This window comes from Besnoitia besnoiti, chromosome I (genome assembly GCF_002563875.1).
Source record: "Besnoitia besnoiti strain Bb-Ger1 chromosome I, whole genome shotgun sequence".
Taxonomy (NCBI): domain Eukaryota; phylum Apicomplexa; class Conoidasida; order Eucoccidiorida; family Sarcocystidae; genus Besnoitia; species Besnoitia besnoiti.
This window is the reverse complement of record NC_042356.1, coordinates 5,206,622-5,343,096: the sequence shown is the minus strand read 5'-3', so window position 1 is coordinate 5,343,096 and position 136,475 is coordinate 5,206,622. Positions and strand designations below refer to the sequence as shown.

The window sequence follows — 136,475 nt, the reverse complement described above, 5'->3', positions numbered from 1 at the left end:
AGAAAGACTGCTCTCTCTGCACTGCTAACGTTTCTTGTCGTTCCTGTCTTTCTGGCTGTCTTTTTTTTTCCGCCCTGCTCACGGGGTCTTTAAACCGGTCACTGACGTCTGTCGGCACTCCCAGCGGCACGGTCGCAGCTAGAGTGTCGAGCAGCCCGTAGATATCCAGTTCTTGCAGTTGTGTGGCTAGCCATACTTGGGAGACATCTTCGAAACGAGTTCCCCTATCGAATGCTTCGGGTCTTTCCAGGGGCTCTTCGAACTTGTTTCAACGAGGACTCATCTACATGACGATCATCTGCCGCGCGCGCCCTCGGGCGCCGCCGCTCTGCGTGCGGCCGCGCTGTGGAGCCCTGAGGCTCCCTGCTTTCCAGTTTTCCCCGTTTCCTGGTTTTTCTCTCCGCGCACCTCGCTCGACTTCCTCCGCGCATGCATTCCCTTCTCTGTGCTCACATCACGCACAGAGACCCAGGCCGACAGCCGCGAGGCTGCGTCGACAGTCCGCATGCCAACACAGTTTTCACCTGTCCACACATGCGGCTGAGGCCTGTACATCTGCGCGGCGCGTGAACTTTTTTCCTCGACGGGCGTTGCTAGTTTGCAAAGCCTCACCTGCGTTTAGTGCCTGTGCGTGGTGCGCTTCTCAGGGCCGCGAGCGGCGCATGCTGAGCGAGGCGGAAGAAGACGACATTCTTCTTCGGCGCTTGGAAGAAGAGTCAGGAGAGGGCGCCGGCGCAGACTCAGGCACAGGCGACGTGTTTGTGCGCATAACGGAGCAACCGCAGTGCATCGAAGGCAAGATGAAGCACTACCAGATCGAGGGTTTGAACTGGCTCTACCAGCTGCACTGCCTGGACATCAACGGCATCCTCGCCGACGAAATGGGGCTTGGGAAAACGCTGCAGACAATTTCCATTCTCGCCTACTTGCAGTTCGAAAAAAACATCCCTGGTCCGCACCTCGTCATCTGCCCTAGATCCACGCTCGACAACTGGTTCAACGAAGTAAAAAAATGGTGAGGCCGCGAAAAAAAGATGGCCGTCGTACGGACTCGGCAGCACGGAGTGCATGCAGTCTCCGCTCTCCCGCGGCGGGGGGGGGGGAGGGGGGTTCACTCGCGGTAGGGGTGCCTTTTTGCCTGCCTGCAAACGCGCAGCGCCACTTTGTCTCCTACGTCGCAGCCTTCTCTGCCCGTGCTGTGCCTCCTGTAGCTGCTTAGTCTGCGTTTTCGGTACGCAGCTGCGCCTCGAGGCATACAATACACGGCTCTGCCTCGGGCCTTGAAAGTAACCCACAGTTCAATCGTAAATTTGAATTGCAGGAGACTCACGTCGTTGTTGTTTAGATGCATTCCCCGCTTTCGAGAGGTCAGTGTGAGACGTGAGACTCTCTGTTTCGGTCGAGCTCGGCGGCCTCGAGAGAAAGCTTTGCGAGTGCGCGGCGCTTGACGTGTCTTCCAGGTGTCCGCGCTTCCGGCCGGCGCGTCTTCACGGCACTAAGGACGAGAGACAAGAGATTTACGACAAAGTGCTCGCGCCAGGCGAGTTCGACGTCTGCATCACCACATACGAGATGATCATCAAAGACTACAACCGTCTGGCTTCCAGGTGAGCCCGCGGAGAAGAAAAACGCGAGCCGATCAAACACAGGGCCGTCTTCCAGGCGGAAGGAGCGCGCACAGACCAGAGGAGGGCGCACGCCGGAGTCGGCGTCAGCGCCAAAGTCCGCTTCTCTCTAAAAGCAGATATGCGCCGAAAGTTCATTGCCGCGGCTACTGAATCAACGCAGCCGTCGAGGAAACCACTCCACACGCTTGAGCAGGATTCGACGCACGCGGACGCTTTCTTCCTGCCTCGAGCGGCCGCGAGACGCCGAGCACAAAGAGAGCGACTACGGCTTTTGGACAGGCGCATCATTTTTTTCCGTCCCGTATTTCTCGCATGTGCGGGGTCCTCCTCACCTGCGTGTCGCTGTGTATTTCATTTTATACGGGATAGAGGTGTGTCCAGCCGTCAGCGGGCGTCGGCTGTTACCGCGGGTGTGTGAAGGCTTGGCTGCGCCGTGTGTTGCGGCGGCGCTGCCCGTGCAGGTTTCAGTGGAATTACTTGATTATGGACGAGGCACATCGCATCAAGAACGAGAAGAGTGTCTTGTCGGAGGTGGTGCGGCGCTTTCGGCCGCGTCACCGGTTGCTCATCACGGGGACGCCGCTCCAGAACAACTTGAGGGAACTGTGGGCGTTGCTCAACTTCATCATGCCTCAGCTGTTTGACGCGACGCTGGACTTTGCCGCGCTGTTCGACTTCTCGCGGCTCAACACAGAGCAGCAGCAGCACCAAGTCATCACCACGCTCCACCGAATCCTTCGCCCCTTCATGCTGAGACGCCTCAAGTCGGACGTTGCCCGAGACCTGCCGCCGAAACGCGAAATCTACATCTTCGTAGGTAAGCGGCAGACCGAGATGCTGCATGCAAACATCCCATATATACACATACGCATAGACATATCTGTATATATGTGTGGTTTCCTCTGTTAACATTTTCCTGGATGCAGTGCGTGTGAGGGTCGCGACGTACTCGTGAGTGGAGCGCCGTGTCGAGGTGCGTCTGTCTCCCTGTCTCGCTATCGCATGCGCACGCTGCGCGATGTGGTGGCGTTTAGGCCTTTCGGCACGTTCGAGTGCGGCTCGCGTTTCCCTTTTCTGCGTGTTGCCGCCGCGAGTCGGTCTCCGCTCCACACTGCGCGGTCAGTGTCTGCCCTGAGGTCGGCTTGGGCGCGGACGCGCTGCTGTCAAACGACGCGCCTCTGCTGGCGGGCGAATTGTTCGCTTCGTTCTGCGTCTGTCTCGTAGGGAGCGAGACTTTGTTGCTTCCCCATATCTGCTCAAATTGGCACCTTTTTCTCTTTCTGTCAGTTGATTTGTCTTTTTATCTAGCTCTCGCTATGCATGAATGCATGTATGTCTTTGTGTATGTATGTATTTCTATGCATGCATAATGTATCACTTTATGCGGTTGGGGTGCGGTTCGGTGTGTAGGCATGTCGAAGCTGCAGAAGAAGCTGTACGCAGACATTCTTTCGAAGAATGTGGAGGTGTTGAACGCCATGTCGGGGAACAAGACTCAGATGCTCAACATCCTCATGCAGCTGCGCAAATGCTGCAATCACCCCTACCTGTTTGACGGCATCGAGCCCGGCCCGCCGTACGTCGAGGGCGAGCACATGATCGAAGCCGCCGGCAAGATGGCGCTCCTGGATAAGCTGCTGCCACGCCTCAAGGCTGAGGGCAGCCGCGTGCTTCTCTTCTCGCAAATGACGCGTCTCCTCGACGTCATCGACGATTACTGCAGGTACGACGCGTCGCGCAATAACTCTAAGAACCCTAGCTCCTAAAAGGATCCCACTGGGCTGGGCCCGGTCTCGGCCGATGTCTTCAGAGCCAAGGTCCGGACGGGAAAAGAGAGCGAACCTGCGCAGACGCTTCGGGAGAAGGGATCCACGCTGAGGCGAGAAGCGTGGAGAGCGACAGGACACGCACCAGACGTCTGAGAGACGACACGCGCCGAGGGGGCTCGAGGTTGGGGGGAGGGGGGGGGGGAGTTTTGCCTCATCACGCGCTGCGGTCTGTTGGAGGCCTGCATGCATTTCCCGCGATTTCCTCTCTTGTCTCGCAGGTGGCGCGGCTTCGAGTACTGCCGCATCGACGGCGGGACGCCCGGCACAGAGCGCCAGGAGCGAATCGACGAATTCAACGCAGAGGGCTCCACGAAGTTCCTTTTCCTCCTCTCCACTCGCGCGGGTAAGTTTCAGACTTTGGAAAGCGCTCGACCCGCCGCGGGTCTCCACGCGGATGCATGCATGCGTCGCTCAGCACATCTACCTTGTGGTCTTTCTCGTCTAGAGGGAAAAGCGTTTTGGTGCAGCCCCGCGCATCTCTGAAAGGCCCCTCGCACAGTCGCCGCCCCTCGATGAGCATTCTGCCCCTGTTGAGCGACGCGCCTGCAAGCGCGGCGCGCTGCTTATCTGCGCAAGACGGGGGGGGGGGTGGGGGGGGGGTCGGGGGCAGGGGATTGGTTCGGCCGTCTCTTCGCAGACAGTGTTTTTGTTTTCTTGTCTCTCAGGTGGGCTCGGAATCAACTTGGCGACCGCCGACGTCGTCATTCTCTTTGACAGCGACTTCAATCCGCAGATGGACTTGCAGGCGATGGATCGCGCCCACCGAATTGGCCAAAAGAAGCGGGTATCGATCGTCTCTGTCCCTCCACGCCCCCCCCTGGCGCCGCAGGGCGGTCGTTTCGCGGCCTACGCACACTTGGGCAGTGGCTGGGTGTAGGACGTACTCGCCTGTCTGCGCGTTCGCTCGCGAGTTGCCACGAGTCATCCTACCGTGTTTCGGCTTACGACAGCATGTTTGTGTCTACGTGGGGACGCGTGTGTGCCGATCTGAAGGCACCTCGATGTTAGCCAGCACGTTCGCTCTCCGCGCGTCTGTCTGGCTTCAGTAGCCGTCGTTTTTTCCGGGTTTCGCCTGCAGGTCGTCGTCTACCGCTTCGTCACGGGCGACACCGTGGAGGCGAAGATCGTGGAGCGCGCCGCCAAGAAGCTCAAGCTCGACTCACTCGTGATTCAGAAAGGCCGCCTGAGCCAGGCGAACCAGGCGCAGAAAGGCCCGTCGACCAACGAGCTCCACGCCATCCTCCAGTTCGGCGCCCAGGAAGTCTACCGCACTCAGGTGAGGCGGGCAGATGCCGCCGCGCCGCGCGCCAGGAGTAGGAATGTCCGCGCGCCTCGACGCAGGGGTTGTTGCATGCGCTCGCGCTCTCAGCTGGCCAGAAGCCATGGCAAGAACTCGGCTACTGTATTGTTGCCACACCGCCACACCATCCCTACGCATCTCACAGAACGCTCCACACGGAGATGAAAGCCGCCAGAAACACGAATGCAGTCAGTCTCTCTCTGTAGACAGAAGAACTGCTGCGCGCGCGGAGGACATCTGAGCGCGCCTGCGTTGCCTCGTGGCCCCAGCGACGCTCACTCGTCATCGCACTGGGGGAGACTGCGCGAGCGAGAAGAGACACAGAACTCGAGTTTGTGGGTTCTGGCACGCGCGTCTGCATGGCGTGGCTGGTGAATGTCTTTTTTCTATTTCTCAGGATGAGAGCTCCATCACGGAGGCAGACATCGACGTCATTCTCGCGGACGCCGAGCAGCGCACTGCCGAGATCCAGGCGCAGCTCACGAGGTAAAAAAGGAGACGAACGACGCCGTTCCCCGGGGGAGTTTGCGCGTTTCAACACGCCAGGCGCCTGCTTGCATCTGCCTTGCTTCTTCGTGTGCAGAGGCGGGCGCGTGCGCCTCGCAGGCCCTTTGCCACGTGGCTTCCCGATTCGTAGATGCATGAGCACGTGCTGCGAAGCGCATATGTGTGCTCAAGGCTCTGTGTCGCTGCCGTCTCTTCTCGTCTCGCGCGAGTTCGCCAGCCGCTAGCGCGGCGACGATTGCTCCTGCGAGGCTGCGCAGCTCAGCGTGCGCGACCATCCGCGAGTGAGCTCCACTCTCTGCACGAAGACGCGCGTATCTATGCCTCGCGCGTCTCCTTGGATGCGTGTCTGGCGAGGGGGGCAGCGTCTCTTGAGAGGCTTCGACCACAGACCTGAGGGCGACTCTGCGCGGTTTTCTGCAGCTTGGAGAGCGCCTTCGATTTGAGCAACATGAGCCTCGACGGCGGCCTGCACATGTATGGGGAAGAAGAGGAGGAGCTGCGGAATCAGCCGCGGAAGCCCGGTCGGAAAAAGGCGGTAAAACTCAACCGCCCCGCGACCTTCTTCGAACTCGGCGACAGAAAAACCAAGTGGTGAGGCGCCAGACACCTCCCACGCAGCGTTTGCTCGAAGTAGAGTCGATGCGCCATCCAGATCGCGAGCCCATCCGTGTAGATACGTGAAGGGATACGGGGGCGTAGACGCGGCTGGTTTCTAGCGCGGTGAAGATGTGTCGCGCTATGTGAGGCCGCCTACGCTGCGGAGATGTGCCCGCTGCGCAAGCGGCATGCCCGATTCCCGCGTCAGGGAGCGGCTGAGCAGGAGTGAATTCGAAATTGCGTCAGACTCGATGTAAGAAACGTCGCCCGCGAGGGTCGGTTCACCGCTGGGCTGCCATTCTGCTTCCCAGGGTCGTCGTCGGTCCCTCGTCCTCGTATATTTGCGTGACGCCCAGGGTTTTTCATTTCGAAAGGCTTAGGGTTTAGGGTTTACTCGAGACTTTTCGCCTTGTCTCTCGCGCAGGCGAAGCGATTCTGCGACGGCCGTCATGGTGAAGAAGGAGCGGAAGCTCTCCCGGAAGTCACTCACGGGGTGGCGAGCGGAGATCAACGGCGGCTACGATTTCCAGTTCTTCAATGCCGACCAACTTGACGCGTAGGCAGGGCCGTTCATCACGATTCGTCGTTGTTGATGTTTCATCGACATGTTTAGATGAATTCTAACCAGTCACCGGTTTTAGAGGGTTGTGCGGGCTCACTCTCTGCTGCGCAGTATTCGCGTCCGAGGCGCTGTGCGGCGAAGCAGATTCTCATTTCGTTCTGCGCCGATCTACCTGCTTGTCTGTCAGCGTGTTGGTCACGCTTTGACGTGGAGACCTGTCTGTCGATGCTCTCTTCTCATTGTTCTCTTTGTTTAGTACCTTTTCTCTTTTTTTCCCGCAGCTTGGACGCAATTCAGCGCAGGTGGCAGACCTACCTGGAGAACCGCCGCAGGACGCTGCTGGCGAAGTTGAAACGCGAGCGCAGCGAGGCGCAGCCAGCAGCGACGGCGGAGGGCGACGACGCGCGCGAGGGCGAGGAAGGCGCGCCGCCGCCCCCGAAGAAACAAAAAACCGAAGAGCAAGGCGATGCGAAGCGCGAGGCGGGCGCGAGCCTCCTCCACGCCCCGAGCGCCGCGGAGCTTCTCCGCGGACTCGAAGAAAGTGCGAAGAGGCCGCTCATCAAGGCAGAGAGAGGAGGGGGGCAGGAAGAATACGAAGGAAAGTGGATGCAAGGTCTCGAGCACTTCTCCACGGCCCAGGCCCAGCAAGTTGAACACATTCTCTCCACGTAAGACTTCGGGGCGAACTGCACCTGCAGGCATGCAAAAGGACTCCTCTCCTTTGCGCTCTGCGTGCGTCTAGCTCCCCCTGAGGCGCGAGTACCGCCTGCGTGTGTTGGCGTGTGCCTGTGATGTCGGGGAGCCTCGATCTCGCGTCGTCTTTGACGCCTGCGTGTCTCAAACAGCTCTGCTAGCTCGCATTCCATCACAATCGTGTCGGTCGCCTTTTTTTTGTTAGGTATGCTGCGGCGGCCGGTTTGTCGCTGGATGACTTTGCGGAGAAGCGCGGTTCGCAGGACGCAGACATGAGTGACGCGTCTTCCGCCGTTGTCGAGAAAGTACGCAGTCTTCTGCGCCTCCCCGCGTCGCCCAAGGGCGAGGCGAAGTTCCTCTTCGCGTCTTCTGCGCCGTCTTTTTCGGCGGCGCTCTCGCAGCTCGCGGAAGACCTTGCGGTGAGTCAAGCAGGCAGAGTCTCTCCGGCGTGCGTGTCTGAGCGTGCTGCAGTTTCGGGGCGAGAGGCGACCTCTCAGCGGCTCGAAGTCCTGCCCTTTCTTCGCTGAAGCACAGGCGAGTTCTGCCTAGACGCCAACAAGTAGAGGGCCCCCGGGCTGAAGCTTCCTGAACCGCGCACGGCACGTGTGTGTGCGCACCCACATCGACACGCATACACATACATTTATACATACATGCGCGCATGCATTACATGATATATATAGATAAAGATATAGTCACAGATATAAATATGTTTCCTTGTGCAAAAGTGTGTTTTACTTCTGCGCTTGCTTGGTGGTTTCTGTCGCCTCTCTTTTCAGAGTGGGCGCGCGGCCTCTCTCGGCTTGCGCGTCGCCGCGCAGGCTCAACGCGCGTTCGCGGCCGCGGCGCATGCGTCCGCGTCTCCCGAGGCTGCGCCGAAGGAAGAAGCGAAGGCGGAGGGCGAAGAAGAGAAGGAAGCAGAGGAGAAAACAGAGGAAGACACAGAGGAGAAGGCGGAGGAGAAGACAGGGGAGAAAGCGGTGGAAGGCTCGCGGCCTGCGCAGGAGGAGGCGATGGACGACGAGACGGCGCAGGGCGAGCCGAGGGGAGACGATAGCGGTGAGCAGGCGTCTGCGACAGCGTCGCAGTCCCCTGCGGGAGGCGAGGAAGTCACGGTGAAGAAGAAGGCGGGGAGACCGCGGAAAACGGTCAAAGAAGAGGATCGCAGCCTCGAGGAAGACGAGGAAGACGAGGCGCTTCTCGCACTCCTGAAGGAGGAAGACCTCGACGACGAAAACGACCCTGACCGCCCAGAGGAATTCACCGAGGAGATGAGAAAGGAAAAGGTAAACGAATAGCCATCGAAACAGGGCAGACACCCGCCCCGAGCAAATCGAAGTATGCATCGTGATGTATGCCTGCACTAAAAGGAAATCGCGTTATCTTCAGACTCAGGCCACGCATTTTCTATAATTAAACGCGTCCATATTCTTGCTGTAGGTGAATTGTTTTGCGTGCTGGCCGGTGGCGACTCAGCCGTTAGTCGTGCCTTGCCGAAATCTACAGATTCTCGGCGACGCTAGCCAGACTGAAAAGAAATCGAAGTATACGCCTCGGAATATTCTGCATCACGCTCAAAACATTAAGGTGAGGTTTCGCGAAGGAACGGCTGGTGCGTCCTTGACTCCGTTGACCTCTTCAGGAGCGTCTGCTGGCTGAGGGTTTCAGCAACTGGAACCGCACAGAGTTCTCCAAGTTTGTCAGGTGAGTCTGACGCGCTGATCTTTTCTCCGGAGGATTTACGCTCCTCTGTTTCGAAAGTATGCAGTCGTCTTTGCCCTAGCGGTAGACCTTACGCATAGATGCATGCTCATGCTTGAATACATATATATATATATATATATATATATATATATATATATATATATATATATATATACATATGGATCTTTGTAGGCGAGGGCTGGGTGTTTGTTCCGCTAGAGGCCTCGGTCGTACGACTCTGTTTCACTCAAATTGAATAGACGCAGACAAGCTTTTTTCTAGAATACTGCAGATGACTCCGGTATGAGATACAGGCAACCAAGCAGGGGATTCCCCCTTTTTTTCTTCGCAGTGGCCTGATTCATTACGGCAAGGATCGTCTGGCGGAGGCGTGGTGTGCGCACTTCCGCGGCACGACCAAGAGTCTCGAAGAACTCGAGAGATACGCTGAGGTCTTCTTCAGAAGATACACAGAAGTCGAGGGAGTAAGTTGCGTTGCCGTGATCCTGCTGTGGGCCACTTCATGTTGATCCTGTGCCGCGACAAAATCCACACATCTTCTATACAGAGACGGATTTTTCTTGTGTGGAGTCACACAGCTTTCCTGCGAAGCGAGAAATACGTCTGACCTGCAGAGGCTGCTGGATATGCACGTACTTATATATATATGTGCATCTGCATATATATCTCGATATCTATATTTCTCTCCATATCTATCTATATATATATACACCTATGGGGTCGAGTCTGTGTGATGGAGTACGTGACTGGGTCTTCCTCCTCGATTGAGTCAGCGATGAGGACTAGATTTCCCTCAGGAACCGGCGTCTGTTCGCCTTCGCATTGGTGGGCGTTTTCGTCTGCGTGCGTGCTCTACAGGGCGATCGCATTATGCAGCGCGTGGAGAAAGCTGCAGACATCCGAGGAGCTCTCGACTCTCAGCGCCGCGCAGTCCAGGCCATGGTACGTTTCTTCTTTCCATTGCCTTCTGTCTATTTCTCTCTTCGCCCTATCGCCACGCGTTTGTCTCCCGTCTGAGGGTCCCGCAGGCCGCAGTCTCCGCGTGCGGTCGTCTGTTTCGGCGTCTTTCCGGCTCGGCAGAGACTACGTGAAACGGGTGCGCCCGCAGTGGACTCGCGGGCCTTTGAGGCAATTCGAGAACCATGACAGTACGGTAGAAATTTGTTTAGTGATTCTGCGTGCGCCTTTTTCAGGTCGAAGAGCAGCTGCGAGGCGAGGGACCCATCGCGCCGCCGCAGCCGATTGAGCGCCCCGAAGAGCTACGCCTCCCGCGACGCCTGGCGCCGAGTCAGCACTTCACTCCCCAGGAGGACGCGATGCTGCTGTGGGGTCTCTACGAGCAAGGCGTCACGGCCTACGCGGCCATTCATGCTGCGGTGAGAAGAAACCTTCGTCCGCGGCTGAAGCGCTCCGCGGCCGCGACTCTCTCCTCGCAGAGGACTCCCGGAGTTCATATCGCTGGGAGGGGGCCAACATATACATATATATATATATATATATGTATATGTATATGCATGTGTGTAGATATGTATGCATATATAAATATATATATATATACGTGTATATGTATATGCGTGTATGTAGATAGACATATCTGTATGCGTATGTGATATATATGTATGTGTGTATGTATGCATATATCTGGTGGTACGTGGCTAGGTTTCTCGGGCGGTGCTGTGCCGCTCGGTATTCGTCCGGCTGTTTTATTTGTTCGCGGCTCGCTGTCGTGTGGGGTCTCGGTGCAGCTCAAGTACTACTGGTTCGACAGCCGCGGCTTTTTCCACGTGGCCTCCAGGAGCATGAAGCAGGTTGAAGACCGCTGCAAAGAAATCGTGATGGCGATTGAACTCGAAGAAACAGCCAAGACGGTGAGACAAGAAGGCGCATGCAACACTCAGAGACGCGATTCAAAACAGTGGCAAGCGGGCGACGGCCACGCGCGGCTTGGGGAGAGAGATGAAGTCTGTTTAACTGTTTTTCTTGCGTGTCTTAAGACTGGTAAAACTCGCATCTTAACGCTACTGCCGCAGCGGACAACTGCATTCTTCAGGAGGTTCAAGCTCCCTCATGAAGCGCACGGGCGCAGACAAGCATCATCTGTGGCCTCGTAGGCGTCCGGTTGCGGCGCTCGTGGCATGCACGCCTCTTTTCGAGGCCCCTAACTGCGCACGCGAGTCTGCAGTGCGTGAGCGGGAGCGCGCTGAGCTGCTACGCCGAGCTGGGTTGTTGTTGTCTGTCTACAGGGCCAGAAGGACTACATGCGCTACCGGCAGTTCAGGCCGACCAGCCACCGCATCGGGCGACCGCCGACGCGTCTCAGCGCCGCGCCGCCCAGGGGGCGTGGCTATGCGCGGCGCGACAAGGGGGACGAGCTGTATGGCGACGAGGGCGACGAAGGCCGCAGCATGTGCTGGGAGCAGGAGGACGACGAGCGGCGCGACCGGCTGGCCTTCGCCGAGGGCCGCAGCACCGAGGCCCGGGGCCAGAAGGCCCGCCGGAGCACCGGGCGAAAGCGCGGGCGCCCCCGTGGCGGGCGCGGACGCAGCTGCACGCGCGGGCTGAGTGCGGCGGCGCAGCTCGCGGCCGCTGGGGGCGAGAGCGACCCAGCGGGCGCCGAGGGCGAGCCGCAGCGCGAGGAGAGCCGCGGCGGAGACGGCAGCGAATCGGGGCGAGAGGACGTCCGCGAGAAGGACGACGACGAGAAGGCCGAGGCGGAGGAGGACGAGGAGATCAAGGCGGCGTAGAGAGAGAAGGGGAGAAAGGAAGAGAAAGAGAGAAGAGAGAGACAGTAGCGGACGCGCGCTGGGAGGGCGAGCGAGCGGCAGGGGGACGTGCAGACGAGGGCAAGAGATAGGCTGTAACGTGCGCGTATGGGGTCTTGTGAATACTCTTGTGAAAGGAAGTGGGTCGCGTGCGCTACACGGCCTCCGCATGCATGCACGGAAGGCGGAGGAGACAGGTGACGAAGCGAGCCGCGCCACGGGCTTCCCGAAAGGGACTGTAACGGCGGCAGACCCGAGTGAGGCACATACATCTTCGTCATGCCTGTGGACCTCAGCGGAGTTTCTCTCTGCAGACACATGCATCTTGCGCGCTTGCGCGGCTGTGTAGAGCCGAGCGGAGGGGGGGGGGGAGGGGGGGGCATCCTTCTGGTCTACGAAGGTAGATTTATATTTGCGTATCTGTGAATTTTTCGGTGAGTTTTGGGCTGCGCGAGGAATGCGACCTGAGAGGAACGGCCGAGCGGGTCCCCTTAGCGAGGAATCTAGACGTGCCGGAGTGGGATGGACAGCTGCATGAACTGTTCTCTTTTTCCCGAGGACGGAAATGTTTTCACTCTTCTTTTTGATATTTTTCCTCTCTTGTCGTGGCGTCGCCCCTCCACTTTTCGGACGGCGTGTTGCCCCGTGTAGTCCTGAGAGCAGTGCGCACTGTTGACAAGCTCTCGCTGAGCGTCTTGAATATCTTTTCTTTCCGCGAATCAAAGCACTTCTTCATTCGATGAAGACGGTCCGCTGGGTCCACGCGGACCACGAAAGGCGATCTCACGCTGCAGGCCGCCTTCGCGTGTGGCACTGTTCCTAACCCAGGCTTAGGGCGTCTGTGTGTTTTCCGGCTGCGGACGCCTTACACGAGCGCGCGCATAGGTTCGCTCGAAGACATCCACTGGGTAGCAGAAATAGCAACTGGTTTCGGCGTTGTTCGCAGATAGGAGGCGTGTCTCACTCTACTTGCCGCGTCGGCGCGGAAAAAGCCGGTCGCAGCTACCCAGGATCTGCTGTAGCGGCCACCACGGAAGGGCTTCGGCCCGTGCTCAGAAAACCCTGAAGGACTGCCGCAGGCTGCGAGCGCAGGTGTCGACCTGTGTCGGCTATCTGTGCAGTTCGTGGGCGGTTACGAATCCAGAGCGCGGTGGAAGAGAGGAGGCGGGGTGGGAGACTCCGCGCGCAGCGGCAACGACCAGATAACGGCGTTTCATCGCTAGTCCCCGTTTGCTTTTCCCATCCCATACGTCGATCTCGCGCAGGTTTGATCACGCCTTCGCCCGGGCGCTACGGGAAGTGTAGCTCCAGAACCTCTGGAAGTTGATTCAGCAGACAGCTGCAGACGTTTTCGCGGCGGGGTCCTGCGGAACACTCTGGCCTGCGGGGTGGGGTGTAGACACACGAGTTGTTCTACGTGAGGAAGAAGTCCTGGGGTGAACGGAGAAAGAGTGGGGCTGTCTGGTAAAGAACAAAGGCCGCAGAGGACTGCACCGAGTGCGCTGGACCAGTCTACACAAAACGTGAGTCTGAGTGTGACGCGACCGGCCGAAGTGGGAGATGGAAGGCTCGCAGAGCGGGTCGCGCCGCCGCCGTAGTGGTGCCACGCAGGATTGAAATTGTAGTTTGCTGTGGTGAAAACTGACTCCGAAGCGGCGTCGACTCGTGCCTCCCCTAGAGGCAAACATCGGAATGGCGAGGATGTCTCTCGGGGTGCGCCACGCTGCCTTTCGTTTGGCGGGTTTGGCGTGGCTAGCTGGCTCATGCACTTCCCGCGAGACAGCTGAGAAAAATCTGCGTCATCTCCACGTCTGCGTAAACGAAATGAAGCAGGTGAGTTGCTTGTATTTGTGTCGAGTGAGTCTGTGCACCAGAGCAACGTCTTCACTGCGTGTTTGTTTCCTGTACAGTTTGCAAAAGGACGTCCCTCTCTCCCACCTCTGGATCTAAGGCTTACGTAGTAGTAGGGCACAAAGTCTCGGCCGCCAGATTCCGTGCTCCCTTTCGCTGCGGTCATCCTCGAGGCCTAAGGCTTTCTTGAGCGCAGCGGCCCCACTATAGCTGTCTTCCCGCTCCCCCGTTTCCTTAGGGCGGGTATGCGGGACTGCAAGTGCCCCAGCACGTCTTTGAGTCAAGTCCAAGATCTGAAGAACGCGCGTCGTCAGGACACGCGCGGCAGCCGCGTCGGACTTCAGCGTGAATCTGTTTTGTTGGCTCCCAGAAACCCGCTGTTTTTATTCAGTGGCTGGGGAAGCTGAGGTTTTGCCGTCCAGATGCGAACGAAACTGAACGATGGCCGCGGCTTGAATAGAGCTACCGACGCATGGTACCACAAAAGCGACGTGCTTACACCATGGCAGACAAGTCGGCTACAGTTCCACCTCTGCTCGCGGGCCTGCGAGCCTCTCGCTCGTCTCTCTTTTTCTCACAAGGAGGGTGCGGTCCCTCGTCAGTTTTACGATGCGGCGTGGCCCTGCAGGCGCCGAGACCATGGCTGTGTGTAGCTTGTTTCACCATCGCGTTTATTCCCTTTCTCGAGGGGCCGGTACTGCCTTTTACTCCGGGAGAATGCGTTGGTTTAAACAGAAAGAATTCGCCAACCTATCTCAGGAGCTCGCCTACGCTCGTTCCTGACGGCGCCGGGGACGGGGTTGTGAGACGTGCAACGGTACGGGGGGAAGAAGCACACCTCGAGGCATTTCCCGACCCCGCCGAACAAGCGGTCGGCTCTCCAGCCTTCGTCGAGCTGAGTGCAGAAGCAAAGAAAGGCGACAGCGATGATGAGGATGAGGAAGGTGGTTCGAGTGGAGACGAAGACGGTGCCAACAGTCAGGGTTCGAAAGAAGCAGAGGAAGAGCCTAGTGGCGGGGGAGGCGACGAAGGCTCCGAGGAAGGAAAGGAGGGGAGCGAAGGTGCCAACGACGGAGAGGCCAGCGCAAAAGCTGAAGAACAGAAGGAGAAAGAGGGTGGAGCAGACGCCTCTGAAAAGGACGAAGAGGGCAGTGCAAAAGCAGAACATGACGAGGCCGAGAAGTCTGAGCAGTCAGACGACCACGACAAGAGCGAACACGTGTCTCACTCCGCGAAGTCCGGCGAGCATGACGATGCCGAGACCAAGCCCTCACACGAAGAGACTGAGGCGAAACAGTCTGGCAGTGCGACGCATTTGCACGCTGCGGGTGGTGGTGGTGGTGGTGGTGAAAAAGAAGAACCTGAACCGGGCAAGTATGGGGGGAAATACAAAGTGCAGTTAAATTTCAAGCCAGAGCTCATCATTCCAAGTGACCTACGCGGCAAGACGGGGCAAGGGAAAGTCCACGTTGACGACCGCGAATGGTTCCAAGTAGAGAGCACGGAACCTACAAAAATCCTCAAGCTCGAGGGCGCCAATGCAGAGGACACATTCTTTCATGAGGTACGCGTGGCGTAGGGCACCTAGAGAATGCGGTGGACTGAATGGAACTGTGGAAGGTTCCGCGGATTGCAAAACAGCAGCAGCAACTCTTGTCACACCATGCGAGTTCCACTCACATGGGCCTCTTCACGACTTGCCCTGGCGTGACTTCAGGGACCTGCATTCGTTGCCTTTCCTCATCCTACTGGAACGACCGGGTCTGTCGACTTTCTTTTTTTTTCCTGTATATGTCTTTCCATTCTGCTGAGATTCATTCAGATGCGTGCTTCTATATTCCCTAAGTACGTGCACTCCATCGACATGCGACATGAACTTGAGGAAGTGTGCGTCTCACTGGGGATCTTTAGAATAGAACTGCAAGGTTTTGACAGGAGCGAGCAATCCATTCTTCAACAGTTCACGAGCCCAAAAGAAAGGATCCATGTGTCGTTGAAGAGAACATGCCAATCTCGTCAGAAAGTTGACGAAAAGCAAAGCTTAACAAGGAGAGTGGGTGCCGCGATCGAGCACCCGGGTGCCCACACAAGAAGTCGCATCACTTCAGCGTAGAAGTTGCAGCGTTTGGAATTCAGCAAGTGATTACGCCGACGTCTCAGCCAATGTTGAAAACTATTTCTACACTTCGCTTGCAGGTGGTCGCAGCCACGCCGGCTTCTGCGTGTTGCCTTGCCCGAATGGTTCGCTGTGCGTCCTGCTTTAATAGTCGCCGCACGTCCCATGCGGCTGGGAAGCTTTGCTCTCGCGTGATGTATCCACTGAAGCGCTGTCTTCCGCTCTGATACACTTGCTTCACTCATTTTCAGGGAACGAGAGGCGAACAAACAAACACCCAGCTTCACACACTTCATTAAGCTGCGTCCACTGCCAGACTGTCTCTCCCTGCCAGTCCGTGTGGAGAGTGCGCAGTTCCATATCTCTCAAGGAGCATCGAAGAATGACAGAAAAATATAGCACAGCGAAGATATCCTACCGTGCGAATGCCGCTTCGAGCGGAGAGCAAGTTCATACGCAAGATATCTCGCTTGCGTCATGTTCTGTATCGACCGCCTTTCCTGAGCGGACTACCGTATGTCTGTCTCTCCCTAATTACAATTAAGGCAATTGTCTCTCCGTGCCCCTCCGACTTGCGCAGATATGCGCATCTATCGAGGCAAGCTCTAAGTGCCTGCACTGGGAGCGGCTGTATTGGCAGCGCCACGCGTGACTAGATTCCAGGGAGTAGCGGCGAGTGACGAGAGACCCAATCGAGGCACACTCGTCCGATGAGATATTTGTGAAAGTGCCAAGAAGTCTTTCGAGAAGCGTCAGCTTTTTTGGCCTTGCCCGTCCACAAGGCACGATCATGACTGTGCGACACATGCCAGGCAAATGACAAAACATCCGGTTGACGCCCTCCCCCGCCGCCCCCCTCGCGTCCAGCGCAGGCGACACACCTGAACGACAGTGCGAGGCCCTTGCGGTAGGAACCGCCTCAGCGCTGGTGCTTCTCAGTCTTCGCAAAGCCTACACGTGTGAAACGAGGCGCTTTGAGTCGACCGCGGACTGCTGCAGAAAACACCTCTGTCGCCTCTTCTGCCCTCCGCGCGTCCCTCCTCCCCTGAGGCGGCGAGCCCCAGACTCTCAACAAGACGCGCACAGAGAGCGCAGGACACCCTCGATGGGCGCGTGGAGACGAAAGCTGCCCGAGAGACGAACACGACGAGACGCACCGGGAGCAGCGTGGACGCAAATCGATTCACAGAAGATAGCGAGGCGCTGCGCAAGATGCCCAGAAAGACTGAGAAAAGTCCGGGCGAAAAGGGCCGCTGGCGGCGTTCGCGGAGCCCACGCCGACTGCGTCACCGCTGGCCTACCTGGCTCGCGTTTGCGGTCGCGCGCTGCAGCGCGTCCACCCGTTCTTGGATTTCGTTTGCCTGCCTCCAAGAAGCTTGCAGCGCAGCTTGGTGCACGCCGAGGACTTGGGCGACGCTGCCCAGGGGACCCGGCTTGAACCGCTCGGCCGCCTCAGACAGCGCGAGACCGACGTCTCCCAGCTGTTCCTCAATGTTTCTCAGGCGCCTGGACATCAACTCCTCCGCTGAAGACGCAAGCAGCGCGCCCCCAACCAAGGAGATATGATTCCCTGCGCTCGGCCGCGCAGCGTCGCCGCAGGCGCCGTCAGGGATCTGTTGAAGCACCGAGGCCTCCACGGCAGCCAGCAGCGTGAGGAGGTCGCGTTGCTGTCGCTCCAAGCCGTCGATGATGTCGGAAACGTACATCTGCCGGCGCTCAATCTTGATCTGCTCTTCACGCAGCGCGTGGATCTTCTTGCTCTCTTCAATCATGGCCTTCTCGACGCTCCCCACTTCCTCAGCCACTTCGTTGAACCGCCGCACGCGCCGCTGCAGCCGCTTTTCCCACTTCGCTAGCACCTCCTCGACTCTCTCGTGCTGCAACGTCTCCAAAGCGACCTGCTGCGGCGGAGGCAGGGCCGCAGCCGTCGTCGCGCCCGCTGCTGCGCCGGCTTGGGCTCCACTAGAGCATCCAGCTGTCTCCCCTGGCTTCCCGGCGGCCTTCGCCGCATCCGTCGTCGCTGCGGAGCTCGCCGCCCCAACGAGCCCGCCCGCCGCCGCCGTCGCGCCTCCCGCCGGCTTTGCTGCAGCAGCCGCCCCGGCTCCAAACGGGGACGAAGAAGTGTTTCCTAAGGGTTTCGCCGCGGTCGGAGCGTCTGTCGACGTGGTCGCCGCCGCGCCAAAAATCGAGGACGCCCCACCGGTCGTCGCGGCCGCGCCTCCTGGCTTCGCTGCGCCGAAGAGAGAAGACGAACCTAGGCCTCCAGCTGCCGCCCCTGTCTCCTTTCCTCCAGCAGCTGAGGCGCCAAAGAGGGAGGACGCAGCCGCAGGCTTCACGGCGTCTTTGTCTGTCTGTGGGGAGCTTGTGCCCTCGGCGGCAGGAGTGGCGGCCGCAGCGGGCTTCGCCGCGCCGAACAAGCCTCCGCCAGTCGCAGGCGCAGTCGCCGAAGTAGCGGCTCCGGACGTCGCTGAGCTCGTTGCCGTGACGGCTCCAAAGAGCCCGCCGGCCGAGGCGCCGCCCCCAAAGAGCGAAGAGCCGGTGCCTGTCGCCGCAGTCCCAGTCGCCCCTCCCGCGGGTTTATCTGAAGAAAACAGTCCTGCGCCCGCAGTTGACGGCTGCGAGGCGCTTGGCACCGCGGCGCCGAAGAGGCCGCCGGTCGTCGCCGGCGCGGTGCCGGCAGTGGGCGGTTGGGCGCCAAAGAGGCCACCGGCGGGTTGGGCTCCAGACCCGGCGCCGAAGAGGCCGCCTCCCGACGCGGCTCTAGTGGCACTCGCCTCGGTACCGGCAGGCTTCGCGAGACCTCCAAAGAGGCTTCCAGCGGCAGTGGAAGAGGAGGGGGCTGTCGCAGGTGTGCCTGCAGCGGCGGTCGCAGGAGCTGCGGCGCCGAAGAGAGAAGGCTTTGACGCTGAGGTTGCTGCCGTCGTCGAGCCGAAGAGTCCCTTGCCTACCCCCAATGCAGACGACTGCCCCGCCGGCGCGCTGGAGCCCCCGAAGAGCGAAGAGGAAGCCGCGCTGCCGCCGCCAAAGAGACCCGTAGAGCCGCCCCCTCCGCCGGAGGGCGCTGAGGCTCCAAAGAGGCCGCCCGTCGCTGGCTTCCCAGCAGCTCCTGAAGCGCCAAACAGCGACGAGCCTGAGGCGGAGAAGGGAGAGGCCGTGGCGCCAAAAAGGCCGCCGCCCGTCGCTCCGCCGGAGGACGGCGCGGCTGCGTTCGCGGCTGACGCACCAAACATGGAGAGAATGGGCACTAAACGACGACGAGGGACGCCACAGCGAACGGGGGAGAAGACAAAACGAAGAGAACGAAGCGACAGCGGCCGCTCAAGCGGACAGTTTTCGAACTAAAAAGACGAGAGAAGCGAGCAGGGAGGGGAGCCCGCCACGAAGGACTGTGCCCCAGACAATACACGTAGAGACGACGACAGTTTTGAAAAGGGGATCAGACGAAAAAGACTGCAAAGTCAAGCTCGATTTTTGACGCCGAAGCCGAGACACACCAAAAAAACACGTCGCTGTCCGGCGGTTGCCAAAGAGGCACCGGAAAACACAAGGATGGACAGCGCTTGCTTCCCCCAGGCGCAGATCCCAACGTCTCTCCCGTCAGAAGTTTTCAGAAACGCCCCGTCCTCCGTTTTTCGGTGGAGAATCAGTGTGCCACCGCCGTTGCGTTCTCCGTCGCGCGACACGGTAAAGCGTCGGTGTTGTTTTGCTGCATTTACCGCGGGAGACAGCGCAGCTACGGCCCCCAGCGCGCATGCAGTGAAGGCTAAAGGCTTACATCTGCATACAACCTGGGTACAGCCGTTTTTCTCGTACGCCTTACACATCCGTCGCACAAACGGCTGCATAAAGGGAGGCATACTACAAAAGCGACTGTGCGCACCCTGATGTATGTGAAAAAGAGCATGGAAAACGTGACCTGCCCAACAGGATCGCCGTTTTTCGGGGTTCTGCGCTCCAACTGAAGTATGTGAGGCGGCCTAACCAAATGTGCCCTGCCTCTCTAGAGAGGTTCATATGCCCACACGCAGTATGCCGCCACTATCAGCCACGACCTGCAGAATGCGAATTCCTGCCGGCGGGAAAATAAAACGATTTGCCGCAGATCTCGCTGAATTTACTTCCTTATTAATGTATCTGGCTGCGGAGATGATCAGAAAGCCCCGTGGCTGATGTATGAGGACTCGAGGAGTCCGTGCAGAGGTCCCCACAAGCATGTGAAATACTTCTTGGAAATTTTTTAGTCAGGCTCGATAGCTATCCTAGTGGAGCACACGTCGTGACGCTGTTGTGAACACGCTTCTTGACGGACCGGCCGAATCCCTAAAAAATTCCACCTTGCGAGTATATCACATATCTCGATGTGGACGCCCTATATACCGCAGCTTCCTTTCAGACATAAGGAGGTTGTTCAGACACGCCACGTTTCCGCTTGTCTGGAGTCCTACATAGCAGTAACGTAGTTAGTTCAGTCGTTACGATCGCAGACCCTAAATCCTAAACAGCTCACTGTTTCTGGCGGCCATCCGTTCTGCCGCACGAAGACTCCCCCAGCCCGCGAAAAACTCCACATCTACTCCACACATTCAAGTGGAGACTGAATGCGTGGATGTCACGAGCTCTTCGACGAGACCAATGCACGCTGTCTCTCCCCGGTCAGTTCGATAGACAAATACACTCATCGCACATGTAACGACGCCGCCAGGAGGGATAGACTCCTTCTCTCCTTAACCTCATCTGGTTTTCGGGCGCGCCGCGGCCTCGATGCAGTGTGGTTGCTGAGGTCGCATCGGCTCGCGGAAAAATCCGCAGCTGGCACAGCAGAAGACAAGATGTCTCCCACACACGTATGAACACGTCTACAAAAAATTGCACCCTCATATATATATATATATATATATATATACTTGTTGAGTTGTTCAGATATGTGTATACGCCGCGCAGGCGGGCGCACCTACGCGTAAGCCGCAGTATGCAAGTTTGTCTGCATAGACCTCGTCGTGCTGCATGCTCCTAAGTGCACACGGCGGAGCGCTAGTTAACTGATGGCTTCCACACGCTGCTGCTTCGGTGTTTTTTCTCGCAAAAGTTCTCTTCAGAAACCGTTCGAGTGGCTTGATTTTGAGGTCTGAAGCACCGCCTGGCGAGCGTCACGGAGGACACTGCCGAGGCACTGAAGGGCGAGCGAGCAGAAGAGGCAGGCACAGTCGGAGAGAGAAAAAGCGGGAGGATAGAGAGGAATCCACAACAGAACACGAGATGCACCGGAGCACCCTCCTGCCTCGCTGGCCTTCGAGAAGACAACGCAGTTCCTGAGCCTGTCAGAAAAACGCGCACATCGACCTCCTGTAAACCCCGGAGAGAGGACGCCTGCCAGAACCCGGCGAGGGCGACGGGGAACGCCGCGCGGAGACACGAGTTGAGCGCGAACGTGCCGCGCCCTTCTTTGGTTTGTCGGAAAACGTCCCGAGGCGCAAAGCGTCCGGCATGTGCGTGACATAAAGCTGTTTCAGTTTTTTCACTTCTTTCCAGACTTCCGGCTTCGCTCCTTCGCCTTCTGGTACTTCCGCAGCACCATACTGGCAGCGGTTTTCCGTCCGCGCGGCTCCCGAGCCTTCTTCAAGTTGCTTCGAGCTCCTGACCGCTGCGCGTCTTTCCCGCTGCCCTTCAAGTCGCGCTCCGAGACCGTCGGGATCTCGCCCCCACTGTCGTCGCCGGCCTCCGCCTCTTTCTTCTTCTCCTTCCTCTTGAACGAGAATGGATGGAACCTGCAGACGCGCCGCACACACGACACGACGCGCGAACGAGTAAAGAAAAGACTTCCCCGCACTCCGCGCTGCGACACACGTGAAAGGCGTCTCGAGGCACCACGGAGGCTCTCTGCGAGAGTCGCTACAGGAGCCTGAGCCGGAATGGACGACAGCACCATGCAGTAAACAACTGAGGCCCTCCGACGACGCCGGGAGCCTTCACCAGAATGCGCTCAGTCTGCCTCGCCAGTCTACTGCACAGCTGACTGTTTGGCTCGCATGGCTACGCGCCGGCTTACTTTCTTCGCTTGCCCGCCCCCCCGCGGCCTGTCCCTCCATCGCCTTCATCGTCTTCATCGGCTTCGTCGTCTCCCGCAGCGCCGGCGTCGTCGTCGGCTTCACTTTCTTCACCAGCGTCTGAGTCGTCTTCGCCTCGCGCTACGTGTCGCGTGCGTTTGCGACCCTTCTCTGAAGACCCCGAGCTCTCGCCCTCCTCCAGAAGCGCCCCAGCCAGCTCATCGAACGACGGCGCGATCCGCTTCTCTGTCTCGCGCTCGCGCTTGCCACCTTTCTTGCCTTCGCTGCCCGCTGACTCGTCCTCGCTGGACGCACCGCTTGCGTCGCTCGCCTCCTCCGCCTTCCGCTTCTTCTTCATCTGCATCTCGACTGCGCGCTCCATCTCCTCGCGCTGGCGCCTGGGGGTACGCGAGCGAACAAGCGAAGCATCGCGTCTCAGACGCGATGCAGACAAACGGGAGAGGGGGGAGGCTGCAGCACAAGCCGAGGGACGACGGTCTCGACCAAAGCCACTCAGACCTCAAGTCGCCAGGCGAGCCAAAACAAAGAAACCCGAGCCGACACACTGAGGAGAAATCAAATGGGGGGCGGCTCACGACAAACCAGAGCTGCGTAGGAACCAAGAGAAAACGCAACGTGAAGACCGGCAGAAACCCGAGCACCGGAGGCAGAGCAAGATCACGTGAAGGACAAAGAACAGAGAGACTGGAAAGAGGAGAAACGACTTACTGGCGCTCAGCCTTCAGCGCAGCTTCTTTGGCTTTGAGAACGCGCAGCTCCTCAGGAGTCTTCGAGATGAAGTGATGATACAGAACTGCGACCGCATACACAAGAAAGACACCGCCCTCGCGACGTGAGCACACGCAGACCTTCCGCTCCGTCTACTCGAAACGACCTCATTCGTTCATGCCTCTCTGTCTGCAGATTGGCAGCTCTCGTCCCTCGAAATGCGTCTCCATTCTCCACTCCGAAGGAACCGCCAGCGCAGCGGCTTGCGCATATCTCGCTGCGTAGGTGTCTATCCATGCAGTCGATAGGCACGGTACGCTTTCGCTCGCTGCGGCTGAGGGCGCGGAGTGGAATCGACGACAGAAAGACTCAAGCACGAAATGAAAAACCCTAAACCCTAAACCCGCAGGCTGCCCGGGCCTCCAAGTCGTCCCGCGACGCGCGCCGTCTCGGCGTCTTCTCTGCTCACCTCCGCCAGCGCAGACGTCTTCTTCGATTTTCACGAGTTGCAGCTCCATTCGGGGGCCGAGCTCGACGAGGGAGACGGCCATTTTCCAGGTCTCGTCTCTGTCGTCGTCGGCTTCGACCTCCTCTTCGTCGTCGTCTGCGGCGCGCTTCTTCCTTCTGTCTTCGCGGAGCAAGCCTCCCTCGGCGCAGGAGCTGAGCAGCGCGTCCAGACTCTGTTTCTTGGCGCGGGCACTCGTTGGGCAGGCGGCGACCGCCGTCTCTGCGTCGAACTCGACGACATTCTCGTCGTCGTCCTCCGCCTCGCTGTCTGAGAAGCAGCTGCCGCGGCCGCCGCGCTCGCGACTGAGCGTCACGTCGCAGATGTCCAGATCGCGCCGCCTGCGCGCGCCCGCTCCCCCCCCGTCGCTCGCCTCGTCCTCCTCCGCCTCGGAGAGCGCGCCGCGCTCGAGCCCCTGCCGCAGGCGCTCCTTCGCGCGCGCCTCGCGCGCTTGCTCGCTCTTCTTCGTCGCCTCGCGCAGGCCGAGACTCTTGAAGATCTTCTTCTCCGCCGCAGGGCGCGTCGCCGCCTCGAGCAGCCGCCGCACGCCAGACGTCACGCCCGCTGCCCGCCGCACCACTGCGTACTGCCGGAACTGGTAAATGAAGCTCGTCTTCGACAGCCCAGAAGACGCCGTCACGTGCTGGCGCCGGTACAACGCCACGCGCCGACAGTCTGAAAGCTGAAGAGCGGATGCATTCGAAAAGAGAGCGGGAATGACGCGACCGGGCCCCTCGGCGCAAGAAGATGCTGCAGCTTAGCCGAGCACACCCCCGGCCTTCCCGCTTCTACTTTACTCAGTCTTCTTCTACATATTCCGAAGTAATTCATCGGAACGCCAGCCGACCGCGCATGCGCCACCCCATGTATATAAACATATATCTATTTATGTGTGCGTTATATGGGACACGCCTACATACTCTAGAAGTGCAGATCAGCACGCATGACAACTCTCTCTATCTGCTCGACGACACAGTGCAAGCAGGTGGACGGCGCCCAGCTCGATGAAAGCGCATCTCCTTGCGACGGTGTGGCATTTGTCGCTTCGCCAGAGGCGTGCGGCGCATGAGAAATGGAAAATGTTTGCGTTTTCCTCTCTTTTTTTTGATGTTATCCCGCCGCCTCGGGCCGTGGAGGCTCGTGCCGACGTTGAAGCGGCGCGGTTTCGCGGGGGGCGGCGGTCGGGCGAAGCACGTCTTCCTTCTTCGCGCTGCTGCTTACTGCGACATTCTGGACGTCTATGGCAGGAAAGACGTTTTTCATCATTTTTGTGACGAGCTGTTCCACGTCGCGCGCTTTGAGTGCGGCGTGGTCGCCTGGCGGCTCATCTTCGCCGGCCTTCTTGTCTCGCTTTTTCTCCTTCTCGCCTGCGCTGCCGCCGCTGAAGAGGAGGAGGGCGGGCGAGCGGAAGTCGCGGGCGTCGTTCCGTGCCTTGGAGCCTGCAGCCTTGCGGATATCTTTCATCAAAGTGAATTTTTTAACGAGGAAGGTGAGTGTGGGTCCGTTCGGCAGCTGCGCGACTTTCAGGTAGACGCCAGCCTCCGTCTGCGAGAGGGCCTGCAGGTGTGTCACGCCGAGGAGCGAGGAGACAGCAACGAAGTCCTTCAGTTTGTTGCTGCGCTTCTCCCTCAGCCGAGAGCTGCAGTAGGGCGACATGAGCATGCGGAGATCCTGCACGAGGAGTCGCGCCGAAGGCGTCAAGCGGCCGCGCTTCACGACGAACGAGCAAGGCGCAGAGGCCGATCCCGAGAAGGTCGACGCATGCCGGCTGTCCTGAGGCTCCTCCGCCGCCCCAGGCTTCCCTGGGCGCGCGTGGGGTGGCGCGGCACGCCGCGAGGCCTTTCCTGTGCGGCGGCGGCGACCCATCGCGGCGACCACGCGGAGACAGAGAGGAGGCGGAGCACAGAGAAGAAGCGAGCGAGCGCCCAGCGGCGCGAGAAGAGGGCGCGAGGCAGCGCGGAGGCAAGGAGATCGAGGGAGAAGGAAGGATCAAAGAAGACAACGCATTGCGAGAGGACGCGGACAGATGAGGCCGAGGGCCGTTGGCACCTCGCGTTTTTTCGTGCAGGAATGAGGGGAAACCAGATGGAAACGCGCGCGCTGAGGAAACAGAGAAAGACCAAAATGCAGGGCGAGACACAGAAACAGCACGGACTGCGACTTTTTCGGGATTTTTCTCTTCTTTCCGCCGCAGAGCGACTCAACGGCCACTGTCCGCCGTGGCGCTTTGTGGGGGAAGCCGCCGCAGACAATTCGCGAATGCAGAAAAAGACACGGCGCTCTTCCCTCGCAGACGCAGAAAATCTCTCCGTTCGAGCGAGAAGAGAAGATCTGTCCGTTACGCTGAGACCTTGCTTCTCTTCTCGCCTTGCGGAAGGCTCCGCGCTTCACTCACTTCAAGGATTTCCGCTAAGCTGAACTGCATGCGGCGCTCGCGCTTGCATGCCGTCTCATCGCTGCAACCCCGGCGCGACTCGAAGCCAGACGGCGTGTCGACTCGGAACTCTCCATGTCGCGCCCGGACTACGAGTGAATGCCCTCTCGCGCCAATTTTTTCTCTTTCGTTAGATTCGACTCTTCGGCGGGTTGTCTCTTCGCCAGGCGACACCCCCGGCGCGACGGCCAGCGCTCGTCGCCCCAACTGTGTGCACGTAGAGAGACAAGGCCAGTCTCGTCTGCTGCCCTGCAGGCATTTTCATTGACTCGCCGCCTGCTTCTGCGTTTTTGTCACCTCACCCGACTTCTTCTCGCCGCGCATGCGCGCGCTGCTTCTGCAAAGCCGCTTGGGGGAACGTGCCTCGAGGACGATGCCTGCAGCGGCCGCGAGCCGCCCGCGCCGTTGCTCGATCTGCGCCACTGTCTCTCTGCGTTTTCGGGCTTCTCACTCGTAACCATCTCCCCGACTCGCAGTTTCTGCTGGGTGGCAATTCCACGGAATCTCCCTGCTGTCGCGCCGGCCTTCTCGTCTTTCTTCACACGACGCCTTCACCGTGCATCAGCCGACTTTGCCAACGGACGGCGCGGTACACCGCCAGGGATTTCTCTCTTTCATCTCGCAGACCAGCATTTCTCTGCGCCGGTGTGTGCATGCAGTCCTACGACAGGGCGTCTCTCACGCAGACTAGAGGCTTGCGACCGGCGCGTAGCCTCGGCGCTTGCAGCCCTTTTCGGGGCCTGTGTCCCTCTCCGCCTCTGCGCCGCCCCTCTCCGCACGGAACTACGCGGTCGCTTTTGGAGACTTGTTTGGTTGAGTGGATTCGCTAAGAATGAGTCTTCGGACTCCGGCGCTTCCGGCGGACTTCGCCTACTTCGCAGCGTGGTACGGCCGCGTGCCCTCGTTCGCCGACCTGGCTGACTCGGGCTACAAGCTCTCTTGCGCAGACGAGTGGTTTTCCTGGAGAATCGCAAACCTCAACTCGCTCTACCTCACGCGAATTCACCACGCCGGTGCGTCAAAACGGGCGGCGTGCGACTCATAAGTCTCGGATGTCCTGTATCTTCGATAGGCATGCTAAGCCTCGCACACTCATCTACACACCCTCCTACGGCCATACGCATCTCTCTCCCCGCCCTAGATAGCTATATATGTTTTTTTTCTTGTGCGAAGGGTTCTGAGGCGCTCTGATATGTTTTGTGCATGCGCTGGCGGCGGCCAGCCTCTAGCTAGAAAGGGAGCAGCGGGGCGGGGTACGTGCGCCTTGAGGCCAAGCCATGTAACTGTTTCGCTCTTTGGAGTTCTCTTCACGCGCGAAACAGAATTCAGCGCGCTCTTGCGTCACCATGCATATCCAGACGCACATACGCACGCATTCACCAGTGCATCTCTTTGCACATATCCGTGCATATCTTCTCTCGGCTCTCTGGCGACGAGCGGCTAGGGCCTTCCCCATGCCGCACACAGAGTGAGAGCGTTTCACGACCTACTTTTTCTTAGTCTCGTCGAGCGCATCTCGCGGCTCGCTTCCAGTGCGCCGCACGCGGCAGGTAGCAGGGAGAGACGCGAAGGGCATCGCTCTTTGTTGCACCACTGTCTCCGCTTGGTTGTCTCGTGTGGTATCTGCGCAGATCATCAGCTCGCCCGCGTCTGGCTGGAGGGCCTCGACGATGTGATGTTTTGCCACCGCCTGAAGCGATTGCCTGTGGAAGAGCGGCCGGCGAGCATGCAGCAGAGATTCCGTCTCAAGTATCCGCTCAACGACGTATGGACTTACCGCGACCTTCCGCCCCATGCGTAGACGACGCGCCGAGCGAAGGCCGTCCTCAGCGGGGTAGCCTTCCGCGCGAGTGTTTCCTTCGTGTCTAAGAAGCTGCAAGAGCTCGCTCCGGGGGCCCAGTACGGGATCCACTCGCCGAAGAACTTGACAACATTCTTGAGAACGTGCTCATCACACCGCCCGTCCTGCAGGTGCGTCTCCTGGCCTGTTGCCGGCGATGTCTCTGCGGACTCGGCGCGGTGCGGTTGTTTTCTGTTTTCTGTCCTTTTGTACTGTCTCCCTGTCTACTTGCGCGGTCGCCCTGTCTTCTTGCAGTCTCTGTTGCGTTGCGGCCGCGCAGAGCACTTCTGCCGCGTTGTGAGCCGTTCCTTATCCTCTACGCGTACCGCGTGCCGTCCGCGGCTGCTGGTTTAGTAGCGCGCGACTCCACTGGAACCCAGAGACTCAGCCCATGAGGTGGTGGCTGCGGCCGACCAGGGGGGCGAGCAAACGAGAGAGCAGTTTTGGCGAAGCGTTCTCTCAGAGTTTAGTACTTCCGTTTAGAATTCGGATTTCCGCGACTTTGTAGCTCGCCGGTGTCGCGTGCAGCCTGACGATTTTGAAGGTGTCTAGGAAACCCATTCAGGAAACGGGTGACGCGAAAAACTCTGGCGGCTCAGGGGAGGGCGACGACGTATCTCGTGTGGCGCGGTTTCATCGCACCCCCTGCGTGTGCGGCCGGAGCCAGCCGGTGCGGTTTAGGGTTTCGCTTTTTGCTAACCCTAAACCCTAAACCCTTCCTTCTTTGCTTTTCGTGAAGAGATTCGCTGCGCAGATGGGTCGCTCGCACGGCCTGTCGCCAGCCCTCGACGACGACGGCAGCGATGCCGCTGGCGGAGGCGTCTCGCAGTCGGCGGCGGAGGCGAGGCTTTCTCTGTGCGATCTTGAGCACTTTTGGAGTCTGAGTTTAGGGCAGCTGTCTGAAGACGCGTCAGCTGCGGCCGTCGAGGAAGGCCTCTTGTGGAGTGACGTCGCCCGTCTCTTCTCAGCATGGGAAGAGACACGCGACAAGCTGCTGAAGAGGGGTGACGTCCTCGTCATACGGCTGAAGCGTCTCGCGCTCTTTCTGCCTGAGAACGGCGACGCTCACACGCGAGGCAACTCCGCAGCGGTCGGCGGGGGCGGCTCTTCAGGTGACGATGACTTTCTCGGATTCATTGGCAGACAGCGGGAACGCAAGGGGGCCGAAGCGGCGCTCGAGGAGCTCCGCCTTCTCAAGAAAGCAGAAAAGGAGACCGAAGCCCTGCGGCTCTTTGACGTCTTCCACGAAATGTTGCAGCGCAGATGTGCGGCCGCCACAGGTCGCACGGCGGACATGACCATGGTAGGCGGAGAGGTAACAAACGAAAGTGCAGCAGTCTCCGTCCTGGAGGGCCTAGGCGGCGCACGAGACGGCCAGTTGAAGGCAGGGGCTGACCTGCAGCGTCACGTTAAAGGTAAAATGTTTGCGTTTTTCGGCATGCCTGGTGACGCTCGAGCGTCGCCTTCGCCAGGCGCTAGGGATCTCACAAACACCTACGGGGGCCAGGCGTTACACGGCGCCGCACGCACGCCCGCGCTGGACAGTACTCGCAGCGCCGGGGGTCGGTGCGGCCTTTCTTGCTCTCATGCTCTATGCGCGATGAAGCGCGTGCCCGGAAGCTTGCCGTCCATGATCCACATCCAGCTCGAGCGCATTCAGAAAGTGTCGAGAGAGATGAGAGCCATCCTGCTGGAGTTTCTGAAGGTCCCTGTTGCGCTTTCGCCTGCGGGTTCCAGGACGAAAGGCGAGAAAGGGCTCGCAGGCTCCGCGCGGCCACGGGGTACCGAGGGCAGTGGAGCGTCGTGTCGTCTGCCGGTCATGCAAGCTGCGAAGGATAGCAGCTGCGGTTGGCTCCCGCAGTGGCAGTATGTTCTCCAGCTGCGCCTCCTGTGTGAGGCGCGCGCCCACGCGCAGCTCGTGGAAGAGACGCCTGCGGCAGGCGCCGCCGCCAGCGAAGCTTTCCAAGCCATCAAGTGTTCAGAGGGTGACCGCCTTGCAGACAAAGCAGTGCGGAGAGAAGGCTCTCCCGGCAACGCGCAGGCGCCGCCATCTGCACGCCTTTCGGCGAGGGAGGAAACTGCGGGAGCCGCGGAAACATATGCCAGTGGTGGTAGCCTGGTGAATGTCGGTTCAAATGTGACAACAGTCCGCGCGCTGAATGCACAGCCGAAGGACTCCCCTCAGAGGGAAGAGACTGCCGAGCGTCCTTTATCGCCACGACTTCGTGACGCGCTGCTCGAGACGTCACGCGCATGTGAAGCGATTCTTGTGTCTGCGGGTATGGGGCTTGGCACCCTGCGCGCGCTTGAAGCAGCGAGCAGCAGTGGCACACTTCTGGAGGCCGGAATAGGAGAACTTCCGCGGCCATCAGATCCCACCCGTGACTTGGGAAATGGCTTAGACACGTTACTGGGACAGTTGCCGATGTGTGTACGTGCACTGAACGCGATTTCCCGACTGCCCGCTGCATATCGCGTCTTTGGCTGATTCTCAAAGTTCGCAAGTCAACACTCTCAAAAAAATGCTGTCTCCCGTTCAGTCGAAGAGACACCCTGCGTGTGAACCGTTTATCAGGGCGGATAACCCCTGCCCACAGAGCCTCTGTGTAAGAATCACCGTTCCTAAGTGAGCCATGCTCGATATCAGAGGATGCTTACAGAACCATTCCTTCTTCTACATTTGCACTTCGTAGAACGCCACGTGGATATTAATCCACATCACGCCTAATCTCTAGTTCCCGTAACGGTCGTGACGTACGCCGAGAATACGGTCAGATATTTCAGGGTCGTACTCCTGTGGGAGTTTGGAGTACTCGATTCAGAGCGAAACACGTCGGAATGTGTTTAGCACGAAAAAATGATTTAGTTAGTTCGCTGCTAAACACAGAAGTCGACGCGGTTTGTTCTTCCTTCTGCACGCCAGAGCCCAATCCTACTAATGTTTAACGAAGTACGTGTAGGTCTCATTCTTCCATCGTTCTGTCCAAATATATGTCGGTCTCACACCCTGCACTGCGAGGGGTCTACAACGAAGCAAGGCATCATCACCCCAGAAGATTAGGGTAAAAACCAAAAACATCTCCCTTTGAGACCGCTCCGTAAGGTCTCTGCCGACAGCACCATACGCCGCAGTTTCAACCGCCCAGCAAGTTCCGACAAACCTGACCAGCCAACTGATCGGCGGCAACGAAGCCGCCGTGGCATCAAGACTGTATCTCTCAGAGTCACCGGTAACGCAAAACACGCATATCTCACGCCTGCTCGCTGTCAGGCAAAAACTTCTGAAACCCCATACACCTTTGCGAAGGTCTGCAAAACGAACTTGAGGTCTCCATTTTTTTTTTCACGCAATCGAAGGCGCGCGACAAACAAAAAGGCTCTGAGTTGCAGAGACGGTAACGAGCCTTCGGCGGAGGCTGGCACTGCATATTACCCATTTCTGGAAAACATTTTGCTTGAGGAAAGCAGTTACAACCTCCAAATAGTCCATAGCACTGTGCGATGCACGCAGGAGTTCAGTTTCCCGTCTCGCGTGTGGAGGTCAACCATGAGATCTTGCAAGACTCCATCCTTGGTAGGAGGCCACACGCTATGGCCTTTGTCGCCGCGACACTAAGCAAGAACGCTCTTATAAACGTCTCCTGCAGACTATGAAAAACACGGGGGCCACCTTCACGATGCCAAGAACCGCCTGGAGACTGACACATTTGTCGCTGCCCGTCAGTGTCATCGAGTCTTGCCGACAACGAGCAGTTACTGGAACGACACAGCGTTTAGCGTATTGAACAAGAAAGAGCACACGTTCTCCCGTGTAGCACTGCAGAATCAGTATACTGCGTAAGCAACGTACAATCCGGCCACGAGACCGAGAGATAACGCGATCACTGTGAGGGGGCCAGTGAAATCTTTTTCACCGAGATTTTCTATCTTTGTCCCACAATAAATGAACCCGAGGGTCCCCGTCCAGCCGTGAGTAAGGGCCAAAAAAAACATGATGATAGCATACCACCATATGTCATTCACGACGGGGACTCCCTTGAGTTTGTAACCTGCCAGGAATGGTATGTAAAAGAGAGCCCGACTGAAAGCACTCAACAGCAGATACTTTCGCGGCAGCATGAGCCATGAAAGCCACGCGGCCGTACGAGACAAATCGGGGAGCGATCGGCCTACCAGATCTCCAATTCCATAGACGCCGAAGAGAATCAAGAAGTGGTTGGGGAAGGATTGATTGTAATTCAGTAATGTAGGCCCAAGAAGCGGGTAAATATTCAATGTAATAAAGAAGGTGACGAAAACAGCTGACATCTCGGGTGCGACGTCCAATGCTACGCGCCATAGACTGCGTGCATCGGTATCAGCGGCACAGCTTTCATGAGTGATTTGCTCCTGCTGCTGCTCGGTGAGTCTCTGGTTAGCCCCGCCGTGCTCAGGAATAGAGTCTACAATAGTCTGCATTCCTTCCTCCTCAAGCATGTCTCCTTCGAGACCACATTCCATCGCTTCAGCAGCCGCTGCAACCGCGGCTATTTCACGCTCCTGGCGCCGCCTTCTGGCGAGCTCAAGTCTCTGCTCTCGTTGCTTTGCAGCTCGCCTCAGCGCGTGGCGCGCCCAGGGTTGCTGCATAAGAATGGAAACACCAGCGGAGTACAACACGGAGACCAACGCCGCAAACAGGAACACCGCCCAGGCTGTCGTCGTGACGCCCACGCGCGCATTCAAAGGGAACCATGCGAAACTCAGCAAGGCGCTGAGGCTGAACGCCACTAGTCCTGCCATCCCTTGGCCTACACACACGGACATGACAAGACGAAGAGAAATACGTCGACGTAGCAGACGGCAGGGGCCCCAGAGCCAAAAGGCAGCAGTAACCAGGCAGCTGACGAGACATTCTGCGGTGCACGGTGCAGAGAAGCGAATGAAGAATCACTGCAATAAAGCAGTGCTAAATGCTAGCCCCCTCCCCAACAACTCAGTCAAACAACAGCGCCAGAGAGCATCGCAAGTCATCACTCCTGCTATGTTGCGCGCAAGAAGGAACGGAACATGATATGCACTGTGAGAATTGCCGCTCAAACCAGCAACAAGAAAATCACTAGCACCAGTTGTATGTGTGCTTCATCTGTCATTTAGAGTGCAGGCCCACGGCTAAGTGATCTCAGGAACCGCACCAGTGCTCAACTTCCTGCATGCTCATCTATCTGCTTGCTTACCAACGGACACAGCGCCCACGAAGTTCTTAGGCATCACCCCGGCAATAAGAAACCCTGCACCTTGAAGAAGCCCAGAGCTCACCCCCATCAAAAAGCACATGATATGCATACAGATAAACGCAATATTCGCCGGCAGATATACAACGACGGGTGTGAGGACAGACAGAAAGATAACAGCCGACCAGCCGCCAACTATAATGAATCTCGCCCTCAAAGCCCCTACGTAAAGGAGAGATAGCTGAACCAAAAGATTCGCGATTTGAAACATTGCCAAAAACGAATTTTCCGCGTTCACTGTAGCTTCGGGGAACAGGCTTTCACTCATGTATGGAGCCAAATTAAGAGAAAAGTTCCATCCAATGAGACTCGTAAACCCGAGCAGAAGAAAGACGACTTTTCCCATCAATTCAGCCTTGGCCGTAAAGGTTGCTGAGCCGCGAGACCTCACCATATCATATATGCCATCCGCAATAGATTCAGGGCCACCGTAGCTCTCTCCCTCATCCGCAGAGCCTCCTTCCGGCGCAGAAGTGGCCCCAGTGGGGTATGCTGAAGCGTCATCTGTGCTGGGGGCTGCTCTGTCTCGTACGGGGAAGTCTACTGTGCTGGGCACCGACGGATACCGGAAACTCACTCCATAAGTGCCCGCAGCTCTTGGGACTGTCTCCTGCGTTTGAGGGAAAACACGCGTCTTGGCGTGGTGCCACGTAAGAAAAGAAAACAGCCGCCCGAAAAACGATTGGTGCCTCACCGGGAGTGGCGGCTGCGGGGATGCAAGAGATACATGGCTAGGCCACGCCGCCGCCGCCGGCTCCGATATTGCTCGAGAATGGGGACTACGGTATGTCCGCCCAGGTGAGGCCCTTCCATGGCTTTGAGGGGCTGACGCCGCGGACGCTGGTCGCGGGTGGGACGACGAATCAAGGCGGTTGGCCTGCGGCCAGACGGGATATCGAGTCCCTAAGGCGCAGGGACTGCATTTGCAGTCCGCAGCTCCCGTGTGGTCGGGCAGAGGATCCATATGAAACTGAACGAGACCCGATAGTGGTCAGCATTTGACTGGTCACCCGCATGCGTCTATCTCCTCCTGGCCTCCACTGGCGTGAATCAAAAGGCTGAAGCTGAGGCGTGGCGAGTTGAGAGCCGCTGCACAAAATTAGATTCAAGCTGTACATTCAAGTACTGGAACATATCAATTGCGGCCAGAATGCAGAGCATAATAGTCGCCGACACCTCATTGTTTCGTATTCACCCACTCCACCAGTATCGGCGGTCAGATCACTGAACGAGGTTACTCCGGAAGCGGTTATTGATAACTATCTCGAGTGAAGCCTTCGAAAAGCGGCGACATATTCATGGAATGCCGTTCGCAGACACCGGATGATGCTAACCGTGGACAGCTTCGTTGAGATTGTGGGACGTAAAGCAGCAGCCGCAGCAGTCTCCGATTGCTAGCGCAAAAAGTCTAACGAGTCACGCGTGAAATCAGTCTCCGAAAAGATTTGTAAGCATGTGCACCGACAGGCAGTCTATCCTGTGACCAAAAATTACAGCAACAAGAGAGAAAAGCGGTATGATAACAGAGAGGCCACCATAAAACCCAGCCCCAGACAGATACAAAATCGAGTTGCCCACTGCCGTGGCGCATTTGGTGAATACGCTCGTATGGTTCTTCGACGCCTTCCTCTAGCGGACACTGTCCGTGGCACAAATACACCTCTCGAATGCGTCAAGCACATGCTGCATACGGGTATGCCACCAAAAACCAAATACGTGGAAAGCCAACAAACGGACTGCTGGTATTCGAGCTCCAAAACTTCTCGATGTTTGAGGATGCTGCTGCCAACAAAAAACTGGCGAGATCGTTTTTGCTTCTTCCGTTCCCCTCTCAAAACAACGGGCCAGAAACATATTACCTGTTTCGGATACCACACAAAACGATAGGAGACTTGCAGGCGATGACTGCCGGTCGTTGGCATCAACAACTGAGGAGAGGTTCCTCATCAGTAAGACCCCGTCTGCAATTGTTTGCGATTGCCTTACTGTCTGAGACGAGTTCGTTGCTTTGTGAGCCATCCGCAAAGGTCCCTAGCGGACACATTTTTCCGCTCCGAGCACGCGGCATGAGCAATTGATAGCTTCGCTAAGAGACGAGACGGGCTCTCGGGCGTGGATGCACATCGTCCTGTGCGAACGCGGCATAATGGGGGACGGGGTTACGGTAGATGCCACTCTAGTAACTGAATGTCACACGGAACCACAGAGGATCTGCTTGTTGCGTTCGTTATGAAGTCTTACCAACTATATCCCGACACAGAGAAGTTCGATAACGTAGAACACTGCCCAATCATTTGCAGCACATGACTCGACAGGAGCGGCCTTCGCGCGTGGGCGTTGACAGTCACTGACGACGTGTAAGTTGTCTTGAGCCTGTGAACTGTGGCCAACTGAATCCGCAGGAACGCGTGGGAACTGCTGCTTCTTCGTTTACTGTTTTGCTACGCTTCAGTTGAGTTTCAAATGTGACTGGGGCCATCTCAGCGTGGACCAGGAGCCCAGGTATACCCGCCGGCACAGTGTGTCCTCACGTTCGGCGCACGAAATAAAACCACCGCTTCAGGATCGCTAAGCCGCAACGAAGATTCATGTCAGATGCTCACCCAGAGAAATAAGAGTACCATCAACACGCTGGAGGAACTGTCGTTGCATGGCGTGAAGTGTTGCGAGGGCAAAGCAAATATGTCTCCAGCTATCTCAGATATGGCAGATTACTATCTGCCAGTACCGGCCATGGGGGCAGTGGAGTTCGATGGCGACAAAGCAGAAAGCGATGCGAATGAGTCTCGACTTCAAGTTCTGCGGGCACGAATAAGCCTCTGCGTATCCTCTGAGATGTAGAGCAACCTCTAAGGCGGCCACGATGCTCGGCACGCAGGTTAGTGACATCACACTGAGCGAGATTCGCACGCACATTATGGAACTCTTCAGCGCCAGCGGGGAACCCAACGTTGCAATACCAAGAAAAAGTCAAGCAAGGCGGTTCAAAGACTGTCGCTGCCCCCCCACATCAGACGGTTTGCACCGGGCTCTTTCCAGCCCTCTCAAACGTCTTGAGAGATGTCACGAGGTTTACATGCCTGAAGAATATGAATCCAAGTAAGAAGAATGAATGGGTTCGCTGAGGAATGGTTGTAGCTCATGTCTGCAACAACCGGAGCGCATAGCCCTCAGGTCTGAACACCCACACCGAGGGCAGCACGGCGCATTGCAGCTGCTGCTCAGCAAACTCCCAGGAGAAGAAAATTCCACATATCACACCGCTATTGAAGGAAGCTTGTTGTTTCCCCCGTTCTGTGAATTACGAAACTCACAGCTGTCTCGAGGATGGTCGTTTGACTAATCACGTGGAATTCATCCGCCAGGCGGTAACGGTCTCTATGACAATTGGATTTTTACGGGTTGACTCACTGGTACGATTATGTCCGCTGAAATGCCACCGTGGTTCTCCCCGCTTCAGTTCACCTACTTCTTGGGGCACAAATCCCTGCCTAGATGCAGCAAGCTGCACGGCTTTTGCCAACAACAACAACGGCTTTACACTTGCAAGAGACCTCCCAGGCGGACGCAGTGCGTGACGGACACATGCAGGGAACCAGTTTGAACAGGCATTACAGTGAATGTACTGCGTTCCACACGCTTCCTGCCGACGCAGCGAGTGTCGAAGAATATGCGCTCCCCAAGTTTTTCCAGCATCTCGTAGTGCCCGTGCTATCCGTGTGACCACATGAAGCTGATATCAATGTTGGCGAATGCCATTGCGGCATACTACGCTCCTGTACGTAAATTGCTCGGCTAATGAACAGAAAAGACCCCTCGAGTCAGTACAAAGTAAGCCGTAGACCGCCAACTGGAGGTACTGTGCCGTCGGTAGTCGTGTACCGCGGCGGGTCGGTTTGCTACTGCCGGTGACAGCCTCGCGTGGCGTGTATCAACATTGATGGCGTAAATTCAAGGTGAAGCTTCACTTCGTAGCCATCTTCAAGACACTTCTGGCATCTACAACATTGACGTGGTCTCAAGAGTTGGGAGCTAGCCGCTTGATACACGACGCGAACGTACTGCACATCTGCGTGTCTCTTGAACCTGCAGCGGGCATGCAGCGAGCCCTCTAGCTAGTCAAAATCCCTTTTTGGGTCTCACGTACGTTGGCTACCATCAACCCTCCTACGTTGCAATCCTTTTATTTCCGCCCTTTCGTTGATGATCCGGAAAAAAAAAAGAGCAGCTTACACACAACTGCTTCTCCTACTCCTCTCCTTTTCTGTCGAAGAGAAGGGCGGCTGCGGTTCCACCGAGGGCGGAGACTTCCGTACCGAGCATGCGACGTCTTGTGTGTAAATGAGACGCTTGTTTTAAGTTTTCTCTCTGCTTTCTTATCTCCCTCTTCTTTTCCCAATATAGTTTCCACCGAGCGCACCCGCCTGCTTGCTGAAGTGTTTTCAGGAGTTCCGTATATTGTCACAGCGTCTGGCTGGAGATGCATGTGCAGGGTGTCTTCACCCGGTGACAGCGCTCGACCCGCTCTCTTTGCCGTCAACACACATCCTCTCGCAGGGTTAGTCGAAACATCCGTTCTGAAGACTCAAGCGTCAATTCCTTTTGTTTTCTTTGCCCTCGACGCGTACGATTCACCGGTGGAGTGACTCCACGGCACACATGCACTTCCGCTTGAGTTCGCAGTGGTACACCGCGCACCGGACCTTCCTGTTACCCGCGAGTCAGCGCCCCGCCTCCTTTTGTTACGGCCGTTCTATAGGACACTGGCGGCTGGCGAGACGCACGGTTTGCTGCAGAAGGCTAGGCCGCCGTCTACATGTGAGAAAACGTTCGACAGCGTCCGGAAGTCACTCTCCCTGTCCCGACCTGCGCTGTCTGCCTAGCTCCTCCGAAGTCTCTAGACACTATGTCAAGCTTCCGCTGTTTGAGTCGTCTTCGATACGCGTAAGCAGGCTGGCCAGACTTCCTGGCAGTCGCTGGCGAGGGCCCCTCTGCGCGGCTCGTTCGGCGCGTGGGCGACCATGGCGGGTGGCGTAGGGCCGTCGCCTGCGGCGGCGGCGGCGACACTTCGTTCTTCGTCTTCTCCCGATCACCACCTGTGGATGTCGTCGCTGATTTGGCCAGACATCCCCCTTCAAGCTTCGATTTCGTGCGTCGCTGTGAACCCGCGAGGCTCGTTTCTCGCGACCGGGACACACAGCGGGCACATTTACGTCTGGTACCTCTCCGCGCTCCACCGCGCGCTCGCGCGCCCAGACACTCGCCTCTGCCCCCTCCCGAAGGAGGCGCTCTCCCTCGCCTCGTCGTCGGAGTCGCACTGGGTTTCGAGAAACTCTCTCGGGGCGGGACAAGGACCGTCTTCCTCACCCATCGCCAAAGCGGCAGGGGCCGACGACGCCATTCCAGCGGAAGAGGGGAGCGACTCAGCGCCGGGGGACGCGGGCGCGGCCGAAGCCGACAGCGGGTTGCCTCCGTGCGGAGCTCTCCCTCGGGGAGGGGTGTCTCGAAGTGACCCTGGCTTTCCTCCAGCTTGGTGTCCTCCGCCTCTTTCGTTCCCCGCTGCCACATCCTCTTCTGCGGCTTCGGGGGGGGCGGGCCCCAACAGCTTCGAGGCGCCGGTGCCGCTCGTCCCCCACTTAATTTTGATTTCTGAGTGGGGCGGCGCTGCGGCTTTGATTGAGTGTGTGTTTGCAGTGGCGTCTGCTCCGCTGCTGCAGGCGTGCAGCGAAGAGGTTCTGGTGTCTCTACACGCGGACAGCAAGCTGCGAGTCTGGTCGCTCCTCGACGGCCGCTGCCTGTCGGTCACAAAGCAGTTTCCGTATCCGCTGCTCTCCGTCCGCGTGCTGTCAGACCGGCGGTACGTTGTCCTCACGGGCCAGACGGGCGCGTTTGTTTTTGACCTGTGGACTCGATGCCGCGTCTGTCACCTGTCGCTGTCTCTGCCGCTCTCCGCTGCGCCGTCGACGGCCTTCCATCGCCGCCACGATGAAGCCTCTCTGCACCCGTCGCCTGTCTCCTCGCCGGCCCAGGGGCCCTTCGGAGACACGGGGCGCGCGCGGTCGGACGAAGGGACGGGTCCGCTGCCGCGCTGGAGGAAGCCCGAGCGTGATCCGCGCGGCACGCACGCAGGCGACGCGTGGCCGCTTCTCCGCCTCTTCGCGACCGCCACCAACGCGCCTCCTGACTGCAGTGAGGAGGGCTTGCGCCGACTCAAGGCGCTGTTCCCTAACTTAGCGCCGCATTCGAGAGCGCCTCTCTCGTCTCTGCTCGCCGAAACAGGAGAGCGAGCGAGGAGTACACCTAGAGACGGGCGCGACCTGCAGCAGCGGCTTGCCGCGGACAGCCCGGCGAAACGCTTCCCCGCCTCAGAAGGACATGCACACACGAGGCCGCCATCACTGCTGAACAGCCCTTCTGCCTCCGCCTCGTCTTCCTCGTTTTCTGCTTCTTCGCCTTTCGCTTTCCTTACTCAGCAGTCGCAGCAAATCGCCGCCGGCGAGGTGGCTCGCGGCGACTCCTTTGGCTTTTTGTCTTCTCCGCAACCGTCGCGGGGGGTCGACGACGACATTTCCTCCCTTCCGCTCTTTCCGCGCCTCGACACCGCACCCCGGGGGGCACTCGCCACGCCGCCTTCGCGGCCGTCGTCGCATCTGCCGCCACCGCCGCTCTACGAATCTCCCTCGTTTTCGTTTTCGGATGTCCCTGTCGCGCATGACGGCGCGCAGCTGCCTCCCTTCCTCGAGCAGCCTGTGGCAGTTGGGGGCCTCACGCCCGAGGGCCGGCTAGCCGTGTGGGACTTGCGCGGGGTCTTGGCTAGCTGGGAGCAGCAGCAGCTCGACGGGCTCGGGGGCCAGGCGCTGTTTCAGGGCAAGCGCGAGAGAGCTGTGTTTGGAGCGTTGCTTGCAGAGGGGTCGGGCGCGACAGCCGATGGCCGCTCTCCCGCGGACTCGCACGCCGCTGGCACGGAGCAGGCCGGGGGCCTGCGCGTGGCGTCGGCCTTCGCCGGGGGCGTCGGCGGCAGACTGGGGGGCGCGGGAGACGCGGGGGGCGCCGTAGGCCTCCTCGCGCATTTGGGCTCGTCGTCTTCGTCCGCCGGGAAGAGAGGCGAAGAAGAGGCTCTGCGCGGACCGAAGGGCAAGAGACGCGGCGGAGGCAAAGCTGCGGGCGCAGGAGGGAGGACAGCCACCGAAGGCGCCGCCGCAGTGCTGCAGCCCATGCGCACCATGTTTGAGGGCATGTTTGGCGATGCAGCAGAGGACGAATCGGATGACGACGACGATGAAGATCCTGAGATCCACAAACGCCTCAAGGGCGTGGAACCCGTGTTTGTCTCCCACGCCTGCTGCGCGGTAAGGTCGAGGGCACATGCATATACATTTGATGTACATCAAGATATATATATTTATATATATGGAGTGGTAGATGCGGCCTCTCTGGCGGTGCGTGAATAGGCCTGAGATCTGAGCAGGATAACTGGGTAGCTGCTAGCCGCATAGTCTGACTTCAAAGGGGTGTCGAGTTTGCATAGACGCGCAAGTCTTTTTCGTCTGGCGATGCTTCAGCCTCGCGTTGCCTCTGAATGCGCTATTTTTCCGCAGCCCGTGGCGCTCCCTGAAGTCGGCGGCACCGGCGCGTCGACGCTGTTGTGTATCACAGCCTCCTACTTGATTGCGATCAGCTGCGAGCGCCTCGTGGTCTGGCGGCGCGTGTGGCGAGGCGGAGACGCGCGTCCATCTGCGCCTCCCTCCGTCCTCTACGACCCCTTCCTCGACATCCCTGCCGCCGCGCCGGCCTCACCAGCGGCCCGCAGCTGCCTCAGCAGCGACGGAGACAAAGGCGACGACGAGGAGACAGGGGGCGACCGCCGGGCGGGGACGTGGGGGGAGGCAGGGGGGCTCGGCGACGCCTTTGCGCATCTGCCGAGTGCGCAGCGCCCGCGCGCGCTCTCTGGCCTCTCGGGAGAAGACGAGACACACCTCCTGCGTGCGCCTTCCTCCTTGGCAGATGTCCGTCTCGCGACGACCGGCGAGCCGCCACGCGTCGTGCCGGGGTGGTGCGGCGCGCATCTGCTCGCCTACTCGTCCAGCATGGAGCGTTTCTGCCGAGACCTCGACGCTCTGCATGCACAGCAGCTGCTGCGCAGCCTCTGCTCCAAGCCCTCAGGGGAGCGCGGGCGCGACGCCGTCCGCCTCGGGGAAACAGAAGGCGCACGCCTGCACGCAGAGGATCCACGAGGGCCCCAGTCGCACACGCCCCTCGATCTCTCTGCGTGTGTGCCGCGGCGGTTCGACAGAGTGGAGGCGGTGCTTATCGCCTGGTTGACTGACGGGGTCGTTAAAGCGTTTCCGCTTCCGCTGCTCGAGGCCGCGCCGCGTGGCGAGCTCGCCGCGCTCACGCCAGGCGCCCCCTGCGATGGAAGCCACGAAGAAAGATCAGAGAGGCTGTGGAAGGCGGACGCGCGCGCCGGTGCAGTTGCGTGGACGGCGTCAGATCTCGCTCTCGCTCGAGAGGGCCTTCTGGTTGGGCGCCTGTCGGATGATCTCCTTGGGGGCGAGGACACGCCGTCGCCCGTGTTCCTGCCACTTGCCTCGTGCTCGCCGTCTGTCTCTCTCTTCTCTTCCTTTCCTTCGGCGCGAGAGTCTGCGGCGGCAGGCGCGCCGAAGACGCAGGCCACTCTCGGGTGGCGGGCTGAGGAGCGCGCCGAGGGGGAGGAAGAAGAGAGCCACGCAGGACGCCAAGGAGAAGGCCGTGAGAGAGAGTTGGCCGTTAGGATCTCGAGGAGGACCTCCGCAGGGCTTTTGTCGATTGGTGTCTCTTTAGAGGCTTCCGACCGCGTCTCCGTGGCCTCGTGGACCCTCGAGGAGACGGGCCGTCCGTCGGCCTGCTGGCTGGGGGTCCAAGGCTCGTTCCACGGCTCCTCTGCGGAGCGAAGTCAGACTTCGAACTCCCTCATTCCTGATGCGCATTTAGCTGAGGCCTTCCTGCCTCCGGGCTCCGTTTTCGCTCACGACAACGAAACAGCGGAGACGCAAGACCTGTCGGCGGTCGCCTCGCGTTCCCCCTCCTCGGTGGCAGCTTCTTCCACAAGGCTTCAGCGGCCGTCTGTTTCACGTCAGGCCTTTCCTCCTGCATGTGCTGGGTCACGTTCACCTGTCGCATGGATTGGGGCCTCGCGTCGTCTCCGCGCCTCCGTCTGGGCCTCCCTCAGTCTGAGCGACTTGTGGCGCCTGCCGTCGACGCTTCGGGCGAGCCTGCATCGCACACTCTTCCCGCCGATTCCGCTCGTGCTCAGTTCGCCTGACGCGAGCCGCAAGTCTTCGCTCTGCTTCTTGTCGGGAGGCGCTCCATTCGCCGACGGGCCCCGCGTAGAGAAGGCAGAAAACGGTGCAAGCGGCATGGCGCTGCGGAGCCAGTTCTGGCGTCTCCTCTCGCTGCTTGAGCGGAATGATGGACACGCGGCCTGCGAGGACGCGTATCTTCCTCTCAAGCAGACCGCAGCGATGCTCGCATCGATGCGACGGGCGCGCGAGGCTCCCCTTCCCTCTGGCAAAGCCGAGGCGCGTCTCGCTCGCCCGTCGCCCCGCGGCGCTGACGCGAAGAGGCACACCGCAGATCGCCACATTTTGTCGTGGTGCCTCGTGGAGTCGCAGGGCCGCGTGTTTCTGATCTGCAGCTCATCCGACGGCGCCGCGCTTGGCCTCTGCCTAAACCACGTTGCTGGACGGCTGCGGCTCCGTCGGCACCACTCGCACTCCAAGCCTTTGGGCCGTTCGCCGCAGGCAGACGGCGAGGTCGCCGGCGCGCATGCATCCTGCAGGCGTCAGCGGCGGAGTGAAGATCGCATGGAGTGCGGACTCGGCGGCGAAGCGTGCGAAGAAGGTGAAGAAGAAGAGGACGAAGAAGAGGAAGCTCTATACTTGAGTGGGCAACCCGAGACTCTTCCATGGCCCGCAGCGCGTCACGACCTGCCCAGCTTGGTTCACCTGCCGACGCCGGCGACGCACCCGGCGCTAGTGGCCGAGGTGGAGGCTCAGGGCAGGCGAAGAAGAGCCTCGGCGCAACGGGGCTGCGCCGCGAGGAGATGCCCGCGGGGCGGGGGGGGGGCGAGGGGAGGAGCCGCGGGCGGCGGAGGCTCGGAGATCGGCGCGTCTAGGGGATCCGTCTCCAGGCCGCATCGCGAGTATTCGGGGTGGCTAGCGGCGGGCGGCGGCGGTTTGAGCACGACCTGCCCTCCGACCTCTGAGGAGCTCGAGGAAACGCTTTCTGAGTTCGCGTCTTCCGCCGACTCTGCTTCGATGTCTTCGCAGAGAGTTTCCTCCTCGTCCTCTGAAGAATTTTCGCCCGCATCAGACGACGACTGGGAGGCGTGGTCGGTGGCGTCGAGCCCGTCTTCTCCGTCCTGTTCGTCTCCGCCCTCAGACGACGAGGCCCGCGATAGGCGTCTGTCGACGTCTTCGCTGTCGCGCGTTCCTTCGGGTCTTGTCTCTTCCTCCTCGCGCAGCGTCGCTTCTCGGCGCGTCCACAGAGCTCCCTCGGCCGCCGCACTGCCTTCTTCTGCGCCTCTGTACGCGTGCGCCCACGACCAGGTGAAAACGCAGATTACACACTTTTGCTCGCTGAGCTCCGTGCTGCTTGCGGGCGGAACGAGCCGCGGTGACATTCTGTTTTGGCGGCTGCCCTCGTTCTCCGTGTGCGGATTTCTTCCCCACGCTCTGCCGGCGCCGGTCTCCGCGATGCTGCGCGTGCTCGCCGTGTGCGGCGGACAGGGCGAGACGCAGTTCGACTCGAACTGTTTTCTGGCCGCGGATGCGAGCGGTCAACTGACCCTCATCGACGCAGCCAAGTGCTGCGGGTGCACGGACACCTCCAGTGCCAATCCGCCAGACGCCCGCCAGCTCCCCGCGGAGGCTGCCCACGGCGCGGCTTCCGACCGAAACCGCGCAGGAGAAGTGGAGGTTCCTGCGTCGCGCGTCTCCAGCAGAGCGAGCGACGAGCGGGCGATACACACCACACTTGGCGGAAAAGAGCAGGCGTCCGCCGCTGCACATCTGGCGTCAGCGGGGGTCGCGGGGGGGGGGGGCAGCGGAGGAGCTGCGGGCGAAGGCGGCAGACGCGAAGAGGGTGAAAGCGGGTCTCTGAGCCGGCGAGAAGGATCTCGTCCGGGGCAGGCCGCGCACGACCAGCGGAGACAGGAAGACCGACAGGTTTCGCGAACGCTGTTGACTCCTGCCGCGGCCACGAAGGGCCTTGTGGAGAGCCCGCTGTACGTCCACTACCGCGCGTCGACGTGGAGTGTGCGTACACCTGCGCTTCTGCAGGCTGTGCCTCGTCCGTGCAACTGGTCGGGAGTGTTTCCGCTGGAGCGACTGGAGGGCGCGCCGCTATGTTTCTTTTCGGGGTTTCGCGCACCGGGCGAGCCCGGCGTCGCGTGCCCCGGGGGCGAGAGCGGCTTGGCGCACGCCTCCTCGCCCGTCGCGCCGCACGCGATTCGTAAGGTCGCCGTCGACCTCCTCTCAGACACGATCTGCTGCATCACGGCCTCGGCGCAGTTCTTTCTCTGGAAGATTCAAACGGGCCGGCTGCTCAAGTACGGCCCGCTCTCCAGAATCCCCGGCGTCTTCGCGCCCGACGCGCCCAACCCAGACTCCGGCTGCGCACGCACGTTCCTGCAGAATCCGCACCTCCACTCCTCCTCGCCGCACCTCGAGATGACTGTCTGGGGGTTCGCACTGGGCCACCTGCAGCTCGCCTCCTCCTCGTGCTGCCGCTGCTGCCACTTCTCCACGTCCGTCCCGCCAGCCTTGGCTGCGTCTTCGCGCCCGCAGTGCCGCACGCAGCGCCGCGCGGCGCGCCGCCCGAGAGAGGGCGACGGCGCCGAGAGTCGCGGTGGAGACCCGGCTCATTCGGTGCTGTCGTGGCCTGAAGGCTCCACCTCGGCGCCCCGCGCGCCGGCGACGGCCTCGCAGCCCTCGCTCGCTGTCTCGACTTCGGCGTCGCGGGCAGACCCTGTGAAGACCCGCGACCGCGGGCCTTCGCAAGGGCGGCGGTCGCGCGGCCTTCAGGCTCCGCTGGACGCTTCGCGCCTCTGCCAGCTGAAGAGCTCCGTCGACGCCCACCGCACGCTTCCCAGCGCCGCGGTGCTCCTCTTGCCTCTCGCGCAGTTCCTGCAGGCCTGCCAGCCGCCGCGACCGCTCGTGGCTTCTTCGTCGGCGCTGGCAGACGGCTCAGGCGGCGGCAGGCCCGCAGGAGGCGCCGGGGGGGCTGCGGGCGCGGCCGGGTCGAGGGGGGAGGGCGCGGAGCAGCAGCGGCCGCCGCTCGCGGCGCATGCGCTAGCCCTTTGCTCGGCGTTCCTGCCGTTTGGTGTCGACGCCGCAGTGGACTTTGGGCTCCAGGAGCTCTTTTCCTTCCTCGCGCCCTCGCCACTGCCGCTCGTGCCCGGGGTGATTGGCGCCGACCTCGCCATCTCCTTCTCGCTTCCGCTGCTTCTCATCCACGGCCTCCTCCACGACTTCTACCTCCGGCAGGCGGCGCGCGCAGCTGAGCTCCGAAAAAGTGTCTCTCTCCCCCCGCAGGCCGCTCTCAGCCTCCCGTTCGACGAGACGCCGCCCAGCTGCCACCAGCCGTCGCTGCGCCACAGCATCCGGCTCCACGCGCAGGCGGCGCGCCGAGCCGACAACCCCCCTCCCGCGGCCTGTTCGCACGTCCCCGAAAGGCAGTCCTCGACGTCTCTCGCCTCGGCGCCTTTATCCCCTTCGTCGCCGTCTGCCTCATCGATTGGCGTCGCTTCTGCATGCGAGGTCTTCGCCTTCTTCGCGGCCGCGCTCGCGGAGCGCGACGCGGCCTGGGGCCTCCGCGGGGCAGCGGAGGAGGCGCGGCGGCCGGCGTTCGCCGATGCGGTCTCACCGTTCGTCGCACTCCACAGACAACTGGAGCGGCGCAAGCATTTGCGGAAGGCGGGCTGCAGCAGCCTGACGAGCCCCTCGTCGCTCGCTCTGCAGCAGCGCCTGGCGCGCACGCACAGGCTCCCCGGTCTCTGTCGCGCCTCAGCGGGCCTGAAGGCCCTCGTGGCCACTGGGCCCTCTGCGGCCGTGGTGTCGCCCGCCTTCGCGCCAGCGTCCGCGCTGCCGGTGACGGCCGACGCGGGTCTCCTCCTCGGCAGGCAGGTGCCGCCTCTCCAGGGCGAGGCGTCAGCGCGTCTGAGTTCGCGCGCCAGCGTGGACGCCGGCGCGCGCGAGTCGAGCGCCGAGAGCGCGAGACGCGGAGAGCGAGGGGAGTCTTTGCGGCCTGCCTCCCTCGAAGGCGTCGCGCCCTCGCCCGCGCACGTGGCGTTGCGTCTGGGCCTGCCTCCCCCCCCGCTGTGTGAGGCGCTCAGTCTCTCGGGTCTGCCGGCGCTGGCAAGCGGCAGCGCAGCTACTCTGCGCGCCTCGTCCGCTTCGCCCTTTTTCTTCTCCTCGTCCTCCAGCCTCTCGCTTGCGTGCGCGTTCCTGGGCTCGGCTTCGACGGGCGGGCGCGGGGGCGGCCGCGGGGGCGGGCTGCTGTCGCGCGTGTCGCTGGTCAGTCGGCGCCAGGGGGCCTACGTGTTTGGTATGTTCCTTGCCTCGGCGCCCTCCGCGTTTCTCTCTGCCTGCAGCCGCTCGCCGGACGACGCGGCTCGCGCGTACGCGGGCGCGAAGGCTCGCCTGCACGCTGCGCTCGACGAGACGCTGGGGGGCGGGGCCTTGACTCTCAGCAGTCGCCAGCAGCAGATGCATATTCAGTACCAGCAGCAGGTGTTGTACCGGCAGCTCGACTTCCTCCAGACCCAGCAGAAGGCCTTCGAGGCGAAGGCGGTGCGCCGCGAAGACACGCCAGCGGACGAGGCGAGCCAGGCCGCGAGTCAGGCGATGGTGCCGGGGGCACAGGCTCGCGAAGACCGAGCGACGGCGGGCCCCACGAGAGAAGGAAACGACGCCGCGGTTGGCGCCGCCCAACGCAGTGCGGGCGACGAGTCGGTTGACAAACCCGAGAAGCCAACGTTGTTAGCCGCCTTCGTCGCTCAGCAGGTGCGCCAACTCCAGGCTCAGCAGGAGGCGACGCGGCAGCAGCTTGTGAGGCTCCAGCAGCAGCTAGTCGCTTTGGCAGACGGCGAGCACTGGGGCGAAGACGGGAAGGCGGACGGCGGGCGGCGGCTCATCCGCGGGCGCGAGAGACTTCTCCATCTCTCGCTCGTCGTCGCGACCGCCCCGTGGCCTTCGCCCAGAGAGGCTCTGCGCCCTTCCCGCACCGCCGCGCAAGAGGAGGAAGCCGCTAGCGGCAGAGGAGGCAGGCCGGGGGCCGAAGGCGGAGAGGAGGCCGCCTCGCTGCCTTCTCCTCAAATCCAAGGAGGCGGTTGCGGCCATGAAGCGCCGAAGAGCGAACAGGCGGCGCCCTCTGTGCCGTCGACTTCCTCTTCGCTTTCTTCCACATTTTCCTCTCTCTCGTCACCGCCTCGCTTGCTGTCGCCGCTGGCCTCGCTGCCCGCGGGCGCCGCGGCGCCTTCAGACCCGCAGTTCTTCCGCTGCCTGCTCGCGCTTCGCCGCGAGGAGCGAGGGCTGTGGCTGCGGCCGGGGTCTGTCGCGGCGCGCTCGCTGTTTTCGATCCCCTCTGCCGGCGGCGGAAGGGGCCGAATCGGGGAGCTCCACGCGCAGCAGCGTCCAGCTGCGTCGCTCGGAGGCCTTGGAGCCCCAGGCGGCGGGCGGGTCGCGTCCCTGGCGATGGGCGCGTGGCCTTCGCCGCGGTTTTCCACGTACAAGGACACCGTACTGACGTCGCCTCCCTGTGCCGACTTGCTGCGTCTCTCTTCGGCGTCTCTGGCGTCGCCGCACCTCTCCGCCACCACGTCGCTCTCCTTCCTCTGTCTCCTCTCAGCCGCCTTCCTCCCCTCGCTCACGCCGCCGCCACCTTCCGCGGGCACCCGCGCCGCTCTCGTTCAGGCCTTTGCCGACACGTTCAGCCTCGCCTTCTTCCCCGCGCGCGCGCCGACGCCCACGCCTGGCTCGCCCTGCGACGATCAGCTCCTGTGCGGGCCGTCGCCGGCCTGCAGATGGCGCGGCGGAGGCGGCGACGCAACCGACGCCATCTCCGCACTCGACCTCGCGTATTCAGATGCGAGGCATGTGTCGCGCCTCAGTGAAGATGAGCACGACGCGCACGCGAGAGGCGCTGCTGCGCCTCTCTCACTCTCACGAGACGTCTCTGATGCGCTCCAGACTCGCGCGCATAGGAGAAGTGGAGCGACAGAGGAAGGCGCGGAAGGCGCGCCCCTCGAGGATGTCGCGGGCGACAGGCGGCAGTTTGGGCCTTGGGAGCTCCTCGTCGCCCCTCCGGCTGCGCCTGTCGCGTCGTTCCCGTCGTTGTGGCTTCTGACGCAATGCTTCCTGCAAAACTGCCCGGCCTCCGCGGCGCTCCACGCGTCTCACCGCTCTGCCGGACCCGCCGCCGCGGTGTACGTACACCTCGGCGCGTGCCACCTGCTTCGGCGCGCGATCTGCGCGATGGACGAGAAGCGGATTCTTCCCTTCGTCGACGTCGCGCTGCAAATCCTCGGTGGCCACTGCGCGAGTCTGCAGAACGCCCGACGCGGAGAAGACGCGGCGCAACGCCCGCTCGCCGGAGGCGCAGACGGCATCGTCGCTGCGCTGCCCGCCACTCTGGCCGAGGAGCTCGACTGCGTAAGTGCAACGCAAGCTGTGAACAGTGTCCTGTGTCTGCATGCGGGGCGCCTACGCCGGTTTTTGCAAATAGGCGCACCTCCGTGTGTGATGCCCCCCCACCCTCTTGTCTGGGCTGCCTTACCCCGCGACGCCTCGCCAGAGTTGCACGGTGAAAGTGCCATCTTTTCTTTGTTTGCGGTGTCTCAGGCGGCCACAGCGGAAGCAGCTCTCGTGCTTCTCGCGTTGATCATCTACGAGCGACCTGGTCTAAGCAGAAGTACGCGAAGAAGGAAAACGCGGCGCATTTGCGAGCCCGCAGGCGCACCTCGGATCCCGGCCTTTCGACGTTTCGACGCAGCTGCAGCGCAGCGTGTTTTTCTCTACTTTTTCTTGCGTTCTTCATATTCCCACGGGTTTCGTCTGGCGCGGCAGGCGCTCAGCGTGTCTGGCGCGTGTGTGCGTTCGCGCAGCCTTTGCTCGCGCGCGGACGCGTGGTTCCCCGTGGAGAGTGACGCTGTGTCTGCGCTGGCGCCCCTTCCTCCTGTCTAGGCAGGTGCATACGGACCGAGTGCAGCTCCCCAGGGACAACGTGTGCGTCTCTTCTGTTTCTCCTCGCAGTTGCCGGCCTCAACATCGGGGCGATTGTCGGGCACCACCTGGCGTGGGCGTTCCTGGGCGCGCTGTTGCCGCTCGCGGCTTCGGGGCCGTCTGCCTCCGCGGGCGGTCTTGTCTGTCACTCCGCCGCCTCGGAGCTCGCCTTCTCGACTGCCGTTCAGCCCGCCGCCCCCCTCCCCGCGGGAGCCTCGGCCGCCGCGGCGCGCGGTGGAGCGCCTGCGCGGGTGGAGTTGCTCATGGAGATCTTCGCCCTCGGCCTCAACATCCTCTGGGGCGGCGCGTGCCTCTTCAGCAGAAGTAAGTGACGGCAGAGCCGCTGTGAAACCCTCTACTGCCCCGAAGTGACTATCGCACACAAGCCCTCAGCTAGGGAGAGAAGACACGCGCGAGCCCAAAACCATAACTTCGTCACCTCAGTACACGGGGAGCCTCCCGGATCCTCTCTCTCGCTTCCTTCTCGCAGACAAAGATGCCCTCGTTTCGCGCCCGTAGCACCGTATTGCAGACGTCGGTTGGAGCGACGACTCAGGCTCATTCCTCCGCTGCGGAAAAAGCAGCGGCAAACGTTCAGGGTGCGCCTTGTTTTCTGTGGAGCGATTGAGAGAAAGCTTGGTCTCGCTGCATCGTGCCAATCTCCGTTTTCCATTTTTTCAGAAATCGCGAACCTCCTGGATGCCTACACACCGCGGGGCTTCACAGAGAAGCTGGGAGGTACAAATTCAGCGGGCGTCTTCGAAGCGCTTCTGCCGGTAAGTCTCTCTTCTTGTGTTCGCCTGTCTAAGTCCCTCTCCAGCGTTCTTTCTCAACCTATCCAGTCGATTCAGAAGCAGAGAGGCCGGCTGTCAGCTTAACTGAGGCACTGCGACTAGAGCAGGGAGACACTCGAGTTGTCTCTGACGCGCAAGGCTGCGGGAGATCTTGTTTGTTGTGCAGGACGAGGTGCTTCTCTGCCAGCTGATGGCGGCGATGTTCGCGCTGACGCTGCGGCCGCAGTGGAGCGCCTGCAGCTCTCTCATCCTCACGCGTCTCGCCCGCGCGAACTTTGCTCTCTTCATCAAAGTCCTGGGCAGGGCGGCGAAGTAAGACTGACGTTTCAGAAGCGCAATATATACACGTACATATATATCTATATATCGATGGATAGAGATAGACGCGTAGATATTAGATAGATATAAATAGGCCGACAAAGATAGATATAAATAGTTATAGGCACATCTAGATATAAGTATATTTATATATATAAATATTCGTTTGTGTAGCTCATTATCAGTCTGGAGTTTCCGCGAGAACTGCTTGGCGGGTGCTTGTGCGCCGTGTACCTTCGCGCAGGCGAGCAGTGAATTCTCTCTCGCAGGTTGACTCTGTGTTCTCTGCATTTTCTATCAACGCATGTGTTGGTGCGACCTCGCGCAGAGGCTTCTTCCGTCTGCAGCCGGAGGCTGGCCTCCGAAGACGTTTCAAGGCAGCCCAAACATCCCGCTGCATACACGTGTCAGGGTTCAGCGAGCTGTGTCAGAGCGGAGAGGAAAGTCAAGAGAAAGGCGCCGAAACGCTCCTGACTCGGGACCTGCGCCAGGGGTGGACGCGTCGCTGTTGTTTTTTTCTGTCTCAACAGAACGGTCGACTTCGGCTCCGAGTACACCGCGGCGGCGCTCCTCACACTCGTTCAGTTTGCAGCGCGGTGAGTCTTTCCTCTCTCTCTCCCTTTCTCTACAGTCCTGCATGCAAAGCGAAGACGGCCGCCTGTCTCTATTCTTTAAGTTTTCAACAGTTTAAAGCACGCGGGCTCGAGTGCGACCCTCAGTTCGCGAGCCTGTTTGCGTCGCCCCGGTGGCGGTGCGGGGAAAGGCTTGCGTTAAGAGTTCAGTTCGATGGGCGCATCGCCGCAAAGTTGCGTAGGGACTCGGCTTCGGCGAAGGCGCGCAGGCGCGCGGGGGTCGCTTGGCCTCAGCAAGAGTGAATTTTCTCTGCACATGCAACGCTCTTCATGGGCGCAGCGCCTGAACAGGTCTTACGCCTCAGCAGAGGGGCTGAGAGGCACTACGCGTTTCACGGAAAAGCGAGTCTCGATCCCGCGCGGCCCTTTGCGAGGCGCCTGCGTGGCTGTGTGTTTCCGCGCAGGGGTGCCAAACGGATTCAAGTATACGCGTCGTTCCAGGCTGGTGGATTCACAAGCCATGCACTGGGCATGCGTAACGAATCCACTTCTAGTTACACGTATATCTGTCAATGAACATGAATATATATATATATATATATATATTCGTGTGTGTGTGTGTAATTCTGCGTTCATGGTATCGCTGGACGGATCACAAGATATTCCTGCCCGGTCTAGGGTAGGAAACATGAGAAGGTTGTTTTTGATCTGTATTCCGGTGTTTTGGTTCGCTTCATTTTTCCGCAGAATTCCCGAGCTGTCGCTGGAGCATCTGCCGGACATCGTCGAGGCAGTCGTCCGCTGCCTCGACCCTGCGGAGCCTCACCTGCGGTACGTCTTTGAGGCCTGCGCAGTGCTGCTTCTACTTTCGTTCAGCGTTGCAGCACGAAAGCGTTTCCAACGAGGGACTTGCAAGCTCTCTGTTTCGCCGCCGCACCGGCACCACACTGTCTGATTGTTTTTGAAGAAGAGACTCGTTCTTCACGTCACGTTGCTGGCATTGACAGACGACGGATACAGTTAGTGAGATAGGTATAGATAGATAAATGGATGCAGTTGGTGATATAGATATAGGTAGCGAGATGGATATAGTTAGTGAGATAGATATACATAGAGGGATGGACACAGATAGAGAGATAGAGGTGATGATAGACCGGTGCTGGACAAACGCCTGCCCGCGCTGTTTTGCGAAAATGCGTTCACGCGTTTGTTTTTCTGTTTTTTCTAGGCGGCGGGCGCTGAATGCGGCGACAGCGGCGCTCTTCCACCTCGTGCGTTGCTTCCCGCTGGCGACGTTTCATCAGCAGACACAGCGCTTCGCTGTTGGCTGCTCCGATGGGCTCATCATTCTGTATGACTTGCGGACTGCGACCAAGTGGAAGGTGCTGGAAGGCCACACAGGTAAACTCAAAAACAACGGAATACTTCGACGTAGAGCTCTGCAAGAAGAAGGCGAGTATCGGAAGACGAAACGTGTGCGGAAGAGAAAATCTCGACGCTGACGGAGAAGACGCGAAACGCGCGCGCCATTGCGCTGCGTGCGAAACACGTCGCCTCTGGGATGTATGCAGAGGGTCGGCGCGGCCCGGGGGGGCGGGTTACGGGTTCGTCACGATTCGTTTTCATCTTTTCGTGTTTTTCGTGATTTGGCATGCAGGCGCAATCAGCTGCCTGTCCTTCTCCGACGACGGGTCGCTGCTCGGCTCGTACTCGATCGCCGACTGCTCCATGCGCCTCTGGCAGGTAACTCGCAGGAACGCACGGGCAGCCAGACAAAGAGATTCACTCGTCAAGTCATCCTGTCGGCACATGCTCGCGCACTTTTTCTGTCGAGCCCGTCTGTGCGGGTTCCAACGCCCTGCACTGTGCCTCCACCCGCCGAGTCACGGATGCGTACACATACTCTTATATATATATATGTATATATATTCATGCGTGCGAGTATGGGGACACCTGAGTACATTGGGGGGCGGATACCTCCATGTGCGGTTCTCTCCTCTGGCTGCTCTTCTGCGTGCATCCGTCGCATTTGGTCGACGAGTATGGTGGCTGTGCACGCCTTTTTGCGTACCGCTTAACTGCGCATGTTTCCATCTGTCTGCCAGCGTTCACTCCACAAACGCCTGCCGTGGATTCGCCGCAGGTCTCCAGCTGCTAGAATTCCTCAGATCAGATGAACATAAGTATAGATAGGGGCTTTACTTTTCATGCGTACGCGCTCGCCTGTTTTCTGGGTAGCGGGCTCCGTCTCAGGTTTTTCTCTTTCAGGTTGTGGGCCCGTCGAGCCGCTCTCTGTCGCTCTGTTTTGTTTTCTCTGGCGGTGTCGCACATTCGTGGTTCGTACCTGAGAGGGAACTTTCGTCGGGTGTGATCTCTGGCGTCGCCTGTGCGCAGAGTTCGTCGTCGGGGTTCTTCGGTGGCATTCTAGGCGTGTCCGCCAAGTCGCAGAAGATTGTTCAGCTGCCGCCCTGCCCCAAGAATATCTTCTGGCAGTCCATTCCATACGTAAGCAAATGTGTACATACACGCTGAAAAGTCGACGCGCGAGTGCCGGTGTGAGGTGACCGTCTGGTTCCTTTTCCCATATATGCGTCTGTAAATTTATATATTTTTTATGGCAATAGAGATACATAAAGGTGCGCAGACGGATACATGTGTCGAGAGCAGAAGCTTGTAGATCGGTAGCTTAGCCGGCAGAGTTCGTGTCGGGACGCGCCGGCCGTGCTTCTTGTGAGCTCTTTATGCCAGTCCCGTGTCTTTTTATTTTTGCGGTCCTGTGTCGTGTCTGTCCGCGTGTCACGCGGCGGCGCCAGAGGCCGCGTGCTGGCAGGAAGCTCTCGAGGTATGTGCTTTGCCTTTTTCTTTTCGCAGCAACTCGAGACTGTGCGCATGGTCAACAAGTCCAAGAGTGAGTGGATGATTCGGCGAGAGGACGGCAAAGGCTACATGGTGTTGGTGTCGTAGCGGGCATGGTGACTGACTCACGTCTTCTTGTGAAGTCGAATGTGTTGCCTTGGCTTCGGGAGAAAATCGCGAAAACGCCTGCGAGCATCGCTCGGAATGATTCTTAAATCAACGTGTTGCGACTTAGCGCCCGTCTGCATAGATTTTTGTTCTGCGATGCATGCGTAATCCTCGATGGTATCCTGAAACGGAGATTTGCTGTCATTGGAGTAGCCTTTTCCAGCACTGTGTGAGGCGCATTCTTTTGTGTCCGCCCGTTTAGCACGGGTGAGCAAAGGAGGTAAAGAAGCATGCGGCGCTTGGCAAGACGGTTGAGATGTGTGTGTGTTTGTCTCATATATAGATGTATAGGTGTAGGTGTGTATACGCATGCGATTTATGCGTGCATGCATGCGTATGTGTCTAGATACCAGAATATCGATATTTGATATTGGTGTGCACACAGAACGAGAGTCTAGTTCTGAAGGGACATTCTTGCACTTCTTCCGAATAGAACATCAACCGTATGGTTTGATTGCGGAAACGCAATCGGAGTGTATCGTGCGGGTGTGCATGACGAAATCAATTCTGAGAGCATTTTTTTGCCGCACTCGCGGCTGATGACATCACAGCTATGTCATCTCGGAGCACCCGCGACTGACAGGCACGTTAAAACATGGGTTTCTGGTGCTCTCTTAGGGGTCGCGGCTGTCTAGGGAAGCCCAAGCGAAACCAATGTACGACACGCATCGCAGCAAATCTCGCTGTCAAATAGCCACTCGCCCAGCTGATCAATTCGGTCAGGATAACTGAAAACGCAAAATGCGCTCTTGCTGCCGCAAAAATTCCCGCACAAGTAGTACCAGAGAGTTGTTACAGAGTTGAGGATGTATCGCCCAAAATGCTGAAGACGGCCGATCCACGTGGACAGCAACATAGTGCCAAACAAGCAAGAATGGGTCGCGGAAGACGGAGCCTTGAAAAACAGTTGTTGATGCCTGAAGCTTCGTGTTGCGCAGCGCCTCTCCTCAGTCTGTGTGAGTAGGCAGGAGGGGGCTGAGTCACAGTTATCCTCTGCACTAGCTTTTTCGTAGTTGGCAATCTTCGGCGGTTCCGGCCTGTACCTCACAGAATCAAAGGCGTAGCTGCGCGAAAATCTAAATGACTTGAGGCCGTGCCAAGTGGCTCATTTTTCGCACACGTCATGCAAGCCAGATTCGGCAGTGCAAGCGGTTGAATCATTACTCCAAGAGGCCAAAATGGCACATAAGCGGTACAGCGGCGCCACGTGCTGCTAGATGGATGCGGAGGAAGGTGTCGCCTACGGTGCGATCCACCGTGCAGCACTCACACTCACTGAAACCCCACTGAGTCCTCTGGGAATCGTCAACGCTGAGGTTTCACTTGAGACATAGATTTACTGCTACCTCAGGTGGCGCGGCCTCGGTTACGCGTCTGTGTTTCATCCGTAGTGCCGTCTGTACTTGCGAGGATGATTGACCACTACAACGCTCCCTTACGGTTTTGATGGCGATATTTAACGACCTCCGGCGGGCAGCGGCACCACGGCTCGTAAATGCTCCACTTTGGCAGGTCGGGATTCTCTTCTCCTAAACTTCTCGAAAGCGTTATGGCTCGTAGTGTTACTTCGCTGTGCACTCAACTACCGCGTCAACTATTCAACAGAAAGACGCACGATTTAGCGGTTGTGGTATGCACAGGTAGGGGGATGGACGTAACCTTCCCTGTTTTCAGGCGAATGCCTTGGGTTCGGTCAGCTATCGACCGTGCGGAACCCGTCGTCTGCCACCGTAGCAAGTTTACGGTAGTCTGCGACTCTGTTGTCGACCGTAATGGACGTGCAACGGACCCGGCCGGGCAGCGGCACTCGAGCGAGGGACCTCGAAGAACCAGCAGGCCACGAGAACCAAACAAAAAAGCATGTGTCGCACACGATAGGGATTATGATTCCGAACCACTGAAAATCTGTGTCACCTCGCTTTTTCTTCCAACCTCTTCCCTGAGTGGGAAACGACTGGTACATGCGCGCGTTATCCTCGGCTGCGTAGCTTGCTGGCGGTCCCGTTTTTTTTCCGGAAGTGCCTTGAATATCAACAGAAAGGCACGTTCATCCTTCGGAGCCGGGATTTTTGCCTCGCTTCATCCAGACCCAAAGCGATTCTCGCACCCGTTTTTCTATCGCCCTTCTGTTCCCATTCTGTGGCATGAGGTTAGCTCGCCGGAAAAGCGACGGCCATGCAAGCTACTCCAGGGAACGGCCGCCTATAACCAACAGCCGTATTTCCAATGTATATTTGTATTGCGGCTGATATATCTACACGTTCAAAGAGTAGTTGCACCCCTATACGTCTCAGTAATAGTGCTTTGTCTCGGGATGGGTTACAGAGACATAATGTAAGCAATCAAACGTAAATGAATGCAACATGCATGCACATGTACCAACATGACTGAATCTCGTCCTCTCGTCTAGCCTTTTTACTCGCATCTCGACCGACATGACTGAATCTCGTCCTCTCTTCTAGCCCTTTCACTCGCATCTCGAAAAGGCACTCCCACTGTGCCTCCTTTGCCAAATACAACAGGGTTGGCCGTTTCCCTCTGCATTCGGTAGGGGGCCACTGCTCCCTGTGTATTTCACCTGGAGAGAGGGGGGGCACCGGAACAGCGAATATATAGAATATATATTTTTTCCCCGGCTTTCCGACCTTTTTATTCTCTTGACGGAATCGAGAGGCCGCGGGGCCTCGACAGTAGTATGGAGGAACCGTTCTTCCTGTGAATTCTCATATCTGGCGCTATGGGTTGCGACGCCGCGTGGAGCTTTGTTTTCGTTGCCATGGGTGAGAAAGTGGTGCAGGCGCGCTAGTTCGCTGAAGTAAGTGGAGCTCCATCCAAGGGCGTGCTTTCTCGTGCGCACGTCATCGTTTTCACCTTCAGTGGTAGTGGCCGCTGTGTCGTCTTGTTATCGCGTAGAACGACTATGCAGGCAAATTGCACGGAAGTAATTTTGCCGTCCCTATCCCTGCCACTCGCGTATGTGAAGTGTAGTCTACGCTGTATTCTTCATACACTGCTCTTTTGCCGTCAAAAGGGCAGAGGGCTTTGTTCTGTAGACGCAGACGAGTCGCAGCAGAGTGAGGGTTGGGGTGTATGGATGTCGCCAGATGTTTGCACGCCGCAGTTGGTCACCGCAGAGCCACTTAGCGTCGCGTTTTTTAAATGCGGGGACATCGCGGCCGAGCGCGAGGTCGAAACAAAAATCGTCGCGTTTACGAGTAAGTGTATGGAAAAGGTGGGCATGAATAACGGCATGGTTAGCGGCAATAGTCAAACTGCACAGATGGGGGAAGGCTTACATACACACGTAGAGGCAGGGGTTTTCTATAAGTATGCAGTATTTCATTTTGGTAAGGTTACCTCCACAGTGAGGTCCACAGGTGTCGCACTTTGCTACGGAGCCTTGCTGGATTTCAGAGCGTCCCACACCTCCAACACCCGCCTTCTTTTCATCACTTTCGGGTCACACTGTTCCCCTGTTGCTCTCAGAGATGCTCGAGAGAGGGCCACGCAGCTCAGCACAGCTCTCCCTCTCATTCTATCATATTCGGTCGCGCGAGAAGGTGTTGGGGTTTTTCCAGCCTCCCGACGAGAAAATTTTCTTCGAGCGGTGGGTTCTCTCGGTTCGTCTCGTTAACCAGGAGGGTGGCGCTGTCCCTATACATCTGCCGCAAGCCCGAAGACTGGCGGCTAACACAGCTTCCTCACCGGCACCGTCATTTGGCGACAGTCGGCATTCTATTCTCCCACCTCCGCCGGCACACGTGGAGCAAGAACCGATTTCGACGCGCTGGCCCGCACGGCCAGCAGTAACTCGCTCTGATGTTGTTTTTGGGGTAGACGCTCACTACGGATTGCAGACTGGCCTCTCGACGAGAGACAGCTTGCCTGCACTTTGGGGGTCCTCTTCTGTCAACCAACAGTCGCAAGGAAACCAAGTTGTGCGGCGCCCGCCGGCGGCTCCTTCGCGTTCGACAGAGCCGCCGTCGCTACGGTCGACGCATCCTAAAGCAGCTGCAGGTGGTTCAGGAGGAGGCAGTGCCTCTCCTTCGCCTTCGAAGTCAGACACCGCTACGCAGGGGTCAGCATCCCCTCCGGAAGACGCCGACCAGGGGAGGCATCGGGCTTGTGGTTCGACTGTTCGCGGGGACCGGATGGTGGAGGATGAAGGCGCCTCGGCAATTGTGGCAAGGGGGGACCGCATCCGTGAGCTGTCTCGCGTAGAAACGAAAGAATTCGAGAGACGTATATCTCCGTTGTCTCTCCACTCTCTATTTGATAGGTTCTCTTCTGTCCAGGGCCTCGTGACTTTTGTCTCGTCCTCGAGCGGTACACTCGGAGACGTGCACTTCGGGCCGTGTCCTGCATACGACAGAAACGCAGAGAGTGTCAGTGTGTTTTTGAGTGAAACAAGCTCGGTCAGCAACGGATACCGGGAACGCATGAAGGCGCAAGCGGCGCTGGGAGGAGTCGCTTCTCGCGGTTCCGACGTCTTTCCGCAGACGCAACCGCAACCCGAGCGATTCGGTGAAAGTGACCAAGTAGCCTCACAAGAGTCCTCACATACACAGGAGCAAGGGCGCGACGACCGTGCACACAGAGACAGTGAGCCAGAAATTTCTGAAATCAGGCGGAGGAACCCTGCGGGTGAAACACCTAGGTCGCAACCGAGCCTGTCTACCTTGTTTCAACGAAAAGGCGCAGAAATCTCGAGCGGAAGAGCCAGTGAGCACGGTTTCCATCCGTCGAGACAAGTTTACGGGACGACCTCGGATCTCTCTGGGATGCGCGAACGCTGCGGGGATGCAGGTCCTAGCGAGGCCGAGCTGGGCCGTGCTGCACAGGAAAGTGACACAACAGAGGAAAAACCAGGGAAAATTCGAGACTCGTCTTCATCGGCCTCCTCGTGGCTGTTGCAAGAGGAGCGTGCTGCGCAACGCCGCGTTGAGAGAGCTGTGCGCGAAGCCATGCTGAAAATCGTTCGAGTCACCACAGAAAAGCAGTGGCATCTCCCGCCGCCTTCACACGCAAACGACCTGAACGAAAGCCTCATGTACAGGTGAGGGAGGTCTCACTTTTTTTCAGGCAACCCGTGAGCATGTAGCACACACACCTGGTATGTATGCGTGTCGGTTGAAGCATCGTAGCCCAGATATCTTGTCCGAAACCGAATAGTGGAAGAAGCAGAGATATATGCATCCGTGCGGAAGATGCGGTATGCGGAATCAGCCGAAGACCGGTCCTACTGTCATCGTTTTCCTTCACTTTCTGTCGGGAGTAACGGAGACTTGATGATATCGATGTAAGAGGGCTGCATGGCTTTCCACTCCGATTTATCCTGGTGAAGTGTTTTGGCGTTTTTGCTGCAGATTTGAGATCAACTTTAGCGGGCCCCCGGTAGTTCCTGCGGATCACGGATGGAGCCTGCACTTCCCTGCGGCACTGCGAACTGCCTACAGCCGCCATATGCCTTACCTCACGTGACCGAAGGAGACGCGCATGCATCCGAAACGTGTGCGGATGTATACGTACATCTGAAAAACACTGAGGTCGTGCGCCGAGGCGCGTAAGAGGGATGGATGGTCTTGCAGTTCTTCTGCGTTTAGATACTGAAAATAGTTGTCTATCCGCCTGTCGACGATGTGGTCGCCGACCAGGGCATCTTCATTCACGTTGTGTCGAGGTGTGTAGAACTGCGGCAATAGTTATTCAACTCTTGCTTAGATGCCTGGTTTAGCTTGTATTTCTTGCGTCCAACACGGCATTTTCCTGCGCTCGCCGGAATGCCGTGGGCCCGCTCGCCACCCCCCCCCCGTTTTTTCTCAATCCGGCTTACGACGTGGTGGCAACTGATCACACTGCGAAACCGAATCTCGTGACGCTGCATTCCACCGGGATTTGCTTCAGTGAGAACGCAGAGTAGACTTTTTTTCCGTCTGATTTGGGAGAGCAGTGGGCCGGCCGCGAACTGTTCTTCCTTCGCATGCAGCGAGTGTATGTCAGCATGGGAGCTCCATCGCGAATGTCCCCGCTCCCACGTTTATGTATGTCGGTTCACGTACACGGATGCAAGCACGGGTGGGCCAATCATACGGAAGCGGCCACGAAACACTGACGAGAGGGGCGTCGTTGTTTCGTCGAGGCGCGTCGATCGGGTGTGTGTGTGTGTGTGTGTTACGTGCATTCCTATCCCCGTAAGGATTGTGTGCGTATGCATATGACGTCCTCGAATTACAGTGATGGTTTTGTCGAATGAAAATACCATTAGAGGCAGCATCTGAACGACTTCGAGGGGTCCGCTGGCTGAAGTGATTTGCGTTGGCAGCAAAGATATCGCATAATCGCGTGTCTTGCCTAAACAAGAACTCCACAGGCTCTGCGTTGTGAGCCGCGCATACACCAGCGGCCCGCTTTGCGCATTGCGCGGTGTTGCCTAGTGAAAAGGAGTCCACCGTGGGTTCCATTTGAAGCTACATGTGTCACGTGGAACCGCTTCGACGTACCGTTTCGAGACCTACAAAACCGACAGATACACCTAGTTTCATTACTAAGTTCCGCTCGCCCGAAACACCATTCTGGAGGGGGTCTGCTGACACACTTCACTTGCGTTGGCTGTGTGAGTGCTGCACAGCCAACGCGACGCTCTACATTTGCTAACCCACCGCCGATGGGAGGTCGTTTTTGCTTCGAATGCCCTGTGAGGCTGCCTTCAGTCCTCTCGCAGACTGATTCACGGCGTAGTAGGCGAAAGTTGTTCTTTTGCGACCCAGCCTTATGAACGCACACTCCAGCTCGACGCCTTAGTGGACGTTACTCGCTTGTTGTGTTGTTGTATCTCGTTTGATCTCTTTTGGCCTGGTAGAGGTCCTGAAAGAAGCCGTGAGTCCTAAAGACCAAACGACGAGCCGGAAAAAGTCATTGCAGTACAGTAGCAGAGGCGCATCGATGTGTCTGTCATCGAGACACCAGCCGAACGAAGGGGGGGCCAGCCAACGTGCCAGTTGCATGCGGTTTTCTGTTGTGTGCTGCATGCCCTCCTCAAAGCTACACGAACGAATAAAGCCTCCTTGACGCGGACAGAGGAACTTTTCTCTATTCACATCGCTCTTTGAGTCAGAAACAGATTGAGCAGAAAACGCCAGAACACTTCATTGCCGGTGAAGGTTCCAGGCACGTCGCTCGTACTCCTTGCCTTCCTCAGGCATCTTTGCGAGCATGCCGACAGCGTAGTTAGTGTCTCAACGGTTTTCCTTCAGTCCAAACTCGTCTCGTTTTATTCGCATTTTTCCTTTGGCTGTCTGTGTAAATCGGCGTTTTGTTCCACTCTGAGTTGTTTTCTTCCCCGTGTCTCCGCTTTCCTCGCCTTGACTGTCGCGCCGCGCGCCAAGCAGCCGGGATACGCCTACGTTGTCGGGTAGCCGTATCGAAGCCCAGCCAATAGCTTCCACTCTGCGCCTCGCCGGCTTTGGGTAGCCCACTCGGCCTGGATGCGATTCAAGTTCACAATGGAGATGCCTCTCTTGCGCAACGCGCTGCGCGAATGAGGGTGAGGACCTGATAGTACGGCGGCAATCGTGGACGCTGGCAGCTTTGATACCACCGGTTGGCAGAATCGAACTCTCACGCTTCTGTCACCCAGCGAGCGGCAGGCGGCGCGACCGGGCGTCAGCGCTCCTCCGCGAGCGGGAGAGGGGTAGCACGCAGTTCTTCTCTTTGCGCAAGCGAAGAAACGCGCGAGGCCTATGGCGACAGAGGCGTTGCTGAAGCACGCGAGGGAGAGACGAAGGAGGAAGCGCGGAAAAACGACATGTCAGACAGTGCGGCGGCGGGGGCCGGCGGCCCCCCAAAGAACGCAAAGCCAAAGGCGAAGAAGAAAGTGAAGCAGAGCAACCGAGAACAACAGGCGGAGGAGACCAGGAGACACGCAAAGTCCGAGGAGGGTGAGGCGCGCGAAGCGGAGGAAATGGAGAGATCTCTGAAAACCGAGCGCGGGAAAATAGTGAGACCTATCACTTCCAGGCAGAAACGCGCGCCCGCCGAGACGAAGGAACACTGTGCTGACCTCAAGGCCACGCGCAGCGCCGGAAAGAAAGAGACCTCGAAGAAGAGCAAAGGCGAAGAGAAGGACAACGCAGGACACGCCCTCAGAGGGTGGCGCCCACGCGCACTGCAGAGTTGGCGCTCTCGTCTTCTGGTTCAGTTGGCAAAGAGAGAGGAAAAGCGCGCCCGCAGCTGGGACATGCAAGAGAAACCTTTCTCTGGCGGCGACGCGCTTCCAACCGGCAGGGCCTCCTTATCATCACCGTCGCCCGCATCCGGCTCGCACCAGGGCGAGCCGGATGCGGTCGTGCCGTCTTCTTCGCCTTCAGCCGATTCCCTCGACGACAGAGCGAGTGGCGCCCGGCTTGCCTCCTCTCGCGGGTCGCACACCTCTTGCCCTGCTCCTCTGTCGGTTTTGGCCAGGTCCTGCCCCCTTAGCCAGCTCGCCTCTTCCGCCTCCGCCGCACCCGCGAGCCCCTCTTCTTCTCCTCTTTTCTCGTCGTCGTCAAGAGATCCTGCCGCTCCTCATCCGTTCGCGTCGTTCGCCTACACCAGCGAGGCGACCGGGGCCTGGCGGCGCCCCCCTGCCTCCGCTTGCGGCCTTGGGGCGGCGCCTCGAAGGCGTCAGGAGTCTCCGTCAATCGCGGATGGCGGCGCCCTCGCCACGTGGACTCCCGGCGGTGAGAGGAAACGCGGCGTGTGCGAGAGTGAAGGGAGTGTTTCCTGCTCCCCTGGGTCTAGTGCGCACAGCGCGAAACGCGCGCGGACAACTCCGTTTCGGTCGTCGCTCTCCCCCGCCTTCTCGATACCCGTTCAGGCAGCCACAGCTGTCGCCGCCCTCCGCGGGAGTGCTCGCGCGCACCCGCAGGCAGGCGAGACGGCACGACCGGCTCCTCCCGCTTCGCAGAGTCCTTCTGTCTTCTCGTTCTCTCAGGCGGAAGCCCCTGTCTCGGGGTCTGCCCCTGGAGGCCTGGCATCCCGATCGTCCCCTGCGTCGCTCTCGGCGTCGTGCTGCGTGAATTTTGAAACTTCTTCCCTACTAACGCCCCAGTATTCGCTTGCGCCTGTGACCGCTTCATCATCGCCCGCATGTAGCGGCCTCTCCTCTGTGGTGTCTCCCATGAACGCGGATGAACACGAACGGCGTGGACGCACGGAAGACCTGCTTCAGGCAACCCGGGCTCCTGCGTATGATGGCGCGCGCACCCCTGCTGCGACTTCTCCTCCGCCGAAGAGAAACGAAATTCTTGAATTATGGGAAGAAATCGATCGGCGACGCACCATGAGTCCCGCCGACGTCGCGGCCGTCTTCGCATGCCCCCTCTGTGAGACGCAGGGTATGCGATTCCTTACTTCCCGATACGGTAAGTCTCGACTGCTCGCGAAGACGCGCGACGCTGTTTCCGAGTCTCTCAGGCGTCCCCTCCTGTTGAGCCGTGCCCACACCCCTCCCGCTGCACAGATGCCCGCTCCCGGTGCCTCGGCGTTAACTCAGAATCCGCTTCACTCAGACCCGCTCCAACGGTAGTAGAATAGGCTGCACAGAAAACCGAGGCTGCATGCAGACCTGCTGTCCAAGTAGAGCCCGTAGCTAACCGTACCGTCCGCCCCTCCCACCCCGCAGGCTCCCCCCTCAGACGCTGCTTTAACTGCCTGCAGCAGGCTCTGGGGTCTGGTGTGTCCTGTCGAGGAATTCGCAAATCCTCGCCTTGCCTGCCCGGTCTCTCTCGCTGGGTGATCTCTGCGCCTCGTACGTAGCGTCGTTCCTCCTTCTCCTTCTTCCCCGTTCCACGGCGCCTCTCTTTTGAGCGCCCTGCCAGATCAGCAGAGCAAATTGGCCGAGCGCGACGGCCAATTTGCTTTGCTGATTCTCTCGGCGTTGGCTTGGCCGTGTGTTTGTGTCGTTCAGATGTTTCCCTATCTGCCCTGTCTGTCTGCAGGCGCCTTTCTGGGCTGCGCGCGGTTCCCCGCTTGTCGCGGGAAGCGCTCGGGGCGGGAAGTGGAGCTCTGGCGAGCCGGTGGAGGCGCGCCTGGGCAGAAGAAGAAGACAGAAAAGTTGGCGCTGATGTGCGAGGTGGAGGGGCCGCGCGCGTTTCGCGTGCATGCCCAAGGCGATCCCGAAGTTGGCGAGCTCCTTCGCCTGGCGCTGCCCGCTGTCATCCGCGGCGCCGCGCGGGCCTTCTGGGAGGCGACGCAAGCCGATGCCTGCACGCCCTACGCAGAGAACTCCGTTCCTGACGTACTGAGGCCGCTCTCCTGGCTGCCTCGCGCGGATCGGCTGAAGAGTCGCCGCGAGCCGTGGTCTGAGTTCTTGCCTGCCGTCTGCCGCGCAGGCGAAGCCTCTGTCACGGGAGACCGTAAGCTGCCGACTCGCACGTGCGATGCACAGGCTGCCTGCGACTCCGCCCCCGCTCGCTGCTACGCCGCTGCCGCGCGTGCTGCTTCCCCTTGCGTTGATGAGGCGCTCCTGAGCACGCGGCTGGCGGAGTTGTCGGGGGGGGTCGAGTGGCAGGACGACGACGGAGCGGCGGACGAGACGCCGCAGCGCATGCAGCCCGCCTGGGACTGGACTGCAGGCTGGATCGAGCCTCCAGCGCGTCACCTCCAAGAAAGCGCAGCCGAGCTCGGGAGAGCTGAGGAGAGAACGGGAGAAGGAGGACGAGGGGCTGTGGGGGACGAGGACAGCGGCGCTTGCAAAGGACGCGCGGAGAAGACCGAAGACCGACATCAAGAACGCGGCGAACGGGGGCAGAGCGAAAGCACCGCTCCTCCGTTGGAGGAGGAGAGGCGAGCGACGAGCAAAAAAGGAACCAAGAAGCAAGGAAGGTCTAGGTGTGAAGGCGGCGGCGCGGCCGCCGCTCGCGCGGGCGGCCATGCTCGGGACGGCGCGGGAGAGGGAGGGCGGGGCCGTTCGGAGCTTGGGACTGGAGAGGCAAGCGGAAGTGACAGCAATTTGCATCGCGCAGGAAAGCCAGGAATCTCTGGCGGCGAAGCTGCGCAAGGCAGGGAAGTCGACGAAGCGAACGCGGCAGGAGAGACGTCGAGGTTCGCGCGGGACGAAATCTGTGCCCTGCCTTACTACGACGGGTGCGTCTTTCGATTAGAGGCCTACGAGTGGGTCATCGCGAGCCTCGTGGAACAAACTGGCGAGTGGTGTCAAGTCGCCCCGATCCCGGGCCTCTCGCTCAGATTCTTCAGAGACTACTACGACCCCGCGGGGCGACGCGAGAACTCGTTCTTCCTCGGCAACCGCCAAGTCAGTCTCGCCTCAGCGGCTGAAACTCATCGCCACCTCCACATTCAGACACCAATTTGTGTATATACATATATCTACTTTTATAGAGGTGTCTATAAAAATTCGTTTGTCTGCGTTCGAAGCCCCGAGCGGGCTGCGGCGTGCAGCATGGGTTTCAGAGAGGCATCCCAGATGTAGTTTGTGTCTTCTGTGCCTGAGATTGTGGGCATAGACGTTGAGAGGCGCTATTATTTGGGGCGGACATTCAGAGCGAAACTGCGACGCTACATGGACACACGCGTGCTCACGTCACCGCCTCCGTGTCGGGTCGTCCTTGCACAGACAGGCGCGAGCGCTCACCGAGTCTGAATACACCGCCTTATCGGCGCTTTCCCGTGACTTTTTCGCGATATAGAGACTTGGTTCTGCTTTGCAGGCCAGTGCATGCGTTCGCCGGTAGGGGGAGTGTAATTATGCTATTCAGTTGCGTGTGTCATTCCCGCCGTGTGCCTTTTGGCTGTGACTGTCTCTTCGTCCCCTCCCCAGACCGCGCTTGCGATTGCGAATCGGCGCCTGCCTCCGCTCCTCCGGCGCTCGCTCTTCCCGTTTCAACTCGACGGCGTCCTCTTCACTTTGCAGCGCGGCGGCCGCGCGCTCATCGGCGACCAGATGGGTCTCGGCAAGACGCTGCAGGCACTCGCACTCCTCAGCATTTACAGGACTTTTCCTGTCCTAATCGTCGTAAGTCCACGAAGCTGCTCGGCTCTCTCCTGCGCATGCGTGTATATAGTCGGCGAACACAACTGCGAAGGCATCTCGGGATTCAGGGCGGTGGAGGCGCGTAGCTGGTAGCTGGTATCCACGTGTCTACTTTTTGGAAGTGGAGTGCGACGGTTTGCCAAAGCTGCGGGACGGGGGGAGGGCGCAGATGCAGAAGAAGATGAGGGCTTTTGGCGGGGCCCCAAGCGATGTCAACTTGGAGGGTGATTCTTCTTGTTCTGGATCTGTCCGCATCACGCCATCCTCCTCTTCACATACATTCGAATATATATATATATATATACATATATGTATACATATAGGGATATGACTATGTGCGGTGTGTGGGGTGTAGAGTGGTTGATTCCAGTATATGTATTCCAGGTATGGGGCTGCTTTGGCACGATTTTTGTTCACTGTTTGGATCTTGGGTTTTTTTTCTCAGGTGCCGGCCTCCCTCCGGCTGGTGTGGGCGGACGCGATTGAGCGTTGGCTGCCGGAGCTCAGCTGCCCGCCCTCCTCTCTGCTGGTCATCTTCGGCAGCGACGATCGGCCTGCGCTTCCTCCCCATCTGCCCTCTCCTTCACCGTTTGCTCTATCTTCTCCGGCCTCTTCATCATCCGCTCTCTCTCCGTGTGCCTCGTCTCTCTCTCTATCGGATGCGTCATCGTCATCGCCGTGCGCGCCTGGGTTTTCCTCTCCGTCGCGCGTTTCCAGTCCCGTGTCTGCTGCTTCACCCGCTTCGCCGCCCTCTCCGCGGATCGTCCTCACGTCCTACGAGATGTCGCGGCGCCTCGCCGACTTTCTCACGCAGATGCGCTTCCAGCTGGTGATTGTGGACGAAAGCCACAAGCTGCGGACGCCCGCCAGCGCCGGCGCGGTCGCGGGGGCGGAGGCCGACATGACTCGGCGCGTGCTGCAGTTGATCAAAGCCGCGCCCTACGCTGTGCTGCTCTCCGGCACCCCGAGCGTGAAGCATCCCTTTGACCTCTTCAGCCAGATCGACGCCCTCCGACCCCCCATGGAGCCCAGCGCGTGGCGCGCCCACCAGGCCCGCGTCCGCGCCGACTGGCAGCGCTTTGCGCAGGAGGCCGCGGCCGCACCGGGAGCGCCCGAAGGGAACGCTGGGCCCGCGGGCCTCGGGGCGCGACCGCCAGAGGTGGAGCCCAAAGCAGGTGCGCAGACGGAGACGCCCCGTAGCTCGAAGAAAGCGGGTTCGGAGGGCGGCGCGACGGCGGTAGAGCCAGGCGGAGACCTTGAGCGGGGAGATGCGCTGCGACGCGATGCGTCTGGACAGAAGAAAGAAGGACTGGACGCGCGTGGCGGCATCGTGAAAGCAGAGAACAGAGCGGCTGAGGACGGGAGTCGCATGGAGGCGGTGAAGCCGGCGCAGGAGAGGCCAAAGGCGGCGTGTTGGGGCGGAGGAGCGCCCTTCCGTCGGTATGCCCATGAAGGCAATATTATTAGAGCTGACAAAATCCAGTTTGGAGGTAAGCGGCCGTCTAGATCTTTGCATTATTTTTCAAGGAGTATTCAAAAGTCGTCGGCTTTTGGGGAGCTCGTCATCGTACTGTATTATATTATTATGCAACAGACGTGCACTCCAAGAACTGTGTCAGGGGCGCGCCTATGTCGTCGCACAATACATTCGTCTGGCTGATTCCGATCCTTGACTGCTTCCTTCAGCCCCCGCACGGCTTCTATTCCCGGGGCTCTCTCGCAGGCTGGTCGGAGCTGGGTGCGGATGCCGCGTATTCCCTCGCAGTTTTGTTTTCTGGTCTAGGGGGTGTAATTTACCTCTTTCTCGAACTCTGCGTGTATCGCGGCCTACGTAGGCTTCGTGTGTCTCTTACAGAGGAGTACTGTACCTCCGTGCTCACCTACGGCAGTCGCAAGCGCTATGGGATTTCGGCGCGCAGCTGGGAGCTGCATCTGCTTCTCAAGTCAGCCGCACTCATTCGCCGCAGGCAAGGCGCTCGCAGCCGCCACTCGGGGCTCTCCTTCCAAGTCACAAACACCCGGCAAGCAGGCTCCGCGGCTGCGTCTGGAGCCCCGTGCGAAGCCTCGAGAGACTCGAGAGGGCTGGAGCCTCGCCCTGCGTCGCCGTTTTCTGCATCAGGCGAGGCGGAGGCCGAGCCAGGAGGCGAAGGCGGCAAAGACCGCAAAGGCGAGACGCTGAGCTCGATCGCGCACCGGCGGCTGGGAGACAGGGGAGGCTTGACTGGAGATCATCGAGAAGCAGACGGCCCTTTCGAGAGAGATGCGGAGAGTCACAGCTGCATGAGCGAGCGAGCGGGGTTGGAGGCGGCGGCCGCGAGCCAAGGCGAAGACAGTGAAAATCGTGCGGAAGAGCTGGCGGCGGAAGGCAGCAGCAGAGGTCAGGATTTTGAGGGCGACGAAGGCCACTCTGGAAACGATGAGGACGCATGCCGCCACGCTGTCCCGCCTCCGTGCGTTCGCATCCTGCAGTCTCTTCAGCTGGCGAAGGACAATCCCGCGGTGCATGCCATCGCCACAGCCACAGTCCTGCGCCGGCCGCTTTTTGCGGCACTTTTCGAGGATGTGCAGGCTGTCTGTGAGACTCGGCGGCAGCTCGCCAAGTTGCGCATCGCGCAGGAGACTGAGCGCCAACTGCGTCTCCCCAGCAAAAAGGTGAGAGGGCGGAAAGCGGGTAAGACCTCACAGAGCGCCGCGGCAGTCAGCGCTGACGGGCGCCAGGGCGGGGGCAGGCAGGACCACGCCGAGGGAGCGAGGCCTGCCAAGGGACAGGCGGAACGAGGCGAAGCTGCCGGCGTTGAAGGCGAGCCGCGAGGGGCGGACGGGAAGAGGAAACAGAAGAAAGGGAAATGTCATGGTGAAAAGGACCGGAATGGATCGAAGCCGACCGGCGAACAGGAATGCGAAGGCGAAGGAGAGGGCGGCCTGGTGATGGGCTCGCGCGTAGAGAAGGCCCCACAGGCACAGGTGCACGCGGCGTGTGGCGATGGGGGAGAAGGTGTGAACGGGCGAACGAGGAGACATGGAAGTAGTGCAGATGCGGTCGACGCAAGAGGAAAGACGAGGCAGACGAAACAGCAACGCGGCGGCACTCCTGGCAGTACAGGAAAGGCAGAGGCGAGGCAGTCTCCCTGTCCGGCGGAGACGGCCGGCGCCGCGTTGGCGGAGGAGGCGTCGGGAGACGCGACGGAAGATGAACCTGGTGTTGAATGGGCAGCGAAGCCTACAGGAGAGCCCAGCCCCATGCCGGGCGCACAGTCAAAGCGTGTCAAGTTGCCCGCAAGCGCCCGGCGACAGACTGCGAGTACAGGGGCGTCTGGGGCTTGTGAGCCTCCAACTGAACCTCCAGACGGAGGCGAGAGCGAGACGTTTGACCAGAAACCGTGGGACGACGAACTGGAGGCGTGTGGAGGCGAGGGTCCGGCAGAGGTGGCGAAGTACCGCAGCGCGGTTGACAAGCTCGCGAGCGTCCTTTCAGACAGCATCGACCGCTGGACGGTGAAAACGGAGGCGGAACGAGTGGGACTCTCCAAAGTCGAGAGCGCGCTGGAGTGGATTTACGAGAAATTCCTGAGAGACGAAGACCTGGACAACGAGGACGACGGGGTCGACGACGAAGGTACGCGTTCAGCCGTTCAGCCACAACGCCGACGCGTATGCAGCAGGTGGAGTCGTCACATCTGTGACTTTCCGCGTCTGACCTGTCTCGCGCGGCGCGACCTTTTTCTTGTCTGTATTTACGATTAGACCGATGTCTGCGCGGGCGGGGAGGGGGGAGGTGGGGAGCTTTGGTTGGCGACGGAATGTGACGTGGCCTTGCAAACGCTGCGAGTGGCAAGGTGGTCGCACCAACCGGAAGGGAAAGAGTCGTGCCCTGAATCGACGGCGGGGCTGGGTGCGGTGTAGTTCCCTCATGGCGTAAATGGGCGACAGGGCGGGCAGGTCTTGCCTGCATTGTGCGAGGATCCGTGTGTGGAAATGGGAGGCTGAGTTGGTCGTTTTGCAGGCACACCGCCGCGCATGCGCCGTGGTTTGTCTTGTGTCTGTGTGTGTGCATGCAGGTGACGATCACTCAAAACTCGTCATTTTCGCGCACCACCGGCGCGTCTTGGACTCGCTTGAAGAGGGCCTGCGCGCCTACCAGCAGCGCACACGGGCGCGGCGAGCCGCCCGCGCCGCCAGCGCAAAGACGCCACGACGGCCCGAGCGGCAGAGGTCGCAGTGGAACGGAGTCTGTGAACACGCAGCTCAGGCCACCGACGGCAACCACAGCTCACACAACGACGAGGGCGACAGGCAGGTGGCTGCAGGCGGCGTTGAGACCAGCGCGTCTTTCGAGCTGATTCGCATCGACGGCAGCGTGACGGAGGAAGACAAACTGAAACGGCGAGAGAAATTCCGCAGCTCCCCGCGCTGCAGAGTCGCGCTTCTCTCCGTCACCGCGTCTAGCCATGGAGTAAGTCGTCGCCAGTGGCACCCGAGTCGAGTAAAACGAACGGTAGGCAGAAAGGAATCGCGAGCCCGCGGATCGAAACCCCGGGATTAGTCCAGAGCCGAACTTGCTCTGAGCAAGCGCCCGCGGCAGCTGGTTGACATTGAAGGATAGCCTGTCGCTTAGCGGCGTACGCTCAAACGCCGTGGACAGCCAAGGCATGCTGCCGGCTTGGGAATCAGCCTATATGCGCATAGGCACAAACGCATACATATGCATCTATATATATATATATATATGTGTATGCTAGTGTGTATAGCAGCGCCTGCGTTATTGTACACGTGCGTATCAGTACACACGTGAAGATACATGAATATGTGCAAGTGTCGCCAGTCAGCTGCTCGCAGGCGGAGCTCGTGTCGTCGGTCTCCCCTGCATCAAGAAGTCTACAAACCTTGAGGCCTCGCGAAGATGCGTCGCTTGGCACGAGTGGAAGTCGCTTGAGGGCACGCTCGCGCAGCTGTAGGCGTCGTCTACTTTCTGGAGTCTGTCGAGCGGACGCGGTGATGATGACGGGTTGACGTGTCTGAGGCAGGTTTCGGTTTGTTCTGGATTTTTTCTTCAGGTGGATCTCTCAAATGCCAACGTGTGTGTGTTCGTCGAGCTGCTCCCTGAGCAACACGAGCTTCTCCAGGCGGAGGGCCGCCTCCACCGCCGGGGCCAGCGACGGCAAGTAACGACGTTTTTTCTGCTGAATAAGTTCCTAGGCGACTGCGACGCAGCAGATGAAGAGGAGGAGGGCGCTCTCCTCCCCAGCGAAAGACCTGCCGGCGAACCCGAGAGCAGCGCGCGCGAACGGGCCCCTGACGGAGGCTCCTACCCTCTAGAGGAAGGGAGAGAAGCGGAGACCGAGGACGCGAAACAAGACGCTGCGGCCGACGGATTCGCAGGCGCGGAGGCACATCCTGAGCACCAGCGCGAGAGGGGGAAGAAGACCCCGGGGGTGCTTGGGGCGGTGGTCCGGAGACCGGGGAGGCCAGGGTCCTCTCCCGGTCCTGCGGCTGGGTTGTCGTTTCGTGGGGCCTCTGTCGTCTCCTCTGCGCCCTGCTGTGCGTCTCGCGCGTCGTTCCCCCAGTCTGTGGCCTCTCCGCCTGCTGCACCGCAGACGCGCGTGCTGCTCCGACAGTTTCGGCGAGAGGTACAACGTGAGAAGCGGCGTTTGCTCGCGGAGTGCGAGCGCGTCGACCTCTCGGCGTGGCAGCGCTACTCGACTTGCGCCGCTGCAATTCACCACGTCGTAGACGGCCCGACCCGCGCGGCAGAAGGAGACGCGTTCCCCCTCAAAATTCACGCAGAGGCCTCGTGGGCCGCGGGGGGCGAGACCCCGCCCGTGGAGCCCAACAACAGGTGCACACCCCTCGCCGAGGCTCTGCGGCGAGACGCTGCCGTAGGGGCCCCAGAAGCGGTCTCAGAGGCGGAAACCCGCAGCGGCGGAAAGCGACTGGAGGGAGGCGCCGGAGGGTTTCAGGAACGCAACGCGGGCGCACGCGAGGAGACAAAAGCGAGGCGATGCTCCAAGTCGACAGAAGCAGCTGGGACGAGAGAACGCGGAATGGCAGCTGGAGGCGAAAAGTCGTCGAATGGTGGCTCTAGTCAGGATGCCGACGCTGGGGACGCGCCAGCGGATAAAGCGTGTGCCGGTCTCGATGTGGCACCGGCTGCACAGCCGCACGCACCAGCCAAGGGCCTGACCGGGACACAGGACTTTCTGAGTCTGCAGGCGGAAGAAGAAGACAAAGCGTGGGGACTCGCGGCTCTGGCTCCCTCCGACCTGCGGTTCATTGTCTCCCCATACACTAAGCGCGTGCATCTGCTTCGCGTCTTGAGGCGCGTTGCAGGCAACCCCGTCGCGGATTGCCTCGCAGACTGCGCGCATGTCGCGGGGCACCGTCGGCCGGGTCGCCTGCCGTCTCCCGCGTGTTCTCGCTCGACGGTATGTTCCTCTTCTACTTCAAGCTCTTCGTCTGCCCCCGTGGACGAGTCCGCGGCCCCCAGTCATGCGCGCGGTGCTTGCGAGCGGCCGTCGAACGGAGCTTCGGCCTCTGCGTTGGCCCCGCCCACGTCGGTCAGCGTCTGCTCAGTGACGAACGGCACGTTGGACATGTCGCCTCAGCCGGCCGGGGCTCCAGGACCAGGGGACTGGGCCGCGGCGTGGGGGACAGAGGGCCTTTCGCCTGACGCCGAAGGTCCTCTCGCCGTCGAGCCTCTAGGCCTCTGTTTTCCAGCGGAGGTGCTGCAAACGTTGCAGGGGTTTGTCGCGGGCGCTGCAGAACGCCAAGGTGACTTGTGTCACCCTGCCTCATGGGGCATCGTGCCTGCGTGTCCGCTCTCGTCGGTAGCGTCTTCACCTTCTCCGTGCGATTGCTCGGAGCACGGGCCTACCACCGGGTGGAAGAGGCCTTGTGAACCGCGGCGGTGGCGCGCAGAGCATGTTTTGCGGCACTACGCTGCAAAGTTTTACGCAGAGTATCTCGGGTTGACCTCCTATCAGCGCCGCCAGGTGCGGCGGGTCTACGCGCCCCTGGGCGTCCGTGCGTGGCTCAGTTCTGCGGCGCGGCCCGCGGGCGCCTCGCACTCAACTTCCGCGGCTGCGGGCTGGCTGGGCGGCGTCTGTCCGACGCAGGCGTCTCGGAGTTCGTCGCCGTTTCCTCTCTCGGCGGATCCCCTGACTGGTTTGCCTAATTCCGGCGATGGACTAGCGGCGTTTCTGCCAGATGGTTTGCCATGCTCAGGCGACAAGCCTACAGGCGCCGGCCGCGCCGAGGAGACTGGGGCGTTGCTTCGCCGGCCCCCTCGCTTTTTCCGCGACCTTCCGCAGGGCTTCTTTCCCGGCGCAGTGCTCTCAGGTCTCCGCGCAGGAGGCGCGCGGGGCAACTCACAGGGACTGTGGGATGATGCAATTTGGGGGGCGTGTGCAGGGGAGGCAGCGGCACTTCCTGCCGCACCTCTAGTCGCCTCAAGATACTACGCTGCGCAGCGCGGTGCGGTGGCGGAAGGGGACGCGCCCCGCGGGCCCGAGGCTGCGTTCCGCGGAGCCTCGTCCCAGACCCGCAGACCCCCGGGGGCCCCTGGGCCGTGGAGGACAGGCAGCGCAGGAGACTGCGGAGAACGAGATAAAGCGGCATCAGGCGAACGCGCGGATCCGTTTGACGGCGTCTGCGCACCTGAGCCAGACCGTGCGCCGCTCTCCGCGCCCGCCGCTGCAGTTGACGGGGGCGGCACTGGGTCGCGTTACTTCGCCGCGGAAAAATCTGAGGGTGGCAGGGGATCACGTCTGCGTGATGCTACCTCGACGCAAGGCAGCCAAGACACGCTCGAGGGTGGAGGTGCAGAGGGGAGACAGGGCGGCCGAGCGAAGCGCGTTCGCGGACGACAGGCGAAGACGGGCGAGCGGAGCGAGAGTGGCGCCCGGGGGCCTACGACTCAAACCAAGAGACAGCGCAGCACGGAGAGCCGGAGCGCAGTTCCCGCCCCCCGCTGGGACGAAGATGAAGAGGACGAAGACGTGTACGAGGACGAAGCAAGCGCGCAATCACACGGAAGGGTGCCTGGCTTGACCGCCTCACAAGATCCTGCGAGAGGACCACCTACTTTTCTTGCTGCGTGGCGCCGAGACTCAAGCGCGGCTTCCGCGTTGACTACTCGCGGGGGCGAACGAGCGCCCACAGGCACAGGGGCAGGGCCGTCGCTAGCGGGGACAGAAAGCGTGCACGAAGGAGAGGCCAAGGCGGCAGAGGAGGCGGCTACCCAGACGACGCCAATGAAGCGAGAACGTATGAGTGGAGGGTCGGACGCCGCCTGTTCCCCGTCGTGTTCTGATGACGCGTCTTCCTCAGCTCCTGAATTGACAGAGGGAGCCAGTCAACGCGCGCGCTCAGAGCCTGTCTCTCCTGAATGTCTTTCAGAAGAGGGCGTGGAGGCGCGGCTTCGCTCGGGTTCGTCCCCCGCGTCCCCTACTCTGCCCAGCTCTCTCGCCGGAGTTGAGCGGGCCTCTGCCGACTCGACTGGAGGCGAAGGAATCGCCGCGAGTCCAAAGGCCCCGGAAGGCGCCGAAGAGGCAGGAGAGGACAGCACTGCCTGCAAAGTCGGCTTCGTGCGGGCTCGGGTTACCTACAGTCGCCTGGGCTCCTCCCCTGTCACGTACTACCAGCCCGTTCTTCTCCCCCGTCCGGCGCCTCCCTCGTCCCCGTCGCCGCCAGCTGGGCAGCCGCGCATCGGCCGGTCGGAAGAAGCCGGCGCGGAGACATGCGCGAGCGAGGAGCCAGGGGATGCTGGACGAAGCGCGGCCGTGTACCGCTCTTCGCGTCCCCGCCTCCTCTGCCTGATGTGTTCCCAACCTCTGGTGGCAGTCAGCACGACGCGCAAGTGGACGAGGCGGAAGACGGCAGCCGACCGTGGAGGCGCAGCAGCGGCGTCGCCCGAAGCTCCCTTCAGTGAGCCGTCTACACGCACTGCTCGCGCGGGTCGCATCACCTGTAAGGGCCGCCAGAGGAAGCGCGCGACGTCGGCAGGGGTCACGCCGTCTGAATCGGATGCTGACGGGGCGAACGCAGCGGACGCAGACTCGGAGGGGGAGACGCAGAGAGGTGGGGATGCGGAGGGGGCGACCGAGACCAAGCCGCGTGTCGTCGCGAAACAGCAGAAAGAAGGTACCTGTGAGGAGGTAGTAGGAGACGACGATATCTGTTTTTCGCAAGGCGCGCGACATCAGCAGAAGCTAGGGGCGCGTCGGCGTAAGACCGACAGTGGGGAACGCGACGGGGATCGCCAGCTGACACACGAAACAAGGCAAACCGAAGAAGACGAAGGCGAGTGGGAGGCATACATCAGTCAGGAGTGGGAAGTTCGGTGCAGCGACAATGACTTGTTCTGCAGTGGGAGCTGCAGAGCTGCGTTCTTCGCGCGCAAAAACGGTGACAGTTTGCGACGACAGGTGAGGGTCGGTGTGCCGGAGGGGCATCTGTCGCGGGTACAGTGCATTCGCAGGGCCTCTACTTTTGTGTGTGCCCACATGCATCCGATGCAGTCATCGGCTCGCATCAGCTCGTTGTGCGAAGAGTTGGCTTTGGCATCATCGGTCTCTCCGCCAGCCGCCGTGAGCCCAACCGTGAGCAGACCCGGCGAGTGCGATACAGAGTTGAAAAGATACCGGCACAGGGGCAGATCTGGGGCGGGTGGCGAGTTGGGTATCAGAAAGGAGGCGGACACAGACTGAGGCATTACGCTTTCACCTCTGTGATGCTGGTACGTGTGGCGGCGTGTCAAAGCATACGATCTAAGCAGTGCAGAGATCGGGTTGTTCGTCTGTCGCGTTGTTCCATGTCACGGACGAGTGAAAACTAGGCGCGAAAGCGCGCGGGGAATATGTAAAAGCATGTCTTTTACACAGAGGCGACGAGTCATGTCTGCGAGGAACGCGACGCCTTGAACTTCCCGCTTTCGGTCGGAGAAGGTGAATAAGGTGGCCGCCGAAGCAAGATGTACGGCAGCAAGCTAGTCGCGGACAGCGCGAGTGAGTTGTTTGATGAATGTTTTGTCTGCAGGTTTTTCGATCCGATCGTGGTATATGTAGCAGCTGCGGCGTGGACTGTGTAGCGTTGCTTTTGCGCGTGAGGAGCTTGCGAGATGAAGGACGAGACGCGGCGGAAATCGGGGCTTTCATTTGCTCGTACGCACCTGCAGTAAGCATGCGAGACTTGATGCGCCTATCTACCTCCGACTGTCTCAGATATTGGTGCCTCTTTTAGAGTCGGGCATCATGCGATGTCCGCTCTCGTTATAAAGCCTAACGGCTGTGGCGAGCCTCCAGTTGTGACATCTTGCGTCCTTCACAGAGGTCCTCCTTGTTCCCGTGAAGGGCTGAGTAGCTGGAGGCTGCTAAAGCAGTCCTCTCCGTTTGCCGGTGTTGAGCGTTTACGGTCTAGCCGCACGATTCACTCACTGTCATTCAAGGCGACGGTAGTTTTGTAGCACCCATCTCCTTTTCTACGTACGATGGATTTTTCTTCTAGCTCTGCTGCGTCTTGTCTCCGTGCAGTTCAGGGCCTTTCCAACTCTGCGTGCGCTGCTTATACGCGAACCGATCGATGGCAATGTCTGGCATGCGGACCATATAGTTCCTGTGCACCGCGGCGGGGGGCTCTGTGGACTCACAAATGTGCAAACTCTCTGCCGGTGAGTATATATATATATATATATCAGTGTTTGTGGCTAACAGAGAGAAAAAGCGACAGGGTGGCGCGGTTGACGCTCTTTCCTTCCACGTCCAGGGGGGCAATTCCGAGACCCGTCTCACGATTCCTGGCCTGTCTTCGTATACACATATTTTTCAATCGTAAATGTCGCATGGTGGCTCGGGAGCGCCGCCGAGGGGAAGGCGTACCAAGAAACTGTATGACACTTTGAAGGCACTGCGTCATCGGTGCTGTATGCACGGACGGAGTAGAGTTCTTTGCTCTTGCTGGGGAGTTGTGAAGTTCGTTTTCTTTAGGCGTATCAGCGACGCCCACAGCTGTTCTTACGTCGGGTGATAGCGCCGGCGACTTTGCGCTAAGTCTCTGCACGGCGCAAGACATATACAAATGGGGCTGTTGTAGCGTCTACGCGCCTGTAAAGCGTGCGTGCCCAGTGTGTATTCGTGTGTAGGTGTTTGCCTGTGCGTAGCTCTTTAACTTATCGATGAGTGCTTGTATCGTTGCGCCGTGCATATCTGTTCCGGTTTTTTCAGGGCGTGCCACCAAGTCAAAACTAACCAGGAGGCCGCGATGCGAGCTCATCGAGTCTGGATGAGCCGTTTCGCAGGCGGCGCCGTGACTGGTGGTACCGTGCACCGAGATGAGCCTACTGATGCTCTGTGAGCGCAGCCAGCTGTTCTGATCCCGAGTGGCAAGGAATTTCCTCTAGAATTTGTTCAGGGCTCCAGCCTGCACCTTTCTCACAAAGCAGTTGGAAACACTCTACGTGCAGCAGGCGAGAACAGCTCCTCCAGGCACCTGGCAGGCCGGCGTGAGATATTATTTCGCTTGCTGTGCCTAGCTTCCTCCTTTCTGGCGAAGGGATCACGAGGGATTGAGCGCGGCTGGTTTCGCAGGCGGGCGGTTCGTCCCGCAAAAGCACCGACGAAAAGCGCCGCGTGTGCTTCCGTAGTGACACGGTTTGTCCAGCTCAGTACCAAGCACGCCGCGGCATCTGAAAGGGAAGGAACTCTTTTTTTCTATTTGTAATGGTATTCCGCAAGCGGTCACTGCTGTAGAGCTATGTTTAGCAACTGCCGCGTTCTTGTTTCATGCGATGAAGCCAGTTAGAAGTGGAAATCTAACTCGCATGGCTGCGTGTTGGAACAGCGCCATCTTTGGATAGTTGCCACTTCGACGGAAGTGCTGATAAGAACAGCAAGTGACCGGCTTATCCGACCATGATTGGCTGTGCATTAACACGCGAGAAGAGCAAGCTTCTCAGGCATCAAACCTTGGGAGCACAGAAGTATGACAGAGACTAAATCATATGTCTTCCGTCGACAACGCAAAAAATATGTGTCGAACCATGGGGCGTGCGAGAATGCCGTGCCGCTGAGCTGATGGCGTCCTTGGGGATGCGTCGTCCGTATGCCGTGCCAAGTGGCAAGTTGAAAGGGGCGTAAAACGCTTTCTTTCCTAGAGCCTGAAGCCCACCACGTCTGTAGACCAGAAGCCGGTTTTCTCAAGGCACCCGGTCACACCGGTCACCCACCCCGTAGGAATTACAAGACTGCACGGAAACTGGTTCGCAGCTGGCGCTCTGATCATTTCTGGTATTCAGCTCTCAGCAACGGTGCCCTGAATTGTGCTATTCTAGACTTTAAAAATGTCGCCTGCACCACAGGTGGACGAGTAGGCACACGCACACGCGCTACCAACCCAAAAGTTTGGAGCGTTCTGCGAACCCTTAGCAATGTCTGACCTTGCGGAGGCTTGCGTAAGCAGTTGTGGGCATGCGGTTGCGGTATGCTGGGCGCTAATGCCTAGGAAAATCGGCATCTGCCGTCATTGTCATGCCTGTTCCAAGTGCGAATGGTGCGCGCTGGGAGGCTATGGCCAGCGGACCAGGCCGTCTGTCACTAATGTTCCTGCGCACGCCACACGCACGATAGGTATGTGCCGTGTGTAGGATGTGGCGTAAAAGGTTCAACCCCCAACTGGATGCCGCTCGCTAGCCAGCACAACCCTAAACCCTGATTATGTTCTCCGGCTGCGCTTGCGAAGCGTGCACAGCCAACCCCCGGCAATGCACTGTGGGCAGGCCAAGTGTTTTGTCGCACGCAATTACGCATTTTTTTGCATCTATGATCATTTCGATCCACGGAAGTGTTTCATCCAGTGTGTCTCTCTAGCTGTGCTACAGTCTAGCTGGCGTCGGGGATGCAAAAGCTCACAACGAATGTGAACAGTATTTCGTCTCTCAGCACTCGCTGTGCGGCGACTGCAAATAGAGCTGAGGCACATAGATCTGTGTATAGGGGAGGCATCACGATTGATATCTTATATCTTCTGCCGTAGCTTCTTCACTGATTGTTCAGCGTATGCCGCTACACGATCTTCCCTCCTTTGGGATTCGTGTAAATATTGACCGCTGATTCTTTTGCGCATTCGTGTGGTACGACCGCCCATGCCTCGATCTAGGAAATCCAACAAGTCAGCAGGCGCAGCAGCTGCTGTTGCTGCTGCAGGCCTGACTGGTTGGGTGGCTGCTTGCAAGGGAGTGAAACACAAGCGCCAGTACGTCCGCAATCATGCTGGAGAGAGACCAGTCAGTTCGCGGGCTTCTAATCATGCTTCGCCGCCAGTCCCTCACGGGCAAGACGAGTTTCCCCCTCTGCCGCGGTCAAGCGTTTCATGCAATAGCCCCGAGAATCCGAGCAAGGTCACTACTGCTTCTGTCAACACAGCACCGACAGGCGACCCTCAGGTTCTGAGAACTCGTTGTGGGCCGACAAGAATAAACATCTCAGGCGACCCTGTGCAACAAGTCTTATTAAAAGCGAACAAGCCATTAGACGCCGCTCCTGCAGCAGCTCCAGAACGAGCCTATCGCCTTAATGTGGATGACAACAGCACGAAAGCAGCAGATTTTCGTAGTTCGAATGTCGCTAGTTCACCGCATCATTCTCCGCCACGGACATTAAAGTCCTTCACGCGCTCAATCAAGAAAAACGATGAGGGTGACTCTCAGGCACCTGGTGATTTCCAGCGATCACAGATCCACCTGCGAAAGATGCGGCACGGCTCGATCCAGACGCGCTCCAAGTAAGTGTGGGCACCGGGACACATATGTGATATCAGCCCATCCGTCATTCACACCACTGGCATGCGCGTGTTTTGTTGTCTTCTAGGCCGTGCCAGATGTTTGCTTCCGGGTACTGCCGTTACGGAGCCAACTGCAGATACCTCCACGCTGAGCAGGTGAGTCGACTGGGATTCGAGTGCATGCTTACTTGTCCCTGCGAACGCGATTGACGTGAAAGCATAACGTACCAAGTACAAGATGCTGGTATCTCTTTCGAGAGTGCAGCGCTCCAAATCGTTCTCAAGGTTGGATATCTAGTCTAGTTCCACTTTCCACCCAGCGGGGGAGAGCAACAGTTTTCTCTCGTCCGCCCCACCATGTTTGGCTGAAGCCGTCGGCGCGTGCAGGAGCCATCGTGGCTGGATAGCATTGCCCTCATGGCGGGGTTCCGCACTGCATGTGTGTTCGATTGCCTGCATGTGTTCGAAGCCAAGAGCAGCCGGTCCTCGGTGAAAGGAACCTCTGCAAGTAGGTGGCCGAGCGCCTATATGGACCAGGTGAGCGGACTCACTGTGGACTGTCGGCATCAGCACCGGTTCACGTACTCTGACAGATGACAGCACAGCAGCTGCACGGAAGCTTCGCACGGAACGTTTCGACTCAACGACGTTCGTCCTCTTTCGTCCTGCAGGTCGTCGCAATGGGAAGGCAGCCATGAACACAGACACCGGCCCCAGAATATCGGAGGATCCGACTCCTCTCGGGGCTCAGTAATCCCAAGGTGTCATCGGGGAGGGCGGCCAGTGCAACCTCTGTTGCCGGGAAGCCGGAGCGGCCCGAAGGGTTACCTCCTTAAGGAAAGGGGCTACGAGTCACCTGAATGGGGATGCGGGAGTCGGCCTGCAGCCGGCCGCACCACCGGCCACACCCGATTCCAGTCCTCTGGCCTTCTACCAGCGCCCTCTTCATCGCCTTTCCCGAAGCAGTCCAGCACTGGCAGCTCTCTGCAGCACGTGGCCTCTACCATCACAACAGCAACGGAAGCTCATAATCGTATGTCCCCGCCGCAGGATGGCGTCATATCGTCTCGAAGCCATTTGCCTTCTGTTGTACATGAGCCGCAGAATCAGCCCGGAATTACCACCGCCTTAGCCGCTCTCATGAGTCCATCCCTCACAACAAAACCGGCTCCACAGGTACCCTTCCACTCGTCCGGGTACCAACAGATGACGGAACAGATAGCGTACACTTCAACGCAGTATCATCATGAGAGGAGCGGAGTTCCCCTTTCCGACGATCCCAGTTTTCACGTGTTGGGAGCGGAAGCCAGCAACTCATCTGCTCCACAGACGGCTGAGCGTGCAGAAGGATGCGGGGTGGGTCACGTCCTAGCAGGCAGGCAGCCTCTCTTGCCAGCTTCACCGCCTGGATGCACGCAACGCAGTCTGGAAGAGGATCCGCACCACGAGGCCCGTATGAGGGCAGTTGAAGGGCAAGGGTACTTGCCGCCCGGAGCGGCTGCTGAAGCAACCCATAACGGTTATTTTAGAAATAATGTCGGGGACTACCCAGCTCCAGGTACTTTTTCGTGCTGGCCTAATGAGTTCGTGCACGGGGCGGATATGGCAAATACATCGTTTGTTGCAGGTGGAGAAACGCCTGCATCAGTAAGTACACTAGAAGGCTTCTACGAGACAGGTTCGATCGCAGCCTCCTACGAATGCTCTCGCTTCCCATCTCGGGGAGGAACTGATCCCTCGTCTACTTCTGACGTCATGTACTCGGACGACATTGCGGATGAGCAGCTGATGACCGGCTTCGGCCAGGGGCAAAATTGGATGCAGCTCACCGATGATTCAGCCGGCGTGCACTCAAGTGCCACTCGGACGAGGCCGATTTCTCCCCCGAGCTTGACGACCTCGAGCGCAGCACATGGCATTGCAGGTTCAGAAGGCCACCACGATAATGCAGCAGTCCCAAGTAAGGAGAGCGGCAAATAGTGGAGATGTGTCGTACTGAGGGTCTCGAAACAGATACTGGGTGCCCGGTTACGGAGAATTACATTAGCCGACCCGTCTAATCCTCGAGTTCGTTGTGAATGATTGCGTGTGTTACTCAGCGATGGGTACCGCAGTGCCTCACGGCATCATTCCGCTGGATCCGCACTGCCATCCGCCGTTCATGGACGGTAACGGAGACAGCGCCGGAACGGTTGGTCTTGTGCCACCTTCCCTTGGCGGCTGTTATTTTCCGAGAAACGAAGCAGAGAATTTGTCAGTGGCGGCGGTCAACTCCCCGGGTTCTCTAATGCCAGATCTGTGCACGACCGATATGTTGCATGAAAACTGCCCGACATATCATTCGGCTTGCAAGAACTTCCAGGGGGCATCATCACATGTTGATTATATAGAGCCTCAAATGAATCAGGAGCCGCAGTTTCCGTCTTTCTTTTCTGCATGTGAGCAAGTAGTCCCAGAGCCGTTAGCAGGATTCGCGGAGCAACAGTGCAATTCCTTCCCGGATGGGCACACCGTGCCAAGCTCGCAGCTTCATTCTCCCTCGCCAAGTGATTCTCTTCTGCCCAGTGACCCACCTTCTAGTTCGCAAAACGTGGACCGATACTACCTCTTCGATGTATTCACAGGCTGGCGCTTGTTGGTCCCCCCACTATCGTATGTTTGCCTGTGTCAAGCGATGGCTGCCGTTCCCCCAGAAAGTAAGCTGTGCTGTAGAGCGCTTTGCATGAGCCGCAAACACGGTATGAACATGTTCACGTAGCTGTAGCCAGCGAACCGTGTGGCATCGGATCGCCTTCGGTCTTATTCTGTTGCAGTGTGTGATAAAGGTGCAAACTTGGCTAATCACCAGAACTTGCGTTGTCATGTCTCTTGTGGATACACGTAGCGTGAGTGCGTTTTCTGTCCCCGAATTCTTGTATGCAGGTTTGACAAGAGATTTCAGCGATCACTATGAGGATTGACTAGTATCCCTTCCTTCCAAGGATGGCCGCCTGGCGGGGCACGTGGTGTTCACAGGACTAAACGGCCATTGGAGGCTGTCAGTAGAGAATAGATGTGGAGACTGAGACGTGATGTACCGCACAGCCGAAGTGATCGCCTGCTCCGTCCGTGTGTAATTACCGCAGCCAACGCGCCTCTCAACATCTTTGGGTGCCAAGGCAGAGCACAGTTGACGGTGTTTGAAAGCATCAGTTCCCGTGCCTGTGTTTTGTCGACCCCGAGTCCCGTCGTGTAAATTAAGGAAGGCGACGGAGATTGCTGATCCATTTGTAACAGGCCAGTCGCGTGCCCTATTTTCGTATTTCGTGTATCGTGTTTGCGATAGTTGCCAAATGGTCCAAAGAGGACGGCTAGCCATTACCGTCGAGACAGCCATTTCGCACTTCTTGCCAACAAACATGCTTACTAACGAAAGTGTCAAATAAAAGGCTATTCTTATGGCAGATGCTGCTTTGGACACCTCCGGACCGTGGCGTCCGCTGGCTGGTCGTGCTGGCAGGTCGCGCATGCAACTCTGAGTTCGGTCTTACGATTGCAATTTGCCAGAACCTTGAGTCTGTATTTCTACGAGATGTCCTGTCCCCGTGAAAGATATCTGTTCCAGGAACCTCTGAAATTTGAGTGTATGGTCCAGAGCAGAAGTGCTCCTTTACACGAAGCACGAGGAAAAACCCGGTGACTCGCCGGCGTTCGTTCGCGTGGTTGATTGCGGCGGGGCGTTCCTCTGTCTCTGTCGAAAAGTTAGCAGTCTTACGTGGATTACTCGTAGTGAAGTTTTCTTGCTTTTCTATGGTACCCCGACTGTTTCATCTTCAAGGGTATGATCACAGCTTCCGGCAAGTTCGAGTTTGGCTGTACAGGACGCCCAGTTTGGCGGCTGTGTGCAGAACCAATGGTAAACTTTCAATCTCCAACCAATGGCTGAAGATGGGCGAAACTCCGCAAGAATTATTTGGCAGTGGGGCATCAGGCCTCGCTCAGAACAGTGGAGCGGCGCCATCTCTTGGCCACGATGGGCAGCATATAAAGGGCGCTGTTGGTTTTAAAGCGTCGGCAACAGGCGGCGAAGCCGGTGGTGACATTTCTACGGGGGTTTCGTTGCTTGAGCAGCACCTGTGGACTGGTGTTGCCATCTGCTTTGTCGCCCTTGTCGTTTGGGTGCTTGGCAAGTACGTGGGATGGAAGAAATAAGGGGGATATTGTGGGTATGTAGGTAGCGAGACAGACGTCTCTTGAGATGCACGATAAAACCTTGATGTACACATGCCTTCGGCATCCTCATCCGCATTATATAGAGCCATTCTAGCTCTACCCTCGGTGTTTGGGGAGTATGTTTGTTGCTCAGTCCGGGAAGTGAAATCACATGTGTCACATATTCAGATTCCTCTCTTGCTGACCTCGGTGAATACAATGTTCTTTTCAACGACACAGAATACGAGGAGACAGTATTCAGTGCTGTGACAGAGGACTGAGTCTCAAATGCTCTTGCTGCCAAGCGGTCTTGGATCGGCGACTTATTCAAGTGCTGGACAAGAGTACATGATATGAAACAAAGATATCGCCTCTTCGCCGCAACAGTCACCTGGGACTCACCTCTCCCCAAATAACGTGTTGCTTCGTCGTTAATTGTTTGGGTGTCAGAAATGTGCTTCTTTGTTGTTGATTTTCAGGTGTGCAATATCATTTGCGGACAAACGGGCAATGCAGAGGGAGGCAGAAGGTCGGCAGAGATGCCACGCAGCGCGGTGAGGAGCAAACGCGTATGCGCCATTGCCGCAGTCTGGATGTATTCTTTCAAAGCCTGCTATCCCTTCCCAGCTTCACAACCATGTATCAATGAGAGACAAGCTTCGTGACAATTGCGGGGGGCAGGTGCACCGGTGTGCGTACGCCTACAGGTATTTGTAAGCATTTTTGCTACGCACTTCGGTGAAACACAGGTTGCGGTACCGTGTAAACGTGTGTTTGATGCTTGTAGTGGCGGGGTATCAGTGCCTTTAACTGGACGGTCCTCCAGTGCTACAGTATACATTGCACATGGCTATTCGGTGGATCTCTCATTAGAAGAATCGTCGCTGGTTTTTCGTTTCTTCAATAGCCTTATAGCTCTCGACCATGGCCGCATGTCGTAGATTATTTCTTTTGCTTGTTGATCACTTGCAGGATGCGTTATGTTGAAAGACTCGAGGGTGCAATGGAGGAATTCAAGAAAACAGAAGAGTTTGAAAAGTTGGAGAAAGAATCTGCGGATAGAGAGAGAGGAATTCAGCCAGAGCATAGGCGGACGTGGCAGTCGCGGGGAAGCACCACTCACAGTGGACCGGCGGCTCCCACGTACCGTCCGAATGTGTACGATCGGTACCAAATGCAACGAGGGAGAGGTGGCTGATGTTAGTCGGTCGAGGCACGCACGTGTGCGTTTTGCGTGTGGATGCCTCGTACTGACAAGCCGGGGAAGGCGACGAAAGTACAGGATCATGCTTGTACAGATAAAGCGACCTCCGGGCGCAGCTTATCCGTGCTCATTCAAGTCTGCAACTGGACCGCAAAGTCATGGTGCTGAACAGTTTTCTGGACAGAGGGAATTTCGGAGCGTATTAGTACCATGTGTATGACCGTCTCGGGGATAACGAACAGACGTGACCGCGAGTGAGGAAGTGCAGTTAAACCGGCTTCTCGGGTATGCGCCTCTGAAGGGCGGCATGTGCGTTCGTGTGAGGAATGTTTCTCCACAGTCAGGCATACATGAGCCGTTCTCCAGGGAGTACCAAGTGACTGTGCAAATCCTCGGTGAGTATGCAGTTTTATTTCACACACTGGAACCGCCATGGGACTTAGCCAACAGGTCGACGGTGTTGGGTGCGAATTTTTTCTTCATGAAAGGTGTTTATGAATGCTTCTACATGCGCTTGGGCCACTCCCGTGATTCGCCTGTCTCGCATCTGTGTCTAATTGGACTGACAAGACCTTCATCATCTGTTCCATTCCGTCTCGGAATATACCAGGAATACTACACATATCTTATTCAAGATGAGGGCGGCCGTGTCATGTTGCCTCCTAAACTCGGTTGACCATACCCCCCACTTGCATAAGACTAAGGCCGTCCACTCCGAGGCACCGTGCTTCTTTGCAGGCGGAAGTCAAACAAAACCAGAGTAGCGGCGATCAGTAACCAGCGGCTCAAATGAGTCGCACCGCAGGACTCGTGTGTACTGCAGTGAGGAGTTAGGCGGATGCAGTGTTGGATAAACAGTTAAGATTTGAGAATTATGCACGGGGGCTCGACCCTATGCCAACAGCCGCAGCGATGCGTACCCCCGCTCCGGACACCTCCTCCTCAGTTGCGAAAATGGGAGTGTGGTATTAGGGCCACTCCAGTTCACAGGATGAGAGTTCCCGCGCGGCCGTAGACCAGAGTAGTCCTCTGTTGCTCAAAGAACTGAGTACTCTCGGACTGAAGCCACATGTACGAACCGAAAACGGGCAATGTGGCACCTCCAGGGGTCTGCAAGGATATGCTACCGGATCGAATGCTCTTAACGCTGACGCCTCATCTCTATAGGCACTGCCCGACGGCTTACGGCTAAAAGAGTTTATCGTCTGTTGTCGGAATATCTGCTGGTCCGACATGATGCTTGCTACTACACATCCAAAGGCGAGGCCGCGCTCCACATGCCGCTCTGTGAGCATCCGTGTCCGTACAGGACAGTTTAGTTTGTAAGTTGATCTGTTTCGATACTTTCGCGATAAGTCGACGAATGCAGTTGATGTTATAGTGTAAACATACACCATAAAACCCCATCCTTTTCGTCCTTCCGACTGGACATGACGAGATGAGGCGCCACACTTTACTTTCACCACTAGCAAAAGTCAAAAACTGCTTTTTACTTTCTTCTTGCGAAGAACCCAAAAAGTATCAACCACGGTGTGCTTGCACACCTCCCTTCATTATTTCTTAATCAACTTCCTCGACAGTCGGGCCTCCAGAGCCTCCCATGCCAGCTCCAGGCATCCCGCCTGGCATACCGCCCATGCCTCCCGGCATTCCGCCTGGCATACCGCCCATGCCTCCCGGCATTCCGCCTGGCATACCGCCTGCGGCTGCGCCTGCCTGGTACATCTTTGTGATGATCGGCGTGCAGACGGCCTCGACTTCCTTCTGCTTCGCCTCGAACTCTTCCTTCTCTGCAAGTTGGTTCTTGTCAAGCCAGTCAAGAGCTTCCTGGATGGCCTTGTTTGCAGACTCTCTGTCCTCAGCCGGGATCTTGTCCTTGATCTTCTCATCGTCCAGAGTCTGGCGCATGTGGTAGCAGTAATTTTCAAGTCCGTTCTTGGCCTCGACACGGAACTTGTTCTGCTCGTCCTCCGCCTTGTACTTCTCTGCCTCCTGGACCATACGGTCGATTTCACTCTGGCTCAGGCGGCCCTTGTCATTGGTAATCGTGATCTGGTTGCTCTTTCCCGTGGACTTGTCCTGAGCAGTAACGTTCATGATACCGTTAGCGTCAATATCGAAGGTGACTTCGATCTGAGGCACGCCACGAGGAGCGGGGGGGATTCCATCCAAGTGGAATTTGCCGAGGAGGTTGTTGTCCTTGGTCATCGCGCGCTCACCCTCGTACACCTGAATCAACACTCCTGGCTGGTTGTCTGCGTAGGTGGTAAAGGTCTGGGACTTCTTCGTGGGGATAGTGGTGTTCCTCTCAATCAGCTTTGTCATGACGCCACCAGCAGTCTCCAAACCAAGAGACAGAGGGGCAACATCCAGGAGAAGCAAATCCTGCACCTGAGAGCTTGTAACGCCCTTCAAGATCGCTGCCTGGACAGCGGCACCATAGGCAACGGCCTCATCGGGGTTGATGGACCTGCAAGGCTCCTTGCCATTGAAGAAGTCCGTGATCAGTTGCTGGATCTTAGGGATACGGGTGGAGCCACCGACCAGCACAACCTCACTGACGGAGCGCTTGTCAATGCCAGAATCCTTAAGGACCTTTTCGACGGGAAGCAGCGAGTTGCGGAAATAGTCCATGCAGAGCTCCTCAAAGCGCGCACGAGAGATCGACACCGAGTAGTCAATACCTTCGAAAAGAGAATCGATCTCGATGGTGGCCTGGGTGCTGCTGGAGAGTGTTCTCTTCGCACGCTCGCACTGGGTGCGGAGACGACGCAGGGCGCGGCTGTTGGTGCTGATGTCCTTGCCGCGGTTCTTGCGCTTGAAGTCTTGGACGCAGAAGTCGACCAAACGGTTGTCGAAATCTTCACCACCAAGGTGAGTGTCTCCCGCAGTCGCCTTAACCTCAAAGATACCGTCCTCAATGGTCAGCAGCGACACATCGAAAGTGCCTCCTCCCATATCGAAGATGAGAACGTTCATCTCCCCGCAACCCTTCTTGTCCAAACCGTAGGCAATGGCAGCCGCAGTCGGTTCGTTGATGATACGGAGGACGCTCAGGCCTGCAATTGTGCCAGCATCCTTCGTGGCCTGACGCTGAGAATCGTTGAAGTACGCAGGAACGGTGATAACTGCCTCCTTGACTTCCTTGCCGAGGTACGCTTCAGCGATCTCCTTCATCTTGCCCAGCACCATGGCTGAAACCTCTTCGGGATGGAAAGTCTTCTTCTCTCCCTGGTAGGTGACTTCAATAAGTGGCTTATCTCCGGGACCAGCCAAGACCTTGAATGGCCAATGCTTCATGTCCGACTGGACCGAGGGGTCGTCAAACTTGCGACCGATGAGACGTTTCGCATCGAAAATTGTGTTCTCCGGGTTGCGTGCAACCTGGTTTTTCGCCGCATCACCGACCAGTCGCTCCGTGTCAGTAAAAGCAACGTAAGACGGTGTAGTGCGGTTTCCCTGGTCATTCGCAATAATCTCCACAGCATCGTTCTTCCACACACCTACACAGGAGTAGGTGGTGCCGAGGTCGATACCCACAGCAGGAGAATCCGCCATCTTGCCGCGCGGGGTAGACGGTAGACAAGGAAACAGTAGAAAAAAAGGATAGGCGAAAAAAAACAAATGACCTCGGAGAAAAAACCACAGACTTTCAGTCTTTTTTCTTCTGAGCAGCACCCGCACGCCACCGGACTCTCCGAAAGGAGGAACTGCGGGGCGGTTCCTGGACACGATCCTTTCACTCGTCGTACCGAACACCACACCCGCGCAGCAGCGGCTTGTAACCGATGTTGCCGGGACGGTGTGTGATCTCGTACAATACAGAGGTAGGTAGGTGCTGGCAACCTGCACTCCACCGGTTTTTTCGGGGGGGCGGGCGCGTCGGTCCTTTTTCGCATCACACCAGGGCAGGACCTGAGGTGTGATTCGTCTCACAGGTTTCCCTGGAACTTCGGTGTTCTTCGCTGCTGCCTATGGGCGCCGAATATTTTTGATCAATGGGAGGTGTAACTCACGTCCCTTCTCCACTAGTCTTCGGTTCTATCGAGCGTGGGGAAAGGAAGGCAGCAGGGGAAGCCGTAGTGTTTCCTCGGAGCAACGAGGTGCGTGACCACGCTCAGGGCACGAGATGGCTTCCCGCCCCCCCACCAAGCACACGTCGTTTACTTAGTCTCCACCTTACGTTGTCCGTGTGCAGTGCGCCACGCTATCGCAGGGGTTGTTTACCGTGGGACGGAAAAGACCGGGCGTCTGCTGTTATTAGTGGCAGCACGGCGCAACGCGTCTGTTAAGGTCAATCAAACTTCAAGGGCTCACACACAGGTGGTGCGTCCCTCCAACCGTCTGTCTTTTCCAGTCCTGAAGAGCAACTACTCGGAAAGTCGGTCTGTGGGTACATGTGAAGAGTTTCCCGTGGATACAGGTAGTCAGGTTGCATCGCTTGCAGAAGGGGTGAAGGTGACCGGGTCGACGCTTTGTTTTCAGCACCTAAACCCGCTAATGAGGGTGGCGGTCGGGTCACATGCCATTAATTGCCGCGCAGTTCCTTTTTCTCTGCTATCCTGCTTCATGCAAAAGTCGTCGGGAGAGGGGTGCTCTCACAAATGCAGTTCCCCCGGGGCATGCCAAAGCTGTACAACTTCTATATCCGTTTTTCTGTCTCGCGCGATAGAAAAAAATCATGTGCGTGAAAGTGCGGTGCCGGGCTAGACGCGCCGCCCGAAGGGATCTCGCCTCCTTGGCGGAAAGTGGCAGTCTAGCCCTAAGGCATCCTGTTGGGCCCATCCAGGATGAACGCTGCTCCGTAGTCACGTACAGCGAGCCGTAGCGACAAGGGCGAGTGGTACGGGGTGGATGGTACTACGTATAAAGCGATGTAGTCGCAAGCACTAGCTTTCCACAGTGATTTACTTACATGCGCGCTGGGGAGCCAGGAGATCGAGACGGATGCGCTGCAGGCGCCATCGTCAGGGGCAACGTACACGTTGTGTGCTCTGGATTACGAAAGTCCACCGTGGCAGCTCATATGTTTCATATTAGTTTCAAAAGCTGTTGTGGTCGCGTGTGGACCCGAACGCGAATTCTTGTATCGAGACACCGAAATAAGCATACTCCGTAGTGACCAACAAGAAAGAGATTAACTTCATTCTGGTCAGTCACTATAAAGACGAACGGGACCGGGCGACGGACACGTCCTCCGCAGCGTCGGAGGAACTCGGTTCTGTTTGCTAAAGGAGTCATGTGACAAGCCATTTCCACAATGCGACAGCGGCGCTCTGCCTTTTCCAGGGGGCTCTTCCGTTTGCTGCGAGAAAGTCGGGGAGAGCATTGATGAGTAATGTCTTCGCTTGCTGCAGCCTCACTGAAGCACCGGCGTAAATGTGCATCCACCCCTCGACCGTCGCCGAAGCGGGAGAATGCAGGCGTTGTGTGCCTGTGTTGGCAGGTTGGACAGTGTCGTGCAGTCTTGTGAGATGTTACACCCGTGTGGAAACGGGTCTCAGCGGATTATGAGGACACTACACCAACGGCATTTCGCAAATGAGAGGCCAGTAAGTGTCGTCGGCTTCCTCGCTGGGATCACGCGCAGCGCGAGTGGAAGCCGTGTAATCTTCAGCACGCAAGGGACTGGCTGAGCGGGGAGGAGAAGCAAGTGCCAGCGGTATGATGCCAAGCTATGGGATGTTGAACAGTTGCCGAACTCGGCTCTTGCTGACGGCGCTTACTGCGGTTCTGCAAGAATGGATGGCCAGTTTGCTGTACGGCCGTGGCACATGCTGGAATAAATTTGACTGCCATCCACAACGCAGACAGTAGAAACTATCTACATCACTTGGTGCACTGGTATGACAGGAATCATACGACCCCGAGCCGAGCCTAACTCGACCCTGCTTGTGTGTTGCAGGGGACGCCAGGCATATGTTCAAGCGATGGCAGTAGCACGCCGCCGCGTAAGCGGTTCTGGGCACGTCAAAAGTCTTCGTAAGCCCTTATCTTGAAATCAACGACAAATCCGCTCACTATGCGATTGAATCATACACAAGTTGTATCAGCCGTCGGGGGAAAGAAAAGTTAAGCCATACCTAAATCTTCTTGGGCGGTCCGACCCATGTATCAACATGCATAAGCCCCCACTGGGTGAGCGCGTTTGGTGTCCCCGAAGGGACTGCCTGTAACCGAGACTCCAGCAGGCAATAAGCTACTGTCTCCGTACTTCTCTTTTCTTCTTAGTTCTTAGGTCTGGCTGTAAGGTCGCTTGTATCTGCATTCCATCACTGTGCGACAGAAAGAGTGAGCTCTCGGTGAATCTTCATTCTCCTCAAGCATGTATGACAAAGTGTTACAAGAGTCGTTTTCGCTTGGTGGCACTTTCACCACAGCCCCATTGTATGTCTTCGTCCGAGAAACAGAGTGGTTTTTTGGCCGCGCCCGTTTCGCCGAAGATCACATTCAAGTCCTCAGATACTTCCCCATCAGCGTTCAAGTGTCCTCCCATGTGTGCTCTCTTCTGAAGTCATCGAATAAACATAGTGACTTAGTGGTGAGAGGCGTGAAGCACCTCATCATGACAGACTCCACAGTTTTTTTAACCGAGGTTTTGCAGCTTAATCATGAAGTGACAGTGTTAGGGGCTGTGAACAGGGCGTGAGGAGGAGTACGAAATCTTCGAATTCCAAATGGACACGTAAGTCCTGACGGCTGGAGCTGCTCCTCCTTTCGCTGTTACTCACCCATTACACAGCGAGGTTGCACGGTATTCTGAAAACGGCTATGCTGCACAGAGCGCTCGTGAACTACTAGACAAAAAACAAGCCCTCTTTGCCATGGCAAGTTGAAAGAGCTAAATATTTTTGAACGCATGTCTTCCAGGACCACATCTCAGTCGTTAGGTGATACTCTCGTTTCTCGGCGGCAAGAAATAGCTGGTACGACAGAAGTGGCAGGCAAAAAGGACAGCTTGCTTCCCGTCTACACGAGGGCGTGCCTTCCAATCGTGTGGGGAAAGAAACAATCGTGGCTCGTCTCTTCAGAAGTGGGGTATTCCGTAGCCCGCGTACAAGCTACAGACAAACTGACCGCTCCGTCGCGCCGATATTTGTTTAAAGGCGAATTTCTGCTCGTCCACTCTCTATAGAATAAGGTTCTCGATGACTGCTGCCGCGCCCATGCCAGTTCCAACGCACATTGAAACAACGCCATATCGCAGCTTTCTTCTCCTCAACTCCGGTAAGATTGTCGCGATCTGCCGAGCGCCTGTGCATCCCAGTGGATGGCCAAGGGCGATGGCGCCACCTGTAAAACAGATGCAGAACGGTAGTGACGGCAAGACGAACGCAGATATTCAAAGAAAAGGACACGCATAACATGATGCATTGATCGGCACGATGCTGAGACGGGTAGACTTGCCAAAAGGGAAGGACCACGGTAAGAAACCGCATCACAGATTGAAGCATGCTGATTAAGCTAGCGAATCACGTTTTATAAATAAAGCCTTGATACTAACATGGAAAGGCAGTCTCTGCCTGCTGGTACTCAATGCTCGCTCGCCGATGGCTGTTTTGGTGGTTTCCACCACCCCACATCAAAGGGTTTGCCTCCCCTGTGTTGTTTCCCGTCCAACGGCCTTGCTGGTGGGCGCAACGTGCCTTTAGGGTTTAATTTGTCCGTAGGAATATTGAGCTTGCCCACGCAATATGCGGCTTGTGAAGCAAACGCTTCATTGAGCTCAAAAATATCGATGTCGTCCATCGAAAGATTTGCCTTCTCTGACACGCAGACGCACATCGGCAAACAGGCAGCAAAATGATATCAGCGTCACCAATACCTCAAAGTGCAGCACTGTCGTATGCTCTGTTCTGCTGTGACTGTAAGTCGAACCGGACGTGGCACCGAGACACAAATTATCACCAGTCAGGACAGGTATTCTCTCATTCTCCGAAGACGCTACTCACTTAAAACGGCTGGAATCGCAACCGCAGGGCCAATTCCCATAATCTCGGGAGGTACGCCCACCGCTGCGAACGCCACAAACTTGGCCAAAATCGGAAGCCGAAGTTTCTCTGCTGTTGATCTTCTGGCTAGGAGAACCAGCGCAGCTCCATCGGAGACCTGGCTGCTGTTGCCTGCAACGCAGTACCGCCACCAGAAAGTGCACTTAATTAACGCAACGCGCCCCGTACGGCGAACCGCGAGACGCGACAAATGTTGATGCTACATTAGCTTTACCTGCAGTGGTGGTCCCTTTTGCCTGGAAGGCAGGTTTCAGCTTGGACAGGCTCTCAACCGTCGTCCCTTTGCGGGGGCCGTCGTCCCTATCTACCACAATCTCCTTTTCTACCCCATCTGCATCCTTCACCTGAGTGCACCGGTAACACACGTGGCATATATATATATATATATATATATATATATATATATATATATATATATATATGCGTATGCAGACATATGTAAATATCTATATCGTCATACCATGGTGGGTGTACCGCACGTACGCACGCATCATCGGCTGCTGTACAATGATGATACAATGTGTGTGCATGTGTATATGCTTCTCGATGTAGTCCAAAATGTATTCGCACGCATATATTGACCAGCGTGCGTGCATCTACTCCTCCAAGGAGATAAATGTTTGACACGTCTCAGGGCGCAGCCAAACACAACACGAGGGATATGACCAAACATGCCACAATTCCTCCGTGAAACAGGCTCCAATCCCCAAAAGGAGAGCGCGTTGCGCAACAAATCCCAGGACGGCCAACTTGATTATGCAATCCACGAAGCTTACTCTCACCTTCACTCGCAACGGAACAATTTCATCTTTGAAAAGTCCCTGTTCTTGCGCCCTCACAGATCTGTCATGAGTGTCCTTCGCCATTTGATCTTGGATCTCACGCGTGATGCCGTACTTCTGAGCCACATTCTAAGTAAGGCATTGATGACGACAGCAGGCGACACGACGAAGTAGTACACTACGAAAACGCCGCTGAAGGATAAGGCATCGACGTCAACCGGTGCTCCTTGGGACGCAGCATACACGCAAAGAGTCCAACAGGTATGCAGAGACGCATCTTCGTACGTAACATGCGCAAAAGCATGCAAAGAACGCGCGCGTAAATTTGCTTGAATGCAAACTTACGCGCGCGTTCTTTGCACCCTAAACTGACACGATTGAGGTTTGCGGATGCCGCCAGACGTCTCGTCTCATGTGGCAAAATTCTCACTTCTGAGGTGAGCCCCATTGGAATAAGGCAATTTCTCGCTTGTTCGTCGGTGAAAATCCTTTCGGACAGCTTTTCTGGGTTGAGCGTTGTCATCATGTCGAAGTGAGACATGGACTCGACACCTCCTCCTATACCGATGTCAATAAAGCCACTTCGTATGGCAGCTGCGAAGTGTACAACATGCAGACAAGCTTGCCGATAAATCACACGTGAAGCGCACGAGCCTTTTGATACAGCGTTTGCGTTTCCTTGTCCAACTGCATTATGGAAGTCCCAGTGGAAGAAAAACACTAAGCAGAGAGTGACGTACCGACAATGTTGGCAACAGCTTGCAATCCACTGCTGCATTGCCTGTTGACGACACTAACTGGGACAGACGCTGGCAGCCCTCCCAGAAGCATGGCAATCCTCGTCCCTAGAGCTCCCGCACCTGGCTGCAAGACGTTTCCTGAGAAGGAGAGAACACTTCAGGGATGTGGAAGTTTAAGCGCCCACTGGGGAACTGGCGTGCCGGGGGGGAGGCGGGGTGCAAACAACGCCGCAATGCATATATCCACGAAAAGTTCTTCAGGTAACTAAGTGGATTTCGATGGCCTGGTCGACATGCATCTTTCAGAAAATATACAGTTGAATCAACACCACCTGAGTCTGCAGGTCCGAAATACGAGCACAGGCCGATGAAGGTTGTTTTGTAGCTCACATGGTACGAGCGCAGCTTGACTCAGTGTCCGTGACACGTGGGAAAGCCACATATGGAAAAGTGACGCTACCAACTGAATACAGAGCATACCTATGCAAACATCCTGTATCACGGCAGGGTCAATTTTGGTCGTCCTCAGTAGAGCAGCAAACAATTCAGCTAAAAGGTCTTCCGGATACGTGTCCTTGAAACCTGGTTATAAAGGAAACGCAATCCATGGTTCGAAGAACAATCATGGAACTCTCTAGCCATGCTTCTATGTGCGACACAACCGACAGCATATATGTCAAGACTCCTTCCTGGTGAAGTTACGTTGCCGTCTAAGAGCTCAAAACATACCGCCCTTTTTGGCCTTGGTGATCGCTGTGCGGAGAGCCGTGCAAATTACAACATCATCCGGGTTTCCAGGAACAGCGCTGCCGCTGTAAAGAAAAAAAAGCATCACGCATACGACAAAAAAAATGCCGCAGCATCTGGGTCCCAATTCCAGAATTGGTCTAGCGAATGCGGCAAAACAAAACCGGTTGCGGACACGGCGGCTGCCCTGCATCATCGAGGACTCGATTCGTGATCAAGCGACAGAACTGGCTGCGCTAGAAACTAAGAGAGCGGAGTATAGAGCCAGATGTGTATTTTCCCGTCAAGCAACTTCTTATCCCCACATTGAAGAAGAGCTGCTTGGTTGCGGAAAGTGGCCGGACATAACAGATAGTCGATTCATTTTTGCATGCGTTCGATTACAAGGCGTGTTTTTAGCAAGGGATATTGTAAAATTACACGACAGACTGTCCTCTCTACCCAAAAATAGCTGAAAGATCCTACACACGAGGTCGGAAAACAAACTCAGTTAGCATCACTTGACCTACTACACTTCTTCTGTAGGCTGTACGATCGATTGAGTAACTCGTGTCGATCTACGCGTCTAGTTCGTCGGCCCTAGAACACCAAAAAAAGCCTTTTGGCTCGGAGGTGGGCGGAGGGGGGAGGGGAGTTCCCCCGCTTTGGCGCGGGCGTTTCTGTGTGTTTCATGCTGCGCTCTACAAGGCCAAAAAAATGTTGCGAAAACTCGAGGAGATCATACATATGAGGCCGCGAACACACAGAAAATGGCAGGTAGCGCTCCATGCCGGCATCCACCTCGAAGGGCAGCAAGTGCTGTCTTGCTCTTGGACAGCCATGGGTGACGAGGGCACTATGCCACGAAGCCCTTTAGAGAGTTCACAGAACCCGGTGAATGTCCGCGCCGTTCCAGCGAAAAAAGCGCTTCCCTGCTGAAGAGCTCAGTAAAGGGGACGAGAGCGAGCGACACTGCTGAGGATTTCGAGAACACCAAATAGACATTTCATCTAGCGTAGGTTTCTTCACGCTATGTAGGCGAATGACGCCGTCCACATATCATCTCTACAAGGAAAACAGTGTACGCATATTACCATCCCCGTGTCTCCGCTCTACTCGTAAACAATTATCCCATACGAGCCTTCCCCCTCTCCGCTATAGCAGTAGGTGCGCCTCATCTCCAGCATTATGAAGAACGCCGAGAGCAAAACCGCTTTTGTATATCTTCCACTGGCATTTGATTGGATGCTTTCCGATCACAGCGCGCCCTTCCGTTCGGGCATTTGTTCCTACACCTCTGGTAACCCGCTGACTTTCAAAACGCATCCTTTTTGGTCTTGATTGCCCGTACAGCGTAACAGTGGACGCGCATTCATACATTTCGGCGCGAGTCGGACGTTCCTGCGAGGCGTACGAATATAGGCGCTTTGGAGATCTTTTCTGAACAGATGTGTATCTACCGCCTGCACCACATTCGTTCACGAGTCTTAGAAAGTCAGAGGCTTGCGGTGGCGCGTGATAATATAGGATCTCAGGGGACATATGATCTCCTGGCAGACAATGGCAATACTTTTATTACACTCCCTCATGTCTCTACCAACGCGCTGCTGACGTGCTGAATCTCTTTGCGCTCGGCAGTTTCGCGGGTAGCGTAAGTAGCGGTCTGCCACAAGCCGCTACAGGCCCGGACCAAAGCCGTTTACTGCATATGAACGATGTCGCTAGACCAGAAAAGTGTCTTGTACCACTATTTGGGGGTCGGGACGCCGTCACCGGGCGCCTCCCGATAGCAGTGTAGCCGACGGGTTCCCCTCGCGTTTACAGACACACAGTTACAACTCGAAGTGAGATATTCCCCTCCGGATGAGACACGCAAACTACCATATGTAAGCGGTCAAGGAGACATGCGACTGTTTTGCTCCCCTGTCGCAGGAAGTACTCAGGAGCCCTTCCACTCAACATATGTGGGTTGCTGGGTATCCACTGTTGGCTTCTTGCGCTGTGATATGCCGTCGCCTCCGCTCAATGGCTGCCGCTCGCGTAACATAGTCGGCGAGTTCCGCAGGATCGCCTATACTGTCGGTCGAGTCGTCGAATACTGGTGGGACCAAAGGAAATGAAGTGGCAGATGAATTCGAGGAAGTGATAGCCTCAATCACACCAGGAAGGTTCGACGGAAAAACCTGCCATACAACATAAAACCATCAGAAGACCATGGCAATTCTTTTATTTCCTTCTTTTAGGACAATGCATTGTCATACCATCTAACCGACTACATTCATCTGATTAAGCGACACCGGTGTGGCCGCAGATCAGCCTTTCTCATAGCACTTCGGGTTATACATGGCAAAGTGACTATTCTCAGACAAGATCTGAAGACCAGTCACTTTGTGGCTTACACACAACATCTATATATATCTATATAGACGTGTTGTTGCTGCCCAGAACTTCCCTTACCTTAAGTGCCTCCTGAAAGCCCAGACCTCTTTTCTGGGGATCCGGAATAGCTACGTCGTACAAGCGAGCGAAACCAGCTCTCACACCCTCCAGAATTCGCTTCCGTGTCATTGAAACACGGGCAATCTCAGCGGCGGAAGAATCCAAAGCAACAGCGAAAGCGTATCCCTGCTTCTCCACTCCATCGAAGGCCTCGACCTGAAGCTTGCTTTTTTCGTTGGTCGCTTCATTCAGCATCAGCATGTCCTTCATGTAGCGAATGCGATGCTTCCTCTGCCTCATGTACTCATACACATGCCGCAACTTGTGCTTGCCAGCGAAGAATCGGCGCGCAACGCGGTTCTCAACCTGCGAAGAGCATACAAAAAAACTCATTTGGAGGTACCGCGACCAGTTCCCATCGACGTCTTGCCTTGACCTCGAATGCCCGCACTGTTCTGCGGCAGGTTACTGTGAAATGTCCCGGCTGTTATGAGACCGTCGCTACCTTCATACGAGTGCAAATGGTACACTTACGCCTCAAGCAGTTTCTCGAAGGGCTGCGAGAACACGAGCAGAGGCGGCCCTATTATTGTATCTACACAATCACAGCGAGATCGCCTTCTATAAGAGCACTTTCCACGGGCAGCACTTTTTATCACCGACGTCGAGCTAACTTGTGTCTGCAAGACCGGGACTTGACCTACCGCCGCCTCGATTCCTCCTAGTCGCCCAACGCGTTTTCCGTCGGGCCTACTTCTCAACACAAGGACGTGGTTATATCCGTCCGCTATCGCACTGCGAAAGGGAACAGGCTCGTACAGCAGAGCGTCAGCCAGGGGCTCAGACACTAGGCCGCAAGGTGCTTGAGGCGCGAAGCGGGGAAGAGCCGATGGCGCAATAAGTGGAAGATAATGAGGTGTTAGGTTTGTTGACTCCGAGTAAACAGGCAAATGCACAACCGGGCCAGCTAGTCCAGGCAGCAGCATGGAAGCACGCATACATGCCATCAAAGACGGCAGATCGCGAATATTTCCATGTTGACTGTCAAGGACTATAGCTCGTTGGCTCCACAATCCTGAGGTGACGACCTGCAAATGCACGTCCAGCAATCACAGCATGCACACGCCTGCTTCTATCAGGAATCCGCAGTGTTGGCATCCCCACCACATCGGCGAAGACATTTCTGGCAGATCCGACGAGTGCCACACCTTTCACATCGATCGTGGCCACCCTCCCCTCTGCTCCTCTCCCATGATTCACGGTGAGCCTCCGCCCAATGCCCTCCGAATGCGTCTGCGTCTAGATTTGTCCGTGGTTGCATATATGTCGAAGTCATGCTCACGTGGAGATATACCCTTCACTGTTAAATGCTCTGATTATGTGCGGCATGCGTTCAGCCGTGACAAAAATACCCACGGAGCTGTGTTAGTTATAACACGGCGTTCTTCCCCAGATGACTGCACAAGAACCTGTCGAGTCGTGAAAGCTCAATACCGGCTACTGCTGTCACACTGACATCAATGCATGTCACTAACACCTCACTGCTTAGAAACTCACTTCCATCTGACCGTGATCTTCCCTGCTTCGGTCTCCCGTACCTTCAGCGGCTGCCTGGAATCATTCACCCTAAACCGATCCCAGTCTAAAGGTTGCTTGTTTTGCACTATGTCCTTGAGAAGGATATCGAGGTTGAGAAGAGGTTTGCCGAGCTTGTTGAGGAGAAAATCGACGATATCACCATCAAGAAGGAAACCAAGACCAAGACCTCGCCCTATTCTTTTGATATCTAGAAACTTCTTGCCCATGAAAGGCAGCCAATCGTAGTAAATCTGCGTGCCCTCGTACGGCAACTGCCGTGAGACGAAATAGGCACCTACGAGGCTTCCAGCAGAGGACCCGAAGACGGCGTCAAACGCATCTGAATATCCCATGTGATGCAATGCCACCGCCATGCCCGCGCTGACACATCCTCTCATGGCACCTCCTTCTATGGCGAGAGCCAGACGGTGCTCACGATCGTTATGCGAGCCTGCTGGCGTGCGATTTAGTTTTCTTCTATACATAGTCAGCAGCACCGGATGGACAGCTTCTAACAAGAACTCTGTTAGGTCTTTGTACTTTTGTGCTGTCTTCAAGATCTCCGCGCCACTGTCGTTTCCGCTTGCTTTTGATAGAAAATTCAAGAAACCAACACGGGCCTCGCGAGAAGGAGCCGTCGCCGGAGAAGAGATGACGCTTTCAATCAAGTTCGCGAACTGCAACACGAGCATGGGGTTAAACTCATACACCGGAGGTCGAAGATCCCCACTGACGTCCAGTAACCTGAGACGACTCCATACGCGATACACAGAAAAGCACGTAAGATGGGACAGGGACAGGAAGCAGAGGGAGTCGCCCCGGCTGTGGCTTTCCGAACCCCTGTGAAAACATTGCGGCAGCTCCTTCTTCTAAACAGATTGACTGCCGATGTGTGGTGACATATGAGGGAGCTGCCTCTTAGCATCCATACATTAATTGTCATGTTTCCTCTTTCGAGCGCTATCCCGTGAACACACCTCGCTGCGTAGGGTGCCAACGTACGTATCGGGAGGCTGCCATGCTCTGGAACCCACTCGTAACGTCAATGTGCGCATGAGTACCATGTCCTGTTGAAGCCCCAGCACACCAATATCGAAAGAACAGGCTGATGCTAGTCGAGGTCCATCTTCTTGACCCAGGGAGCCCACTCTTACCGCAGCGGTACTCCCCGGCGGAGAGCCTTGTCGATCTGTGCAGCATGTCGAAGTTTGAGACGCTTGGGACCGAGGAAAGAAGCTTGAAGGCGTGTTTCGTGAGAGCTCTTCTCGAAAAAAGGTGGCCGTCTGGGCACACCTTGGAAGCACACGGCCCTTCTTGAGACTCTCCGTGGTGCCGCATCCTCGTATGTCGTCAACAAAGCATTTCTTCGCCGTTGACTATGTGTTAAAGTTATGGGAAAAGTGCCAATGGGAGAAATGTGGCCACATGCGCTTCCCCCTTCCCGGGACGAGCACAACGGGGCCAGTGGCGGGGAAGTCACCGCATCCGTAAAGAGTAGCGGGCAGCCCCACTTGCCGCCTGTCTTCCCTCCAGAAAAGCACTGGCTAGGGTAAGCCAACACACACAATATTCCAAGCAACAGCGAGCTACAACAAACGATCGAGCAAGTTGGAAAGGATCTCTTTTCGGCTCCCTTTCCCGCGCACCGGGAGCGTCCCTTCCACACTCTGTCCATTGCTGCCACGGAACTACACGAGACAGACAGAGGCGCCATTGCTGCATCGGGGCCCCGAAGTCGCCCTCTGTCGGCACGGACCCATCTTCAAGGTAAGGACGAGGAACTAAGGTTCTTGTCCCCCAGATGAGAAAATGGCGAGCTAGGAACAATCTGCATTTGTGGCGTAACATAATTCGCTTTTACGCCATCTCCTCGTATGCCACCGAGAATCAGACTCCACGGGAAGCGTAGCACTTTTGTACTTGCACTCACGATAACGACGGGCGACAGTTTATTGCAACACTGAAGACTTCGACAGAAGCTGAAAGCCGGTACGATTTTGCTCCAAGACAGGCGGCTACCGGAAGACAGCGACCCGCATAAACAAAATGAGGAGAGTTGGCGCCACGAGGGTAACCAACACGTCTCCTGAGCCGCCAGTGCAGACTGCAAAGGAAATGGGAACCTATAGTCAGAGACCACCAGTAAAGGTTTCTCTCCGCTTGTTAAACAAAAGGCGCATTCCAGTAATTGGGCAGCGCGGCGGGGGTCCAAGCACACCGTATGGAGTAACAGCGGGAGACACCGCCCGTGCTGAAGAGAGACGCCTCTTCTTCATCAAGCGCTCCCGGCTTCCCCCCAAAATCCGTCATTCTCGGACCGAATGAAGCTAGGAATTGCACAAGAGGCCATAAGGGAAAGGTTTTCGCTTGTATGTAAACGGCGCCGTTGTGGGGTTCTACGCACTTCTGTCTCGCCCCGTTCCGCTTCTAATGCGTCTCTGCCCCCAGCGCGCGGTTGCAACTGTACAACAAGCCCGCTGACCACGCGTACTGTGACCCTCAGGCCAGCCACAGCCAGGACAGACACTGAAAAACTCGATTCGATATCAAGTTTGTTTTTTCTCAGACATATACCATCCACTGAAGAACCGCATCAGCATTTCCCGCCGATATTGGGCATGCCCCCGAATCCCTCCGCCGCGTACACTCACTAGTTTGCCGGCAGAGTAGCTGTCGCATCCGATCACACTGGGATAAAGAATGGAAGTACAGCCATATAAGAGACTGAGCAATGAGTTTCAGGAGCTCCTCTCTGATTATGGGATTCAGGGATGGTTGGGCTGTACGCCTCCTCCTTTGAAGCACAACACATTCCTAGTTACCGCATGGTCGGGCCTCCGGCGACGCTGAGCCAGCGGAGTTGTTTCTGTGGCGGGTGCAGTACACTTCATTGCCGGTATTCCGAACGCCTCCGGAGCAGAGATAAGATATGAGCAACTGTTGCGGCGGACCAGCCTGCAGTTCCACCTGGACAGCGTTCCCCCAGAGTGGCACCGCCCCGACACGAAACCTGGGATTACTCCTAACCGCGGATACCAGAGAAACACGACACGAGCTCCAGAAAAGTACCGTTATATGGCTCCAACTGCGAGTCTACCTCGCAGGAAGTGAGGAAACGCGGACGGGCACACAGATGATCTATGTTTCATGAGGAAGTGGTGCTCTCACCAAGGCACGTCACTGCGTACGTCAGGCGTAACCAGGAAAGATCTCACGAATTCCATCACGCCCGCCACAGAAGAACGACATTCGACCTTTAAGTCATGAGAGAGCGGTGAAAATAGATTCCACATTTGCCATTCACTGCGCTGCGATAGAGTAGTCGATCGCCAAACCGAACTAGTGACTGGCACGGTTTCCCTCCTCTCAGTGACTCCATCAGTCCTGTTAGGCCTTGATTGCCATATCGCTGTTCAAGCTTGTGGGAAAAACACCTGGTGAAAGTCTTTCCCAGAGTGAGCCTGCTACAGTGGGTCCCAGTGGAGGCGAATGGCGCGCTAGACTTTTATTGTAGTTTGCAACGCTCAGCACATGATAAAATGCGGGTATTCAAGACTGCCCCTACGGCTCCTTTGCCATACCATCGCTGCAAAACACGAGGCAGAGACGCGGTCACCCTCCAGGTTAAGCACGGGTAGTCCGGTGCAGCAATGCTCGCGCCTCTGAAAACACACGCTTTACGGGCATCTGCACCCCCGTAGAGAGGGACACCAGCTGAATTAGAGCCAGCGTCTGCTTTCCTGTGCCGCAAGTTAAAGTTCTACCCATAAAAGCACGTTTCGAAGGCAGCGACCAGCACAGCATGCCCTGGGACTGTCACAGTGACGTCCTCACACACATCAAACTAGGGAGACCCAGACAAACTGGCACGTGCATCATATTAGGCCACGATTTAATACGGCGTGCTTTCTACGGTGCATAACGACGCAGCTGGGTGACTGGTTCACCAGCAGACCGCTGATGAATAATGAGTGTACAACGCATATGCTTCCGCATGGCCTTGACCCCATATACCGATACACTGAAAGGCAACGGTTTCTTTACTCTAGTCCGCTCCCGTTTTCCTACTTCGCATGACAAAAGCGTCATCAGCCCGCAGTTTTCCCATTTGCTCATTGGTGCACGATGCGTTCCAAGCGTCACCGATGAAGCTTGACAGAAAGACACACAAGCCAACATCCCGCACCTGTGACGCATGAGACCTTTGTGAAGTTCCAGCAGAGTTCATGGAAATGTCGTTTCATCGCCGATGCCAGAGTACTCTCTTGTTCGTTTCAGGTGAAAGGCATCCCGTGTTGCCGGCCGCACTTTTGAAAAGACAAGCTCCTGTAAATCTGGCATTTCACTGAGAGGCCGGAAGTCTGGGCCGACAGCACGGTTGGCTGCGCATCTCTCAGCAGAAGTCTCGACGATAGTCTCATGGTCTTGCCATTTACCTGTTGCCACACACGGGTTCTCAGACGAGCTAAGCAGGCAACGCCGACGTCGGCACTGTCACCCCGTGCAGCAAGCGGCTGGTGGCATTCCTCCTTCAATCAAAACTTGACGTAGTCAAAAACTGCACTTTTCAAAACTGCGTCTGAGACTGAAGGAGACCAGCCAATAACACACTAGGACTCACAGAACTACGCAGCGAGCGATACGTGCTTTGAACAGTATTGCTGAGGCAAGGAAAAACCAATAAGCATTCAAATAGTAGCCGGAGATGCTCGCCATGCATTTGCCACTCACCCATTCTCATTTCACGCGACCAGAGAAAGCATAAAGTTTACTCACCGTCGCAGATTAGGCATTCCCAAGCCGACGCGTAGCCGGAACAACCGCATCCCTTCTCTTTACACCGGTGAGGCGATTTCACGTCATGAGTCAGATGGGTGTGCTTGCATTTGCATTTCGCTGCCCAATTGCTAGCATCAAACCCGGGCCGCCGTGAGAGCCAAGACTCGGCGATCGCGTCTGGGTGATCTGTCAGAGTTGGCATTTAGTTGGCATGGAACACAGAAATGCCTCAGTCGGACTCACACCACTCCACACTCCTCAGAGTCTCTGTTCCATACAACTGCAGTCGGCTTGCTGGCCACTTCCACTCGCTTTTCAACACGGGGGAATTATCATCGATGCTTACTCACTGCAGTGGCATAATACTGACATACGCCGCGACAAAAACCGTGAGTTGTGGCTTATGGTCTAGTTCCTAATGGAAGTGGAAGTAGTGGTACACCTACTTACCAGGAATGAACCTATATTCAGAGCAAGGACACGCTGAACAAGGTGGAGGAAAACGAGGAACGAGGGAACCTGCGGGGCGCTGTCGCGTTGGTTGTGGTGCCTTTCGCTCAACTGGCAGGTGATGCTCTTTGTAATCATGGCCACAGAAGCAACGGCTTGACGGTGCGACTCGAAAACACTCGTGGTAGTCCGAGATCTCTAGTCCGTTGTCGGTGTGGTAGGCCTTGCCATTCTTCGTCTTCTCAGCGACGTGCTCATTACGCCAGACGACGTATATGCCTGAACGCCGCGAGCAGCCACGCGATGTTCAGGAGAGGCAATGATCGCACGGTGTTGTTGACAGAACCAGAGGGTACAGAGAGTAGTCCCAGGGTCTGCGCTTAGACTGCCGCTCCAACCGGCGATGGAAGGGCCATAGATGAAAGGAAAGGAAATGTACTCACTCGGATACTCTGGTATCTATGACTGAGGGTCGTCTGACGGTGTTCCTTTTAGTACCTGTTGCAATGGCTTCTTCAGCTGCTTCTGCTTCAGCTCGTAGCATGTGCTTGCTCCCCGCGGAAGGGCCATTCCGTTGCACACCCTCAGTCAAGATGCTAAGCGCCGCTGCTGGGATTCCCCGCCCTCCCTGATAACCTCCACAAGCAGAAGGATACAGCACCCGATCGGGTAAAGATTCAGTAGGAGTGCTCCAAACTGCAGTGGTAAATCAACACCCACCGCACATCTCCACAGACGAGACCACGGTAGCAAAAGAGATTTCAAATTGCACGTGCTGATGGAAATGACGCGGCGACTCTCTGCGCGCGATCGCACTGCCTACGTCCCCGTCTAAAAGACGGAACAGTATGTTCAGGGCCCAGTTCAGTTGCACGAGCCGACAGGGTCCGGCAACTCGAAAACACAGATAACTCACCCGAGAAAGTCGTCTGTTGCCGGCGTGCGCGCCTGAAAGGTGCTCTCCCCTTCGCGTCCTGGAGACGGCTGTTGACGCTGTGAGAGAAGCCGCTGGCCCTGCAGGCGCAGTCGCCCTCTCTGAAACCCGCAAGGTGATGTCGCCGTGCTCCAGGCCAAGAGTGGCAGATATGACCGGCTCCCGCTGTGACCTTGGTAGCTCTGATCTTTCCGTACCACGGGATCTAGCAGCGGTTGTGGTACGACTTCTGCTACCATCAGTAGCTGTGGCTAGCCGATTACAGGCACTTGATGCGGATGCTGAAGGGAACGCATTGTGACGCCGCTGTGTACCTAGCGTTGTCCGCGACCCCCTCCTGGCCGAAGGGTTCCGGCTGGCGGAGACGGAAGACCCGTCCTGCGCCCTCATGGCGTCCGCCATATATCGTCCTAGCTGTCTCAGAGATTCCCCGGACAACAGAAGAGGCGCAAACAAGCGGCAATGAGGTGACGCAAGATGAAATAGGAAGATCGGAAAGAAAGACAGTGCCTAATGCTGAGAAAACCATGGCGAGCTATTCAATTCTCAGTCCTTCCCGCTCAGCAGCGTTGACACAAATTGCGGTGCGCAGCCGCTTGCATGCAACTGCAGGTCACTCGTCGATGGGTCGCGTCTGAGAGCCACAGATAAAACGATTTAGTGTGCTTCTCAGTCGAGCACCACATTTTTGCATGCCCCGTGATAAAGTCACCAGAATCTGGCTGACGCGTGCAAGCAATCCACGGACTTGTCTGGTGGCCGGTTGTCCTCCCCCGAAATGGGTGAGGCGTTGGCAAAACAAACTACCTTGCCAGGCAAACGTTGCACGCTAGGATTCTATCTTCTGAATCTGGCCGATTCGGTAGGGTGAGGTACACACTGTCAACACCAATGAGTGTGCACACACTGGCCACTCATTACGCCGCAGGACCAAGTCGATTTCACCTCATGGTACGCTCCAGGACCTCGAGCGCCTGGGTAGAGGACACGGGGCCCACTGCAATGCCACCGCGACGCTGTCCTGTACACTGCGTTCAGAAAAGACGGAGCCTAATCCGTTCACCTGCTCGCGGTCGGTAGCAGGGCCGCCTTACGCACAGTGAAGTGTCAGAGTGGGTGCGTGGGAGATCCCCTTGTTGTTATGAACATAGTCACACACACTATCAACAGTCCCATCTTCCCCAATATGGAGGACAGCAGGTGACTGGACTGCAAGGAGACAGGAGACATAAGGCTGCGACACTGCTCCGCAGGTGGACGGTGCCACAATCCCATTGATACACCACAGATTCTCCCTTAGCCGAGTCAGCCTATGGTAGAAAGCCTGCGCCGGTTGCCCCCAACATAACCCAGACCGCAGTTGTTGTAGCATCCAGAGACAGCGGCATCCAATCTTCGACCACTGTCCTTAAACAGGAGTGTTCGAGCGACTCACCAGATTTAATTTTCAGTGTGTATGTACACGGGGGTAAGATGTATTCACTTCCACAAAGAAAGCTGCTATGCGTAGTCTCCCTTGAGCACACTGCCTAGGTAGCTGAACACAATGAAGGGAGCAATAGTACTAGCTGCGGTGGTATCTGCCGTCGTGGCGTCGCTCCCAGCTGACGCCCTTGCCGAGATACAACTGGCGGGTGCAATTGCTCGGTTGTTCGGTCTCGCAGCACGACCGAGTCCTGCGACGACCAGCGTGAGCTGCTGCCGAGCGACGTTTCTAACAAGGATTTCCACGTCTTGACTATTATACACTATCAGCAAGATGAAAGAGCTGCTGACAGATTTCTTCAGACTAGAGCTTCTGTGTCCCAGAGTGCCATTTCAGACGCACGGACTGATAACGACGATGACCTCAAGGCCCAGTTCGAAGTAGGGTCTTCACTGAAACGCACAAAGTAACCTCGCGCACATCCCCCCCCTACAGATTCTGAACACAGACCGTTATGATCACCTTTTGTTGACGGCGCAGAGGAAAAGAAAGATAGCAGAGAAGCTACGAGCAGCGGCTGATAGTAAGCTCTAGTTGTTCTCACTCTGACACTCGTATCCAGAGATTGGTTCAGGGGCACACGCGGCTGTCGGGCCGTCCACAGATCCGGAGAGGCAGAGGGAGAGCGTGGAGAGCTCCGCAGAAGCTGCGTAAGCATACATATTGGCATGATTGTGCCGGCGATGATTCTATAACCGGCGTTATGTGCAGCTTTGACCGCAGCCAGGCCGATCTGATGGATAGACAAGCAGAGTTGCTTGAAGGTACGCAACGCCGCGGATGCCCTCAGCTCCCACACAGGGTTCGCCATGTATTCTTCTCAGCTGAAGCAAACCAGGTCAAACGCCTGATCGAGAGTGTAAAAGGCACCGCCGCCAAGCCCTCTGAGGCTCCCACTGCAGGTGATGCCACATTACCTTGGACCCGAAGGCGGCAGCAATCATTAGGCGAACGTTTGCCGTTAACTACGCAGATTGTGATATTTTAAAAGTTGGTCCCGTCAAGTTTGTTCCTCAAGTAAATGCTCCTTTAGCTTGAGCTCAAACGGAGGAAGCGTTTCATTTCTCGTGTGCAGCCTTCCGAGATCCTGAACTACAATGAGTAGGTCGGCACAACTGTCACCCGGATTTTTGCGCAGAACAAAGTTTATGCTCACAGCGAAACAATGGGCCGGATCACGGGAACCGCTTTTACGGTTCATTACAAACATGCAGTGAAGGCGTAGGCGAAAAAATCCAGTTTCCAGATTCGTGAAGATGTGAACTTCAAATTTAGGACTTTTTTCTGGGAGGGAATAGACCTGCCAATCAGAGCGATTGCAGACTCACCCAACTGTACGTAAATTCGTAGTTATATGTCCCTTTTCCCTGTAAAATCTCTGCAACAGGTTTCTCATTTAAGTACCGCGGGAATGAGCAAGTGCTCTGCGTGTCTTCTAGGATAGGCCGTGACAGTTGGATTGACGGTGAGCCGTTACTCGGTAGACACACATACAATCTCTCATGCCACACCAGCGATGACAGAGTCGTGGTTTTGCAGAAATATGGGTATCAAAGGTAAAAATGGTTTTGGCCTCTCTTCTCTAAGGCGACTTCAGCGACTGCTTCTAGGAACGCTGCCGAGTGTTAAGACCGCTGTTGCCGGTATGTGCTGGGTGCCTGTGCGGAACAGCAAGTGATCCACTTTTTCGGCGTTGCAGAAGCAAAAAAGGAAAGACTTTTTCCGCCACCTCCACCTGTAAGATACCACTCGATTTTACGTGCAACGGAATACACATCGCCATTCCCCCCCTTTCCCCGCATAGCCACCAGAAAAGAAGCCAAAGGCCGCCCGAGTCAGTGTAAAAGTCAGCATGGATAAAAATCATCAAATGCACGTAAAGGTAATTAGGATTTACTTCCAACAAGTGTAAGATATAATATGCGTTGAATCTAATTTAGGTGAATGGCAAGGAACAGCCGGTTGGTAAGAGCTGTGCATTTGGAAGTCCGGTTCACTTGATATTCCGCCGATTTCAGGCAAACACGTGACTATCGATGCTGCTGAGTACGCCAAAAAGGCACAAAGCGCTGATTATAATGACACCATCTTGGGGCTATCAAATGCGGCCAGACAACTAGAGGTGAGAACACTTTCTTTTGTGTGAGAGATAATTTACGTCAAGCTGTGCCGATCAGGAGAAGGCAGAAAACCTGGTCGTGGGAGAGCCGCGGCGTCAGCGGGAAGCTTCAGAGGATGAGGCGGAAGCCGAGGAAGGAAGCGAGCATGATGAATCAGAGGAGGAAATCTAACAAAGAGACCTTTTGACATGTTTGAAAAAAAGACCTGGCACGATCAACAGGTGCAAATGCACCTGCTGTTGGAGCACCGCGTGGCTCATCTCAATGCACTGCTCAGCAGAACCGGTGACGAAACAACTGACCGTATCCACCGTCTCTACAACAACGTACATCCAGATCCGCCACAATTTCTGTTCCTGTGGACAGTCCAGAGGTGATTTACGAAGGAACGATGGGACCTTCGGTTTTAGATGCTACTCCTGTCCTCGCATCAACACGTACACGACAGATGTAATCACCATCCTCGACCGCTCACATTTGCTTCGTTGCAGCGCTCGCCAAAGCCTCTTTTTCAGCCACATAGTCCGCATTGGCCGAGGCACAACAAATGTTGAAGGAGCCTTTACTAGGATATGAAGCAAGTCACAGACAAGCCGCATTTCGTAGGGACTTCGAGTGCTGCTCGCTCAGCCAGTGATGTTGATGGGTGACGGGAGATGAGAGATTGAGGGAGGGGATACAGCAACCGCGGTGACTTGGGCCGAAAACATAATCACGTCGGTGACTGTTCCAGTCTCGATCGGCGCCTTTGAAGATTTGGTGCGGCGGCGCACTCGTTCACGGTGCACACGAGCGGCTGAGCACCAAAGCCGTCAGCGTCTGTTGGTGCAGGTGCGGGCAATGGGAACAACGGGGACCTAGAATGTGACGTCACAAGTTCACAGCGTGGCTCGCCTCCTCTGCATCTGTCAGGGCAGACATCCACCGACGAGGAACCAGGCCGCCGCGCAGACTGTTGGCCCTGAGGAAAACCGGCACACACACACGAAGCATGGGCGTGGGCAATATTCGCAACCATTCCACACGTACTGCTACAACGTAACGTGTTCGTTATCGTCTGCGAGTTCTCACGCGGCCCACGGCATCGCACGGAGGTCGTTTCTTCCGTAAAAGATCCACAATCTCTTCCGTCGCCACTTCAAGCCGTTCTCGATCGTTCAGAATCCGGCGGACCCGCGGGTCGTCCAAAATATCGTCTGTGGATGGGCGATTAGCACTATTCTAATTACAGAAAACAGCACAACAAAAGCACTGCGCATCAAATTTCATCACTGGATACAGCTGACCGTTTGGGGAAAATTTTGACTACGCTTGTCTCACCTTTGCCGTTAATGCCTCGATCAGCAGTTTGAAAGTGGGATCCCTGCACACAATAGAGCAACACTGTATATATTGCAACGGAAAACAGCAACAACGTCCACCGTTCCGGCTCACGCAACATAGCCTTGCAGAGTGCGGAATTTGTTGATCCTGGATGCCGATCCTCACCTTGGAGGGTGCTGCGGAAACGATAATCGCGTGTGACCAAGAATCAACCTACGGCACCTGGACGGCTCCTTGTCTGAGTACGGGACGCGGGCGAAGCACATCGCGTAAAGAATCATCCCAAGGCTCCACATGTCGGACTTCATGTCGTAATTCGGGCTAAATAGTCCCTGTAGCGGGGGAAACAACACACATATTTCGCTGTCGCTGCATAGTAGTCCCCTGGACTACGAATAAAACTTCCCAGAGATTGATCGCGCCACCGAAATCCCAGCTCACTCGTTCATCAGTCTCAAGAAGCTCCGGCGCCGTGAACTCGATCGTCCCAGTGTAGCCGTTACGGTCGTTACGGACCATCCTTTCTCCGAGTAGCTCTGCCGTGCCAAAGTCTGAAAGCTGAGCGCGGCATTGCAGTTTGCCTGTCATCCTCTCCACGGAATGCTGCAAAAGGACGTTCGGAGGCTTCATGTCTCTGTACAGAATGGCGCTATGATGGAGATGTTGAAGTCCAAATAGAATATCAAAAAACAGCTTCCATATCTGGTCGTCCGTCAAGTACCGGGACGGCGGATTATCTACTCCTTGGTCCCATATCAAATTTTCCAGACTATCTGCGTACGCACAAATCAGAAATCCCAGTGGGCACTCACGCAGCCTACATTGGCACCGATATTCCTATCACAAACGCATACAGAGCGCCGGTCGCCCTGAAAACCTGAAACAGCCCAACTGACGCATCTCCGTCTGCACTACTACCCATGCTTACCGCCGTTGCAGTATTCCATAAGGATGAACAGCCACGGGACCCATGGACACATAGGATTCGATCGGTGCATCTGAGAAGAAAGACAACATTTTAGAATTCAGACACCCTACGCACGAATCAGGAGCTGCTCCTCTAAGCCACTCTGCCGACATCATGTCCCAACAGCTGCCGTCGACCCCCTTTTGCTCAGAAGATCAATAACGCATGATCTCCTCAAGTGCGACACGACAACCCAATGGTAGTCCATACACACACCAGAACGGAAAAGGGGTCTTACCTCTAGCCACGAGTGTTTATAATCCACGATATTTGGATGATGGAGCTTCTCTCTGATTTTAACTTCTTGAAGCATCTGCAGAGGAGCGTCAGAAGAGAAAAAACTATCGTATCAATTGCTTCTCCTCGGCACTTTCAATTGGGGTAGCTCACGCACACGTCACTCCACTAACAGCGCTGCAGGTTCCTCTCCTGGAGGTAGTACCCGAGCTCCCGTACCCCTAAGAACTACTGAAGTGCGTAACACTGAACCATGTACTGTGAAGTTGTAATCCCTACGGCCAGCTTCGATGATGCCTGACAATGTCACAGTGACGGAGTCATAAAATGTTAAAGAGCATGCATTCGGCAAGGCTAGCGTAAGCGTGCGGTCAGACAGCGAGGCAGGTATGTACCTCTGCATCTGCTCCTGAGCACCAGCACCGCAGAACACTGTTTCGATGGTGCGCCGTTGCAATACTTCCGTTAAAATTATCGGTGCAATACGTTTGAGGCATCCTCTTTTCCGCCCCGGAGCAGCCTTCACCACACTGTATCACCGAAAACCGGGCACGCCATCGGGACTAACCTTTGCAAGCCAGTTCTTATCATCGCCGACGGGAAGCTTTTTGACTGCGTATTCGCCGAGCGTGAGCTGATCAAGAATATGAGTGCAGAGGTAGACCTGACCGTAACTGCCGCTCCCCAATTTACGCTTCTCGACAAAGAAGCGATTGTAGTACCCGGTTATGAGCACCTCGACGGGGATGTTCTGAAAGCAAATACACCAGCACCGCTAAAAGCAAGACCAAACTGCGTTCTGGTTGAACCGGCAGGTTGTCCTGCAAGTGCACATATACCAACAGTGGACTGTGTCGCAATGCGCACTGTTTTCACGTATACAAAAGCGTCATCATAACTAATGAGAAAATCCTGCGTGTACTCATTACTCCATATGCAGGGAGCCAAACTCACCCGCGTGGAGGGTATCGATTCCGCGTCTGGCTGGGACTGTGCTGCGCCGAAGGAAAAAAAAGACGATTCTGGTTCCTCGCACGCTGCTGTGCCTGCCTGCCTGAGCTCAGGCGAGACTCTGCCAGGTTCGAAGACAGCTGAGGAAGAGCTAGTGCCCACAACGGGCGACATGACCTGTGCAGGCACGGCGCGGTGATGCATCCGTGAGCTGCCACGTTGTCGAGGTGATGCTTCTTCGCTACCTCTTGTGGTGCGGATAATCGTGCTGAATGCCCGAGAAGAGGCAGCAGATGGAGACGATGAAGCATAGCGACTGTGCCTTTCTGGAGTCCCGGACGATACACTGTAAGACGGAAGCGCCGCGGTAGGTGGCGGAGAAACCTCAGACGCGTCCATGTCTACGGATGGCAAGGGCGAAGAAGGCGCCTCTGACGACTCTGTGGTGAAGCGCGTATATCGCCGGGGCGACGTCCCTGACGAGCACTGCTGCCTCCTGAGACGTCTGAAAAGATGCTGGAGAATTTGGAAGTATGTTCGAGCTTCAAACGAAAACTGCTTCGTGTCGGTGGTCTGCCCGCAAAGAGGGCAGCGACTCACAGGACTGTATTCCAGAAAACACGCAATAACAGAAGCACAACGAAGAGAAGAGAACTATGTCTCACGGTGCCGACTACACTCGGAAAATGGACGTTCCTGGTATCACAATGACCCAGCCGACAAAGCGTTGCCACGGCAAAACAAAACGGATATCGTGCGCACAACATGCAACACGTGTGGAGAGCCATGACTTCTACGTGGATATCACAACTCCAGACAAAACCGCAATAAAGGGTGAGTTGACAGGAACCCATCCTTGCCGACACGATCTGTCCCTCAAAGCTCGAGACGAAGCGCAGATAGATGCGGTGTTGCCATAGCTAGGACGCCAGCAGGGAGGTATAAACGCAGCTGCGCCGAGAAAGGAACACCAGCTGAGCTGACATAGAACCCATCGTTTGCATGGCGCTCCGGCTGATGCAGTCAACGAGCTTCTTCGGAATCAGAAATCGGAGGTGCCACAATCGCTCCAGTAGACAAGGCCGGCAGATTCCTCGGTGTGGTAAACAATCGAATATTGCAGTGCGAGCGGGATGTAGAAAAAACAGAGTGAGGAAAACCTTCGTCCTTACTTGAGGCTGATAGCTCTTTCCTCGGCAGCTGTGAGAGATCTTGCTCCAGCTCTGTTGGTGTGTGGATTGAAGAGCACAATGTTTCTGTTCTTGTACAACACAATCTCATAATTGTTCGTCAGCGCCGTGTCCGTGGATACCGGTGTCGCGAGTCGCAGTTCCCCCCCGAGAGCCCGCAGGATGCGCCTTGACCGCCTCCATCAAGTGATGCTGCGCCGTCATACGGAGGTAGCGACAGCAGCTCGCACTCTCCTGGTAACGCCAACAGAATGGGCTGTTGAGGTTGTGTTGCAGTAGGGGTGGAGCCACACGGAAAATCTCCATAACTCGCATGTTCTCTGCTTGTGTGTACCACTGGGGTTCGCCGATCCACCTCTGACTGAAGCTCTCCTTCGTCGAACGACACCGACGGGAACATCTCATGTTGTACAGGCAGCGACACCGGGACGAGCGCTTCCCATTCGTCGGGAACCGAGCGACTAGCAGGCTGCCGGGATCCGTCCATTATCGGCAGCAACGAATACAAAGTGAATAATTGTACCCCCAAAAACTCGAACCGCTTGAGAGAGACATATCGTTCCCTTAGCGGTTCTCATTGCTGGCACACCGTAGCTCTTGATGCAAATTGCGCACCCGCAAATCGTGCGGCTGGTTCTTCCACGCGATGGCACTGCTGCTTTCTACATCAACAATGCTATGGTGACCGTTGGGCTAAGCACTGCTCCAGGTGGAGGGGTGAAGAAAATACGACAGCAGCGCAGTAGTCGCTTGACGCACGCGAGTCCCGAGACACGAAACAGCACGTTGCACAGACCGAATTAAATTGAAGCGAAGATTTGCATGTAGTTACTGAGACTACCGAACAAATCTTCATATGAAACAGTCGTGGACAACCAGTCTGAATCAGAACATTCTTGACTCATATATCCGAGCGGGGAAGATGGTTATTGACCCGTGCCCAAACTGACGTGTGTTGACGACAGCTTGTCGGCTAAACCTGCCTGGCACTTCACGATTCTGCATGCGTATTGTTGCACGGCGCGTTTGAATCGCTTGAAGTAGACAGCTGGTGTACCGCTTCTCTCGCCGCCTTTCCCAGGCAAAAGTGATTGCCGACGTTATCGAGTGAATTTGTTGTGTGATCCTTTTCCCTGTTGTCTTACCGGTTGCCTGCGTCATCTGGACACACTAAAGACCTCGTCGCCTTGACGTTCCGGTAGTCTTCTACTCCCGTTGAGGTCCAGACACAACGCAGAGGCTGTACGGTGGAGGTTTTCATCACGGGCCCTCGGCGTCGCTAATTAGTTTGTTGTGCGTCTAACTATCACACCGAAGCGGACACCGTATGAGTCGGAAAGCTGGATATGACGCCGCACGGCGGATTCGGTTGCACACCGGTAATCGCGTGGCGCTTGCAAATCCAAATTGCTCACGAAAAGGCTTAGCTACAGTTTTCGTACTTCCTGGTCTACGTAACTTCGAAAACTGACCGGTTCTTGCATAGATTTAAGATGGCTTATGCTTGCTTGGTCGCTGGAAGCCTCGCTCACTCTGCCGCATCCCTCCGTGTGAGGACTGGCCAGAGTTCCGGCGAAAAGGCTTCCCAACTCAGCATTGAAGACCCACGGAGAGACGCCACCGCAAAGCAGCAACACAGGATTACTCCTAGGAAATACTCTGGAGTAGTGGCTCCTTCCACTAGTATGGTGACAGCGGGCTACCAGCAGAAACAGTTGATGCGCCCCTCGTCCTGCTGACGAGCGCTACGTAGACATACCGCGACCTCGCGCATTTACCTCAGATTCGCTGCGAGATTCGCGGTTTCCGTCCACCACAGTTGACCACACTGAGATTTAGTTTGTGCCAGGAGCAGTTAATGGGCTGACGCCTACACGGGAATCTGTCACGACACACCCGTTCACTTTTCCGGCATGCTGCGACTGCTACTTCTGACCATTGATACCTTTGAAACGACTATTGGTCTCACTATGCCCAAGCCTTCTTGATAATGCCAAGGATGACCATAATGGGGAGAGGAGCAAGGGAAGACAGCGTCTGAAACCTGGTGTACACCTTTGGCCTGAACAGGTGACGACAAGAAGATATCGAACCATCCAGCTATGGTGACACGGTCGACGAGCACACTCGTGTTTGTGGGCTTTTTTGACTCCCATGGCCTCCCTACACCCCCCTCACTGTGACAGGGAGGGGTTGGTGGGGAGGGAGGGGAAGGATTTACAAAAAACTCCACCCCACAAGCAGACTATAGGAACCGATTATTCCAGTTGCTGAGGAAACTGCATGTGCGTAGGACTTTGCGTCTAGTTTGCTGGCGTCGGCGACATTCCCAGGTCACCGAAAGGTAGATCGAGGTAACTGCATCCACAAAGGGCTGTTGTTGCTAGCCTATCTTCGGTAACAAGGCTGCCCTTGAAAGCCTCCCGAAATGGTGAGTGAGCCGCTATGCTGGACTGTAGCAGCGGAGCAACAAAGAAGCTATGAAGCTATGACCAGAATTGTTCACCTCTGACTCACCATCTGCCTTCAGCCACCACCGAAAAAGACGGGTAGAGACACGTGCGCTGCCCACTTTCTAATATTTACCTGCCGCTGCAATGGAAACACGAGGCAAAAGCCCCTGCCGTATCATTCGTACAAATCTACACTACCGCTGAGCCGGAACGCCTTTCTCGAGATATGGATTGTGAACTCGTGGTAGAGAGTGTTTGCATCCAAACCAGACCGGCTTTGTCAAGCAACTGTTAACATGAAATACGTTGCTTCTTCGAACACTGTTGCCACGATTTGGGGCCGCGCGTTCCCGTATCTCCACTAAGCGCCGAAATGTACTCGTGCATGCCGGCTCCTTCTTACAACACCACTTTGCATAATATAAATCGCATTACCTGCGTTGATGCTAACCTGAATTTCAGTAAAGGCGTACGCATACACACGCTCCTACACGTAGACCTGTCATGTTTGCCGACTTTCACACAAATACTCAGCAGGTGAGGCGAGAAAAAACGGGAAACGTCATGCCTGGAGAAGGTTTATCCTTCGAGGCGCAGTAGTCGCGAGCATCTACGCCTGCACCGCCAGATGCAGGAAGAAGGGCGAACTGACGTCCTGCTTGACAAACGTCACACTGCCTGCCATTGCAATGCGCAGCCGCCTATGGTGCCTCGCAAGCAATCGAGCAGTTGAGCGAAAATTACCATGCCCTCATGTCACGTTCCCTGACCGTGTCCTTGTTCGTTGTTCAGCCACCAGATTGAGCGAGTCAACGACACTGCAGATACGAGTTACTCTGCTAGCCGGGGAAGTCATTCAAGTTCCTTCGGGGGCTTGCAACGCGGTACAAAGCAGGTGCGGTACGCGTAAAGGGAGCAGACGCCGAATAAGAGAGCGAAGTGAAAAATGAAATAAACTGACACAACGGACACGGAATGACGCGCGGCATTCGTTGTTCCTTTCCGCCGCCTGGAGTGAAAATCGACTCGTCATGCACAGCGCTGCACATTCGGTTTCCACGTATGCAGACACGCATGCAGCCACTGCTTGCATGCTGGGATGCACCGCAAGACGACGCCTGTGGAACTTGACACAGACAAGACAGACTAGACACTCTGCGGCCCCTGGAAGATAGGCGACCTTTCACGAAGAAAAAGTGCACAATTACAGCTTCAGGTTGGCTCTACCAGGCTCTCGCGGCATCCGGATGAGCATGCGTCGGCCTGCCGGAGAGTTCAAGCGCCCTCAGACCTTGTCGGACCCTGTTGCGCCATGCTCCGACGCTTTCCGTTCCGCCAGCACACTATTTCTCCTCCTTAAATCTGGCCTCGAAGTGTGCGTTTACGGGCGGGCCTTACTGTAGCAGTGGCGTCTGTGTACTTCTAAAACTGTTCTTCGCCGGTCTGCCAGCCCATCAGGCACCGGTTTGACAGTCTCGATGTAGAATACTGTTTCGTGCTCATCTGCGTCGCCTCTCGTTTCACACGAAGAACGAAGCCACCGCTCTCCGCTCATACTTGCAGACGCACAGCTGGTGATTGGCGGCCTCAGAAGTCCAGCTTTCCGAGAGCTCTTCAAGCCTGCCCAGCGCGTGAGGCAGACTAGCTACCTGCGTCATTCCGGGACGTTTTTCTGTCGGAGCGGCTCAGAGGCGCCAACTTTTTTCCGTGGGGGTCTTCTATGTGTTTGGATTTCATCCTGCAAAGATGATTGCCAACTAGCAGTCTACGCACCGGAGATAAAACTGGAAAACCGTCGCACGTGCACGCTGCCGACGCTGACGGGGTAGAATCCCACACATCCGGTGGATGCACTGCATTTTTTAGTCATGCTTGCTGGTACGATACCTTGTTGAGCTGATACGAAGCCTCTCTGGTGGGGCGAGGAAGACGGAGCGTCGCGCCCACCGCAGCTTCTGTTGCGCCTGGTGTCACCAACGTACTTTACACGTTTTAGTCCCCACCAATTCACTTCTTGTCGTCACCTGACGAGAATGTCTTGTGAGACATGCATGCGCAAGTAACAGACGGGGAAGGACCATCTGACGTCGTGCACCTTTCCGATATAAAAAAGAAGTCCGCGTCATTGTCTGGTTCAGAGTCTGGGTTCCTTGGCGAAAGCTGTGCTCGACAGTTCAGCAGAACGAAGGCGTCCAAAAAGGGGGAGGGCCAGGCAGGAGCCACCAGCGGAGATAAGACGCTTCTAGAGTGAGGCGAGATCCAAGGCCTGCCACCCTTTCTTGATCAACAGATTATCGACGCGCTCGCCTTGCTGCGAATTTGAAGCCTAGAAGCCGCGAACTGCTCGACGGGGGCCCCCGGCGGGTTCGGCAGATGGAGCAGGCTGGCGGCTGATCGGTTTTGATAACTTGGTGGTCTGGAGATGGATGAAGTTACATCCTTGAGCTCGAGCCACATAGAATTCCTCGAAAGCGTCTTGAGCCCCGGTGTTCTCCGCCAATGATGCACCTACCCGGGCGTATGGCGCACAGAGCAGAAACTTCGTCGTCACCTCACCCGAGCAATGACACCATCTAAGCGAGAGTGCACACTCAGCAGCAGAGACGGGCCTACACGGAAGAATGAGTCGGACCTGCTTGTTTCCAAACGCGCCTACAGCCGACCGATATCGCTTCCTCAATCGAGCACAACAACGTGCGCTCTTCCGCCGGTTAAAAAAATAAAACCGGGCGGCGTCTTTCAGGCCATCAGTCCGACTGTGCGCGTGTCAGGTGCCGCCAGCGGAGGCGACCAGACGCCTGGGAATATTCTGCGTAGCGGCAAAAAAAGCAGCATTGCACCCCGAAATTCTCTTCCGTCAACTGACAAGGACAGGAACTATAGCGCGTTCCACATAGCGTCAGACAGCGGTGAACCCCGGTTGTTAACCTGTTCGTGGCGCGATCCTTGGTTGCATTATTGTCAGGACAGTGCGTCCCGCAGAGGCCTCGCGGCAAGCAGGGTGCACAGATCTACAGAAAACTTCAAAGAAGCCGCCGCACCCGCAGGTCGGCGGGAGTGGTGTGGAGTTCATCGACCGAGGGATTTGTGCCGTCTGGGGTACGCAGAGGAGAGGAGCTCGAGCGGGTTGACGATGACGCCTCGTAGGACGCCGAGTGAAGCTAAAAGTTGCTTCCCATGGCAAGCGTCTGACCAGTTGAGCAGTGTGCAAGGAAGACCCAGCCATGACGTCAGAACTCAGAACGTGGCGGCCGTAGGCGGCTGTCCGCTGCCTTCTGTTTTCTGCAGGGCGTACTGCCAGCCGACCTATGAAACAGATGACGAGCAGGGCGACAGCAGCTGCTCGATGTGTCGACCCGGCTGCGCGTGTAGACCCTCTCTGCTTTCTGCGCATTATTTGGCGAAGCTTCTCGAGGAAACGATTTTCCGCCCGACGCGAGTGTTGCCGTTTTTTCGTAACACCAGGGAATTTCTCTCGGCCCGTCTCGCACAGGGCTCCTCTGATGATGTCATGCCGGTGGAGAGAAATTGTACTGATGCCACCACGCTCAAAATCGCGACACACAGGCCACCGCAACTTCAACCCGGTCTACACTCTTCAAGATGCGTGGAGGCCAATCTTCAGTCAAGCCTGAACGTGTCAAGAGCCTGCGGGAATGTGCCTGACAGCGACTCTGTAAGTCCTCGGCCAGGGGATGCAGACTCCGACAAAAAGCGGAAGGCGACGTCGTCCGCACTAGCCAGATATGAGGAAGTTCCTTTATTCATGATGTCTGCTGAGGAGCACCTTCAGCCGGAATGGCTTTCACAGTTCACATCGATACAAAGTCTCATGGACAGCTTGGAGCCGGAGGTGAAATTCACACGGCCAGAAAAGGGTCCCCCTCAATCCTTGCCACATACTCGAAACTCGAACAAGGCAACGTTGGGGACAGCAACAGACACTGAGATCTTTAGGTGGCCAGCCAGTGAGGCAAGTGCAACGGATTACGTGAGAGAAGGCATCGGCACCGGGGAGGACTGTTGTCTACGAGGTCGACGTCCCCGCTGCTTCGATGGACGCTTATTCGGAATGGATACGCACGCGGGTGCACTCCAGAGGAACAGGGTGGTTCTTGTTGATAAGGAAACGCTCGAGCAGAGCGGTTTGGATCGCCGTTACATTGCCCGTCTGACTTCAGCCGTCCGTCAGCTCCGGGGGCGAGAGCGCAGAGCCGAAAGTTCGCGCAGCGGTAACAGAGTGCCAAGACAGGCGGAGGCGCCGGCTTCGACGAACGGTGAAAGGTGTGACAACAACGCTGCTTATGAGGTCTTGATGGACTCTCCGCTGCCCAGTGATTCCCAGTGCTGCACGGACGGGTCGACGGCGTCGTCGCGTCATGTGCCTGACTCCGGTCGTGTACGTTTGCCGACTCACGAAAACGGATTGAGCTCTACGCCTGCGCAGCTTGATGCGGGAGACGAGGTCTCGTCACCGTGCGCTCTGAGTGACGACACGCTCGCACACCATCAGGGTTTTGAGAGAAAACGATACGTCTGTCGAGGAAACGCCGACGAATCGCCGCCACCGGCAGGTCTAGAGTCGGTAGCCTACCTTCTGCTGGCTCGGGTGGCTGCACCATACACGGACGTGTAAGGCGACTGAGGATTTGACACATCGACTATCGATGTGGCAAGCGAATACGAAGAAGAAACGTTTCCCATGAAACCGGCTGATTTCCTACATCAGAGGATGTGGGCTGGTGTTACGAATTTGCGTACGCGCGACGTCGTCAAACCCAACGTGTAAACCTCGCGTGGAGAGCAGACACGAACGTGTTAGGCGGCCAACGTACCCAGGCCAGTTTTTTGTTACTCGCCCTGCTTGTACTCTGGGCATGCACAGATTTCCTTATGGACCGGCCAAACCCATGAGTTGTTTTGCGTCTGTATACGGTAAAGTGTAACACTTTGACCATCGACGCGTGCAATTTGACATTTGCTGGTTCGCTGGAGACGCGAAAACACGCAAGAGAGCCCACAGCCGTGTCCAGCCATTTTGACGCGGGCGCGGGCCGTGCCGAAGTGCCAAATAAGAAGATAAACCTTACGCGTTTGTAGCGACTGCCGATGTTTTGTTTTGCGTCGTTCCTGTACGCTGATATCTCTGTGTATACAATATATCCGCTGGCAATCTACGAGAAGTATTCCCATAAGCACGAAAAGCACTCGTATAGTCTGCTTTGACACCCTTCAGTCGAGAAATACTAGCAAATAGAAAACCCGGTACTGGATCTGGGGGATTAGACTGAGAGAGGCTGTACATTCGGACATCAGAGTCAAGGAATAACGACCTCGCGCCCAGGGCGTTGGAGCCGATAATTCCATGAGCCTGCGTGTTTGCGGTGCCGCTGCAGAAGCGCGTGTAACGAATACGAAGGGACCGCGTCGTAGCATTGAAGAATATAGTGGTGATCATGGCTGGCATCTGCTACTATCAAGCAGAGAATCAGCTGTAGTTCTTAGGATGCTCTCGAGCGTACCAGCAAGGCCTTACGACTGGTGTGTTCGGGGTGGCATATCCCATCGTCTCACCGTGACGCATGTTCGCATTCGGTGTTCAGTGATTGTATGAAACGGGATCTAGCAAGTTATTTATGACTAAATTGCGCTAGCGCCGAACTGGACTGTTGGAGACGAATAAGTGATGGACAGTGCTTCTGTAATTCATGTTGAAATAACAGTACACCTAACGCCATCCACTGCCAAGCCTTGATCCAGCCACAGACTTCCGGTGGACAGCCGCATGCCGGTACGAGCACATGCTGCTCCGGCAGCTGTCAAAACCGGCTGATGCACAGCCTGCACCGGCGCTTCATCAGGGTGTCCTAGTCTTCCGGAGTTCCGACTGCCAAAAGCCCCCTGACGCACAGCGGCGTGCCACACTGAAGGTAGCATGCCGCGCGCTTCAGATACCCTTGTTGCGAAATGTGTTTTTCAGCGTTACCTTTCTCATGATGAGGACACACTCACCACTCCTCTTCACGTCGTTCCGAACCGGCAAGCATTTTCTACAGGTGCCTACGTACCCTTCCCTTCTGCCGTAACACTGACTCCTGCAGTGCATCGCTATACGTAACGCTGCTCGCAATATTTGAGAAGTTGCTTCCCGGCATTCTCCACTGGAGCTGTGAATTTCGCTTTTTCCAACATCCAGCATCTCTAGAAGCAATGCGCCGCAAGATCGGCAAAGCCGGAGGAATTCGAAATGGTCAAGCAGGACAGCAGAAGGCGCATGGCCGTCAGAGAAAGACCTCCACAGACTGAAACTGTACGACGTCTTGAAACACGACTATCACCAGACATTGCCCGACGAGCATTCCACAGCTTGGAGGTGCCCCTGGCCGCAGACGAAAAACATGCAAATGTCACACGTGGCACAAGGCACAGTTAAGGAGGTAAAAGCGGGGAACAAACCGACTGCCTCCTCCACACCACACGCAAAAAATGCAGGTCACCGGCCCGCAAGTACCTTGCGGAGTGCCACACCATTACGGCAGAATGCCCACATCCACGGTGACTACACGCGACGATACGAGGGACTGAGTCCCAAGTACACGCGCGCTCCTTTAGACAGCAAGCCCTACCACTGTAGCCAACAAAAGCCAAGGAAGTGCACATACCCCCCACACAGCTCTTCTAAACACGCTGTGGGCGCCTTGGAGTGCCTGTAACAGAGACACGATGTATGACCTTGGTCCGTGCAGAAAGCAAAACGTGGTATCCACAGGCTGTTCACCTGTATAGCACCTACTGGTACACATGTGTTTTCTTCGCATGTAAACATGCTCACATACACGCACTCACATGCACAAACAAGCTTGTATCCATGGTATAGACACCTACACGAATGACTCCACCACAAGATACACTCTCCGCAGCTGTAAACGGTCACCAGGGCAAAAATCCAGTGGAAAAATATATGCATTGTGACACCGGCCCCGCGCAGTCTTTGCAGATCTTCGTCTCTCACACGACTAATTCCTTCGTCGCTCTGAACTCCTCCATCAACGCGTTCGCGTCCTTTTCCGTTACGCTTGCAAGGCACCGTACACAAATGATGGCAAACTAGGAGAAGCGCAGCTCTAGGCATGCAAAGACGAAAGTCCTACGAACGATCCTTACACAAACAACCCGGACAGACAGGGGGCAGCTTCCACAACATCCAGCTTCTCTGCGACAAGGCGAGCTTGCGCGGCTGTTGTTAGGTTCTTGACAAGCGCTTTATCTTGCCACATTTTCAAAAGCAAGGCATTCCGCCAGTCATCATGTCTCAGGGGAAACCAGCGGAACTAAGCAACTCAAGTTGACGAGTTGCTCACAGGTTCAGTACTCACTTCGCGTGTTCTTCGGTGCCTCCACGTCCACTGCCTTCAAAACGCGTTCTGGTCACATGGCTCTGTCAAAACATTTTCCAAGCTCCACTCAGCTTCTCGAGGGTCGACTCGGAGGGCCCCCCGCAAGAGACGCACGGTCGCCAAGAGTGTCCGTGGGGGATCCGTCGCCCTTCAGGTGCAAAAACGTGCTGATCTCCGGCATCGAGGGGACATTTTCTGTCTGAAGACTCAAAAGGAATGCCTCCGTTTCCTTCCTTGCGCTCTCGTCTTGCCCACCACCGAGTCCACTCGACGACCGGCTGAGTGCAGTATTACTGAACGCAAAAGGCCTCTTCATACCTGCAGCTTCGTCCTGGAGCTGCTCGGGGACCTGCCAGTTGATCCGATGCAAATGTGACGCGCTGTCGCTCATCACCGCGCACGCTGAATCCGATCTTCCCACGTCGGACAGGGGGCCAGAAAAGGCTGCTGCGGCACCCTGCGGAAGCGCTTCGGAAGACGGACAAGACGGCGAGTTGGCCTGCGGCGTTCTTCGCATCCTCTCCCACACCGCCGAACTGCCGAGCAGCTCGCCAAGCCCTAAGAAGCCAACCTTCTGGGATTCAGCCATCTTCGCAGGCTCAGGCGGGACCTCTGTAGTAACCAAGCCATGAGACGGACCACCCGCCGGCTCAGTGCCGCACCCAGCGGTGCCGGAAGCCAGATCACTGGTGCGTTCGCCCTTCATCTCCACTCCCGCAAAAGCAGGTTGGTAATACATCACCCCTGACAAAGCACGCAACTGCGCCTTCTCCGCGTGAGCTTTATCAACCCCTACAGCCCCACAATCAGAAGAAAGAAACCGAAGGATGTCCGCTGCGGAGGAACTCTTGTCGGAGGCCCGCACACCGATCTCTGGCGTGCTGCTCTTCCTCTCGTCTTCACTGAAAAGAGTGCCCTCACGCGCCGTGCTGACAGAAGGGCACGGTGCCTCAGCCGCACCCACACCTTCCTCGTCGGACTTCGCAGCTACGGCAAACTGCTCTTCGTCACTATCTCCCACTCCACACACCTTGCTACTGCAAGCACTTGCATTATCATCTCCAAATGTTCGAATGCCCCCTTCTGCCGAATTTTCAGCACGCGACCCCGCTTTCTCTGCAAAACTTTTCGATCTGCCACATAGGTCAGCAGCAGCCTCTCGCCCAGACTGATTGATATCAACGCCAGACGCAGCTGAGCAGCATCCGGCTTTGCCGTCCTCCGCAATCTCATGATCACTCGACCCGTTGCCTCCGTCACACTGAAGTCTGCTCACCCCCCCGTGGTCACCCGCCAGGCCGAGCGCCTCAATCGTAACTGCCAACAGGGATTGACGCTCAGCCAGCACCCGACGCTGGAGCGCGATAAGCGAAAGACACGTCTTGGCAAGCTCCGCGATCTGTCCTTGCCGCGCACTGAGGCTCTGGACAGTGCGCTGGAGAGCGCAGAGGGCGTCCGACACGCTCGAGTCGACTGATGCGCCGCCCCTTTCGCTTACGTCCCTTGGAATAGAGCATGATGATCCGCTAAAAAGCGTCCCTTTGCCTCCCTTGCCCCGCCCTACGTCCCCGTCCAACTCCTTGTGTTGCAGCCAACCTTGCTGCGCCTCGGGCTGCTCAGCGCCAGTCCGCTCCCTTGCCACATCCAGCGCAGAAACACAGACTACGGTAGAAGCAGCAGGCTCCACCGAGGATTCCTGTGAGCAGGACGACGCGCTTGAGCACGGCGCTGCGCTCGGAGAAGAATCGCTGGTCGGAGAAGAAAGCGCAGCCAGCTGCGGAGTTGCATCTCCTTCTTCCTCTTCCCGTGAAATTTCTCCTCCTGCTGCTACCGATCCCTCTGAGTTCTTCACAGACAAACCCCCTTTACCCTCACAGCTTCCTCGGTTTCCCTGTGTGCCTTGTTCCACGAGCTGCGCCCTCCGTTTGATGCCTTGGGCTTCCGCCGAACTAGCTCTCCCTTCTGCCTTCAGGGCAGCATGCAATAGAAGAAACAGCTCGATGTTATCCCTGAAAAGCTGCTGCGCAAGAGCTGCGACAGTGCCAACTCGAACCGTGGCCTCATCGCGCTCTCGCAGCCTTGCGTGCTCCTCCATTTCTTTGCCAACTGCTTCCTTCACCTCGTTCTGGAGATGTTGGATCGTCCAGAACTCCTTCAGCAACCGCCTCGCCCGATCCTCCTGTTCCCGCTGAAGAACCCGAAAGCGCGATACACAGGCCGCTTTCACGTTCCCTCGCTCCGCGCCGCTCGCCTCTGCCACTGTTTGAACAGGCGATTGCTCCGCACTCGCCACGGGAAGCAGGAGCTCTCGCCTCGTCCCTGTTTCAGCGCTTGCTGTGCTTTCCTCGCTTTTGACGCCAAATCCCGCAGATTCGGATCCTGCGGAAGCGCCGCCGCAGGGGACCCGAATGGGCGCAGCGGTATCGCTCATTGTGCTGCCGTCACTAGTGCTGCAACTCGAGTCGTCCGCTTCGGCCGGACTTGGTGACCCAAACTCACCTCCCCCAGCTGCCGCGTCGCTGCTGAGGCTCTCGTTGCCCGGTTTCTCTGGTTCCGACGCCGCTTCGTGTGGAAGTCGACTTTCAGCTGCATGACATGCAGCAGCTCCCGTCGCATGTGCCTCACGGCTCGCGCCCTCCGCAGAGACACCAACGCACTGCGCTCTCTCCGCCACTCCAGCAGTAACAACGCAGTCTCTGCTTGCTGCGTCGCTCTTAGCGCGTCGACAAGCTTCCTCTTTCTCTGCCGCCGCCGCCGCGGCTACCGCCCCTTGCGAGGCTTCCGTCGCTGCGCGGAGAGTCCGAATGGAGAGGCTCTGGATGCTCGAAAGGGCCTGCGACGCCGCGTCACGAGGACGTGCGGGATTCAACGATTCACGCGAAGAAACGCTGTCTACACGGAGAGGAAGAAAAGAGGCGGGCGTGGAGACACCGTCCTGTGCATCGCCTTCAAGTACCCCACCGACATCCGAAAACACGGAAGAAAACGCAGACAAGAGGGGAGCTTCTGTCGCACATGCCAGACGACAGAGAGAGGCAACATGCGAGTTCAACAAGCGATCTGCAAGAGACTCTGGACAAGAAAGCTTCAGGGTAAAGTCTCGCTCAGGTCGCTCACGCTTCGTCCCGCTCATTGCCTCCTCGCAAGTTGCCCGCTTCACACTCTCGCCGCCACCAACAGTCGTCATTTCTTCCTCCGCGGACTGAGGAGCGGGCCCTGAACTCCCAGCACTGCCGCTCTGATCCTCGTCAGACTCCAGGGTTTCTTGTTTCCCCGATCTCTCATTCTTCTCTGCCTGTTGCTCGCCGAGAACAAAGACAGAAAGGAGATCCGAGACGGCGCACAGAACCGCACTGGGCAGAGTGGAAACAGTGCGAAGACTTGCATCATGCAGGCCGAGGAGCTTCTCCCCCTGCTGGAACACACTGGCAATTTTCTCACGCTTGCCTCCTGGGTCGTCGCCAGCGGTACCCACAGAGCGGCTGAGGCTCGCAAGCACCTCCGCCGAGATACACCCCCGTGTCCGCGCACAGGCCCTACTCTGCTGGAGGACGCTTCGCAGAAGCAGAGCATCGCAGCCGCTTCCTCTGCTAACTCCTTCCCTGCCTCGGGGGTCGTCAGGAAGGGAGCCAACGGCCTTCTGATCACGCAAGACGCCCTCAGCGGGTCTCGAGCCACGTGCGTGTGGAGTCGTGTCACTGTATGGTGCAGGCAGAGTATTCTTCTCGCCAACCACAACTCCCTCTTTGTCTTCCATCGAAAGCAGGCGCGCCATTTTCTCGTCAGCGAGGGGAACAGAAAGGTGGCGGAAACCGTCACTGCGACCGCGGCCCCCCGCTTGAGAATGGAGCGCCGCCCGGTCTGCGAGCAACTGCATCAGCCGCGGATCCGACAGCGATAAAGAAGAAACGCTGGCGTATACAGGAAGTCCAGCAGCCGCCGACGGATACAGCTCAGCAGTTGACGCAGATGTGATGGAAAACGAGCCGCGAGAGCTCAGACTCGACGGCAGACCTTGAATTTCACCTCCGCATTTGCGCGTGTCTCCACGCTCTCTGTCCTTCCCTTCAGTGTCCCCCAACGCAGAAACAAGGCCAGGCTGCGGGCGTGTCGCGCGCCTCGCCTCTAGCCGACGTCCATAGTCCTCCGCCTTCCAGTCGCTCGCCGCCTCAGCAAGGCCTTCACCTCCGGGATGGGCTCTGCCCCTCTGGAGCGACTCCAACACGCAGCCATCAAAAAAAGCCTGCAGAAGGGATGCGGTTCTGTCGTCATCCATGGACGACTCCACAAGAGCCACATCTGCGTTCTTCGGCAAAAATTGGCTGTCTTCCGTCCGGGGAAGTCCCTGTTCTTCTCCCCCTTCCGCTGCTCCCTGCAGCAACACTTTTTGCACGCCTCCAGGGCGATCTGTCGAATCGCCGCCAACACCGACTGGCCTGAAGGCGCCATCCCCAACGACGTCCTCTTCTGAATCCTCTTTGCAAGCTGTTTCCACAAATGGAGCTTCACGTCCTGCCTCCACTCTCCCCAGTCTCATGGTTTCGCCTGCGCCGCCGTCTGGCGAGCAGTTTCCTCCTGGTGTGCCTTCGTTCCACCTCGCACACTCCTTCCCCGCCGACGCCACAGCCAGGGCCAAGGCGTCCGCAGCTGCTGAGGCAGTCGACGCGAACGAAGACAGAGGAGTGGAGAAACCGGATGGAGCCAAGGCGGCGGACGAAGACGCGGACTGCTTCGGATCGTCACTGGTGTGCGCCAGACAACTTTCCGAAGCGCTGTCAGCGGAGGAAGACGCAGGAAAAAGTTGACGAAGAAGCGCCAGTGGAAGCTGCAAAAGACAAAAAAAAGAAACCCGTGCCTTCTTGAAACGGCTGCTGTGAATGCAGCGACATCCAGCGACCTACGATTATTCCAGGGCAGTACTTGCCACCGCCACAAAGACATCTGACAAGTACGCCCTAGGAAGACCAACAAACACCTGCTTTCCGCTGAAGTCGCTCAAGCTACGTATTCATATATGGAGGAAAAAACCACCTGCGTCGGCAGCTCACAGACATGCCCTGCCGCATGGGAAATGCGGGTCAGTGACGCCACACACGAAAGAAACTTTGTCCACAGGCGACGTGTCCAGCAGACGTTGAAAAGAAAACTCCTTCGATAACCGCAGAACACTCAGGTGGAGCTCTCACTTGCTTGCTGACGTCGGAGAGAGGCGACAACGCCGCCTCGTCTTCTGCAAGGCCCTGCGTCTGCATCTCAGAATTTGCTCGCGCCTCAACGGAGGGGGCAAGGGCAGCAGAACTCACGAGGGAGCGCACATCGCTTGTCGTGTTGCGCTTTAATAGGCGTTGCTGGTCAATATGCTTCGAAATCCTCGCATCGACCCCATCCGCCCTTTTCGGCGCCTTGTTCGTGGGAAGTTTAGAGACGAGTCTGCTGTCCGCACCCGTCGCCGAGTGCCGACAGGAGGTCGTGACGCCCGAGCCCTCCTCCGCCCCCGCGACGCTTTCCCTCCGCCTCTTGAGACCCGCTCGCCGCGATCTCACGTCGTCCGTTCTCCCCGGAGACGCCACGCCCCCGTTCACGCCCTTCACCTCCACTTGGCGCTCTCCCTTTGCCCCTTTTCCAGAATGCGATGTCGAGACAGGACGCGAGCGCGCGGAGGCGCGAAACGATGCGCTCTCCGACGTGGCTGTCGGCGACGAAGGTTCACTTCCCAAGACGGAGTCCTTAGCGCTCGCTGTCGCGACGGAATGCGCCAGCCCATTACCCGCAAACGGGCTCAGAAACGCGTCCACACCTTGCGGCTCAGACAGGCCTTGGGCTGCTGCTGCTGGACACGACCCCGCTGCCTCTGCCCCCGCAGCCGGCGCTCGAGAGAACCCGACATCGGCGGCGGATTTGTTGGAAGGAGAGGCGGCACCAGCGGCGGCAGGCGCCACGGCGTCGTTTGCCAGCTGAGTGAGCGTTTGCTGCTGCTGCGCTCTCTCCGCCGCAAGGAGAAGCGTTTGTTGGCTGGGAAGTGCGCCGTGTGTCTGCAGCAGACATACAGGAGAACCTGAACGAACTCGATTTGACAAGGATGAGCATGAGGACGCAGGCAGCACGACAAGGCAGCAGCACCAAGAATTCCTCCCCCCGTCCTAGCCACACGCGTATCGCTGTCAGCAACACACGTATCCACTTTCCACAGAAGAGGCCTCGCGACACCACACGGAATTGGAGTCGTCAAAGGGTTTCGCTGCAAACATACAGCTTCAGAAACACGCTCCATATCATCTCACAATGTCGGTCTGCATTTCACACGGCACACTGGAGACCCTACGCCCTCCAACACAACGAACCGTAATAAGCCAAACAGTTGCGGTGGCGACACGAACCTGAACGAAGCGGATAAAGCACTCCGCCAGGCACTTTGCCCTCTCGTAGCCGTAATACTTTGCAGAGTATGTCCGCATGCACCGCCTCCCATCTTGGTAATATCGCGTCCTCCATTCCTGTAGGCCCCACAGAAGGCACAGAAGGAACCAGGGTAAAAAACGCAGCCACAAACCTCACTCACATCACGCGCACTTCCCTGTTCCACCTCACACGCTACTCTTGACCGCTGGTGGGCGGACAGGAATGATGCGGACCTAGCTTACCTGCTTGTCAGGATGGTAAGAGGCCTTGTTGTTCCCGATGAACACCGTCCGCGGTTTTTCCCCCGCTCCAGCGGCGTCGTTCGCCCCTTCCGCGTTCGCAGCTCGCGAACTCGGCGCGAACTTGGCTGCGTCTTCAGCTGCCGCCGCCGCCAACGTTCGACCCAGACCGCTGTTTGCTCTTTTCACTGTCCCTGTCTGCACCACCCGCCCGGTCGCCGCCGGCGGCGAGGGGCCACAGGCTGCTGAGGCTCGCCTGGCTGGCGGCCCTTCAACGTGGGAAGCGTCCGCCCGACTGAGCCGCTGTGGCTGCACGGGCTGACGACCGGCATACGGCCACAGTCGAGGCGCCGGCGAAACAGGACCAGACACCAAACCCGCCAGCTGCGCCGCAAGCGTCAGCGTGCCCGCATGCCCCTGCTGCCCTGGGGCTACCGCTCCACCGTGACTTGCAAGCTGCTGCTTAGGAAACTGCTGAAGAAAGAGCATCGCCGCGTCTTCCTCTCTGCTATCCGTCGCTGCCTTGTCGAAACCGACGCCCTGAGCCTGAAGGAGATTTGCCAGCGCAGCGGCGTGCGTTGCGCTGTTTGCATCCATTCCTGCTGCCGCAGGTGATTCGCATGTGAGACTGCCACTCCGTGCGATCTCAGGATGAACAGAGACACAATTACTTCCGACCAGGGGTAAGGACAGAGGCATCCTTCCGCCAACAGGGGCGACGGAGGAAAAAGCGGAAGGAGTTCCATCTTCCTTCTTGCTCGACGAGAGCGGCGAAGCGCCTCCGAGGCCGAGGCTCTTGCCGCCATTCGTTTTCAGGGCCGCGACGACGTCTGCACGGCTTGGGGATGTGGCACTGCCGGCAAGGAGGAGGTGAAGCCACGGATCCTTGTGGGAAGACAAGCTGCTGAGCAAATCGGCGGTTGAAGTAACCGGCGTCACCAGACCCGCAGACGCTCGAAGCACTGAAGGTTGAGGCAGAGAAGCAGTTCGCAACGAAGTTTGCGCGGAGGACTTCCCGGCGCCCGCCACTGACGCCGCGCAGCCGGTAGTCGCTGCCGCAGAGAAAGAAGCATTAACGCCTGCGCCTGAGGACGACGTAGCCGCAGAGGGCGATGCGTCAGGACTCGCCGTGCAAGAGGTCGAGCAGGAGGAAGGCGAAATCATATCCGTGGCATTCAAAGGGGTCGACATGCCGCTCATATCCTGGCAGCCCGCAAGCACCATGCATGCCTGCGTTGGAAGCGATGACAGGGACTGAGGCACATAAGTCGCGGCGGCTGCTGAAGGCGCGACGGCGTAGCCCCCGTGGCCTGCATTCTTTAAGCCGGCTGCCACCATTCCCAGAGAGGATCCTGTTCCATTCAAAAATGTAGCTGGAAACAGCTGGCGTTCCTCTGCTGTCGCGATCCGAACTCCCGATGGGTTTCCAGCCCCCTCAGCCGTCCTCACTCCGCAAGAGGCTAAACCTGACGACATTTTTGGAGAGGAATCTAAACTCGTTCGCCAAAGCAAGAACGAAAAAACAAGAGAGCCCTTTACGGTCGGGCAGAGGAAGGTAACACAAAGGAGAAAGGCGCGCGAAGCGCATGCCCCGAAGTCAAACTATCACTGATACGGGTACGCACGAAGCGGACACAGCGGCTGCCGTTACCCCAGGTGCAGGACGATGTCAGACGCTTGGTGAGTTGTGAGGCAACGCCTACTCAACACCGGAAACAGTTTTACTGACCCTGAGGCTGTTCGATATCCCGAGTGTAGTTTCCGCGACGCGAGGGCAGGACGCATACCTGAGCTCACGCGCGATCGATACGTAAGCTGAGCTAGAGGGACGAGCTCAACTATGGAGCCGGTCAACAGACCCGTTTATTTGAGCTCCGCTTGGTGAACTCCAGAATGCAACTCATGCGACTTCACCACGCCCACTGAATCACATCGTTATGTCGAGGCGGAGGCATCCAGCAGGTGGAAACCTCTCGTGTGGCTCAAGTTTTCCCCTGCAGCCCATGGGTCCATATTGACGCCGAAGCGCTCTAGTGTCGGAGCCTACCGACGATACTACGCCAAGAGAGATGGCCTCAGCCGCCGTCCGCAAATGCCCAAGTAAACGAGAAATAATGCACGAGTTATGGCAGCTCTGCTGAAAGCCCTCGACCACGTAACGCTGTGATAGAGACGCCTACTACGCCCGACCCCTCGTGGGAGACGGAGATGGAGCCGTAGGGGAGGAACAGCGGACCCGAGACATCGAAGCAGACGACAAAACCAATATCCAGCAACTGCCCTCAGTAAACTATCTCTTTCGGAAGCGTATGGGTGAGGTTTCCCTGAAAAGAAACATGGTGACCGGCGCCAGCCCCACCACACACCTCGAACCGAACAAAAGGGGAAACGCTGCCAGCCACATTTGATTGATCGCGCGTCCGGACGGCGACTCCAAAAAAATTTGGTCGCTGCTCTGTAACAAGTGAAACACCTTGATCCCGAACAAGAAACTGATAAGAAGGCATGGAAGGGAAACCGGCGTACATTCTTGTCTTCCCCCGCGCCCGTCGAGTGGAGGGTGGCGGGCGAACAAGAGATGGATCCCCCCGAGAGCACCGACGAGGTGCACAGAACGCAGAGGAAACACGGGTGACCGCCAAAGCAGAGGTCGGCCGTTAATATTTTCCACGTGCCAAAACGTTGAAGCGGCACAGAAAAGGAAAAAATTCGTGTGACAGAACTTCTTCCGCAGGGGCAAACGTTATACTCCAACAGATTACGCATGGAAGAGGTGGAACAGCCGGATACCGCCTGCCTTGAAAAAAGAAACACGAAGTGAGTGAGCACCTCCAAATAAAGTCGCAGAGGAGAGTATTCGCGTCAACGGAAGGTGTTTGGAACGCGCGCACAAAGTAAAAACACTGCGGGAAATGAGTCGTCTCACCCCCCGAACTCCAGTGTATCCGTATCGCTAGTCATTCCAATTCGATTTTCGCGCTGGGGAATTCAAAATCACTCTGACAAAGTGTAGTATCACATCTCAGTGCAACCGCAACCGTCTCACAACTTTGCTTTACTCTTCCACTGCTCTGTGGACCGTGGCAAACCCCTCCCCATATGGTGAGAAACCGACCGACCTCCAATTTTTGTCCGCGACGGACACGAAAGGACCCATTCAGTTCCCCCCAAAAGTTTAACACGCATTCCTTGCCCGACACACAACAACCCTCCTCGCCTGCACTTTGCTCTCCGGTGGGAGGGAGAACGTGGGAGGGAGGCAAACCGACTGCAGTGCCGATCCGACACAGCAGCTGCGCTATGGCCCCCCTAGCCTGCCATCTGTCGCTTCGCGCTCTGCCCTGGTAGTCTTGACAACCCTAAACATCGCGAACGCGCAGCGACCCAGCACCCAGGCAGCCCTAGAAACTCCAGTCCACTCCTACGGCGACGCGGCCGACGGTGGAGGTGGGAGTGGTCGTGGTCGTGGTGAAGGTCGCCAGCGCCACCACGACAGCGCGTCCCCGGCAAGCAGAACGGTTCGACGATATTTGCCGATTTTCGGTGGGGGGAGGGTGGAAACGTGATGAATACATTGTGGTACACCCGGGCGAAGATTCCAGTGGGAGGTTGTTCCGTCTCCCGAACGAAGCGGTGACGAATTGATATCACCGAGACTCCTGTGTGTTTCCCAACGTCGTGTCGCTTCGGTGGAGTTTCTGAAACGGGAGGCCCGTGTAGCCTTTGGCTCGCCCGTCAAGGATTTATTTCAGCCGCGTGTGCGAAGTGAAAAGTGCGAATATCGTAACCACTAGCACCGTTTAATGAGGATCGTCCCAGACGGTGCCCCTGTCCATCGGTATCTCCACTGCTGTCAGTCCCATGGTCGCGCGTATCGACACGACACGGCGGAACGACCGACGGCGCTTGTCGTAGCGATCATAGGGGCAAGTTGCCATCCGATTTACTTCTGAGAGCAACGAGGCAACTCCGCAACGTAGTTCAACCGCAGGCATATAAGCGGGGATACATGTGCCGGATCAAGGCCATGAATTCGTGAGGAGCTCGTAGGACGGGCTGCAGACATCTGGGGTTTACCTGCAAAGGGTCCCGGTCGACACTGTCTGTGTCGACAGCTTTTTCGCCGTCGCAGGTGGGATTTGGAAAGAGGTTTGCTAAAGTCAGGATGACCGGATGAGGCGCGCCATCCAACAGCGACCGACAACGACTACTGGCGTTTCGCCCGCGGCCTGGACGGAGCTGACGTCTGTGTGTCCGTCGCGTGAGCATCTGACGGAACCACAACCTGCATCGTAAACGTGATCTCCCACCGACGGGCGTCCTCCACGTACACGCGATAAGGCCTCGACACAGACCGAGCAGGCACGCTAGTATGTAACGGATTCAATCCGCGGGTGTTCAAATGCATGCCCTAAACCCCAAATTGAATTCACAAGACTATATATATACCCGTTCAGGTCACTACTGTTCGCACCGTAAAACAGGCAAAGGCTGAGCTAAGGTCGCGCCACCGGCATCTACACTGGAAGTTATGTACCGCTCCAGCCTTGCACAGTTAGCGTACTGCGGCACACGCGATCACTCCTGTGCCATAAAAAGAGTTTCCGGACATCGCCGCAGACAGAAGACGCAAGTGGTTGGAAAAACTCGAGAATACGTGGTGGTTATGGGGCAGTTCTCCTGGTTCATCTCATGGAGTGCCCTATTGTTTGTTTCGGCGCTAGATCGTATCAGAAAAGGGAGGAAGCATCTGTGATACAGTTGTTTGTGCTAGACTCTGTCGGTGGCGAAACGGTACAAGCGGGGAAAGCCTGAGCTACTGGAGGGGCGATCTGCCAGGTGGAACGCTTCGATGACTAGTCTGAAGCATACGTCTTGACGAAGAGGTTTGCGGGATTTTAAAGCTTGACTGCCGCCTCGACGCCGCTGCCGTAACCCAAAGACGCAGATACTTCTACGGTCTCTGGACTCGTCAGTAGGACGCCTAAACAAATGAGCACTTAGTGAGACCACAAATACAGCGCATTGTCTCGGAGAAATCAGGAGGTACGAATAGTTGCCATTTTGGTCAACGAAGATGTATCCGTCCAGCAGGCACCATTGATGAATTGGTCGGGGATGCCGGTCTGAGACAGGGCTAAAAGCCACATTTCTGGAAACGTCCTGAACCAGCCCGAGAACTCTTTCCATCCGACTATTTTTTTCAATATGCCCATTCGGAGCCGATGATCTATCCATCTATCTATCTATATATAAGCTATGCTACGGAGACAGTGACACTACGCACACTTACAGCGCATGTGCCAGAGGCTGCAAGTTAATTTGTTTGCCGCTGGGCTTCAGTGACCGCGGGATACGACCCCTACAACACAAAAATATATAAAAGAAGAGTACTGCTATCAGCTGGAAACAATCTACACACTGCCAGGGAAGACCGACAACCCGTTTCAGCACGGATTTGTGATATGCGGGCTCGAGCAATTGTTCGCAGACAACGCTTGCCGCCGATACGGATACCGTCTACGTAGTTACCCCTCGCGCGCACACACCAAGAGCCGAGAAGTTTCAACCGGGCTACGAAGGCCCTGGAGCACTTCTTGGTTGCCCTGTTCCGGCGTTCTACGCGACAAGCTTGCATCAGCGCGACCACCTCTCTACACGCAAGCAGTATCCGTAAACTTAGTGGGGGATCGAGTCTTGGACTCACTTGTTGCCCCGTACAAATGCCGAAACCTAACGACTGTGCCCTCGAAACGACCATCCCCATGAGGATAGACTCACGAATGCTTGTGGGGAGGCACGAAAAGAGAACGCAAGGCAGGCATCGGCTCTACTCAGCCCCTAATCGCTCAGTAGACGACAGCCAGCGCGTGGCACCCAGAGGGTAACTCAGGAGACACCGGGCTTGCTTGTGGTGACAACGAGCAAGGACCGGGAGCAAGCAAGACATGTCTCCGCTATGAAGAGGTTCACAATCGAAGGTACACATGCCGGAGGTGTCCACACAGAGAGGAGAGATGATCGCATTGTACAAACATCAATGCTGACAGGACAAGCATGTACTGAAGAGTGGAGGAGTCGCGGCCCGCTGTGCGCAAAGTAGAGGCGTGGCACTGGCGTCTGTCTAAAGTGCCCGCTCTTGCTGGCACACTCTCAGCACCCGTAGAAGCTGTTCCACTGGCGAAGAAAAAAGCACATCGGTGCCACGATTGAGAAATTCTGCATTCGTATCGAGGAACTATCGCCGCTTAGGCTATGGAGCCGTCAGACACCGCCCCACGCTGCCGAAGAGCCTTTCGTCCCTCGTTTCCGCGCTAGTTTCTACCCCTCGTAGCTTCTATTTTCCGAGTCATTTGGCCAACGTGATAACGCGAAGTCCTTTGCTGCTCGCAGCTATGCCGTTGCTGTTCCGTGCTGCATCGCCTTCCTCGTCCAGCGCAGTGGCGCTCTGTGAAGCTTGCTGGGGCGACGGCGTTGCTTGTCTCTGACTCGTAGTTAGTCATGCATCGACGGCTGTGCCGTTAAGGGGAGACTGGAATATGTGCTATGCACTGGGTCTGGTAACATCCACCCTCCGCAGCGGAGCTTTCCGTGCTCCAAGAGCGCGCTAGATCTTCGTTTTTCACGTCATTACTCGTCTCTGAGCATCGGGGGATGTCGTGCACACTTGCCCACCGAAGGGCACGTCACGACTCCCGATGCATCTGTAACGTGATGC

General features: G+C 57.2%; 20 protein-coding genes across 20 annotated transcripts in view; 12 read left to right on the top strand and 8 right to left on the bottom strand.

Annotated features, from left to right (window-relative positions):
• BESB_007610 (SWI2/SNF2 ISWI-like (AT hook)) overlaps window positions 1-11,585 on the top strand; it is a gene marked incomplete at both ends in the record, with an annotated part of 12,140 nt that extends 555 nt beyond the window's left edge. Inside the window, 19 exons of the mRNA XM_029359515.1 lie at window positions 648-1,015; window positions 1,461-1,607; window positions 2,090-2,445; window positions 3,039-3,351; window positions 3,676-3,800; window positions 4,123-4,241; window positions 4,536-4,733; window positions 5,155-5,243; window positions 5,685-5,855; window positions 6,286-6,417; window positions 6,705-7,091; window positions 7,322-7,535; window positions 7,896-8,402; window positions 8,759-8,820; window positions 9,173-9,305; window positions 9,700-9,783; window positions 10,035-10,217; window positions 10,587-10,709; window positions 11,085-11,585. Of these exons, the coding sequence (XP_029222428.1) occupies window positions 648-1,015; window positions 1,461-1,607; window positions 2,090-2,445; window positions 3,039-3,351; window positions 3,676-3,800; window positions 4,123-4,241; window positions 4,536-4,733; window positions 5,155-5,243; window positions 5,685-5,855; window positions 6,286-6,417; window positions 6,705-7,091; window positions 7,322-7,535; window positions 7,896-8,402; window positions 8,759-8,820; window positions 9,173-9,305; window positions 9,700-9,783; window positions 10,035-10,217; window positions 10,587-10,709; window positions 11,085-11,585 (4,212 nt within the window). The remainder of the gene's footprint in view (window positions 1-647; window positions 1,016-1,460; window positions 1,608-2,089; window positions 2,446-3,038; window positions 3,352-3,675; window positions 3,801-4,122; window positions 4,242-4,535; window positions 4,734-5,154; window positions 5,244-5,684; window positions 5,856-6,285; window positions 6,418-6,704; window positions 7,092-7,321; window positions 7,536-7,895; window positions 8,403-8,758; window positions 8,821-9,172; window positions 9,306-9,699; window positions 9,784-10,034; window positions 10,218-10,586; window positions 10,710-11,084) is intronic.
• Window positions 11,586-13,956: 2,371 nt separating this feature from the next.
• BESB_007600 (uncharacterized protein) lies at window positions 13,957-15,033 on the top strand (the record flags this gene model as incomplete). The annotated part of the gene is made up of 1 exon (XM_029359514.1): window positions 13,957-15,033. The coding sequence occupies one exon, from the start codon at window positions 13,957-13,959 to the stop codon at window positions 15,031-15,033; it is 1,077 nt and encodes a 358-aa protein (XP_029222427.1).
• Window positions 15,034-16,856: 1,823 nt separating this feature from the next.
• Window positions 16,857-18,800, bottom strand: BESB_007590 (uncharacterized protein; the record flags this gene model as incomplete). Its single annotated transcript, XM_029359513.1, has 1 exon — window positions 16,857-18,800. One exon carries the CDS (start codon window positions 18,798-18,800, stop codon window positions 16,857-16,859), a length of 1,944 nt encoding a protein of 647 aa, XP_029222426.1.
• A 2,285-nt stretch (window positions 18,801-21,085) lies between these two features.
• BESB_007580 (brix domain-containing protein) lies at window positions 21,086-24,714 on the bottom strand (the record flags this gene model as incomplete). The annotated part of the gene is made up of 5 exons (XM_029359512.1): window positions 21,086-21,335; window positions 21,617-22,012; window positions 22,344-22,428; window positions 22,813-23,530; window positions 24,070-24,714. 5 exons carry the CDS (start codon window positions 24,712-24,714, stop codon window positions 21,086-21,088), a joined length of 2,094 nt encoding a protein of 697 aa, XP_029222425.1.
• Window positions 24,715-26,114: 1,400 nt separating this feature from the next.
• On the top strand, window positions 26,115-27,083 carry BESB_007570 (uncharacterized protein; the record flags this gene model as incomplete). The annotated part of the gene is made up of 2 exons (XM_029359511.1): window positions 26,115-26,295; window positions 26,914-27,083. 2 exons carry the CDS (start codon window positions 26,115-26,117, stop codon window positions 27,081-27,083), a joined length of 351 nt encoding a protein of 116 aa, XP_029222424.1.
• A 793-nt stretch (window positions 27,084-27,876) lies between these two features.
• Window positions 27,877-29,610, top strand: BESB_007560 (uncharacterized protein; the record flags this gene model as incomplete). The annotated part of the gene is made up of 1 exon (XM_029359510.1): window positions 27,877-29,610. The coding sequence occupies one exon, from the start codon at window positions 27,877-27,879 to the stop codon at window positions 29,608-29,610; it is 1,734 nt and encodes a 577-aa protein (XP_029222423.1).
• A 1,337-nt stretch (window positions 29,611-30,947) lies between these two features.
• BESB_007550 (nucleoside transporter protein) lies at window positions 30,948-33,356 on the bottom strand (the record flags this gene model as incomplete). Its single annotated transcript, XM_029359509.1, has 2 exons — window positions 30,948-31,909; window positions 32,336-33,356. 2 exons carry the CDS (start codon window positions 33,354-33,356, stop codon window positions 30,948-30,950), a joined length of 1,983 nt encoding a protein of 660 aa, XP_029222422.1.
• A 4,057-nt stretch (window positions 33,357-37,413) lies between these two features.
• BESB_007540 (uncharacterized protein) lies at window positions 37,414-53,299 on the top strand (the record flags this gene model as incomplete). Its single annotated transcript, XM_029359508.1, has 12 exons — window positions 37,414-39,741; window positions 39,991-48,081; window positions 48,271-48,340; window positions 48,682-48,975; window positions 49,333-49,427; window positions 49,612-49,757; window positions 50,294-50,359; window positions 51,083-51,166; window positions 51,564-51,736; window positions 51,993-52,078; window positions 52,730-52,840; window positions 53,207-53,299. The coding sequence occupies 12 exons, from the start codon at window positions 37,414-37,416 to the stop codon at window positions 53,297-53,299; spliced, it is 11,637 nt and encodes a 3,878-aa protein (XP_029222421.1).
• Window positions 53,300-56,847: 3,548 nt separating this feature from the next.
• BESB_007530 (uncharacterized protein) lies at window positions 56,848-58,840 on the top strand (the record flags this gene model as incomplete). Its single annotated transcript, XM_029359507.1, has 2 exons — window positions 56,848-58,415; window positions 58,726-58,840. 2 exons carry the CDS (start codon window positions 56,848-56,850, stop codon window positions 58,838-58,840), a joined length of 1,683 nt encoding a protein of 560 aa, XP_029222420.1.
• Window positions 58,841-61,163: 2,323 nt separating this feature from the next.
• On the top strand, window positions 61,164-76,736 carry BESB_007520 (uncharacterized protein; the record flags this gene model as incomplete). The annotated part of the gene is made up of 10 exons (XM_029359506.1): window positions 61,164-62,760; window positions 63,337-64,652; window positions 65,178-65,372; window positions 65,836-66,880; window positions 67,246-69,006; window positions 69,449-69,843; window positions 70,445-74,812; window positions 75,423-75,560; window positions 75,917-76,053; window positions 76,607-76,736. The coding sequence occupies 10 exons, from the start codon at window positions 61,164-61,166 to the stop codon at window positions 76,734-76,736; spliced, it is 11,082 nt and encodes a 3,693-aa protein (XP_029222419.1).
• Window positions 76,737-78,522: 1,786 nt separating this feature from the next.
• On the top strand, window positions 78,523-79,914 carry BESB_007510 (uncharacterized protein; the record flags this gene model as incomplete). The annotated part of the gene is made up of 4 exons (XM_029359505.1): window positions 78,523-79,160; window positions 79,247-79,316; window positions 79,548-79,668; window positions 79,832-79,914. The coding sequence occupies 4 exons, from the start codon at window positions 78,523-78,525 to the stop codon at window positions 79,912-79,914; spliced, it is 912 nt and encodes a 303-aa protein (XP_029222418.1).
• Window positions 79,915-80,615: 701 nt separating this feature from the next.
• BESB_007500 (uncharacterized protein) lies at window positions 80,616-82,120 on the top strand (the record flags this gene model as incomplete). Its single annotated transcript, XM_029359504.1, has 3 exons — window positions 80,616-81,120; window positions 81,260-81,328; window positions 82,083-82,120. The coding sequence occupies 3 exons, from the start codon at window positions 80,616-80,618 to the stop codon at window positions 82,118-82,120; spliced, it is 612 nt and encodes a 203-aa protein (XP_029222417.1).
• Window positions 82,121-83,087: 967 nt separating this feature from the next.
• BESB_007490 (uncharacterized protein) lies at window positions 83,088-84,549 on the top strand (the record flags this gene model as incomplete). Its single annotated transcript, XM_029359503.1, has 3 exons — window positions 83,088-83,329; window positions 83,831-83,905; window positions 84,324-84,549. The coding sequence occupies 3 exons, from the start codon at window positions 83,088-83,090 to the stop codon at window positions 84,547-84,549; spliced, it is 543 nt and encodes a 180-aa protein (XP_029222416.1).
• Window positions 84,550-86,115: 1,566 nt separating this feature from the next.
• On the bottom strand, window positions 86,116-88,113 carry BESB_007480 (heat shock protein HSP70; the record flags this gene model as incomplete). Its single annotated transcript, XM_029359502.1, has 1 exon — window positions 86,116-88,113. One exon carries the CDS (start codon window positions 88,111-88,113, stop codon window positions 86,116-86,118), a length of 1,998 nt encoding a protein of 665 aa, XP_029222415.1.
• Window positions 88,114-91,684: 3,571 nt separating this feature from the next.
• BESB_007470 (putative acetyl-CoA acyltransferase B) lies at window positions 91,685-96,002 on the bottom strand (the record flags this gene model as incomplete). The annotated part of the gene is made up of 10 exons (XM_029359501.1): window positions 91,685-91,848; window positions 92,202-92,321; window positions 92,508-92,678; window positions 92,782-92,911; window positions 93,350-93,478; window positions 93,780-93,943; window positions 94,090-94,227; window positions 94,570-94,671; window positions 94,819-94,901; window positions 95,953-96,002. 10 exons carry the CDS (start codon window positions 96,000-96,002, stop codon window positions 91,685-91,687), a joined length of 1,251 nt encoding a protein of 416 aa, XP_029222414.1.
• A 768-nt stretch (window positions 96,003-96,770) lies between these two features.
• On the bottom strand, window positions 96,771-100,507 carry BESB_007460 (phospholipase, patatin family protein; the record flags this gene model as incomplete). The annotated part of the gene is made up of 6 exons (XM_029359500.1): window positions 96,771-96,998; window positions 97,273-97,620; window positions 97,959-98,342; window positions 98,853-99,576; window positions 99,987-100,115; window positions 100,479-100,507. The coding sequence occupies 6 exons, from the start codon at window positions 100,505-100,507 to the stop codon at window positions 96,771-96,773; spliced, it is 1,842 nt and encodes a 613-aa protein (XP_029222413.1).
• A 6,034-nt stretch (window positions 100,508-106,541) lies between these two features.
• BESB_007450 (uncharacterized protein) lies at window positions 106,542-108,772 on the top strand (the record flags this gene model as incomplete). Its single annotated transcript, XM_029359499.1, has 17 exons — window positions 106,542-106,705; window positions 106,774-106,861; window positions 106,917-107,004; window positions 107,056-107,131; window positions 107,193-107,245; window positions 107,306-107,383; window positions 107,455-107,498; window positions 107,620-107,702; window positions 107,757-107,815; window positions 107,869-107,946; window positions 107,996-108,037; window positions 108,092-108,124; window positions 108,181-108,218; window positions 108,286-108,363; window positions 108,422-108,446; window positions 108,500-108,603; window positions 108,659-108,772. 17 exons carry the CDS (start codon window positions 106,542-106,544, stop codon window positions 108,770-108,772), a joined length of 1,245 nt encoding a protein of 414 aa, XP_029222412.1.
• A 541-nt stretch (window positions 108,773-109,313) lies between these two features.
• BESB_007440 (Wee kinase) lies at window positions 109,314-114,530 on the bottom strand (the record flags this gene model as incomplete). Its single annotated transcript, XM_029359498.1, has 10 exons — window positions 109,314-109,562; window positions 109,673-109,822; window positions 109,922-109,964; window positions 110,090-110,256; window positions 110,366-110,697; window positions 110,853-110,922; window positions 111,130-111,204; window positions 111,697-111,879; window positions 112,083-112,683; window positions 114,415-114,530. The coding sequence occupies 10 exons, from the start codon at window positions 114,528-114,530 to the stop codon at window positions 109,314-109,316; spliced, it is 1,986 nt and encodes a 661-aa protein (XP_029222411.1).
• A 3,755-nt stretch (window positions 114,531-118,285) lies between these two features.
• On the top strand, window positions 118,286-120,358 carry BESB_007430 (uncharacterized protein; the record flags this gene model as incomplete). Its single annotated transcript, XM_029359497.1, has 3 exons — window positions 118,286-118,631; window positions 118,688-118,865; window positions 119,011-120,358. 3 exons carry the CDS (start codon window positions 118,286-118,288, stop codon window positions 120,356-120,358), a joined length of 1,872 nt encoding a protein of 623 aa, XP_029222410.1.
• Window positions 120,359-123,186: 2,828 nt separating this feature from the next.
• BESB_007420 (uncharacterized protein) lies at window positions 123,187-131,233 on the bottom strand (the record flags this gene model as incomplete). Its single annotated transcript, XM_029359496.1, has 4 exons — window positions 123,187-127,944; window positions 128,306-129,151; window positions 129,497-129,613; window positions 129,761-131,233. 4 exons carry the CDS (start codon window positions 131,231-131,233, stop codon window positions 123,187-123,189), a joined length of 7,194 nt encoding a protein of 2,397 aa, XP_029222409.1.
• Window positions 131,234-136,475: the final 5,242 nt, after the last annotated feature.